Genomic DNA, 121,896 nt, shown 5'->3' with positions numbered 1-121,896 from the left:
ACTATGGTGTAGGTGTGACACTATAAATTTTACTTTGTGGGCTCATTGCTCTAATCTGCAGAGAAATGACAACTTAATGAGAAAGCTCATAGAGAGCCAAAACAAAGCAGGGCAAAGGAGCAGAAACCAAACTACCTAAAAAAACCAAACCAACCAAACAAAAACCAACCAACCAAAAAGACTAAAATATTTAGAAGTGCCATTTCCAAAGTTTGCCCTGGAACACAAATGTGTCCAGCTCCAAGCTGTCATCTGCCTGACCTGTGTTTGAGGAAAAGGAATCTGATTTCATTGTCTCCTGCTCACAGCACAGGTGCAGCAATCTGCTAACCTACTTGTGTAGTTCCAGCCCTGACTGAAGTATAAATAGTGTGGCTGATCTCTGAGTCCAAGCCCAATGGCATAAGAAAGAAAAGCAAGCAAGGACACAAAGAAGCTGCTTTTCACCACTGTTTCAGTGATCACAAAAAAAAAAAAAAAAAGTCACCCAAATAAATGTCTTGTTAAAAGAGAAGAAAACATTCTCCTATGCATGTCCTTTAGTTGGTTCCAACCCTTTCTGAAGGGCAGGGGAGGCTGTATGGAGCTGAGATACTAAATAAGCAGGGATGTGTTCTGGAGAGAATTACCATTCTGGGCTCAGGCTGCAATATTTCATATTGCTTTATTACAAATTGCAATGATGGTAATGGTGTATGAAAAAAAAAAAAAAAGGAAGTTGTGTTAGTCAACTCTCTTTTGCTCAAAATATTTGCATATTTTTCACCTGTCAACAATGGAGAGAAAATTACTCAAAGCTTAGTCACCTCATGCAGGATTCTGAAATGTCAGAGTTGGTTATTTCATGGAAAATAATCAGTATGGGAGTAGGAAGAATTTCTCATACAAGAGGTGCCCAAGAAGTATGACATCAGCTCCAGAGTGTGGAAGGCCAGAGGTGTTTCCAAGTCTTTCAGCACTGTTTGAAAGGTATGGAATGCTTTGGCCTCCTCCTTGTGATAATGTAGTGTGAATGCTCTGTCTCTCTTGTTCATAAATCTGATTTTCTTGCACCCTTCCTGGCAAAATAGATCTTGCCAACTCTACCTCTATGTGAATTACAGCTGTACTTGACATGCGAGGATGAAAGACTTCTTTCCCCTGACTCTCAGAGGTGACAGTGCTGATGTTTCCTTTTTATCATGAAACAAGCCATGGAGTTTCAAGGGTGCTCAAATGCTGCTGCTGCCTTTGAAATAAACTGCATCTCAAATGCTCTGAGGGGGTCATTCAAAAAGCTCATTTTCCAGAATAGTAAACAGCAAGAAATATGTGCTCTAGGCACAGGAAGAAAACAAAGTAGAGCAGGGTAGTTTAATGCAATGGAACAGGACCTGATTTGAAGTCAATTGGCATCCAAGCTGATTTACTGCAGTTCATGGCCTGGCCTGGCAATATTGCTGGGATTACATTGGTCCCCTGGTGAACTGATGTTGAAGGAATTTGCACAGTTTTTAACTCCTTAGTCCCCAGCTTGCTAACCAGATGTTAAGAGGCTGTTTGTTTTGCTTGGGTAACAAGCAAAGCACACAGGGACAGTAGCAATGTGTAGCTGCTGCTGACCTTTTAGAACTGTAACATTTCACACCTACTATTCCTGAGGAGGTATGTGCAGTGTAGTTTCTGTACTGATGTGATAGAGTTAAACAGCTGCCTGTGCTGAATCTGACACTTCCCATCTCTGACAGTGTCCTGTGGCACCCTGGGGTATGTGTTTCAAATTCATTCTGCACATTGCATGTGCTAAACCCATGATGACCCCATGAATGATGAGAGAGAAAAGTAGAGGTGGGAATAGCAACACTGCAGGATTTGGCAGAGCTGGGTGCAGTCCTGGTTTGCAACAAGTAGACGAAACATGGTCTGATTGAGGATGCAAGTTCTTAATCCAAATATTAAAACTCACTGAGACCTTAAAACCTGTGTCTCTGAGCTCACTTCATTGAGCAGACTGCACTGAGAATGATCTGATATAATGTAAGTATTAGTGTCCAGTGCAGAAGATGGGGTAAAGGAAGAAGATCTCTATTACCTTCTGGAGATTCTTTTATCCAAGATTGAGGAAACAAATGTTCTGAGGAAAGCCAAGCTAGAAATAGGTGCTTGAGAAAAGCAAGGAACTGACTGCTAGCCTTCAGAGTGAAATCTGATATGACTTTATGATCTGCCACATTTGACTTACAGCATAGAGTTGAATGTTGGAAGCCAAGTGTCCTGTATCTAATGCTGATAACTATTTAAATTAGTCTACAGATTAATGTTTACCTCATACCTTCATGGTGGCTTTGCCAGGACAGAGATGAGGTTATCCCACTGGACAAATAAACTTCTCCTTGGAAGGAACACAGACTTGGCTGAATTAGGAAATACAGCCAGAAAGAGATCTCATGGTGTGAAGTGTGTCTTAGGCTGACTTTTTTTTATTTTTATCACTGAAATTCAGGACTCTGTTAGGTGCAGCTGAAGCTCCCAGTCAAGCTGTCATGGCATGGATACTCTTTGATAAAGCATTTCAGGAGGTCTAGCAATGGTCTACTTTCTGCAAACAATTTCTATCTACTGACAAAAAAAAAAAAAAAAAAAAGATGCCTGGACACTTACCCTTTAGAGGATGAGAGCTGCATGAAATAAATCCTCAATCTTTGAGCCATCCCAAATATATTTCAGCACATCTGATTCCTTACATGGCCACATTTCACTTCAGGATTTCTAATGTTTGGCAATTGCTTCTCAAGAAAGCAGTGGGATCCCCAGCCCTCCTCTCACCACCACCTTGAGGCACTCATGAAGGAATGTTTCAGGAGGAAACTCTTTGTTCTCTCCATAACAGAGATCAATCTGAATTTTCTCATTTTGGAAAATATTTTATTCTCTCCATTTGTCCTGGGATTTGTTTCAGGTTCTACCCTCAATGCCACATACAAGACTATTAATTCCCTTTCAGCACTAATGTGCAGGCAAGCTGGTGGTGTGGGGGACAAAGTGAGCTGCCCTCTGCAGTGAGAACGCCTGGAGGTCTCAACTGAAGCCCTTCTCCAAATTTCCCTTTAATATTTACCAGGAACAAGAAAGGTCCCAGGTTAGCTGGGATTCAACCCCTGGCAGGTTCCACCTCAACATATATGTTGGCTACTATTACACTGCTCAATTTGGGGAGCACTAAAACACTTGAGATCTGGGGATTTTTTCTGATGTTCTAGCACACCAGCCATGTTTTAGAGCAAACAATGGTGACATTGGCACAGATTTTGCTAGAAGGAGCTAAGACACTCAACAAGGAAGAGTTTGGTTTGTTTGTTTGTTTGGATTTGAGCTACAAAAAGCTGAGAACAATGCCAGTGAGAATTTCTGTTGTGACTTGTAGGGGAAGCTGCTGAAGGTGCTGCAGGCTGGAGAGGCTTTTCTTGTCTACTTTTCTCACAGCACTCATGTGAAAGCCAATGTGGAAGGACATTGGAGTCTCACCAGAAGGGCTGTGTTGTTTCAGGTTTTCTTTCTTCATCTTTTCTTCCGTGTGAAAATGAGACAAGGGATCCATAGCCTTAAGTTGCATGCTGAACATGATACTTGGAACGTGGAATAGTCCTTTTTCTATGTGTAATGTCTAAAGGAAGAATCTCTTCAGTAATCTTGTCCATGGGAATACTTGCAAGGAAATAAAAACATGGGAAAAATCACATGAATCCTTTCTGTAGTAATCACACCAGTGGAAGCAATTTTATACCTCAGGAAGTTCCTTTCCCATAGGTTTCCCATAGAGGAAAATCTAGCCTTAATAGGCATAGAAGTTCTTGATTATGTAATTAAAATAAAACCCTTTTTCCCTGAAATTATGCCAGCTTCAAATGCTGTGAACAGAGGAACAAAAAAAATGAAGAGAATTATATTAAAAATTAAAAAAAAAAGAAAAAAATTAATAAAGTCTGAGAGGGAAATAAACTAATGAAACATAATTGACTGTCCCTGGATACACAATATATATTAAATTTTTTATATTGGAGGCAGATATTATCCCATTGCTCCTTGGTTTCTGTATCTTTTTTTTTGTCAGAAGACCAAAGCCTTCTAGCTTTGTCCTGTTATATGGTACTGCTGGAAGGAGTAAAACTGAATTAGGATAGAAACACTTCAGGACGCATCAGCAGGCATGTTAGGACGGGGCATCATTATGAGCATGAGACATGTGCTCTGACTTCTAAATGCTACCAGAATGGGATTCAGAGAGCCAAGGCCTCATGGGGGAAAATGGCCATGAGGTCTGTAACACAACGTTATTTGGGAAGCATGCAGGAAGTGTTGCATGAAATCTGATTAGAAACAACAGCAGAGAGAAAGGATTCAGAAGGGAAATGGGAAACCTTCACAGCTAAATTAATATATGCCCAAGTGTAAGAGTGGCCATCTGGCAACTCATCCCCAACCTGTACCCTCAGGAGAAAGGGTTTAGATGCAGAGAAGATGAGGAAAAACCAAGCAAACACTTAAATAAGATAAAATAGATAAAATTAGAAAGGCTCCTAGCTTTGGAAATATTGGGAGGAAAGCGGTAAAACTGGAGGAGAACAGGAAGGCTGCTGGAAAGGGTAAGGGCTAATGAGTTGTTGGTTAATGAGCTGCTGTTGTATAAAAAGTAAGCTAAGGAAAAGCTGCTGTGTGGTGTTCTTGCCAGACCCTGATGTGATCCTGAACTGCAGAGTGAACAGGAATTCAAAGTGGAAAGATTTGGTGGTACAGCACAGAGGAAAACTCTGTTCTTCATATTACGGTAGTGACACGTTTGTGTCTGTGTGGCTGTGAACGTGAGCTCAGAGTGGCACAGGGAATGAGCATGGCCTTTAGCAGGTGCCTGATGTTAAGCATCCATTCAGCTGCTGTGTTGAATGAGAGTCGAAGCAAATGTGGAGAAACTGCAACAATAATAATAAAACAGTTTCAAAGTGATGTCTGAGGCTTGCAGAGGTTCAGCACTGTAGGGTTTGGTGGGAAATAGGAAACAGCAGCAAACCCTCAAATATTTGCACGTGCACTTCTGAGTAGCAAAGAACACCCAGTCAGTAATGTCTCACACAGAGGATAATGGAGAGGCACTGCTGGTAAAAGGAGCATCAAAAAATAGAAATGCAATACACTCTGCAGCCACACCTTCCAAGGGATGTATAGAAAGACCACTGCCTGTGATATGAGCTCAGCAGAACTTGGTTGTAACTTCTGGAAGAAAATGAGTCTGTGGTGTAAAGAAGGGCAAAGGTTCCATTTCTTAAAGGAGAGGAATAGAATCTTTATCTTTAGTTTAAACATCCCGAGCTTTTTAAATTTCCTTACCTTCTTAACTTGTAAGTATTTTTTTTTCCACATGTGTAACTTTATGATGAGAATGAGGCTCTGCAAACAATTAAACACGTTTGTTTGTATTGCAGAGTTTCTTCTGATTCAGAAGTTAACTGTCTGGTTTATTAACAGAAGACTTCTTTTTTTTTTTTTTGACAAGTAAGGATCATTTACTCTTAATAGGAAGGAATTGCCAGAGATCTGATTATCATATAAATTGTTCTTAAAATAAAATGAGTTAAAAGAAATAGGCACTTGTCAGACCAATCCTGGTCTGTGCATCTCTTGATGTACAGGTGTTAGTGAAGATCAAGTGAACCCATTTGTTCTTCTGCTGTTTCTCTCACTTGAGGGATATCAATTTTATCTTTGTGGGGGTAGATTGCTGTTAGTCTTAGTAAAGTTATCCTGAAGTAGTCAGATCAGTAACAGAAGTAGTTAAGAGCAAAAGTTGTCATTAAAAGTGAAATCATCTTAAAGATAATGGTTCACAGCTAGACAGAGAGTAATCAAAGGGTATTCTATTTATTATATTTTCTAATATTAGGACACTGACTTTTTTTCCACTGTTTTCATATGGAAGGATTTTAGATGAGATTGTACAGCCAAGGGGGTTACTATTCATAGACATCCTTGTAAGCTGCCACTCATCACAGCCAATAGATCTGGAGAATGGAAAATTCATGAGGTGGTAAAAGTAATATAAAGACATAAAGCAATATTTTGCCTTTCATCCCTCTGTCGAAGCTGGTTCAGATGGGTACCATTCCAGAAATAATTAGGAAGAAATGTGTTGTAATTACCTTCTTGAACTTTTAAAGATCGTGCAAGATAGGCCTGTGCTTTAATATCCAGTTCTAAGTCAAAGGATGTTGGTACAGACAGTTCTATCTGGGCTTGCTAGAAAATAAGAAATGCTTTTGGTTGCCCACATCTCTCACAAGCTGCAAGTGCTGCCCAGTTTCAGCCTTTCCTTCTTCCCTACCTTTCCTGCATTGCCCTCTCCAAAAGCACAGCAGAATTCTTGCTTCTTTTCACCCTTTATTAATTTCTGGTCTGGGGAGCAGAGGAGAGTAGTGCAAAATGGGGCAAAGGAAGGAACCCTACCAAGCTTGCTTGTACTGCTAATATTTTTGCTTTACTGTTTAGAATTCAGCTGAGGTGGTTAGTTTGAAAAGTCAAGTGCCTGACACAGGCATGTGTTTGAAGGAAGGATTAAGCCAAGGTTATCAGTGACAACACAGAACAGTAGTCTCTGGACACGAGTTTTGCAATGAAAAAATTGTCAGTCAATAGAAGCAAAAACTCTTCTGACAAACTTGAGGTTTGTTCTAGTCGTGACAGCAGTGAAGGAGTTGAATATTGGAAATTATTTAAAGACAGCAGAGAGGGCTCCACTGAGTAGCCACAGAATTAACTGCTCTGAAAATTAGTAAGAAATTTAATTCCACAATTTCTGATTTTTTTTTTTTTGTTTTGTTTCATATAAGCTTTTCCCCACCACACAAATCTTTCTTCACTCCTTCTTGGTGGCATGTGGATAACTGTCTGCAACATCAGAGCTGAGCAAACAAAAGCAGAACTTTACATTCTTTTGAAGGCCTCCTCTCTGCCATATGTCTGGAAATAGAGCAACATTTCCAGACAAAGAATAACTGAGCTCAAAAAGAACTCAAAAGCCTTCAAAACTGCAACCCCTGAGAGGAATTTCAAGTCTCTGTATTTCATTCAGTCAATGTCATGACATAACTGAAAAATTACACACCTCCTGAAATTGCTTAACTGGTTCCTCCTTTTATTCTTGCAAAGGGCTGTGTTTTGCTTGGGTTGGTTAGGATGTGACATTCACTGTGGGTTTTGTTCAGTTTTAAAGATACAGGGCAGTGAAGCAGAGAAAAACATCAGTCCTTTCAACAAGAGTTGCTCTTGCCCCAGTGAGGTAAGGATATTTTTGGTACAGTCTACAACAATGCAAACAGCTGATGATGTGTGAGTGTGTGTGGGGGGGAAACCAACCCAAATTTTCTGTGATGCTTTAGTCAGAAAGGGTTTGTATAATATCAGCAGTAGATTTCTCAGCACACTCTTTTCATGTGGAACTGTTGTAATAGCAAAACTTAAAGCTAATCAAGATGAAAGGCAACTTGTGCAAGTTCAGAACCTTGTGATAAATGCCTTTTGGGAGAGCCAGGTGTAAGATTTCTGGGTTCTGTAGCTGTGGGGTTCTACTGATTCTGAGATGTGCTTTGCCTGCAACAGCTGCCTGAATACTTTTAATATACATTGATAATAGCAGACTATTTCTCATCTCCCTTTTTCCTTCCCACTTTTCATCTCACATGTGTTAATCTGACACAATTAATTGCAATTACGACTGCTGTCAGTATTTCATCAGAGGCAGAGTTATGGAGTGGATGAGCTGTTGATTATTAAAATTATTAAGAAGGTCCTTCTGATACCTTTGAGTGCTAGGCAGTGCTGGGACTTGATGAATTTTTTTTAGCAAAAAAGCCTCAAAGTCTGCATGAAAATATAAGTGATGAATATTGTCCAGTGGAGTTAGAACTAAGAAAGATCAGGAAGCATAACTGCAGCCGTACAGACATATGGAACAGTAATGCAGTACATTGATTTTATACCTAATTTTTCTTTTCCCAGGATATATACAGGAGAAAGCTTCCCTATGTTTAGTGAAATTAACCCCATATTCAACTCTAAGATCAATATTTTCCAGATAAGCTGGCAATATTGTTTCTGAATAAAATAAATGGAAGAATGTTGGGGTTTCTAATCTTCAATTCCTACCTATATAATTAAAAAAACCCCAAACCACCAAACAGATAAAAAAACCCCACAGCAACAACAACAAAACCAACCAAACAAGACAAAACAACAAAAAAAGCAAAAAAAACCAACCCAAAACAACATAAAAAAAAGCCAAAAAAAAAAAAGAGTTACATTTTCCAAGTATTCCCCAAGTGTTCCCAAGCCTTAGAAAGGAAATGTAAATACAGACTTTTAATGCAAGAACCTGTAAATATATTTGGCTCTTAATTAGTTTGTTATGGTAACAGACAAGCATTGAACTGCAGAAATTAGGAGCAAGGGACAGATAAATACCAGGATACATGGAGAGAAAGGAGGTTTGTTCAGGAGCCAAAGAGAGAGATTGCTCTTACCCCTAAGCTGTTTAGCTGCCTGACAGAGATTTGTCTCTGTGCAGACATGTATCATTCAAGGTTATTTCAGCAGCACAAGTGAGTTTTTGGCTGTGGAGTCTCTCTCTTTTCTTGTCTTTTTTTTTTTTTTTCTTCTCTTAGGATATCTTCCTCCACAGGATGCTGTTCTTCCCTGAGTCTGGTAATATCCACATCCTTCCCTTATGTTTACCCATCTGAGGCCTCCTGACTCTTTCAATGAACTCCAAGCAGTTGTTGCATTTTAGAGGACAGGAAGTATCAACATGGGAAGAGAGTGTCAAAAGTGAGTGCAGTGAATTCTGAGTTTTGAGTGCCTACCACCATTAGTAAGAGGTTAATGTTCTCTTCCCCCTTATTCACACCACAAAACCTCTTAGTAGGAAAAGGCTCACCCTCCTCACAATTGTGAGTGCAGCTCAGGCTGGTGAAGATAACTTAGCTGCCTGGAGATGTGGGATGAAAGCCCTGCAGTGGCTGTCTTTAAGGGTTTCTGAGGATTCTTTCATAGTGCTGCTACAGAAGCCACACCAAGCTCTCAGTGGTCCCTTGTCAGTGCCTGTGACCATAATTTCCCACAACTGTTTCCATCAAACAACATCTTCAGTTGATGACAACAAATATAAGGCTGAAAAATGGTGAAAAAATTCTCTTGATCAGTGCCCTCACTTCACCCATTGCTGTGAGGGCAGGGGAGAAGGAGAACCTGGATGCAAATCAACCTACTGCCATCCTCTCATGTGTGTTGCTCAGAGAGCCTTGTGCTGCTTCCCACCATCACGTTTCCAAGCAGAGGATTTCCTTGAGGCTGGAACTGGAGCCATGCCAGGTGAGGTGAGTAGGTGTTATTCAGTAATTGCAATGGGGGTGCGATGAGGTGGGCATCCCCATGTTCAGGTGAGAATGAGAGGGTGAGCAGGGGAGTTGGCATGGATGGAGAAGGACAGGGAAGGTCATGGGATGGGACAGCCTCATGTGGCTGAAAGCTAGGGGTGAGGGGAGCTGGTGGGCAGTGGGAACGTCGTGGGGGATGTCCCAAGAAGTACACCCCCTCTTACTGCTTGGGAGCCCTGGCAATCCCAACTGTAGTTTAAAGTTATTACTCTGGTGGCTCTCTGCCAAGCAAGACGGGATTGATTACGTTGAATGATTATTTTGCACGCTGCTTTCGTTTTCCCCCACCCCCTTCTGCTCCCACCACATACACACGCAGGCACGCTCCTTATGGGCCACCCGTAAGAGGAAAGATCTCCTACGGAAGGCAGAAAACGATCTCAGCCTGGGCACGGCCAGGGAGAAGCGGCACTAACCACTCCCAGCAGAGGGGTGGTACAGCCGGATGAAGCAGACGGGCAGTGCGTGAAGGGGAGAGCCCCGCACGGAGCCCTCCGCCCTCCGGGGCAGCCTTGCCCTGCCTTCTCCGGGAAGGTTGCTCTCGCCACGCCTGCTCTGGGTCAGCCCTTGGGAGGGTACAGGGGCGCTCCCCAGCTCCGACTGACAAGGAGGAGCGCTGAAAAAAAAAAAAGGAAAAAGAAAAACAAACAAAAAAACCCCGACCAACCTTCAAACCGAACCTACAGGAGAACATCGGCGTGGGAAGAGGGGGAGGGAAGACGGGAGGACAACGCAACTCACATGCCAACCTAGCAGCAGGCTTTTCCTCCAGGAAGCAAATCTCCGGCGTTCTCGGGGATCTCTGTCCCATCCGCACCGAGGGGATAAGGATGTGTCACCGCCTCGACCGAACCGGCGGCGTCTGCAGCCCCGCGGCCAGTGCCCGCCCCGTCCGGCCGCTCTGAGCGGCAGTTCAGCACCGCGGACAGCGGCAGCTCACAACCGCGGACAGCGGCAACGCCATGGGGGGCCGCGCAACGCCGCGCAGCGCTCCGCGGCTCTAGAGTGAAGCGGACCCAGCTCCGACGCGCGCATGTAAGCTGCTGCCCCAGCCGCGAGGCTCTGCATCTCCCAGAGCCGGCTCCCAGGTCCCGCAGAAGTGCCCTGGCTCTGGTGCTAGTCTTTAGCTCTGCACTGAGAAGTTGTGCTGGGCTTAGATGTGTCTCGGTGTGGCTTGGTTTTCTCTGAGCCTTGAGTATGGGCTGAGTGAGGTGGGTGGCTGCGTGTGAAATTGCTTTGGCTTTCTCCCCTCGGAATTTGTGTGCACATGCCCAAGTATGTTTGTTTCAGTGCCTCAGTGCACCTCAAGAAGCTTGTTGTTTGTTACCAGCCACATGGTTTGGAGCCATGCTGCAGTTTTCTCTTGTAGCTAGGGGAAGCTTTTAAGGCTTTCTTTCCCAGGAATTGGTGTGGCTGAGGCAAAATGAGTCAAAATGAGGGGTGTGAATATGGGACACTGTATTGTGCCTGTTGCAGTTTCCTGGGTCTAGTTGTTGTTAGGAGACCTTCTCTCTACGCTTTCACCTTGCCTTGAAATAATCATGAAGTGAACAATTAAAAGGGTGCAGCAAGAGGGGAAAATGCAATCCGAGCAGAGCCGAGATTAGCAGTTCTTTTCAGAGCTCTTTTTTTTCTCTTTTCAGTGGAAGTGTTTGATGAAAACCAGGATTACACTGCCCTCTGCTTGCAGAAGTAGAAATACTTTTCATTGCTCCAATCAGTAGTAAAAATTTATGAATGAACAGGTATTCCTCTGTTGTGTTCTCAGTGAGATCTGAGCCTGGGCTTTGGAATGCTTCAACAGGGAGGGCCAATTATTCCTAGTACGAGTAGGACTTATTCATGGCAGTTCATTTGGTGGCCAAATGTCTTAATGAATGGACAATAGGAGTGAATGTGAAAACAATCCTGATTTTGGGCTGTCTCATGTTTTCTGTGATACCTCTGTAACTATCAGTCATCTTCACAACCACAAGGAGGAAGAAAGGACAGAGGAAGGAAACCATCCAGGACATCTAATACAATAAGAAACTGAATACAAGAACCAAGGTGATTATTTTGCAGCCTCTCCTGCTGTAAAAGCCTTGTATTATGCATGACATTGCTTTGGAATGGGAACAAAAACCTGATGCTTAGTTTATGAGAAGAGGGAGGGTGAGACCACTGAGCAGCAGTGGATGGGTTTTTTCTGAAAGATAGCTGGTAGAAAGCCAAATTCTGTTTCTTTTTATTTTCAAACCACAAGGCAGAGATGCCTCATTTCTAACAGAGATCAGGGAAGACATGAAATTTTAAATGCTGGTAAAGACTTGCTAGTCTGTCCTTAAAGTTTCTAGCTTATTGTCCTCAGACTTTATGCCTCATGACAAGAAGATGATGGAAATGTTAGTTCCTATCCTTTAGTAACATGAGAGACTTGGTTTGTCTTCCTGAATGTATCTGGTGCTGCCATTTCTTAAAGGGATTTGAAAAGGTACGGTTTTGTTGACTTCATCTGTACTTCCACAAGGAGAGAGGCCTCTTTGCAAAGTTTGACCTTAAAATATCTTTTTTTTTTTTTTTTTTTTTAATCTGTATGAGCAGTGGGAATAATGGGATGGGGATATTGCTTCCTGCTTTGTAGGCTTAGTCTGCAAGTGAGTAAATATCTTGCCTGAGAGAGCTAAAAAAATAATTATCCCTAGATATTTGTGCAACTTTTTATGTAGGGGAATGATTGTGTTGCTAAACAGTAATGAATTCTTGTTTTGGACATCCCAAGATGAAATAAAAGCATTTCAAAGCATAGGAAACTTTAGAATAAGCTGTTGTTAATCAAAAGCAACCACCCAATGATACTGAGTATACAGAGTAAGTCAGCAATATGTGCAAAAGGATGCTTAAAAATTTATCTTAGCTCATAACACCTTGATTTTGGGTAAGATTTAGGGGCTATTTAAGGTTTGGGAGAAAAAGAGGTTGGTATATGCCTAAGCAGCATTTGGAGGGCCACAGCAGCCTATAGTGTACAGGCTAATAAATGTGTACAGTTGTACTCAGCCTGTGCTTCTGACTTGAAGTCTGGAGTCTGCTTCAAAATGTGCTGCAATTTTTCAAACTGAAAGATGCAACACCCACCTGGTTTTGCTCTGAGCAGTTTGACTCTTCTCAACAAACTGACTTCTTTATCAGGTCATGTCTGCTGATAGAGCTTAATTGCCTTAATTTTTGTCTGTGTTTATAGCACATCTTGAGTGAGCAGGCTTTCTGTAAGGACACAAAGGGTTAACAGGGGAAAATGGTCCATTTGATGTTATAAGAGCTCTGTCAATTCCAAAGAGGCCTCAGGGAGTCTGCAGCCTCTATGCTCCCTGATTCTTTTTTAGAAATATTGATGTAAGTAGAAAGAAAAATGATAAGTAAAGTGTCAATCTGACAGTTTCTGGGGCTCTGCAGGAACCCAGGGTAATGCCTTCAAAACAGCTTTCAGAAACTTAGATTTCCTTTTCAACAACACAGAGTCAATGTCTTGTCAAAGCCAATGATGATGATTGCTTTACTCAACATGAGGCATAGTAAAGGTTACAAATCCAAAGTTTCTCCAGTAGTTTCTAGGCAAGGAGGCTGTTGAAAAGAGCACAGGAGGACTCCTGCCAACCTCTCTTCACTGAATGAAAGCAAACCCAAGGTGTGGCGAGAGCCCATAAGTTCCTAAAGCTGCCTTTGTAAATGTTCTGCCAATTTTTTGGACTTTAAGATAAGTTTGACATAACAGAGAGTTCTGGAATTACCACAGTACCTAATACCCATCAATTTCAATAACTCCTCAGGCTTCAGATGTTTTAAAAACTCAAGCAGACGTTATTCATCTTCTCCTGTGTGCTTTTAATGTTCTGCTTCAAAGCCATATGTAAAAACTGCAGTTTAACCTCTTAAGGCATTTAGGCTTTGGAGCATTTTCTTCAAGATTCAACTCTAGATCTCCAAGATTCCACTCTAGATGCTACCATCTAGATGCTACCATGCCCCTCCAAAGGCTCTTGTGAGAGACTAGAGATGCATCAGAAGGTCCTGCATGGCACAATCTGGCTTAATGTGGAAAGGAGGGTCAAGGAGAAAGGATGTTTGATGGGGTAAGCTTGATATATAGCAGCTCAGCTTTCTTCCTATGTCTAATTTGTCCTACATGTCTGGGACTTGGACCAGTTAAAAGACTGAGGTTGCAAAACCTGAGAGTTTCAGCTTCAGCAGTGTTTTCAGTGGCACCACACTAAGAACAACACTCATGTTGCACCATGTTCTCTTTTCAGGTACTGATTGTCTCAGCCCTAAAACCCTCAGTGCAAGTTGCAAGGACCTACTCTTAGGCATGTTAATTAGAAACTGAGATGCTCCCAGAGGGAGATTTGTTAAGAGCTAAATCACCTTTCAGAAATTGCTATTCTTCTCCACTCACCATAGGAGTCCAGACATCTTCTGGCTGTGTACAGCTGGACGCACTTTGCTGCAGGCAGTACTTAGGGCCCTGATATTTTTGGTTTTATCTTCCCAGACCATTTTCTCTCCAACAACACTGCATACATTGGCATTCATTCCTAGAAAAGCAGAGTATTTAATTGCCTGATGAGTTTGATCACTAGCTGTCTCAATAAAACATGCTAATGCAGAGTCATTTCGATGCAAAGCACCTTCAGACAGAAATGGTAAGATAAATGCAATCAAGTTATAATCACTTTTTTTTTTTTTTTAAAGAGGGCACATTACACATGCTCAGTAAATATGATTAGTTCTGAACCTGCCTGCACATAACTGAAAAGCATCATAAAAAAGGTGCTGGGAACAGTCATGACATTACAGTAGAGTTCAGTTTCTAAGATCTGCACCACCACTTCTCTATCACGATTCAGGGCTCAGGTCAGACATAATTAGAACTTTCTCTTCAGAACAGGAATTGATGGCTGAATATTACTGCTGAAACTATTCAAAGTTAGAAGTACAATCTTTTTATTCATCTCTTGTTCTCTCTGATGAAGCTGAAGTGTGGTAGCTGAGATACTGATCTTCTCTGCTCATGAGCCAGACTGGGGGTCATAATTCATCTGAGGTGAAACCCTCTGGATTGCAGAGCTCTTGCCTTTACCTTCTGGCAGTGGTTGGCTCTGGGCTGTAAGAACAGAACATCCCTACAGAACATTTGTTTGCAATACAGGTGTTGGATAGTAATTATCTTTAGGGAGGGCAGGTATCATTTTTTGTTGCCCCTTTCTCCAATGCAATTCAAGTTAGAAACAGTGTATGGACCCAATATTCTCTCTGACCTGAAAGTGAAAGGAAGGTCCTTTGTCCTGGCATGTTATTGCATATACAACAAGCAGGTGTGAATTAGCTTTAGGCCAAACTCTAACCTCCTTTCTCAGGAAAAAAAAGAAAGGAAAAAAAGAGAACCAGGCCAATGGTAATATTTTATGTAGTTTTATGCTTACTTTGGGTGTGAACTCACCTGTCTGGATTCTCCCTTAGAGGTAATAAGACACCAGGAGAGTCAAGTTTGGACTGGGTGAGCTTTCAAGGTCTCTTCCAACTCCTAACATTCCAATTCAGGTATTTTGGGGGGTTGATACAGGTCATTTTTTCTGGGGTTGATTCCATTACTCTTCTCTTACATATTCTTGAAGGCAATGTCTCTTGTCCAGTCTTTCTCCTGGCACCTTTTCCTTTCATCATTCACTTCAGCACTTCCAAACTCGAGTAGTTTTGTTCGGGTTTGTTTTGTTTTTCCCTTTTTTTTTTTTTTTTCTTCCAGAGCAACACATGAACTTTTCATTCAGTGAAGGTCAAAACTGACTTAGAGAACAGATGGAGTGCAGAGGGATGAACCTTTGCCACCCACTAAGCATTGACACCTGCTTCTTTGTTACATCTGCCCACTGAAGCTTAGAGGCTCCTGAAAATTTTACCCAAGTGATTTAGGGCTTGCTTTTGGACTGAGTGCAAATGCTTTCTGTGGGAGAGGTTTTCCTTTTGCCTTTTTACCCAGGCTGCTCATTCTGTAGGCTCGGGCTGGCAATTAACTCTATGTGCTTAGACTCTGGAAGAGGGGCAAAATAAAAAAAAAAAAAAAGAAAGAAAAGAAACCTCAAGATGATCCTGAAAGCAAAGGGTGAGTGGTTCAGAAACACAGATAGATTTAGGGTTTCAGCTCAGTTCATACAGCATCATGGTTACTCCCCTTTGACCCTGGTTGTATATAGGCATGGTTTAATTTGAGAGTTCCTTTGACCTGGTTGTACATAGGCATGGTTTAATTTGAGAGGTCCAGAGAAGCAATAAGAATAAGACTGACTCCCACCAGCTCCAAGTGAAGACATTTCAGTCACGTCAGGGGGAGAATTAATGAACCTTTCTGATCTGCCCTCAGGCGGTGGACAGACACCTGTGTTTTTGCCTTTTTGCAGTAGCTCTCTGAAATATGTATACTGGGGAGTGATGTGACACTAAAGCAGGAGTTATTCCTGTGTTTTGCAGGACTGGCCCTTGGCTTTGGGTACCTGCAGTCAGAGTAGCTGCCAGTTGTGTTTCAGTGAGAAAATGAGGCAGCCATTCATTAAACTGCTCTGGATCAGGCAACAGAGAAATGGTGTTGTGTAGCATGAAAAGAAAAAGCAGTGAATGAAGAGGTGGTTTGCTTGTAACAGCTGAACCTTATCAGAACACACAATACATTTATCCTTGCTACCAAGTATTTAACTTTATGGAGCTTTAACTTCATGAAGCATAATTTATTGGCCTAATCCAAGCTCTATTGACATGGGGAGACCTGTGAGCTTTCTGTAGGGTTCATGCCCTCAAAGATAAAACCTCAAGAAGAGTAATTCAGAGGAATGCACCCTTGAGGAGATCATTCCTAATTCCTGTGTAATTAAATGCTAAAGAGTATGAAGAGAAAAAATTGTGTTCATACAAATTGTTGCCTATTTCTCATTAAGAATGTGTTGTGTATGTTCCTTGAAATCCAGAAGGGTGCTCAAGTCAGAAGAGAACTTGTCTGCTGTCCATAGAACTGATCTTTACTCCATGTGTATCTGCAGGACTTTAAACTACTGTAAAAAGGTAGAAACACCTGATGATAATGAGACATTTCCAACCTTATTTCAGGTTATGAGAGATCAGAGGAAGCTGAGGGGAGACCTTATTGCTTTCTACAGCTACTTGAAAAGAAGTTGTAGTGAGGTGGGTGTTGGTCTCTCTGGTGACAGGACAGGAGGAAATGGACCCAAGTTTCTCCAGGGGAGGTTTAGGTTGGATATTAGGAAAAATTACTGCAAGAGTGGTCAGACATTAAACAGGCTGCCCAGAGAGGTGGTGGAGTCCCCATCCCTGGAGGCATTCAAAAGATGTGTAGACGTGGAGATCTGGGACACGTTTTAGTGGGCACAGTGGTGTCGGGTCAACAGGTGAACTTGCTGATCTTCGAGGCCTCTTCCAACCTTTGTGATTCTATGATTGTGACTCCCCAAGGCCATAACCAAGCTTCCCCTCTGGCTTTGTGCAGGTTGAGGAGCAGCCATTCTACAAACATGCATCGGCGGCACACAACCCTGCGGGAGAAGGGCCGGCGGCAGGCCATCCGCGGCCCAGCCTACATGTTCAACGAGAAGGGCACCAGCCTGACGGCGGAGGAGGAGCGCTTCCTCGACTCCGCCGAGTACGGCAACATCCCTGTGGTGCGCAAAATGCTGGAGGAGTCCAAGACTTTGAACTTCAACTGCGTGGATTACATGGGGCAGAATGCCCTGCAGCTCGCCGTGGGCAACGAGCACCTAGAAGTGACAGAGCTCCTCCTCAAGAAGGAGAACCTGGCGCGGGTGGGAGACGCCCTGCTGCTAGCCATCAGCAAAGGCTACGTGCGCATCGTCGAGGCCATCCTGAACCACCCGGCCTTCGCGCAGGGCCAGCGCCTCACCCTCAGCCCCCTGGAGCAGGAACTCCGGGATGATGATTTCTATGCTTACGACGAGGACGGCACTCGCTTCTCCCACGACATCACCCCCATCATCCTGGCTGCCCACTGCCAGGAGTACGAGATCGTGCACATCCTGCTGCTGAAGGGCGCGCGGATCGAGCGGCCGCACGACTACTTCTGCAAGTGCTGCGAATGTCTGGAGAAGCAGAGGAAGGACTCCTTCAGCCACTCCCGCTCCAGGATGAATGCCTACAAAGGATTAGCCAGTGCTGCCTATCTGTCTCTTTCCAGCGAAGACCCTGTCCTTACTGCGTTAGAGCTAAGCAACGAGCTGGCCAGACTCGCCAATATTGAGACTGAATTTAAGGTAATTTATGCCTTTTCATTTTCTTTGGGCTGAAGGTGTTTAGGGGACTTTCTGTCTTACACGTCTGAAAAGTGTTAAGAGGAATGGCTGAAGGAAATGGGGTTGTTTAGTCTTCAGAAGAGAAGGCTGAAGTGAGACCTCAACACCCTCTACAATTAACTCAAAGGAGGTTGGAGTGAGGTGGAGGTCTGTCTCTTCTCACATCAGCAAGCAACACAATGAGAGGAAATGGCCTCAAGTTGTGCCATGGGAGGTTCAGGTTGGATATTAGGAAAAATGTCTGCACAGAAAGGGTTCTCAGGCATTGGAACAGGCTGCCCAGGGCAGTGATGGAATCCCCATCCCTGAAGGTATTTAAAAGATGCATGGATGCCCTGCTGCTGGGGCCATGGTTTAGTGGTAGTAGCTTAGCAGTAGTGGTGGGATTGCAAGCTCTAGGTGAGGAATTGGACTTGGTCTTAAAGGTCTCTTCCAACCTCAACAGTTCTATGCTTCTCTGAAGTCTTGGTTTGGTGTTTGAGGGGGTGAGGGAGGAAACATAAGCTAAGAAACTCCCAGATGTGTTAACTACTCATTGATTCAGACTGCTGCACATCTCCAGTTAATAAGTATTTGGAAGGAAATATTGCATATTACAGGAGAGAAACTCTTACTCAGAGCTTTGATGTGGCATGCTGTGATTGCTTAGAATCTCTAGTTTGCAGCAGGAATAAAAAATAGATTATTTAAAAAACTGAGACTCTTTTTTTTTTCTGTAAGAATGGTAAGTCTTTTTAATTGAGCAATCTATTTTAGAGGCAGAGCTCCAGAGGTTGGTTTAATGACTTAAGAATCCAGTGCATCTAGTCCTGTTACAATGATAAAGGGTAAAAATTAGGGCTTTTTGTAAAGTAATTTAAATTGCATTGCATCTTAATGGTTTGGTGCTGCATCTGTTTGTGATGGATTTCATGAAGGAGGAGGAGAGAGATGATCAGGAGATTGTGATGGAGTTTATTATCATGCCATACCTAACAGTGGAACTTGCAGAACCTTCTTATGAGTTAGTCAAGACTGCCATTATCATGAGCTTGCAAATGTCCAATATAATTTGCATTATTTCTCTAAGTCACTTACATGACACAAATAGCATTGTCTCCCTTTCTAAGAGAAATGAGTGATGAAAAAAAGGCTCCTCTTCAGCAGCTCTCTCATCAGTGTAAGCCTCTTTCTGACTTACAGCTATTGTGCAGCTACAGACTCATCACTGACACTGGGGTAATAAAGTCCATCTTGGGAGTAAACTGGGGTAGGACACCTCCCAAGAATCCATTATTTTTAATTTAGAAAACTATTCAAGTGTTAAAGCATCCATTTCAGGTTTTGTAGCTATATGCTCTCCAATTCAAAAGTGAGAAGAAAGAACCTTCTCAGGCTGCTGCCTTTGAAACCCTGGCAGAAGGCTCTAACAGGAAAAAACACCTAAACCACTGAGCTTTTTAACAATAAAATTAGGGCAAAATCTTGCAAACTCTTTTTACCCTGTGAATCAGAGATGCAAGGAGGACACAACTATTTTGAAGGGAATTTTGACTTTCATGAAATTCAGTCCTAGTGAGGCAATCTCATCAGGTGTAGTGACTCTGGCTGCCTGAGTGAGGGTTACTCCAGTGTGCACATGCTATGGGCTCACACCCACAGTTAACAACATGAATATCTCATGGATGATTTGTCTTCTTTTCAGTAGAAAAAAAAAAAAAAGAAAAAAGTTGTGTGCAGCATGAGCAGCTCCAGTACTGCCTGCCTGTCAGCTGAGAAGAGTCTCACTGCAGAAAAGCCAATCTTATTTCTACCAAAATCCCTCCTTTTGTTCACAGAGCTGCCAACATGGCCTAGACTGGCCCTGGCAGGTCCATCAATCCTCCTGGAGCAGACAAGCAATCAAATGCTGAATAGTCTCACAGTGGTTGTATCTCCCCAGAATTGGCAAATGGATGCAAGTAAATCAGTACTGGAAAACCATTTGCCAAATCATTGTATTTCCAGGAAGGCTTTCCAAGACCATTGCCTTATTGGAAGGCTCTGTGCAACACACATCTACCTACATCAGTGAAGTACCTCAGGAGTACCCTTACCATTAGGTTACTTCAACGTTGTCACATTAATGTTTCCAGAAATGAGAGACTTCTCAAGATTTTAATGTGTGCTTTCTGTAGAACACCCCCACAGATGTAGGTATTTGTGTAAAAAATATTTATCCTTATTGACATAATCAGTGTGGAATATGGCATTAATAAACCAGAAAGGGTTATTGTCACAGAGCAGGGCTCTGGGGAGACCTCACATGGGGTACTGCATCCAAGTCTGGAGCCCTCAACACAGGAAGGACCTGGAGCTAATGGAGAGGGCCCAGAGGAAGGCCACAAAAATGATCAGGGGCTGGAGAACCTCTGCTACAAGGACAGGCTGAGGGAGCTGAGTGTTCAGTCTGGAGAAGAGGAGGCTCTGGGGAGACCTAATAGCAGCCTCCCAGTAACTGAAGGTGGCTACAAGAAGGATGGGGAGAGACTGTTTTCAAAGGCCTGCAGGGACAGGACAAGAGTCAATGGCTTCAAACTAGAGCAAAGCAGATTTAGATTGGATGTTAGGAATGAGGGTGGTGGAACACTGGAACATGTTGCCCAGGGAGATGATTGGGGCCCCATCCCTAGAGATGCTCAAGGTGAGGCTCAGCAGGGCTCTGGGCAGGCTGATCTAGTTGGGGATGTCCCTGCAGACTGCAGAGGGTTTGAACTGGATGACCTTTGGAGGTCCCCTCCAGCCCAGACCATTCTATGATCTAGCAGGGATCTAGTTGGGGATGGCCCTGCTCACTGCAGGGGGCTGGAGTAGATGACCTTGAGAGGTCCCTTCCAACCCAGAGCATTCTATGATTTTGTGAATCTATTTCTAGCAAAGGGCACAATTGCTGAAAGTGTATTTAAGAAGCCCACAAATGATAAAAATGTATGAAAGCAGACAACATCCAGAGGGCTTTTTTCTTTTTTTTGTGCCTAAAATAAAACTTTCCTAGAATGTATTGGTTTTGTTGCTAAAGTTCTGTAATTACAATTGGTGTTCAATGGATTTATTAAATTGTCACTTGGCATTGGTTCAGAACTGTTATTTATGTGCAATCTTATTCAGGAGGTACAAAAAGTCCTTGGAAGGGAAGAACACAGAGTAAGGTTTTAATAATGTGGGTGGACAAATAGTAATTAAGTAACCCATGAAGGAACTCCTAGCATGAGTTAATTAAAATATAAATGCAGAGCCTCTCACCTGCTGCTTGCTGCCCTAAATCTCTTATGCAAGAGCAGCATTCAGCACAGCTGACTGGGGAGCCAGTAAAGGCACTGTGATTTTAGAGAGCATGGAACTCTTTGGGTGACTTGCCTCTTTGTTCAGATAGGAAAGATGAAACAAAGCAGCCCTGTGAACCATTTGAAAGGAAAAAAGTTGCATTAGCTGTGGTTGGCCATAGTTTGAGAGAGACTCCAATGAAGACTGCAAGGTGCAAATCACTTTGTCTGTTCTTTTTGACAGCAGCAGAAGCTGTTCTCACCCAAAATGGCTAAGAGTCAGCCATGCACTTGCATTTCTCAAGAACTGTCTTTCCATGAGCATGGCACATCATAAAGCAGTTATGGGAGTGTTAGTAAGGGGGAAATGGGACTCAGGACATAGGCTGGCTCACACTGCTGGCCTTTAGCAGCCTTTCTGTCCATCAATCAATCAATAGGTCTTTAATAGCAGGAGTGGATGTCAGGCAAATAGCAGCCTAGTACATCCCAACCAGTTTGTCTGTATCTCATGATGCATTAAGGTATTTTATAGCTTCAAAGTAGAACTTAGTGTTACACACAGGTGATTGTAAGAAGAGATCTGGAGCTACTCAAACTGAAAAAAATCTGTGTACACTCCCATTTCTTTCAAAATTGGTACATCCAGGGCCTGAGTCATAAAGCAAATAATCCTTCTCTCATCTATCTACTCTGTTTGTTTTGCTCATGTAAATAAGCTTGAGGTCATTTCCAGCATAGATAACACAGCCAGGATTTGTCCCTGTGAGAAAGCCAACACCCATGAGCCAAGCTGATGGGAGTTGCTCCCATCTTTGAGAGAAATCAATCTTTCCCATGTCACCTTGCTGTGAAACCAAACGCAGATGTCTTCACAGATACCAGCTCTCCCCAGCCAGGTGACTCATTTCCAAGTCTGGAATATTAAAAGCAGAGTCAATAGAATCATTTATATATGTCCAGCAAAGCCCTCAGGAGATTGCATTTCTAGCACCCAGTCTGCAGGAAATGCCCTTGCACCTGTCCTGAACAGCAGGGTTAGGATTCATACTCCTGTCCCCATCCCAGCAGTGAGTGAAGCACAGACTATTAGTTCTGTTGACTTTTTGTAAGGCTGTGACTGTGCATTCCTGTTTCTGGTGAGGTCCCACTCTAGAGCCAGGTCTGCTTTGCAGCTTTGCTTGCTCTGCGGTTAGAGTCCACGCTTGTGTGTGCTGGGGAATGTCCTTGTGATGAGGACAATCAGCCAGTTCCTTCCATTTAGCAATCCAGACAAATTAAGTTAGAGAATCACAAAGGAATATGTGAAAAGATCTCACCAGCCCTAAGTGGCAAATCAGATCTCAGCTCTTCTTGATTAAAATGCTACCCAAGGCATGATCTAATCCATCACCTGATAGACATATGGTGTGTGGTCTTTGTTTACCAATCCTGCCAACATTGTCAGTCAATTTACTACAGCCCACCAGGTTTTGTTTCCCATTTATGTGCCTCTTGCTGTCATTTTTCTTTTAACTGTTGTCCTTTCTCTGAAAGATGTTGGAATCCAGAAGCAGACCCTTGAGTGCAGATGAGCATCACGACCAGGCTCAGCTGGCTGGTGGGCTGCAGCTGGCTGCTGTGCTATTTGTGATGGCTTGAAGTGTGTAGATGCCTACAGGGCCATGCCTGCTAGGAACTCCTTGTCATTTCATTGGGGCTGCAGGAAAACAGCTGAGGCTCAAATCCCTAAATTCTCCTGCTGCTAGCAAGAGAGGGGAAACAGCCCTGGAGACTCAGTGACTTGTAGCTGTTAGGGGTGATCTGGCACTTCTGGGGCACAGCTCCTGCTCCAGTAAGCCACCTAAGTATATACTCTGAACTTCACATGATATGCATTGCCTCCTCTTCTCCAGGCTTGACAGTTCCTGTTCCCTCAGCTGCTTGTGCTCTAACCCTTCACCAGCTTCAGTGCCCTTTTCTCAGTATGCTCCAGCAGCTCAACGTCTTCCTCATAGTGTGGGAGCCAAACTTTTCCAGGTTGGGCTTTCATAAGAACTTTATTTATTTAAAACATGTGGCCAGGGATGTGGCTTGGTGGCCTTTAGCCTTAAAGAAGAACTGTTCTTTATCCACCCCCCCTCCTCACCCAAGAGCCAATTTCCTCCTCTGCCTTGAAAGCCTGTGAGTTTAGAAGCTGTGATCCTCATTCTCAATTTTCACCTGTGCAAAGCAAATGCATAAGCAAGGGCAACCAATTACCCACCCCAGAATACAGGAAAGAATCAGGTCCCAGTAAAGCAGGGAAAAAAACCCAGATTTCCTATTATTAAAACTTTAACTTTTCTTGGAACAAATTTGGTATGAAAATAAGAGAGGAAATGAAAAATTATAATGGAAACAGCCTGGGAGAAGGAAAATATATTTAAACCCTGCAGTGAAATTTGTGTTTGGCCTGCTGAATGGGACTCACTCTGTACATGAAGAACTCACTCTCCATGATGTTCCTTCTCAGAGACAAACCCACTACTGATAGATGCTGCACTGAGTTTGTCTGGAGAGCTAAATGGATTAATTGCAGAGGCTGTGGAAAATGGATGCAAAGAACCCTTCTGACCTCAAAAAAAAAAAAATCCCACCAAATTTGTGACTCTTGTATTGTTCTCCTTCAATATTTATAAATTGAGAAATACCCACTGTACTTGGAGAGCTGTTATTGTAAGTGCTCTTTCTATGCCTGTTCTGTGATTAAATCATTTTCTGCCTGGCACGTTGCCCAAGGAAAATGGTTTTAGAACATTGCATGAGAAGAAAATCACCAAAGATGTTCAGAGTGGTTTAGAACTGATGCCAAAGCTGTGAGGTTTGGAGATGTCCTGAAAGAGGTGGTTTTGTATCTGGGGGTGTTAAGGTGTGTTAGCAACTGTGTCTGCTCACAGGAAAGCCGAGCAGTAGGTGATTCCTACTGAAGGGTGCAGCTCAGCCATCCACAACCCACACCTGCACCTGGAAGAAACAAGACCATTAATTCATGGTGGCCTCAGCACTGGGGAGGCTGCACCTCGAATACTGGGTTCAGTTTGGGGCTCCTCACTACAGGGACATTGAGGTGCTGAAGTATGTCCAGAATAGAGGAACAAAGCTGGAGAAGGGTCTGGAGACCAGGGCTGGTGAGGAGCAGCTGAGGGACCTGGGGTGTTCAGCCTGGAGAAGAGGAGGTTGAGGGGAGACCTCCCTGCTGACCCTGCATCAGGAGTGCATGTCTATCAAGAGGCCTGGACATGTTTTTAAGGGACCTGAGAGGCAGGAGTTGGTAAAGGGGGGTACTATTGATATATAAATAGTCTTAGGAGGAATCTATAGCAATCTATGGGCCAAACCCCAGCAATGTGACTGTGTTTGTTCTTCACCTGCCAAAAACTTCTGATAAATGTTCAGAGCCCATCACTGCCCTGAGCAGCCTGTTCCAGGGCCTGACAAGCCTTTTGCTGAAGAAATTTTTCTAATATCCAACCTAAACCTCCCCTGGTGCAACCTGAGGCTGTTTTCTCGTGTCCTTGTTACCTGGGAGAGGAGACTGACCTTTACCTGGCTGCAACCTCCTTTCAGGGAGCTGTACAGAGCAGGAAAGGCTTCCATCAGCCTCCTTTTCTCCAGGCATAAACAACTCCAGGTCCCTCAGCTGCTCCTCACCAGCCATGCTCTCCGTTCCCTTCAGCAGCTTCCTTGTCCTTCTCTGGACATGCTCCAGCACCACAAAGTCCTTCTTGAAGGGAGGGACCCAAAGCTGAACCCAGGATTTGAGATCCATCACAGCAAATCAATACTCAGCAGCTGTGGCAGTAGGTAGGATTTATGCTCTACCAAAACCTTTCCCAACAATCTGGGCAATCCCACAGAATTTTACCTTTGTCTCTCTAGTCCCCAAGCAGTGAAGGGGAGACAAATTCCTCTGTTTCACTTCTCACTGCTCTGCTGGCTGCCCAGCCCCACTTCCATGGGACTTTGTGCAGGCAGGTGGAGGCTGCTGTGGCAGAGCTGAACCACCAGCACTGCACTGACCACAACCCTGACAGCTGCTCAGGAGAAGAGGTTCTGCATTTCTCTGCCAAATATGCTGCCAGTAGCACTGTGATGAACAGGGGAATGATTTGGCCAGTTGCCTGTGTTTAGTTGACAGAGTGTTTGCCTTTCTTGCCCACTGAGCGTGCAAGACAAAATGAGTCCTGGTTCTCAGACTGGTGTTTTGAGAGGAAAGAGGAATTGGCCTTTTCCATCCTGGCTGCTGGGTCTTCTGCAGCAAGGACAGAGCTCCTATGACTTGCCTTTACCAACATTTTCACCATGAAAGAGCTTTCTCAGTGTGCTTACAGCTGTAAAATGATATTGTATTCCAATTCCTCCCCCCCTCAGCAAGAAATGGTACCAGGAGGGGGGAATACTCTGGAGTGTCACAGATGAAGATATTTTTTGGAAAGCTGAAACCAAATGAGGAAAACAGACAGGAAATGATTCTGTCACTGCTGAAATATCAATCGAATACCATATTGCTGAGCCTTGTGTTTGAATAGCAACACCAAAAGCCCAAGCTTGGAGTTGATACCAGCACTGGCATTTAGGGAATAGTTTGGAGCTGGGGGGTTCCTTACAAGCAGACTGCTGCTCATTAGTCACCTTGGGCAAGGATAGCTCCTGGAACTACAAATGAACCTAATTAGAACTATTGCTCTGAATAGAATAATCACACCAGATCAGCAGATGGGAGAAGAGAGTCAGGTAAGTTTATCCTTGGATAAACTGGAGGGAATTAATATCATCTGAATGAATGGAAATGGTGTAACACACTCAGAGGATCTCGAGCCCAGCGTTAAAGAGGATGCAGATGAGAAGTGATTTAGTTTCTTCCTCATTGTGCTGCTAATTGTTGTTATTGTGGATAATTATAGTGAGCCCGTCCCCACTGCACCGAGGCAGGCTATCCTCTGGATTGTGGACAAACAGAAAGGGTACACAAACAGCTTCACAGCACCACAAAGTGCTGCTAGGTACTTCAGGATCTGTGGGCTTTTTGGTATTTACATGATCAAAGCTGACAATTTCCTGGAATATAGTTCATTGCAGGGACCTTTATAGCAGTGCAGCACGGAAATTGCTTATTTCCAAGTGTGTCATTTTATTGTCATTATCCCAGCACAAGATTTGGACTCATTTCATGACAGAGAAATGTAATTATAGGCATTTTTATATTCCTATTTCTGCTTAAGAGAGTGCTGCAGGATCTCTTCTAAGCCTGCTCTTCTTAGAGGATGTTGTCCTTATGGTCAGGAGTGCCCTGGACCAGGACTTCTTCCCAAGGGCTGTGTTGATGCTCAGGTGCTGTGGGCACCACAACTTCTTGGTTGTGATGATTGTGACTAGTTTTCCAAGGAGTTGTTGGTGCTGGACATTGGCAGCTGTGGTAGCTGGCTGTTTGAGATCTGGAATTATGTGATTATTTTAGTTATGGCTGTTGAGTTAAGGCAGGAATCTTCTTCCTGCTCTGCAGGTGCAGTTTGTAGCCAAAATTCTCACCAGAGATGGGCCTCACAGAACCTTTGAACATGTAAGTGTGCTCCTAAAGCAAGCTGAAATGCCAGATTTAGCTCGGTTTGGAGGATAAACGTAGCTGTGTTAAGTAAACAATTGGCTTAAATTTAAACCCATTATTTTCTCCCTGTTTTTCCCATCTGGTTTGCAGGAGACATAAGGGTTTCAAGCAGCTGAGCTGAAAAGAGCCACACATTTGAAGGAGAGCAGCTAATGCATTTAGCACAAGGAAGCTATCTATTCAGGCTCAATTTGTGTTGAAAATGTGGGTCCTTCCCAGTGGAGCTTGTAACAGAGCAGGAATGTAATAAACACGGGGAAAATGCCAGAGAGAAAAAGTATGGAGGATGGCATGTGAAATGAAGAGCTTGGCCCAGAGGTAACTCTTCTGCTGTGATGCATTTATCACAGCAGAGCTGCAGATTTGCTGCCTGTGGTCTCCTGGGTAAGTGACATAAAGGGTGATAAGAAAAAGAAGTTAACCCCAGTTCTGCTGTGGAGCCCTGCACCTGGGGGTAAAAGAGGAATTCTTTCTGCATGATGCCAAAAGTAAGGCTGATATAAAGGTTCCTCTAATGCAAGGGACGTTGGCAGTTTTCCAGATGAGAAAAGCCACTTCTCAGTGTCATGCTCCCACACGAGGAGCAGGCAAACACTTGAAAATAACGGAGAAGGGTTTGGAGCATCCTGCATCCTCAGGAGCTTGGTTTTACTGCTGACATTTACAGGTCCTAAACTCTTCCTCATCAAGAGACTTAGCAGAGTATTATCTTGCAAGGCGTAGTTTGTATTTAATGAAGAGAAGCTGTTGACAGGAGCCAGGGAGCCAGCCGCCCTCCTTCGCTGAACGCCTGCGTTCCTGCGTTTCGCATGCCAAAGCCTTCGGTTAATCCCTCTGCATCGCCTGTCCTGCCTATGTGATATCCAGGGACTCAGCAGTTTATCTGCTGAAAACAGGTGCTCCAGCAGAAACATCCAAATGAGCTTGGGAAAATCTGCACCAAGGTAAAATAAAAGAAAAGAAAGAAACCACCTTTTCACTAGTTGAGGAATCCAAAGCATCTGGCTTGTTTGTGAGGTGAGTTAGAAAGCCAGCTGAGCTGCTCTGAAAGAGAAACGCATCAAATGCCTTCTTATCTTGAAAAGCTGCTCTGCCAACCTTGAGACTCTTAAGGCTCTCATTTAAAAAAAAAAAAAATTGTTGTCAACCGACATAATTTCTGTTCTGAGTATATTTAAATACCTTCATAGAAGGTAAAACAGCACTGATGGCTCTTCAAATGTGTGCTGGGGAGCTGCATGGGAAGGGTACTTGGCAGAACCAAGGTGACCTTGAGGGAAAGCAGCAGAGGAGATGGAGGTGTTCTCCTGGCAGCTGCTTCGATGTGCATTAGAAGATTGTTCTCTGTTCAGGGGGAGAAATTAAGGTTAGTCAAACGATCCACTAGTTTCAGTGCAGAGGGGAAAGTTATTGTAAGTTTCAAACAGAAAAGAAAAAAATGTCTGTGTGAGGAAAAAAAAGTTGAGAGAGGATTGAATCTGCAATTTCTGATGCTGGGCAATCTAAAACTTTGGCAAAAGAGTCAGGAATTGTGTTCGGTCTCAGTCCTTAGCTCTCTCCTAGGATTATGAACCATGGCTTTATCATGAACCATAAGCTAGAACCATGGCTTTAATTCCCCAAAAGACTCATCCATTAATTTTAGATTAAAAAAGAAAAAAGTGTATTGTAACAAATAATTTCAAGTGGCTGTCAAAGGGAAGTGTTTTTGCATTTTCCAGTGTCTTTATCAATGGAAAGAGGTGGCAAAATTTAGTCTTTTTTTTTTTTCTGGCCCCACTAAAGCTTTATTTGTCTCAAAAATGAACAATGTCCCAGAAGCAATTATCAGTAGAGTTGATAAATACTAATCAGATAGAACCTTGAACAGAAAGAAAAGAGGGAGGTGCAAACCTCTCCCTTCTGCTGCTAAAGACAATTCAAACTTTAAAGGTCTTGAGAGGTCATTGCTGAAGGCTAAACTTCTGCCAGGACCTGTGAATGATGCTGTAAAAGCACAATAACAAATCTGAAGGGCATTTATAACTCCAGCACAGCAATCGTTAGCACCAGCTTGGCCAGTTTCTTGGAGGATTTGCTACATCTACCATTCAGGAGGCACAAGGTGAAATCCAAAGTCAGTGGTTTGATTGATTTCTCACTTCTTGAAGGGATGTGCTGCCTCAGAGACAGGCTTCTGTGGTGCATAGCAAGAGAGGAATTGCAGCTAGGAAACCTAACTTTGTGAGAAGAAAGAAATAATTCTTATGGTACTTGAGTCAATGCAACTGCCAATGAAATCCTTCTAATGATGCAAGGGATCCTGGTTTGGTTTTGGTCCTCAATCACAGCATACTGTGGTTTGCTGAACTTCTCTGGCCGAAGATGGTGCCAGCACAGGAAGCACTCTCTTGGGGCTCTCCCTTTGCACCCATCTCTTGGTGTCTCCTGAGGCTGATTTGAAGTCACCCTTTGCCTGGAGGCCATGCTGCAGCTGGGCACTCTTCAGAGAGCTAACAGTTGCCTTGTTTATCTTGGCTCCATTTAGAGTGGTCCAAATTGCTTGGGAAACAACAGAGACATGCTTCTGAAATGTCAGACTCTCCTCTTTGAACAGATTACTTATTATATTATGCTCATTGTGGGTGAAGAAGTCAAGGTCTGGATCATGGAAAAAGTGAACCCAGCAACATCTGTTGCTACCTCCAGACATGCTCAGCAACCTGCACCTGAGTGGGGAAATCATTTAAGTAAGCACTTGGCTTTGTGTTCAGAGACATGCTCACCAACTAGGACACGGTACACCAGAGCTCCAAAAAATCACTGATGTGCAGCCACTTAGGAAGCAAGAGGACATGAAGCAAGTCACTGGTTTGCTTTCTGGAAAATTAAGTATACAGCCTTGGCATAGTCTGTGCATGTAGGGATTTAGCCTGGAGACAATACAAATGCACTCAGCTGCACTCAGACCTGTCAGCAGTTATGTGCACAGTCAGCAGAGCTCTTTGGAAGGGGTGCCCAGTGCACTTCAGAGGATAATGCAGTTACATGAACAGGATCAGTGGAGGGACCTTTGTTAGCATCTCCTCTCATTGCCTTCCCTCCTGCAGACCTTATACCTTTTTTAATGCTTTTTTCATGCCTCAACATATGGCCAGTTTCAGGCAATGTAAATACCCAGAAGGAAGTCTGTCCAACAGCTTCTAAATTGGCTTCTGCATGTTTCATATGATGTCTAATTGGCCAATGTTTATAAGCATTTTGGATATTTGATATGATGCTTTGTTTAAAGATTTCATCTCCAATCTAGCATGGAATATTGCTGCCTTTCTGTCCTCCTTTCATATTTCTTTTTTTTTCTTATCTGGGGAAGTTTTCTCTTGATGTTTACAGAATTACCTCTGTAGGGTTTTGGTTTCTTTTTTTCCTTTGCTGCTGCTTCTCCAAAGGCTCATCCAAGCAATGCAATGTTTCTCCCTGTGATATATATGTTTGTGTGATGTAGATTAGATGAAAAGAGCCAAGAGCTTCAAGGAAACATAGAAAGGAGGCTCTGTGCACTGTGCCTACAGCTTGCACTTGCACAGCAGATTTAATGCTCTCCAGCAATGCCAGACTTCTGCTGAGTACGTGGCTCCTGCATTGCTCTCAGGAGGCTGGTTTAGCTGATTTGTGCTGGGCAGTTAATCTGAGCATGCAAAGGCTTTTGGGTACTGTGACAGCCCTGGTCAGAGATGCTGGACCTTCCCATCCAGTAGTTCCAGAAGTCTTGGATTTGTGCGGAAACCCTCAAATTCTAGTGGAGTAGATTTGTAAGTGCCGATATACCATGGCCAGAGGCCTTGAGAAATGAGGGCTTTCATATTTCAGCATCATCCTCTCTCTGCTCCACTTTTCCTCCTTTTGTTTGGTTACAAAGTAGGAAAGATAAGCAGCATTAGATAGCTTGCTTTTAATTTTCCCCATGAAAAGGCCTGCAGATTACATCACTCTGAGCCAGATCTGTGGTTATATATTGAAAGGGAAACTCATCTGTGGTACTTGCTTTTCTGGTTAGAGATCTGACCCTGAAGCTTTAGCACAGGCTAACAGAACAAGGAGTACTACACAGGAGAGCAGCACAACCTGTGACACCTGAAATTCTCTCTTCTTACAGTATCTACTGACACTCTTGATTGTGGTTCCTGTCCTGCTCTTTGTGGTTGTTATTTGGAAGCAATTCATAGGAACTGAATGAAATGTCCTAAATGATGGCACAGGAAGGGATTTTCATGCACAGGTTGTTGTGTAGCTGTGTGCCATGGGTCTGTGGCCTCAATTCCAGTAACAACTGTGCACTGAATAATCCCAGAATCCCAGCATTGTGGGGTTGGAAGGGACCTCTGGAGGCAGGGGCACCTATAGCAGGTTGCCCAGGATCTCACCCAGGTGGGTTTTGAATTTCTCCAGAGGAGGAGACACCACCACCTCTCTGCCCCAGACCTCCAGCACCCTCCAAGGAAAGAAGTTTTTCTACAATTACAACCAAAACAACCCTCCAGATTGATTGGCAAATTCATCCCTCTTCAAAACCCCTGAAGCCCCAAAGAAGATTGTTGCAGTCCTTCATTGAAACACTTGCAAGCATTTTACCAGCATCAGCAGGAAATAAACCCAATCATGTTCCTGAATCTGGGACTGGAAAGGTAGTTTGTAAATACGCACAGAGCTGATGGATTTTCACCCACTCTGGTGTCTGATGAAGGCTCATCTGCACTGAGAGGTTCAGCAAGCCCCAGACCTGCTCACTGCAGCCTCAAGGTCAGACATCCGTGTGTGCTGTGTGAAGGGCACTGCAGTGCTGCCATTTCAGAGCTAGGCTCCCATGCACGGAGATCCTTTTCAACCCTTGACTATGATCTCTTTATAGGTAGTGGGGGTTTTAAGGAAATACCCAAGACAGGTTACTGGTCTCACCTTTTCTCACTTTCCTTAGCATTTTTTTTTTTTTTTTTTTTGCACAGACTGCATCCCTCTGACCCGAAACAGCTCTTTCTGAAGAGATCTGGGTGGGTTGGAACAGATGTGGAGACATGACAGAGTTCATTTAGAACATAATCAACAGATAATAATAGGGTACTCAGAGAAATTGCAGCGAATGACAAGTACCATCAGCCTTTTCAAGCCAGCAAAATTAGACATTTTTAACTCCACATGCACAACAGCTTTAGAAGAAGCAGGAAATGGCTAATTTGGACTCCTTTTATTATGTTCTAGCCTTTTTTTTTTAAATTATATTGTGATATTCTCAAGCATTAATCCTGATCCTGCTCTGCTCTGTAGGAAATAAAATACTGTTCCATGTGGTAGCTGAAGCAGACTGGCTCTCTGGTGTGCTTCATCTTCCACCCTGAGACCTGACAGCAACCAGCTTGTTGGGATGAGGCCCCAGCATCCCTCTCATGTGAGCTGTGGTTCTCATTGCTGCAAAGATCCCTCTGGTTTATGAAACTCCTGCTCCTCACCTTCTGTGATGTGGTAGCTGATGGGAGCAGTCTGGAAGGTCTGGGTTGTTGGATTGCCTGTGTCTGGTTTTGCAGTGCTGTTGAAAGGACTGAGCTGGATTTTGTCACTTCAGCTGTGAGTTTTGTGCTGTGCTGAGGAGGAGGACACCCATTTGCAGCCCACTGCCTGGCCAGGTGTGCAATGCTTCTCTGGAACTTATTTAGACTGGGAGGGCCATGAAATACCTGATGTGGGGGCTGAACCCAGCTGTCAGAGACAGTGCTGAAACTGAGGCTGGTCCTATGCACCTTGCAAGACACAGAGGTCGTCTTGCTCTCTGTCTCAGGGAAGACTCAGGGCTCTGATCTTGGTGCAACCAAAAGTGACTAAAAATGTGTCCTTGTCTCCTTCATCTCTACGTCCTGACTCCTCTGCTTCTCACTAACCCTTGCCCTGGAGCTGCAGGTTGTGTCCTACACAAAAGCAAACCCACCACTGTCACAGCACTGCTTTGTGCAGGCTGTGCAGGATCTCAGATGCTTACTTGTGTGGAGCACAGGTGATTTGTACAGCACAGCCACACACACCAGTCTAACTTCCATGCTGCCTGTGAATCTTGGCTGCTTGGAGTTTTTACCAGGTGTTACAATTTGTGCTCCAGGGGGACCTCAGAGCTGCCTTCCAATACCCTAAGGGCTCCTACAGAAAGGCTGCAGAGGGACTTTTCATGAGGGTGTCTAGAGACAGGACAAGGGGGAATGGCTCTAAGCTGAGGTTTAGACTGGAGCTGAGGAAGAAGTTCTTCAGTGTCAGGGTGATGAGACTCTGCAATAGGCTGCCCAGGGAGGCTGTGGATGCCTCCTGCCTGGAAGTGTTCAAGGCCAGGTTGGATGAGACCTTGAGCAGCTGAGTCTAGCTGAGAGGTGTTCCTGCCCATGGTGGGGAGGTTGGAGAAGATGATCTCTGAGGTCCCTTCCAAGCTGAGCCATTCTATAGTTCCATGATTTTGTGTGCAGAGAGGTCATTTCTGCTGGTGTCACCAAAGCTACACTCTGCAGACCAGGGGCAGGGGAAGCTTGGTTACCAGTCTGTTGCTCAGCTCAACTCTCTGTAAAGATGCAGCCAATAACCTGTGCTGGCAGAGGGACATGAGGAGAGTCTCTGAGTGGCTGTGTTCTCACTGTCACACTGGCAGGATTGTCTGAGCTGACTCTGAGAATTAAGGAAGCCAGAATGAAGATGACAAATGCTTTTGTAGAAGGGATCATCAGAGGACACAGCAGGTTCAGTAGTCACTGAGGCTTGGAAAGTCTCACCCATGAGGAAAGTCTCCTTTCCTCATTTGCTTTCTTTCAGTTTTCCTCTTCTCCTTTTACTTTTTTTCTGTTTTCCCTTTTCTTTTTTTCTCCTTCTGTCCTTTTCCTTTTTCCTGTTCCTTTTCCTGTTCCTTTCCTCAGCCTGTACCTTACCTAAATTGTGTTTCTGCTTCAATATTGGGGTAAATAATTTTGGACAGAAAAATCATTCATAGTCTCTGCGTAAGTACAAAGCCAGTTAAAACCTCAGGCTTGGAGATATGAATTAAGTTTGGTCCTGATGGAGTTTGCCAGCTGGCAGCTTGCCATTTACAGCTGCTTTAAAAGCACTTTCCTAGACTCTAGCTAAACTGCTTTCCTCAAGGCAGAGGAGATAAAATACAAGCTAATATCTACAAGATGTGGAGATGGTGATGAGAATTACCTAAAAGGTGTTGGCTATAAGCAAGAGCTTGTGAGCTTTGCAAACAGGGCATAGAGAATGGAGGTAAAGCTTAGAGAATTCTCACCCTTCATCTTTTTGTACTTGCTGGACTAATGAAGTGTCTCCATTACCTGTGGGCAGGTTGCTACTGCCTTCCCAGCCTGCATCTATTTTCAGCTCTATTCACTGTCCTTCATGATTCTTGTAGCTACTTCCAGGCTGGTATTTCAGTTGGGGCAGCTGTTCTCTCAGTGAACAGATGAGCTTTTTACATATTGAAATTCTTCTTGGTATGGTGAAGATGAAAGCACTGAACTGATCAGAGAGGAGCACTTTGAATGCACAAAGTACAATCTGTCTTTCATCTACATTTCAGGCCTTACTTCACCCCATACTTGATATCATTCACTCTACAGACCCTATCCCCACCAAGTATTTAGGTGTTAGATTTAGGTGCAAATATACAATCATTTTCTGCCTGCACCCTGAGGGCATCTTACATCTCAGGGCACTAAATTGGCACATTGATAGTCTCCTCAGTTTCTGCTATGGAGCATGCCCCTGCTCTACCAGAGAGGAACACCTGCTTGGTGTTATATTGTGTCTTCTTTTCATTCACATTGGAAGTTCTTGCTTATCTCCATTTGTGAACACCCCAATTAGAACATGTGGTCTGATTACAGCACTCAAGGAGAAAAAGGGAACCCTAGATTTCAACCTTTTTGAGAGATAAGATGTAGCCATACAAGTTCCATCTTGCAGAATGTCTCACCACTGAAATACAGCTTATTCCCCAGCTGCCCTCCTCAGCCCCTTCTCCTAAGCACCTATCAGGAGTGTCATCTTCCCAGTTCTGGGACAACACTTCAATCCCAGCTCTGAAGGGCTTTCTGACTCCCTGCAACCATTGAATTTTTCTGTGCTGAGTGAAACAGCTCTTCATATCCTTCAGCACGGTAAGCCCGGTTGGGACAGAGACAGATATGTTAGAAGCAACCTCAGACCTATGGCAAACTAATTAAACCAGCTTATGAAGAAGAAAAATAAATAATTATTAAGAACATCTCAGTTCTGAAGGGGGAAAATTGTCCAGAGAAATTTAGCAACCTCTGATACCATCACATTTCAGACAGGGCTGTTCTACCTCATTAAGGAATGTTTGTGCAGTGCTCTGAGATCCTTGCCTGGCAAGGAAAGAGAAGGCCTTGCTGTGTGTAAATGTTAGAATGACTAATTTAGAAGATGCAGGAGCACAAAGCCAGGTTACTCTTACCAATTCACCAAAGCCAGGTTACTCTTACCAATTCACCAAAGCCAGGTTACTCCTATCAATTCATCAAAGCCAGGTTGAACTGCCTTCTTTTTTTGGCTGCTGCCTTAATTAGATAAGCTGCTGAATTTAATTACCTCATCAAACCTAATTTGAAAAGATCTTTCAAGTCAGTGAGAGCTTGCCTTGTGCTTATTATTTCTATTTGTTGCATGGAGCCTTTAATATCAGCACTTTGTTAGGATACTGATGATAGACTTAATTGTGCTCTAATTTGTGGCATTGACTCAGACGGTGGCATTTTCCTCACGCTTTTTAAGTGTCAGTACAAGAAAGTCAATTACAATTTAACTGAAGTCAGTGAAGTTCCTTTTCTAGCCCTCTGTCAGGTCAGTTGCTTCCTCTTTCTTTCCTGTTAAGTGCAGTTTGGGTTTGCAGGGCGAAATTCTTTCATAGAAATCGGGTTGAGTTTCTGAAGTCTCTCTTCCTGGAGAAGTGTTCTGACAAAATTCATCCTCTGGATGCTCTTTCAGGACTGTTTAATAAACCAAAGTGTTAAGTGGTAAATTAGAAACTCAGGTTAATTCATTGAAATGCAGCTCTGTGCAGTGCTCCAACTTATTGTACCAGAGTGAAGCTCCTGCAATTAATATTAAAAAAGAAGGGAAAAAAAAAAAAAAAAGAGTTCTAAAGAACAAATTGCTAGCATGGAATGAAAATAGAAAATTTGTTGTAAATCCCAACCTGTTATCAAGACCTTTGTTTAGCACAGGGAGCAGAGATCAAGCAGTTGCTTAAAATCAACGTTTCCCTCTAAAGTCCTTGCAGTTTCATATAATTCCTAATTTCCTGTAAATGCCTTGTTCTGAGGCTTGCTCTGCTGTACTGTGAATTCTGCTGCTGGCAGAAACATTGCTAATTAAGTCTGGGGGTGTTAGTTTGTGAAGAGCCAGCTAGACCCTGGAGGAAATCAATTGGGTTTTCAGTATCCCAGGCAGAAGTTCTGCAGAAGTAACCTGGATTTGACTAACTTACTCTTACCCCGTTGGTTGGTTGGTGTTTTTTCTTTGCTCATTTGAGGTTTATTGCCAAATGCCCAATTAAACAACTCTTTTGTCTCTGGTTTGCCTTAGAACGACTACAGGAAGCTATCTATGCAATGCAAGGACTTTGTGGTGGGTGTGCTGGACCTGTGCAGAGACACTGAAGAAGTAGAGGCTATCCTGAATGGAGATGTGAACATCCATTTGTACCCCGACCACCACCGGCCGAGCCTGAGCAGGATTAAACTTGCTATTAAATACGAGGTCAAAAAGGTGAGCTGGTCCTTGGAGCCCCTGCAGGACACATCCTCACCTCTAAGTTGTTTTTCTCGGAGGTCACCTGAAAAATAACAAATGAAAGATAGATTTCAGTGGGACCAGGGCTATCCCTGGAATTATTTGTGGGGGTTGGTTTAATTTGGATTTTCTCACATGCTCTAATATGGAGAATGTTGTTTGAAAGGGATCATTACAGCAGCTATTTGAAGTGATAGACATGGATGGGTGGATGGTTGGATGGGTGGGTGGATGGATGGTTGGATGGATGGATGGATGGTTGCATGGATGGTTGGATGGATGGGTAGATGGTTGGTTGGGTGGATGGATGGATGGATGGATGGATGGATGGTTGGATGGGTGGGTGGATGGATGGTTGGATGGATGGGTAGATGGTTGGTTGGGTGGATGGATGGATGGATGGTTGGACGGCTAAAGGCACTTCCTATAGAGCACAGCACTTCTTGAGCAGCTCATGACTATGAACCTCCAAAGGCTCCAGCAAGCACCAAAAATTGTTGCTACACCAACCTGAGGGTCTTTCTTCCTTCCTTCACTGTGATTTACATGAAGGTAAGGGATGGACCTAGCAGATGCTGTGACAGCTTTGGCCACAAATTATACAAGCAGAGGCTTTAGTCCAGGTCCTCACCATTCCCAAACCACCTGTCCTTCCTTCAGGTTAAATCTCCTGCTGAGGCAATACCTGGACTCTGCAGTCTAATTGAAGTCAGCAGACCAAGTCTTCTGTCTCATCTCTCTGTTTTCTAATGCTCCCTGACCCCTTAGTTCCAATCCACATCTCCTGTTATTCTCCAAAGCCACTTGCAACCACCAAAACCAACCTTTCACTTGATGTTACAGAAAGGACACACACAAAATGTGGAAGTTCTGTCCAGGTCCAGGCCCTTTACTGCAGTATGTTGGGAAGTGGAAGTTAACTTTTAGAAAGAGAAGTCTTTATTCAGATTAGATTAAAATCTATTTCTGATTAACTTGGAATTTAGATTTTTTGGAAAGCATGTGGAAGGAGATGATCACTGATAAAAAATGATAGGTTCCCAGCTTCCACTGTCCTACAGCTCTAGATCCATATTCTAGGAGTTGAAGTTTCCCCAAATCTACAAGCCAGAAGGAAAATGTATCTTTTAAGGAAAAACATAAAGACTGATTGGCTCTTAGAAGTATTTTAAACCAAGATCCATCCCTTCAGAAGCCTGTTGTAGGATTGGAAAATTTTGTTCTGGCAAATCCTAGGCCTGGGTGGTCCCAATTAATTGCTCCTACAATACGTATTGATGGAATCTGGGCTCCTGCTATGGGTTCCAAATTTTCAAGCTAACATCTGCTCTCTCTTTCCCCTCCCAAACACACCACCTGCTCCAGTTTGCCTCTTGACTGTGCTGCTGTGCTGGCTAGAGAAGGTCTTTTCCTGTTATGAAAGCCATTAATTAAAGAGAATCTTCAGACTCTTATTTGAAATGAATTGGTTTCATGCAGGAGCACAGAGCAGGGAGCCAAATATTTCCTCCTAGGATGCTGCGTCTCTGTATCCTAGTATCACCAAAGCTGTGCACATCTCAGTTCTCTCTTAGTTAGATGCTTTTCAACAATCTGGGTCAAGTTTAGTTGTTGAAGCTGTTGCTTTGGTAACAGGAGACCAAACTTGCTCTGGAGTTCTTTATCTAAAAGGCACTGAGAGCATCTCATCAAGGAGCAGACCCCAGTGACCTGTGGTCTGAGAATTGTCATGGTATTGGTCAGAGCCTCAAGCCTTTTCAGTATATTAAGTCTGCTGTGTTATTTTGCTTGTTTATCCTTCTAAATATCTCTGCTGTCCTTCAGACACCAAGGCCATTGGCAGGAGCTAAGTTGTTGGCAGTTAATATGCTGAGCCGAACAAATTCATCCTGCCTTAGTTGTTTTCAGAAGAAAATTTCCTTCATCTCACAGAATTCCAGACTAGTTGGGCTTGGAAGGGACCCCTGGAGATCACCCAGTCCAACCCCCTTGCTAAAGCAAGGGTACCCACAGCAGCTTGCCCAGGACCACAGTTGTGGTTTGGAATGGTGGGTTTGGAATCTCTCCAGAGAAGGAGACTCCACAAACCCTCTGGGCAGCCTGCCCCAGGGCTCCAGCACCCTCAAAGGAAGGAATTTTTATTTTATGCTCAGATGGAACCTCCTGTGTTCCAGTTTGTGCCTTTACCTCTTGTCCTGTGGCTGGGCACCATCCTATTGCCCCCCAGGCTTTAACTATTGATCAGCGTTGATCAGATCCCCTCTCAGGCTGCTCTTCTCCAGGCTAAGCAGCCCCAGAGCTCTCAGCCTGTCTTCCTCACATGTATGCTTCAGTTTCCTCAGCATCTTTACAGCTTCCTCTGGACTCTCTCCAATAGTTCCCTGTCTCTCTTCAATTGGGGAGCCTAGAGAATGCATTTCTTACATTGCGTGTAGGTGCACCATGTCATAATGCATGAACACCAACCTAGAGCACCCCGGGTAGGTCACGTACAGCTCATCTTTTAATGTATAAATACCTTCCTACACCCAGAGAAGCTGAGCAGCCTTTCTAGAGCCCAGCAACTTGCCTCTCACTGCTAGTAACTGTTAAATTGATGACAGAACAGGAACCTGAGGATTCATCAACCTCATGGTGAGTCTCAGGCCAGCACTTTTCAGAGCATCCTCTTCAGCTGGCAGCATCTTGTCTGTGTGCATTTGACTGCTGACTCCAAAGGAAGAGAGCTCTGTTTGTGGGAGGCAGAGGCACCTTCAGATGAATGGCTTTGGTTACAGGCAGTGCCTTATGGTAACAGACTGATATTTGTCACACTTGCTGAACAAAGAGGTTGTGTTAGGGCAGCACAGTCAGGATTTCCTTCAGAGGCAACGCATTTCAGGTGCATGTGTTCTTTATCCAGCTGAGACATGTTCAGGCTTCTGTATACAAACCATCTGCCATGCAATTGATTTTGGTTTTGAGAAGAGTCTATAATAGAGGGGGGGAGGTGGAGGGTGGATTATGATATACAGTTACTAAATCAATTCTTTAACAGGTTCTGTAAATTTCAAACCATCTTTTCAAAGCTGATGCAGTGACTGACAGGTGTAAGTGAGGTCATATCTGAGTGTGAGAGGCAGCCCAAGGCAGGCAGCCCGAGTGACACCCCCACCCACAGCACCCAACCCCCAGGCCCCATCACTTGGTCTGACAGTGCTGCCTGTGCCCAGGGCAAGCCTGGGTGCTGAGGTGTGGGTGGCTGTAACTCACCCAAAAACAGTCCCAGGGACATGGAGACCTTTCCAGTTTTTAACTGCACTCTGGGACTAGAATGAGAGAGAAATCATAGAATGATAGAATGTGGGTTTGGGGAGTGGGGTTGGAAGGGACCTCTGGAGATCATAGAGTCCAACCCCCCCTGCCAAAGCAGGATCACCTAGGGCAGGTCACACAGGAATGCATCCAGGTGGGTTTTGAAAGGCTCCAGAGAAGGAGACTCCACAACTTGTCTGGGCAGCCTGCTCCAGGGTTCCATAGCAGACTTGTCACCACAGACAGAGTTGTGTTTGCCATCTTATTTTATCCTGGCAAAATAGGACTAATGAAGAGACTACAGCTGTCCCTACAACTCTGCTCCCCCCCTCTACCATTATCCTTAGCATTCAGATGGTCACTTTGTCATTCTGCAGCTCACTAAGCTCCAGATGAGCCAGAGAAATAAAGATGTTCTTATCTAAATGAGTATTAAGCTCCCAAAGTATTTTATATCTATTCTTTCCCATGAACAAGAAGACTCTTAGGCAGGACAGCTTGAGGGATTTCAGAATGGTTTGAGAAAATAAAAGAAAGTAGTAGGGGTTATGTTGGACTTCTTTCACTTAGTATCCAGAGTAAATATTTGTATTTCTAGTTAGAAATTTTAAGAAATATCTGATGTTTAAACAAATCTGTTTCTACCATTAGCTTCTTAATCTCCATTTCCACATTAGTACTCTAAGTGCCTACAGTAGGCTTGCTTTGATGAAAATCTGCCAAGAATAATTTCTCTTGGAAATGGTTGCTTAACATCCATTATTAGAGGCCACTAAGAAGAGCAGAGAAAAATTTGGGCTGTTCAGCCTGGAGTAGAGAAGGCTTTGGGGAGAGCTTTTAACTACATCTCAGTATCTGAAGAGGACCTGCCAGGAAGGCTGGGCAGGGACTGTTTAGAGGGGCTTGGAGTGCTAGGATGAGGGGCAATGGTTTGAAACTGGAGCAGGGGAGTTTTGGGTTGGACATCAGGAGGAAGTTCTGCACAGTGAGAGTGGTGAGACCCTGGAACAGGTTGCCCAGGGATGGATGTGGTTGGTTCCCTGTTCCCTGGAGACACTCAAGATCAGCCTGGACCTGGGCAGCCTGCTCTAGTTGGAAGTGTCCCTGCTGACTGCAGGGGGGTTGGACAAGATGAGCTTTGAGGATCCCTTCCAGCCCAGTGCAATCTGTGAGGGTGTTTTCAGTCAGACCCTGGAAATGTAAGGGTAGCACACCTTGTGCCTGTATGGGGAGTCATTTTTAATTAAGCCAGAGTGTGAGAGACATCAGTAGAGAGGCTGCTGAGACTATTCCCTGGGACAGCCAAGACTGGGAAAAAGCAGTTTTGATTTGTTACTGGTAGAGGTCATCTTTACAGAGCTCCTCATGTTGTCTGCTCTCGTTTTCTGCTCTCATTGTTGTCTGTACTGCTCTGCTGCTTTCTTCTCATCCTTTAACGTTCAGAGGAGGCTCAGATGTCAACATTTACCTTTAGTTCTAAAGCTGTTGCTCCTCTGCAGGAGGTGATGCTCATTCTCCTTCTTGCCCAATGTCAGAGTTATCATCTCTGTATTCTTGCAGTTGCAGATGCTAAGTGCCCACAGCTGTTTTCTCAGCAGCTCAGTTCACAGCCATCAGAGAGCCAGAGCACCTTTCTCTTTCACGAGTTCCAATTTGATTAACAGTAAGGCACACAAATTGGGTTTGAAGAAAAAAATAAAATAGAATTAATAAGAGTTAACCAGAACACCAGATGCCTGTGTAAATCCTGTTTAATAGAGAGCTGGAACAGGAACTTTTCTCATAACTACATTATTAATAATTAACATATGGAGGATGCTCCAAACAGAATACTCATGGCTGGATTAGATTAGAGTTTTTCACTGCATTGGTTTTGCAATTCAAATGTTCAAGGGCAGGAGAAGGCCCAGCTGTTGTCAGCTGCTACAGCAACCTGTGCTCCCTACTCACTTGCTCAGAGCAGGTGGTTTTACCCTGCACAATATCTTGTTCATGAAATTCCTTCTGGGGTCCTCTCATGGCTGAACAGAGCCCCACCTGCATCATTTCCACACCACATGGAAGCTAGAGAAGGTTAGACCTTGACAGGGCAAGAGGACCAGCCCTGCTCCTGCTGAGGAGGCAGCTCTGCCTCTCCCCAAGTGCAGCACAGACACTGCTCCAACGCACAGGCTGTAGCAGAGCTCAGCTGTAGCACATCCTTAGGAAGGTTAACTGGCAAGCTTGATGCTTGCATCAGAAGCACAAGAAAATAAACTAGAGAACAGAGGGCAGGAGAAGCCAGGGGAGGACAGGAGGTCCTGAACTCCTTTTGGAGAGCAAGGAGTGTATCTGTGTCACCTGCCATGCTGGATAGCTACAGCCCTGCAAGCTCTCTGTGTTCCTGGTTTTCAGTTATCCTGAAAATCCCTGCAGTGCCATGCCTTGGGGAGGGACTGCTGGAGGAGGAAGGAGGAGAGGGCACAGCAAGGGCACAGCAGCCACCCCCTGGCACGCAGCCTGAGCAGTAGCCTTAACACAACTGGGAAGTGCACTTCGGTAACTCGAGCAAAAACTTTCCAGTCCACAGCTTTCAGAGCTTGTAGGTCACAGAAAAGCTTCACTTCTCTGGAACAAAACTAAGTTTAGGAATGTCCCATGGAATGAACACTGATCTTCCTGTACCCCAGGGGTTGTAACATGCACAGATATGGCTTGAAGCAGGACAGGGTTGTGTTTCACCACCTCAATGTGAGAACTCCTCAGGAGAAAAAGACTTTCAGGGAGCTGGGTTTTTTACATTTGCTTGCTGGCTGATTTTTTCCCACTCTTTAGTTTCAGGAATTTTTAACTGAGGTCTTGAGGAGTTATTGATGACTTGGGCTGGGGTGGTGGGAAGAAAAGTGTTTCTTATCTCCATTCCTGGAGAACGACACAGTCCTCTAGAAATGTAATTTAGTTATTGTGGGAACAGCAGGAACACTGTGGTCAGTCTGGGCTCTTCAGCTTATCCATGGGATTTTTCTTTTTATGATTTTTAATCACAAATTACAGACATTTTGTCAGGGATTGGAAAGGGAAGGAGTCACTTCCCTTCCTCACAGAAAGTATTTCTCTGCCTCCAAGTATTTCATTAGCAAGGTTCCTTCCTCTGTCAAAAATCTGTGGCTCTGATGATTTCCTTTTGCCCAGATGTTTTAATTGCTTTTCTTTTCCAAGATGAATCTCATTTTGTTATTTCCTGTCCCTACATCCATCCTCCCAAGGCTCAAATGAATCATTTCACCATCCTGAGCAGTGGTTGCAGTATTCACAATTTACTGTAATAAACAGACTTAATTATTTTCATTTGCAATGTGCCACAGGGTCTTAGATGTCCATCAAGACATTGCCAAGGGAGCACAGGAAGACATTAAACCCATTGCATGGATGTCCATTGCAGGTTAAAAGAATTAAAATTATCTTTATTAATAATTAAATTATCTTAGCAAAGATGAATTAATATGGTCTGCCACAAACTTGACCTTAGTTGCCCCCAATTTTGGCTTCATCTGTCTGCTCATAGGCAGTAGAACTCCTAAGATGCATTTTTGGATGGAAAGTCAGATGGGGATGAGAACAACCCCTCAAAAAATCATCAGATTGAGTTTTTAAAGCTGGTGAGAGTCGAAGTGGTGCTCAGATTTGGATGTCTGCATGGATGCTGCCCCAGGGTGAAGCTCTCCTACACGAGGTGAGCTGTGATCTTGTGCTTCTGCGATCTTTTCAGAGCACAATTGTGAGGTTTCCCAGCCGGTGGATCCCCGATGGAGCGGTGCTCCTGTGCTCCCTGGGGTTATCCCTGGCAGAACGGGAAAAGCCTAGCGGACATCCACTTGCTGCTCCTTCATTTCCCTTTGTAATTCAGAGGCCTGAGGTGACAACTGACTCAAACGAGTCATCAAAGGGAGTTTGGCGTCTCTGTCGGGATCGTTGGAAGCATCACTGACCCAAGCAGGGGCTCCTGTGAGCAGGTGCTGGCACAGAAACGTGTTAATGGCTGTAGGCTGGTGGAGGTGAGGAGCCACATCAGAAGACAAATGTTTAACAATGAACGCAGAGAGGTTGTTCAAAGGAGGTGAACACAGCTACAGGATGGAAAGAAGAATGATTTGTCCTTGCCCCTGCCAGTTTCTCTTGATGTTCCCAGTGTTGTCCTGAAGATCTGTTTCTGCAGCTCCTTTTCTAGCTCTCAGGGATTGAGCACGTTGTACTCACTTGAACTGCAGCCTTTGCTTGCTGAGATTTTCCAGCATTTTCTACCAGGCTTACAGAGAAGGGGTGAGGACACGAGAAGAGTGTCCCTGTGAAAGCAGGAGGCTAAAGCCACAAGCTGGTGTTGTCAGTTCTGACACACCGGGTTTGAAAGGCTTTTCACTGGTTCACTGCTGAGTTTTTCCTTTCTACCTCAGCCCCTGGCTGTTTCCTGCAGGGTGTGTTGGCAGAGCAAGATGATCCTGTCTGTGTGGTTCATTCTCTTGCCTCAGTGGTGGATTTCTGTACTCCTCAGGGAATTAGAATTATTGCAGTAATAAAAGAGAGTAGGGTTTTGTTCTGCACAATTAATTCCAATCAATCTGAGGCTGACCTCTGCCTTTTAGGAGTCTTCCAATAAGTTTCCTTATTTCGGCTAACAGCTTTCTTCTGCCCAAGGTAGATATCTTTTTATTTTCTTGCTTTTTCTGTTTGATGTATGAACATTGTCTGACACTGGCTTGTTTTGTCCCCTGCCTGTAGCTTATCTCTTCTGTGCCACAAGGATAAGAGAGATGCTCTTTAGGTAGGGATCAGGGGGTGCTTTGGACAGAGGGTTTGAACACAGTGCCCAACCACTGAGAGCTTTGGCCACTGCAGTGCTAATACTGAACAGCAGCAGTGGACAGGCTCCTCATCACAGCTTTCTCTGTCAAAAATAATATAAAACAGAACCACAGAATCAATAAGGTTGGAAAAGATCTCAAGGATCATCAAAGTCCAAATGAAAGCCTCTCTATTCTTAGTGTTTTCTATCAGAAGTAACTTCCTCTACACTTCTAGAGATATAAAGGTGCTTTATTTTCTGCCTAGTGAAGCTCCTGCAGTTTTGGACAAGTACTCTGAGCAACAAATCCTCCCTGCCCTGAGAGCTCTACAGTGCTTTCCCACAACACATGGACATGATAAACTACATCAAATCAGATAGCAATGTGAGAAAGACATCTTTCCATGTGAGATGCACAACGGTCTCTGAGACATCCTCCTTATTTCTATGTGTAAAACAGACCTTTTCAGCCCTCTCAATTCCCACCAAAGCCTTTGAGAGATTTGTTTTTTTTCCCATATTCTAGGCAAATACTGATCTCGTCCTTGGATCCCCTGTGGCAGTGGCTTTTGGAGGTGTCAGTACTTTTCTGTGGCTCTCAGTGGCTTTCAAAAATGCCAGTTTGGCAGCTTCCTTATTTGAATTGGCTCTTCAGACTGATGTATTAAAATTATACATTTTTGGCCTTTTAAAAACTTTAAAAAAATATATATATATATTTGTGTAACTGATAGGCTGGAGGGCAGTACAATTTTCTTCCTGAATCAGAGGTATGCATGCTATAAGGAAAAACCGCTGCCAGGTGCTGGGATCCCTGTGCCATGGGACCAGAAAAGCTTCCACTGCAGATTCCTAATGCATTGGAAAACCCTTTGCTTGATCTCCCAGGTCCCTTTATCAGCTTGGAGGGGACTCAATCTGCACTTAGTGCTTTTAAATGGCTTTTTGGACCCACACAACCCCCTCCACTGCTGGTGCTTCCATTTCAATCAGTGCTATCCTGCCTTTCTGCACAGCCCCAGCCACACCAGTCTCATCTTGATGCCTTCTACTTTTCTTTTTTTCTGGGATGCAGCACAGCAGCAGCCACAGTTTGCCTCCAAAAGCTTCCTAGCCTCATTTTCCTGTACTGAGGAAAGGGAAATAACATAGAATGGGAACTTTGAGAAAGCACTGCAGCATTTCAGCCTCTGAAATACAATCTACTGTATCACTGTTTTCATCACACCTTGCAGCATTCTGCTTTGATTCTTTTGTCTCAAAGCCTCTCCCTTTCTGTGCCTATGACACCAAGCAAAGCAGGAGTGTAATCTTTAGTGTGGTGTCAGTGCCCATTCCCAGAGGAGGGAGGCAGTTAAATGGCTCTGCAAGGCCTCTAAGGAGACCTCAGCTCAGTTTCTGAGCTGCTGCTGGAGCTGTTCAAGGGTCTTTGCGTATTTCATTAATATCTGAGGGAGCAAAGAGAATGAAAAACTGTTCTGCTGGCTTTAAGCAAATAACAGATCCAAACTCATTCAGGCTCTCATCCTTTTTATCCTGATCTTATTTTTCCCTCATCTTTGTAACAATCAGAGTAAGATGAACACCATCAAGCCTCTGTGGTGTGGTGCCAATCTTTATTGCCCTGTACAAAATAAGTTGCTGCAATGAGCAGGGGTTTATGACAATTCCTTCTCCATTTTCTTGTATTTGTGTTTTCATTGTAGCTCTTCCCAGACAGAGTGGAAAAACAAACAAACAAAACAAAACAACAACAACAAAAAAAAAACAACGACAACAACAACAAAAAGGCAGCAAACCAAACAGATTAAAATGTCTGATGAATTTTCTGAAATGCCAACCAGCAAAAGTCTTTGGCTGTCTCATTGCCAAGGACAACTGAATTTCTCTGAATCAATTCTAACAATGCAGTGCACAATTACAAGGGCTGCTACTCTGGCCCTTCATCTCAGAGGTCTGCACATCTGCCAGCCTAGTTTTCCCTCCCATGCACTGCTACAATTGCTGTTGAATTCATCATAACTGCAGATCAGATTTCCAAGGGGAATCAGTTTGCTGTCTAGCTTCCTTTCCATCCATTTGCCACAATGATGATAAGCCCCAGCAGCATCAGCCCAAGCAAACACTGGGCACTAGGAAATGCCTCCTTGCAGCACTGCTGTCATCACCTTGACCTGGAACTTGAAATGCTCAGAAGGGCTAGGGCTGGTGATTTATAAATTATCTCTTTTTTTTTTTTTTTTTTTTTTTTTTTTTTTTTTTTTTTTTTTTAAAGCAGGTTAAAATAAAGACTTTTTAAATGTTAACATTGCCAGGAAAAAGCTCTAAAGACAAAAGAGGTTAAAAGGTTCCGTCCAAGTTCTTCACTCTGATTTATTTGCTCAGTGGAAAGGGTAAAGCATTATTTTCAATCTCTCTTTTTTTTTTTCCCTGCTTTTTGAGAAATGCAGACCCCAAAGCCTAATTCATCTGAAGAAGCACATTTTAAATAGCTGCTGATGTGCTGTTACAGAAGGAAATGTGCTATTCCACCCCAGTCCTAATTACTGTGCAACTGTATTTCATTCTGCACCAGCAATGAGCAGATCATTTACACTCCCAGTAACAGTTTTGTTATTATGCAAACACCCAGAAAAGAGTCCATTAAAGCCCCGACTCGATCATGGTTTCAGAGATAGGGAAGATGAAAGCACAGTTAGAATTTTCTCTCCTTTCCAGCCCCGGGTAAAAGTACAGACTGCAGCTGAAGTCCCACCAGCCTGCTGCAGCTCAAAGGGCTGAAGCAGGGCTGTGGGGCAGCTGCCAGACCTGGCCCATGGGCTCCATGATCTTAAAAGGTCTTTTCCAACCAAAATGATTCTGTGTCCACCCTGCCAGGAAGGGGCAAGAGCAGCCACAAAGCCCCAGTGTAGCCTCTGCCTTTTTCCTCTCTCCCTCTTCATCCTCCTCCTTCCCTCCAGAAAGTTCTGCTTTCTGAAGCAGTGGAGTTTCTTCCATTCCCTTCCTCAGGATGTTTATTCAGCCCCAAACTCCATAAATGAAACACTTGGTTCTGCTAATGCAATCAGCTGCATTTGCAACATATTTATTTTTCATCCTTTCTTTCCAGTTATTTTGCCTTTTAATTACCTTCCTTTGTGATTAAAGACAGTAACATTCTAAATTCAATATGAACAATATGAAATAAATAAATTTAATCCTTTATTGTAAAACTCTTTCCTGATTTTGCCATTAGGAAATTGCCCTTTTCAGTTGTCTGCTGTTCCCCTTTTCTTTCTCCTCTGAACAGCAAATGAAGAAGAGCCTCAGTTACAGGGTACAAAACGTGCTTTCTGTACCAGAGCACAACTGCTTCTGCTTTTGAATTCAGCTTTTTGTCCAATCAGTAAGGAATGAGCTGTCATTTACTGAAAGTTACTCTGAGATCAAGCATTCAAAGCAGCAAAATCTCAGCCAGACCTCTTTCAGTTTACAGGAGAAGCAGAACTGTGCTAGAGGAGTCCCTTTGGGGCCACATGCAGTGAACAGAGCAAGCCAGAACTGGTGCTGTGTTGAGCTCCTCTTTCAGTGGCCCATGTCTTTAGCAAGTTGTCAGAGGGTTGCTTCACTTTGACATCAAAGTGCCTCTGTTCCTTTTCTGAAGCTCAAGGCTGACTGTCTTGCCTCAAGAGCCAACTTCCCCACCGAGACACTGATGGATGTTGGGATTTGCCCTACACGGTCTGCTGGCTCACAGAACTTTTATCCTGAGCAGACAAGAAGCAGAAGCGAAACACTTTCTGCCAGTGCCTGGGGATTTGTGTGTCTGGTTTGCAGTGTTCTCTTTGTGCCACCATAAGCTGTCTTGGACAACAAAGACAACTCAGTCTCATCTTGCTTTGTCTTGTTCCACTAGCTGAGTTCAGCAGGTTCTTCACTGATACCTCATCCCTTTCTGCTATGCTACTAACATTCCTGTTTCTGCTTCTCTTGCAGTTCGTTGCTCATCCCAACTGCCAGCAGCAGTTGCTCACCATGTGGTATGAAAACCTCTCAGGCTTACGGCAGCAGTCCATAGCTGTGAAGTTCTTGGCTGTCTTTGGGGTCTCCATTGGCCTGCCCTTCCTTGCCATAGCCTACTGGATTGCTCCCTGCAGCAAGGTACAAACTCATTCAGGGGCAGGGGTTTTATGGGGATTTCTGTCCAGGGCCTGGAATGGAGTCACATTTTTTTCATGCTGTCCTCTAAAGGCAGCCCCAGAGGAGAGCAAGCTTGAGGTGTTGCTTGATATACACAAATGGAGCTATCAGGCACGGATTGAGGTTCATCTTCACAGGGACAAAAGGTGGAGTAGTGGGGGGAGAGGGTGAGACAGTGGGTAACCAAAAAAAGGATAGGAGAAAACAAAGAAAGGGTAGAGATGGACAGCAGATAGCAACAGTATCACAGTACATCAGAGGTTGGAAGGGACCTCAAGAGATCACCAGGTCCAACCCCACTGCCAAAGCAACATGGGAGAGGGGGCAAAGAAAAACTGCCAAAAGAGGAAATAAAGAAGTTTGTTGCCCTTTTAGTTAACTCTGATGTTTACACTCCTGTTCCTTTTATGTACTTTTTGGTACAGGTTTCTCCCTTCTTCAGGACTCCTTTCTTCCTTTCACTTCATGTATTTTTAGTCAGTGGAGCTTTGTGGTGGCATAAGTGCCTGAAACTTTGGCAAGCCCCAGGGGACTACCTAGTGCTGCAGAGAAGAGCAGACTTAGTCATGCAATCTGAATGGTTTGGAGGGAAAAGATGATGAAACTTGGAAAACTGCCGTGTTCCTATGGCTGTGCTGTGTCCCACAGCATCAGATGGAGCAGGAGGGTGTCACCAGGACCTAGAGGTCAATGGACCCCAGGCAGCCATTAGCTTAAGTAACAGCTTGAGTTGTCTGTGGTATGTGAGGTTTCCATCCTGAAAGAGGATGCTCAGGCAAGTGGAGATACACAGCTGTGTGGCTGAGTGATAAATAGCTTTTTCATTGCCTTTTTTCCTTTTTTGTTTTTTTGCCACAGAAGAGAAAAAGTGTGGCAGGGGAGAAAATCCTTTCACAGTCAGCAGTAGCCAGCAACACCATCCATGATGAGGTAGAGGCCTTCAGCAGGAGGCTTATCATAAGTACTTAAATTTGATCAGAATGACCTCTGGTACTGGTAATGTATTCAGTCTTGAAAGCATCTTCTACCTTTAAAAGCCAGTGAGGAATCTTGTCTAAATTGGGCAAGCCCAAGAAATTACAGATCCACAGATGAGTATTAAGGACAAAACTATCATGGGGAAAGATTTATGTTAGTGCAATCAGACAAAGCTTTTGCAAAGTCTTCTGAAACACCTGGGATAATAAAAGATGCTTAAGGCTTGGTGTCCTCTAAGATATCTCTAAGAAAATTGCTTTCTCTTAGAGTAATTGAGATTGTGACTTCATTTGATGGAATTTGGTGGGACACTAGAACAGGTTGTCCAGGGAGGTGGCTGTGGCCCCATCCCTGGAGATATTCAAGGTCAGGCTTGACAAAGTTTTGAGCAACCTGATCTAGCTGTAAGTGTCCCTGCGGACTGCAGGGGGCTTGGACTGGGTGACCTTTAGTGGTGCCTTCCAACCCAGACCATTTTATGTTTCCATGATATTCTAATGGTTAGTATCAAAACCTCACAGCTTTTATGAGTACTGGAGAGGACTCTGGGGATTCACCCAGAGGGCATGAGAAAGCCAGGTTTGTGTTGTGGGTGGTTTTGGCTGGGTCATGGAGGGAATTCATGGGTGTCAGAGCTCTGTCTAGCAGGGAGTGATGGAGCTGTTTGATTTCCTTCACCTCTGTTGAATGTGCTGAGGGTTGGCACACCAGCCCAGAAGCAGCATTTGTGGTGTGCTCTCAGAATTACAGAGGTTGTATTGGAACAGAGCAATGGGTGGGAGAACAATTAGGTCCAGCCATCAGTGGAGAATTTAAATTAGAAGGATAAAAAAATATAAGGGGAAAAGATGAGGCAAAAAAAAATCAAAATAAATGAGTTTTACAGCAGAAATAAGACATGACTGAGAAGATTGTTTGGGTTTAATTTCTTCAGGTAGATAAAATTTTAAAAAATGTGAGGAGAGAGACTTAACTTTGCACTGAGTGTGATTTCATTACACTGAACCTTTTGTGCATCCTCATTTCTCAATCTCCCTTTCTTTTTACTCTACTTCAGTCTGTAAAACCCCTACATAGCCTTCTACCATAAGGTCAGATTTCAAGTTCTTTCAGGCAAGAATTATCTGTTAAGGCATGGCTTTGCATCAACCAGAACAATGGAGTCTTGATTTTTTGATTGGTGTCTGTGACAGAAATAACTACATAATGAAGGCATTTTTCATACATCAGTTGGGATCTCACCTAAAAATCATCATTTTCAGGTTCAAGGGCTGAGGACTGGAGCCTTGTATCCTTCTAGTGTTGTTGCAGAGAGTTTTACACAGGCAGTATAGGATGGTGATGCTGCTGGGAGATGTATGTGTGGTGCTCTGAGCAGCCCAGTTTTGTCCTGGTCAATTTTAGAAGTGTTTTGTTTGGGTTTAAGCCATGGAGACAATCTTGATGTTACACTACTGGCTAATGAAATAATTTGTCCATAGGAACCATCAGCTAAGATACTTAACTTAAATCAAATCCTGTATAAATTTAATTTAATCCTGTTTTAAACGCGGATTAAGGCCTGTCTTAAAGGATGCAGGGATGGCCAGGCATGGGTCAGGGACTCATTTCTGGGCTAAGAGAGTGAGAAAAATTAAGGAAGCCACTGTAATGTAGAATATTGCTCATAGGAGCTGTACTGAGCAGTATTATTCTGTATCACATCCTTCAAATGTATCAGCATTACATCCCTTGGATGTGAATTAGACATTACAGTGTTAGATTTATTACCAGAGGAATTCAGACCTAGAAGTAATTCCTTCACTGATGTAGGTTTCCAAGCCATTCATCCCTAACAGAAAATTCTCTTTAATAAAGCCCTGTGGGGTTAGAAGGTAGCACACCAAACACCACCCCTCAAACTCTGGTAGATAACATTACCTGAAGTTTGCAGCTGAACTCTTCATTCTTCTTTTTCATTCAGTTGCACAGAGCTGTCTGTATTGACACCAATTTTAGTGTCTGTCAGTGGTTCATTCACCTCTGGATGTACAAACTGTTGACAGGACCAGTGGAGCACCAGCCCATCCTGTCCTGCAAGATCTAAGTGGACTCATCCATGTGATGGAAGCCATGACTCTGAAATGAACTCTTGCTTTATATGTTGTTGTCCCAAACTCCTTTTGTTGGTGACTGAAAGAGAAAATCAGAGATAGGATGGGAAAGTTGCACAGCCTGCTACCCACAGATACAAGGAGAAGAGCAAGCAGGATGGCCTGGACTGTCAGCAGAACCTCAACAAGTGTTTTCTTTCTTCTCTGGCCAGCTGATGTGCACCTGCAGATATTGCACCACTAAGAGAGATCATTTATAGACATCTTCCAGTGCATGGCTTTCACAGAGCCATGCTGGGCATGGATGGGCTGTAGCTCCCACTGCAACACGCTCAGCATCATTTAAGCACTGAAACTTGGATGGCTCCTTCCACCCAAAGCTGCACCTCTACCATTTTTGAGTCTTTTCTCCCCAGTTAAGCTCTACAACATTCCTACAACAGCATTCTTCATGGTTCTGCTGTAACCATAACCCTGAAACCAGTAATAGCTGGTTTTTTCCCCCCTTTATGTGTTTCTATCTTTATTTGTTCCTTTCTGATGGAGTACAGAGTAACCTGCATCTGGAAAACTTTGTTTCCATATCGTATTTAATATATTTTTGTTTGGACATGCTCACATCCTCCAACCCAATGCATTCTCTGATTGTTTCCCTCTAGCACAGATAGGACATTAAGCCATGCAATGAGCTACTCCCTCAAGAACTAAACCTTTGTGTCCACATCCTGTCAGTGACTCTGTCCCAGCAGTAACAGCCAGGGACTACCCCACAATCCTGATTTGATGAGAGATGGTATTTTGGTTTTTAGAAAAGTAATTGAGAAAGGAGTCCATCAAAGTAGCTACACACCTCCAGTCTGACTGTATCATGGTGCTTGGACAATAGAGCTGCTGATCATCAAGCATTAGGCTGGATGGAGGAATTGATGCTTCATTGATTTTTTTTTTTTTTTTTTTTTTTTTTTTTTACAGAATAATCAAAGCTCCTGTAGCTCTTAGCCAAAAATCAGTTCTCTGAGGAGATATGGAAAGCATCAGCTCAGGAAAAAAAATATTGCAAGCTTTCTGCAGTAATAAAGGGGACAAAAAGCTGATGTAAAACTGACTAAATGCAGACTTTGGTTAAATCAGTAGAATCATTTGGTTCTGTAACACATGGGATTATTTCTCTGATAAGGGAGGCTCTGTGGCTTTAATCTAAGGTCTCTTTTTTAAAGCTTCTATAGAGAGCAGAAAAAAAAATTCTAATTATTTGTAGAGAATTCATGGTTCAACAGATAGTGGTTTTTCTCTTGCAGTGAATTGAAGGTAGAAATGAGTCCTGTACAGATTGCAAATGTCCTCTCTTAAAACTTTGTTGGTGAGGCCCCATAGGCTCACAGCTGCTGTTCCACTTGATGCTTGCAATTTAAGGTCATATGAGGGAAATAGTGAGATTATTGCTGTGTGGGACATTGTTCAGACACATCCCAACACCCCATTAGCTCTGGACTGGAGCATCAGTTCTGCTGCAGAGCACAAATTTACACAAGACCAGCTATAAAAACGTGTTGGGAACTGACACCAAGGTTGACAGGAGAAGAGTGAATCAGCACCACAAGTGTTGGGGCTGCTTTTAACACACTTCATTTGCTCCTCTCTCTGCCATAATATTCCTAGGCTGGGCTAAAGGAACTTGGAGCTTAATTCAGTGCACTCTCTACCCACTTAAACAAATCCTTATTGACCTCAGAGAAGTTTGATGTTGGTTTTGTGTTGTTGGTTTTTTTTTTTTCCATTTTCTTTATTGGAAAGACTTTCTGCTATTCAGAAACATGCAAATTTTCCAATAGGATTCACTATTCAGCCAACTTAATACAAGGTTTGTTTCTCCTCAATTCAGAGGAGAAATAGAAATAAGAGCCAGAATCAGACCTAAAGAGCTCTGCTTTAAAACTCTTTCCTGCTCAGCAATGACCTGAGAGCTGAGCTCCTTTGAACAAAGATGCTCTTGGAGAATTTCTTTTTTTCAGTCCTTATTCATATTTCCTATGAAGATTTTTTGATGGAGTCATTTGATTATGAACATTTTGGGGAAGGCTAGTCATCAAGGGGAACATATCAATGAGTAATATACCACCCAAAAAGTCCTTTTTTCTTTCAGGAGGGTTTTAAAAGGACATATACAGGACAGTGCTTCCTCTGCTGTCTGCTGTGTCCAGCACCACAGGCATTGCTCTTTGCTTCCATTCTGACATCTTCCTGGGGCAATGTTTTCTCAGGCCACAGAAAACATGAAATGGAAACAGTGTTATTTAAATTTGTTGACAAAGGAAGTTCTTCAAGAAGAATGGAACAAGTATGAGCAACGCTGAAGAGATCTGCTGCTCTGATTCTTGGCTTGGTGCCTTGAAATAAACCCTTGTGTTCTGGGGAGTGAACCTCCAGCTTTTCTAGTCATTAGGAAAGAAGACTATCATCCTAAAGCATACTAAAAGCATTAGCAAACAATCTTTAAACAGGAGGTTGTTCCCTTCACATCATCAAAGCAACGAGAATTCAGTTTCTAGCAGACAACAATGTAAGGCTGAGAAGTGAAGCCATCAGTGTACACAGGAGAATATTTATATAGCAAATATACAGACAAGCATGCCTCATATAGATGTTCTGCCTCTTCATTTTCTGCTTACATTGTGCCCAGGACTGCTAGATATTATATGGAGAAGAGAAGGTTCCGAGGTGACCTTATTGTGGCTTTCCAGTATCTGAAGGGGGCCTACAAGAAAGCTGGGGAGGGACTTTTTAGGCTATCAGGTAGTGATAGGACTAGGGGGAATGGAATAAAGCTGGAAGTGGGGAGATTCAGGCTGGATGTGAGGAAGAAGTTCTTCCCCATGAGAGTGGTGAGAGCCTGGAATGGGTTGTCCAGGGAGGTGGTTGAGGCCCCATCCCTGGAGGTGTTTAAGGCCAGGCTGGATGAGGCTCTGGCCAGCCTGATGTAGTGTGAGGTGTCCCTGCCCATGGCAGGGGGGTTGGAACTGGATGATCCTTGTGGTCCCTTCCAACCCTGACTGATTCTATGATTCTATAAAGGAGCCATGTAAGTTACTGCCACACAGAGAAAATGCTCCAAAGGGCATCCTTTGAACTGCAATGCAGAGAATAGCAAAGAACAATTCAAATCTTGACCCCCCTTTAGTTCATGATCTCCAACTCATTTGTGAATCCTTTTCACCTAGGGCAAGCAATCATAGGAATAAGCCTCCAGGAGGTGGATAAGGGGAAAAGAAAATATTACTCTTATATCTTGTGTGTGTTTGATTGCAGCTGGGACGGACCCTGCGAAGTCCCTTCATGAAGTTTGTGGCACATGCAGTTTCTTTCACAATCTTCCTGGGACTGTTAGTAGTGAACGCTTCAGATCGGTTCGAAGGAGTCAAAAACCTCCCCAACGAGACCATCACAGACCACCCAAAACAAATATTCAGAGTCAAAACCACTCAGTTCTCATGGACAGAAATGCTGATCATGAAGTGGGTATTGGGTAAGTAGCACCAATCTATTTACAAACCCTCCAGGGAAGTTAACCATGAGTAGGAAGAGCATGACATGTCTGGAGGAAAGAAGGCTCTGAGGTGACCTTGTTGTGACCTTATTGTGGCCTTCCAGTATCTGAAGGGGGCTACAAGAAAGCTGGGGAGGGACTTTTTAGGATCTCAGGTAGTGATGGGACTAGGGGGAATGGAATAAAGCTGGAAGTGGGGACATTCAGGCTGGATGTGAGGAAGTTCTTCCCCATGAGAGTGGTGAAAGCCTGGAACAGGTTGTCCAGGGAGGTGGTTGAGGCCCCATCCCTGGAGGTGTTGAAGGCCAGGCTGGATGAGGCTCTGGCCAGCCTGATGTAGTGTGAGGTGTCCCCGCCCATGGCAGGGGGGTTGGAACTGGATGATCCTTGTGGTCCCTTCCAACCCTGACTGATTCTATGACTCTATGACAGCCAGTGACAAGACAAAGGAATAAAACCCAAACCAAACAAAAAACATCCAGTCCTCCCCCCCCCCCAAAAAAAAAAAAAAAAAAAAAAAAAAAACCCAAACCCAAACCTCCACCATGAGGCTGGATTATTAGAGTCTGACAGCAGTTTGTCAATTAAAACAAGATCAAAGAAGACTTTGATCTTGGTCACTGCTTTGGAAAATATTGAATGATGCTTAGCAAATTCTCACTTCCCTGAATTTCCACAGTGAATTGTGCATAAGTTGTTTGCCTCTCTTGCTTTAATCATAGCATCTTAAAGAAGGTAAAGCAGACACAGAAACTTGCAGCTTCACTGCAGGACGTTGCTCTAAAGCAAGCAGGGTGAGATGCGTCTGCTTTGAATTGGCAGGTGTCTGCTGGGAGGTGGTGTGGTGAGCATCAGGCTGTTGTATTACACTGCCATGAGATCCTAGTAATAGTTCACTGAGCTTCAGTTTCCTTTTCTGCCAAATGGGGGTGTGGTTATTTATTTTACTGTAATGCACTGTGAGATCTGGTGATGAAAAGTGCCAGGTAAGGAAGAGCTGGGGGGCACGAAGTTCATTGCATGCAAGTGGTACTGCTGGGAGGACAGCACAGCACTCAAATCTTTTAGGACAAATGAAGCTGTGCAGCAAAGCAGGGATTCACATGGATGAACCCTTGAGGAACCAAAACCTGCCACATGCACAAGTTAAAATTCCAGGGAGCTTTGGGCATCTTCCAGGGTATTACTTTTTCTGTAGGTATGACTTATTTCTGGCAGCTTGGCTACCCTGAGCCACTGATCTAAACAAGCTCAGAAGGATTGCTTGAGAAACTGAACTTATCAGTTCTGCAGAATCTTTGTCTGCCTCTTCTGTATCTATTTTTGCTCACCACCATGATTTTGATTCTTCTCTTCCACTGTTCCAAAAAGTACTGATGGCATTAAACTCCCCTGAAAAAATAGCATAGAGCTGCCCTATCTGATGGCTTCTTGGTCACCCTTGCTTTGTTCCCTGTGCCTGCAACAGTCAGAATCCTATACAGGATATTAGGCTAGAAAATACTGAATAGATGCCAGACTGGATAGTGTAAGTCTGGAAGATATATTTTTAAAATTATATTAAAGCAGTTGGACGAGATGATTAGATTTTAGGCTAGGTATTTTTTCCTTATAGGCAGTAGGTATCTCTCTGCCTGTTGAGTTCCTGAGAGATGAAGGAGAAAACATTTCATTTAAAGCAAAGGTTTTCACTTCTCTGGGAGAAGAAAGGTAATTCATTGTGCAGACTTCCCAATATAATGAGATTTTTCTAATGATTGCCTACATCAGCACTGGCAATCTTCTCTGGCCCTTTTACCTGTCTGCCTACATACAGCTTCAAATAATGGCTCAGCAACGTCAAGGTGAAAGCTTGGTGCATGTGGCCTGCAGGCAGCTGGCACAGGGACTTGGGAACTTGGTGAGCCTCATGTGTGACCCTCAGCTTGAAGGGCTTTGAAAGCACTAAGGGTCATGGACAGGCACAAAAATCTTACAGGTAATATAAATATGTGTGAGCAAATAGATAATTAAATAAAAGTAAATGCTGTAGATAAAGAGCACAAGAAAAGTTGCCAAGACATGGTTTTCTAAAGAGGCAAGTGGAAGTAGACAGTAACTGTATGTTAAAGTATAATAAATCTAACTCTTGGGTACTAAATACACATAGTTAGACTGAATCCTACCTTGGCAACACCTTCAGTTGCTGTCTTCAGACTCAAGACTCCAGGTGTGGTCCCCACACTGCCATTTGCCACGCAGCTGGCAAAAAGGACGACATAAATGACAGGACAATAGAGTGATCCCTCCACAGAGTGCTGCTAATTTTAGTCAGCCTGCTCAGCTCAAGGCATTTCTTCATTCATCTGTGACTTAGGTATATTAGGTGACCAAGATTAGAAATAAAGTTGGATGGAAGAGTTAATATTTAAACCAGAAAATGAAGAAGTGCTGTGCTGGGCAATGTTAGCACCTATCTGATAGTTCCTGAAGTGCTTTAGGACCTTCATATAACATGCATGCACCTAGAACTTCTAGGATACTTTGGGTTGGGTTGGGTTGGGGTTATTTTAAGCGAAAAATGCTTCTTTAATATTTCATCCTTACTCCTGGGTGTTTCTTGAGGAAAAAAAAAAAACAACCAAACATTTCTTCCACCTCTCCCTCAGGTTACTTATCATTACTTACTGCTCATGGTGAATGATGGCTTGGCATGGAGTTCTGGCTTTTACTCTGCCAGGGACCTGTGGACTCAAGGAGAGGAGCCAAGAGGCTCCTCCCCTGCCCTGCCTCTGGCTCTGCTCAGCACCCAGCAGACCCCAGGCTCTCTCTCAGGGCAGCTCCATATGGGACATAGTCCACATGGGAACGCTGGAGCAGGTTGCCCCGGGAGGTGGTGGAGGCCCAATCACTGGAGACATTCAAGGTCAGGTTTGATGGGGATCTGAGCAACCTGATCTAGTTGGAGATGTCCCCGCTTACTGCAGGGGGGGTTGGACTAGATGACCTTGAAAGGTCCTTTCCAACCTTGTGCATTCTGTGATTCAGGGTACCTCTATCAGGGTACATCTCCAAGGACCTGCCTGGAGGTCGCAGAGCTACTGGAGGTCACAGGCCAGCTGTGCTTTGGCCAGCAGTAGTGTCAACAGTTTAACTTTCCTGTTCATCCCAAATTCTTTCCCCATGCAGTGGCAGTTCTTCATTCCATCACCCTCTGGCTGTATTCAAGCTGAGCTGTTTCCTTACCTAAACCCCAGCCTTGCTGCCCTTCTTGGGACACCATGTACTCCCAGAAATCTCCAAAGTAGCCACACCATGAGAGCTTCCAGAAAGGATGAAGGACAAGGTTGCAGGAGGCCACACAGAAGTTGTCAGGGACTGCTCCACTTTGATTCAAAGTGGATTTTCCTGCTGCTATGGAAACAAGATTGGGTAGAATGCAGGAAATATTTGTCAGTGGGTTAAGTATTCCAATATTTTAGCTATTCAGAAGCAAGGTTCTGGCCCTGGAGCTCTGCTGTGATTGGAAGTTGGGCAAGTTGGTGCATCTGCCCCAGCTGCAGTTTGCCCATTGAATTCACCTGTCCTCCCCAGCACTCCCCGGCAGAATGTGGATGCCAAAACATTTGAATTTGTTTGATTTAGCATTTAGGTTAATCTGTAAGTCCATTATCAGAAAGATTCTAAATTCAGGTTAAACTCAGTGGCTTCAAAGTGGTAGGACAGACTTTAATGTATGGAAATTCATTATTATTTAATATGTAAAGCTTCAAGAGCAGAACTTCCACCTTTTCTCTAATCACAGCATATTTCCTCCTGGAGCAGAATTTCTCTCACAAAAATCCATTTCCAATCTCAAAGTGGACTGTTTTAGGAGGAAAAGGCCAGCAGAGGAATCCATACCACCTTCAGTGGCACGGTTTAGCAGGGAGGTTTTGGGGGCAGGAGGTGGAATCACCGTTTTTCCCAAAGGATCGGCAGCAGGATATCTAATGCTTTCTGTCTTTCTGACCTGTGCTGTCTTTGACATCACCACACATCTGGTTTACTATTGACTTGTGTAGGGAAATAGAGAATTGTCTACCCCCTCTGAACAAAAGGAGATGTAAGTGTGGAGTTTTTAGTAGTTGTTAAGGTCAGATGACATGAAACATTCTGGGGAAATAGTTTACTTGAGGAGTTATTTGTTTAGTGCCTTGGAAGGCAGGCAATGGGTCTGTGAGCACAGAAAGCACCCTCTGTGTCTGCTGGTCAAACGCCCTCTGGCCTCTCCACAGGCATGATCTGGTCAGAGTGCAAGGAGATCTGGGAAGAGGGGCCACGGGAATATGTGGTGCACCTCTGGAACCTGCTGGACTTCGGGATGCTCTCCATCTTCGTGGCTTCCTTCACAGCCAGGTTCATGGCGTTCCTCAAAGCCACCGAGGCACAGCAGTACGTGGATCAGTACGTGCAGGACGAGGACCTCAACAACGTCACCCTTCCCCCTGAAGTTGCTTACTTTACTTATGGTGAGATGCTGCTTGCTCTCTAATGCTTCCTGTTCTTTTAGGCTAGTGCTGAAAGCAGCTTTCTTTTGGTGATGTTTCCATAGGTTTGTTTTTTGTTTATTTTTTCTAATTCAAGCAAATTGTTCTCCTCTGATCTACCCATTCCAGCCATCTTCCTAGAGAGTCAGAAAGGGATTGAGAGCTGAGCCTCATGCAGTCTCTGACCTTTGTAGCTAAGGCTACATCCAGGTCGATCACATCCTGACAGCATAGCTTGAGCAGCAAATAATCAGGACCTGGGAGTGAGCAGAATGTAATTTAAATTACAGATGAATGACCTTGCTTGATTTTCCAAATGGGAGAGGGGGCAGAACAAGCATCAGACCTGGAGCTGCATTTCTAACTGGCGATGCAATCTGCAGCTCTGTCACATCCAACACCTGTATAACAGAAACACAAACACCAATTACACCCCTAAGCTGCTGCTCCTCCAAGAGGAAAGCTATTTTTGAAGAGCCTGCATCATCCCTGAGTACTGACATTTGGAAATGCAAGCAGTGGAATGGCTTTGACAGCCCTCTTTGTGATGGCTGAAATGGTTCTTCGTGGAGAGGCACAGATGAATAGAGCTTTGCATCCCAGGGTGGGGACTGATTCACTGCAATCTCAGGCAAGCTTTAGATCCACAGGGATTTTTGTTCATGGAGAGGCTGCAGGAGAGGGAGAGCTGGGCACAAAGGAGTGCTCCCCGGGGTTGTGAGTGGTCATTGTACTTGGGCTGGAGAGGAAGATGTGGGGCAGCAAACTTCATCACTGCAGACATGCACCATGGGGCACCAGAGACATGGCCTGACCCCACAGCAGGGTGGACAGCCACATGCTCACTGCTGGGGCCCTGAGCTTGTCACACTGGCTCAGCCTCTTGCCTGGTCTGTCCCCTCTGAAGGTAAGCTTCCCTCTCCTTGTCTGGGCAAGGAAATGGCCTCTGAGGTGATGCTCAGGTTTTCTTCTCTCTGGTTTGCCACTGACCCATTTAAAGTGAGGTCAGGATACAAAAATGCAAAGGGTCCAGAAGAAAATGTCACATCCATATCCTGGGAATCCCTCCATCTGCTGCCTTTCCTTTGGTTCAGGACGCTGCAAACAAAGCCTGAGTTTGCTGCTGTGTCCTTAAAGACAGCACCAGCTTTAGCTCTGAGTCACAATTACTTTCATGGAGAAGCAAAGCTGATCCAAGGACACTCACAAGCTATATTAATATAAAGGTTCACATTTTCAGTAGATTAAATCAATGATTCATATCTGGTACCGACAAGAAGCTTTTTCAAGTGAAACTGTTGGAGTGACTAGGCTACAGGAACTGGGTTTAACTGGAAGATAACATGAAGCTGATGCACTTCGTGGTTGTGTCTGCTTTATCCAGGCAAATCCTCATGCTTCTATCTGATGGTTAGGACAGAGACCTCAGTCTCCCCCATGCCTCCTTTCCAAATATTGACCCACTGCCATGTATCCAAATCCTGCTCCACTGTGTTGTGGTTTTGCTTCCCTGCCTCCAGGGCTTCCGATGGGAAAGGCATAGCACAACCGAGGACCAACTAGCAAAGGGAAAATATCAAATTTATTTCAAGCCAGTGCTGTGAGGCTTTGGTAAATCCCAGTGACTGTCTCATCTCTCCTCTTTACCACGTGAAAAATTCAGCTCATTCTTCTCACCTCTATTTGTACAGCATGCTGAGGACTTCAGTGACTTCCAAACATTATCAGGTTTATTGTGGCTTTTTTCCTTTCTTTTTAACTCCTGGCCCAAGCCAAGGTTCAGTCTTGGAAAAGGGGGTCATTTATCATCATAACTTCCATCTAACACTTTTTGTGACTAATACCTAGTGTACATGTATTGTTTTAGCCAGGAACAAGTGGCTCCCCTCGGATCCCCAGATCATTTCAGAAGGCCTGTATGCCATAGCTGTGGTACTCAGCTTCTCCCGCATTGCTTACATTCTTCCAGCCAACGAAAGCTTCGGCCCCCTGCAGATCTCTCTGGGGAGGACTGTGAAGGATATCTTCAAGTTCATGGTCATCTTCATCATGGTGTTCCTGGCCTTCATGATTGGGATGTTCAACCTTTACTCTTACTACCTTGGTGCAAAATACAACCCTGCATTTACAACGTGAGTACCTATGGCAAAGCAGCTGCTCCTGCAAGGGTCTCACTGAGGGCTATCTTGGTCCATTGCTACTGCAAGAGCTGCTCAGATACTTTCTACTCCAGCCCAGTGGGGAGGTCCTATCCAGACTTTGCCTGGGAAATGTGTGGCAGCCATGGTAGGCAGCTTGAGGTTTGAATGTAGGGATTCATGTCGTTCAGAAATGGTTATTTCTGGAAATGAAAAGCACAGATCAGGAAAATGTTTTGTGAGGTGTTCCTCTCAATGAGTCCAGAGAAGCAGTGAAGAAGAGGTTGGACCTAAGATTACTGTTCTTAAAACTTGCAAGCCAAAATACCTGTAAAATAAGGCAGGGTTTTGGCTGTGTGGGGTCTGCTTTAGGGCACCACCTGAGTGCAGCTGTCATTGTTAGGTGCACATCTGCAGAGTCACTTCCAGTCAGGATGCTCAAAAGGGCAAAGCAAAACAGACTGCCTGGGCTGCCTTTCTCCAGTCCTGGCCAGGTACTTTTCAGCAGGGGCCATGTGAAAACTGCAGAGAGCATCAGGCTGGGTTACTGCTCATGCAGGGCACTGTGTCAGCCTGGGCTACCTTCACCTGCCAGCCCTTGCTGGGTGACGACACAGCCCTGTGGAGGAGGCTGTGCCAGAGGCTCTTGTCAGGGATTTCTGAAAGAGAAAGAGGTTGGCAAATATTTCTGGAATGAGGTTCAGGCTGAGGCTGCGTTTGAGAAGGCAAAGCTTACAACCCTCAGGAGGCAGCACAAAGGGGAACTTTGATCCCTTCTCTGAGACCACAGGAACCCAAGACCTGGCAGCTGAGGTCTCAAAAGAGCTTTCAGAAGAAGGGACACCCTGGTGCCCTGGTGTGTTTGATGTGTGCCATGCGTCCACAGGAAAGCCTCCTCCCTTGCCCTGCAAGGTGGCACCAGCATAGCACTGTGGTACTCAGCTTTGTGCCTCACAAACCCACCCTGGCTTGCCTTAGGGACATGCTGGGGGACTTTCAAGCCCTCAAACCTGGAACTCTTGGTAAAATGCTTTCCCCTTGCTGTGATCTGCCTTCCAAGCAGCCATGCCATGCTTGCAGTGCCTGAGCCCATGGTGCTCAGCAGAAGCAGAGCAGGCAGCAGCTGGTGTTTGCTGTCTCATTTCTCTAATGTTCACACAGTGAGCTGGGGGCTTAGCTCGTGGCTCCTCTCAGAGAAAATGACCTTTTCAGAGTCATTGCTGTCCCACAGGAGGCTGTTCCCTTCCAAATGCATGGGAGCTACTTTTATCACATCAGTCTCCTGTGCAACATGTATCTTTCAACCTAATGTTTACTTGCTCTAATGGAGCCAAATACGCCTTCTACACCTCTGCTGTCACCTCAGGATACATTTTAATGGGAAGATTTATGAGGCCAGATGCAATTACATTTATCTGTGCTCTCTAGTAAGGTAGAAGAAAATTGAGTGTGTGGGATGTGTCTTTCTTCTTATTAGAAGGGAAGGAGATGCCCTTGAAGCACAAGACTTAATGAGAAGTTGAGTAGGTCCCATCCTTGGCTGCCTGGTGGCACAAGAACCTTCAGTTATGGTATGCCCCAGGCATGTCAGCAGAGCACTGACAAAACCCAGTCTCTGATGCAGTGCTGTGTGGCACTGCTCTCATTAGCACTCCTTACCTAAATGGATCTTCCAGTAGTTATTGTCTTTTGAAAGAACTCAGGAGCAAACATTGACTCAAATGTTGACTGCTCACTGGAGTCAAGCTTGCTCCAATGCCCCAGGGATGTCTGGACTGGGGAGTCTTGTCAGAAGACTGTGCTCTTCCTCCTTCTCTCCAGCCTGGTGACTGCTTATCCTGGAGGCACTTTGTGCTGTTATGAAGCAATTTTTTTTCCCATGAGTACAAATTTTCCTTTTAAGAAGGTGAAATAGACTTAGTTTCTTCTGATTATTGAGAGACACAGGAGTGTCAAAGGACATTCAGTGAAAGTGAGCCCTTTCATCTTATGAAACAAAGAGAACAGACCAACATTCATCCCCAAAATCCTCCTCAGACATCTCATTCAAGAAGCAGAAACCCTGAGGTATAGTCGGCTCCTGATGCCATTGAAGAAGGGAAGGAGGGAGGAAGGAAGGAAGGAAGGAAGGAAGGAAGGTTGCACTATTAGAGCTAAGTAAGCAGCCCAACTCTTGAGAAAATTCCCTGGGGCAAAGGAAAAAATACAGCTCACTTTGCTGTCCTCACAGCCCTTACTTCTGTGACTTCATTGAGTGTTATTTCCTGGCTGGCTTGTTTGTGACTTCTATTGAGGATGGAAGGATGGAATTTCGCAGCAAGCAAGTTTTATACTCAGAAATGGAGTTTTCAACCACAGGACCTGATTCCCAGCAATCATGACAGACAGAAAAAAAAAAATTAAAAAGCCCCACTGGATTTGTGCACTTATTGAATGTGGCCAGCTTCAAAGAGCATGGAGCTGACAGCCCACTGGACAACCTCAGTGAGAATCCTTAGACACACTTCTCACTGAAATAACTTCAAATTGCACACTTAGGAAAACCTTCTGAGGACAATATGTAGGCAGAAAAAAAATGTGCACTTTTGTCCAGGTAACCCCCAGAGGGAACTGTTTGTTTAGTTCTAGTTGGTGATTGTTTGGTGTAATTTAGCTTTCCCCTGCCCTTGCTGCTGCACTTTTGAGCTCATGTGCTCTGTTGTGCTTCTGTTGCCACCTACAGAGCACACTCATGGCACCCCAGTGGCCTCTCAGCTGAGTTTCCATGCAAAATCGCTGACATTTCTTTCATTTCAGTGTCACAGATTCACAGATTGGTTGGAAAATGCCTCTAAGATGATCACATCCAGCCACTACCATACCAGATCCTTGAGCACCATATCTAGACAGCTTTTAAATACCTCCAGGGGTGATGATTCAACCACTTCCCTGGGCAGCCTGTTCCAGCCTTTGATAACCCTTTTGTTATAGAAGCTTTTTCCTGATGTCCAGCCTAGCCCTATCCTGGTGTGACTTGGTGCCATTTCTCCTTGTCCTACCCACTGCATCTTGTGAGAAAAGACCAGCACTCACCTCTCACAGCCTCCTTCCAAGGAGTTGTAAAAAGCTAGAATGTCTCCCCTCAACCTCCTTTTCTTCAGACTAAACAACTTCATCTCCCTCAGATGCTCCTCAGAAGACTTATTCTCAAGGCCCTTCACCATCTCTGTTGCCCTTAATGCCCTGGATGCCAAGAGGATGAGATGCAGTGGCCCTGGCTCTGACCAGGGCACCCTTCAAGACTCTTTTGGAGTTCCTCAGTGCTGAGGAGCAGATCATTTCCACGACAGCCACAACGACCCCAGCTATGTTTATCTGTTTGTTGGCTGCTGTGTACAGAACACAGCTCTGGAGGCAGCCTGTAATTAGGAACATGCAATGCAAACAAAACCCAAACTGGAGGCAAGGCTGATTGCCTGCCTCCTGCTTTCTGCATCACAAATCAGGCTGAGGGCTGCAACGTGGCACTCTGTCTCACTCTCCCCAGAAGAAATGTGACTCACTGTTCAGTGCCAGTGGGACTTTGAGGCTTGAAGGCTTTTTCCTTCTCATTTTGCTCTGTCAAACTGTGATATTCTTGTAGATTATATTGGCTGCATTTTTTTTTTTTTTGGCAGTGCTAAAAGTCAATCAATCAGTTTAAGGACATAAGTCTGAGAGGATGCCTTAAGCTTTCTTAAAGATGAAGACACAAGATGGGCATGAGATCATGGACTTCTTGTGGTCTTCTTTGATGAGCAGCACACTGCTGTTTGCAAAAGCAAGGAGAATCTGCACCCAGAAGGGTGCCTGTGGTCTGTTTTTTCCCTGACCTTAAAATCTTTAACTTTTAGAGGATTGTGTGCACTGAAACATCGCTCTGCATCCCTCTGCTCTCTCCCCACTGCAATAGTTGTCTCTACCACAGCAGAGAGAGAGATTGCACCCTACCCCTCTGCACAAGGAGTATCAGTCATAGAAATCATAGAATAGAATCAAGAAGGCTGGAAGAGACCTCAAAGATCATCGAGTCCAACCTGTCACCCTACACCTCATGACTATCTAAACCATGGCACCAAGTGCCACGTCCAATCCCCTCTTGAACACCTCCAGGGATGGTGACTCCACCTCCCTGGGCAGCACATTCCAATGGCCAACCACTCTCTCTGTGAAGAACTTTCTCCTCACCTCCAGCCTAAACCTCCCCTGGCACAGCTTGAGACTGTGTCCTCTTGTTCTGGTGCTGGGTGCCTGGGAGAAGAGACCAACCCCCTCCTGGCTACAACCTCCCTTCAGGTAGTTGTAGACAGCAATGAGGTCTCCCCTGAGCCTCCTCTTCTCCAGGCTAAACAGTCCCAGCTCCCTCAGCCTCTCCTCATAGGGCTTGTGCTCAAGGCCTCTCCCCAGCCTCGTTGCCCTTCTCTGGACATGCTCCAGCAATTCAACATCTTTCCTAAACTGAGGGGCCCAGAACTGGACACAGTACTCAAGGTGTGGCCTAACCAGTGCTGTGTACAGGGGTACAATGACCTCCCTGCTCCTGCTGGCCACACCATGCCTGATGCAGGCCAGGATGCCATTGGCTCTCTTGGCCACCTGGGCACACTGCTGGCTCATGTTCAGCTGCTGTCAACCAGTACCCCCAGGTCCCTTTCCACCTGGCTGCTCTCCAGCCACTCTGACCCCAGCCTGTAGCTCTGCATGGGGTTGTTGTGGCCAAAGTGCAGCACCTGGCACTTGGACTTGTTGAATGCCATCCTGTTGGACTCTGCCCATCTGTCCAGCCTGTCAAGGTCCCTCTGCAGAGCCCTTCTACCTTCTAACAGATCAACACCTGCTCCCAGCTTGGTGTCATCTGCAAATTTACTGATGATGGACTCAATCCCCTCATCCAGATCATCAATAAAGATATTGAACATGATGGGGCCCAGCACTGATCCCTGGGGGACACCACTAGTGACAGGCTGCCAGCTGGATGTGGCACCATTCACCACCACTCTCTGGGCTCGGCCCTCCAGCCAGTTCCTAACCCAGCACAGAGTGCTGGTGTCCAAGCCACAGGCTGCCAGTTTGGCCAAGAGTTTGCTGTGGGGGACAGTGTCAAAGGCCTTGCTGAAGTCCAGGTAGACTACATCCACAGCCTTTCCCACGTCCACCAGGCTGGTCACCTGAGCATAGAAGATCAGGTTGGTGAGGCAGGACCTGCCCTTCCTAAATCCATGTTGGCTGGGCCTGATTCCTTGGCTATCCTTCAGGTGCACAGTGATTGCCCCCAAGACAATCTGCTCCAGGATTTTCCCTGGCACTGAGGTCAGGCTGACAGGCCTGTAGTTCCCAGGTTCTTCTGTTCGTCCCTTCTTGTGGATGGGTGTCACACTGGCCAGTTTCCAGTCTTCTGGGACCTCTCCAGTGAGCCAGGACTGGTGGAAAATGATGGAGAGAGGCTTGGCCAGCTCATCTGCCAGCTCTTTCAGCACCCTAGGATGAATCCCATCAGGTCCCATGGACTTGTGAATATCCAAGTGACTCAACAAGTCTTGAACTAATTCCACATGGATTTCAGGAGTACAACACTGCTCCTTGACCCCATCAACCAGTTCAGGAAGCCAGTTATCCTGAAGTCCTCCTGCCTTACTGTTGAAAATGGAGGCAAAGAAGGTATTTAGAATCTCAGCCTTCTCCTCATCCTTAGTTACAATGTTACCCTCCACGTCCAACAAAGAGTGGAGGCTCCTCTTGCCCCTCTTTTTAGCATTAATATATTTATCAAAATGCTTTTTGTTGTCCTTCACGGAAGTGGCCAGTTTAATTTCTAACTGTGCTTTTGCCTCTCTAATTTTTCTTCTACATGATCTAACAACATCCTTAAACATATCACTAGTTGCCTCCCCCACTTTCCAAAGGTGATAAACCCTCTTTTTTTCCCTTAAATCCTTCAGGAGCTGCTTGCTCATCCAGGCCGGTCGTCTTCCCCGCCGGCTCGTCTTACGGCATGTGGGAACTGCCAGTTCCTGTGCCTTTAGGAGCTCCTGTTGGAAGTAGGTCCAACCATCCTGGACCCCTTTGTTCTTAAGGGCTGTTACCCAGGGAACTTTCTGAATGAGTTGCCTGAACAACCTGAAGTTTGCCCTCCGAAAGTCCAAAGTGAGGGTTCTGTTACTGCTCCTCCCTATCTCCCTGCATATTGAAAACTCCACTATCTCATGGTCGCTGCACCCTAGACAGCCTCCAACCATCTCCCACCAGCCCTTCTCTATTTGAGAACAGCAGATCAAGCAGAGCCTTACCCCTGGCAGGTTCACCTAAGAGCTGCATCAGGAAGTTGTCATCCATGCACTCTAGGAACCTTCTGGACTGTCTCCTCTCTGCTGAATTAAGTTCCCAGCAGATGTCTGGTAGGTTAAAGTCCCCCACAAGGACAAGGTCTGATGATCTTGAGACAGCTTCCAGCTGCTTATAGAATATCTCATTGGCCTCCTCGTCCTGGTTGGGTGGTCTATAACAGACTCCAACCAGGATGTCAGTTTTGTGCAGCCTCCCTCTGATTTTAACCCACAAGCATTCAACCCTTTCATCTGCAACCTCGAGTTCTGAGGCATCAAAGGATTCCCTAATATACAGGGCCACCCCTCCTCCTCTTCTCCCTTGCCTGTCTCTCCTAAAGAGCTTATAACCCCCCAGTGCAGTACTCCAATTGTGAGAATCGTCCCACCATGTTTCTGTGATGGCAACTACATCATAGTTCTCCTGGTGAACCAAGAGTTCCAGTTCCTCTTGTTTGTTGCCCATACTGTGTGCATTGGTGTACATGCACTTCAGCTGGGCTGCTGATTTCACCAGTTTGTGTGGTCCTCCCTCCTCTCCAGGGAGACTGGTTTCCTCACCCACCCCCTTCAGACCTAGTTTAAAGCCATCCCAATGAGTCCTGCCAACCCCAGTGCCAGCACCCTCTTACCCTTTCCAGATAAATTCAACCCAACTTGGTCCAGCAGGTCGGGTGCAGTAAGAGTTGCCCCGTGATCAAAGAAGCCAAAATTCCTCTGCTGGCACCATCTCCTAAGCCAGCTGTTGATGGTGTGGGTTTTCCTGTTCCTCTCAGTGTACACCACTGCTGCTGAGGGAACTGAGCAGAACACCACTTGAGCTCCTGCCCCGTCAATCGATTTCCCAAGGGCCTTAAATTCCTTTTTAATCTTCCTGGTGCTGCTCTTTTCAATTTCTTCACTTCCAGCCTGGATTACCAGCAATGGGTAATAGTCAGAGGGCTGGATTAGTTTAGGTAACCTTTGGGTGATGTCCCTCACCCGGGCCCCAGGTAGGCAGCACACCTCCCTATGGGATGGCTTGGGATGACATATGGGTCCCTCTGTTCCCCTCAAGAGAGAGTCTCCAATAACTATAGCCTTTCTCTTTTTCTTTGTAGCACTGGTCCTTAAGGTTTGGGGGGGCTGCTTCGTCTTTGGCATCTCCTTGATTGGTTCCTCTACAATACTCTCATCCACGTTGCCCTCAGCCTGCAGAGTCTCATAGTTATTGCTCAAGGGCAGCAGGGGAAGGGAGGAGGGTCGGGGTGCATTCCCTTTGCTTCCCCTGACAGGGACCTGTATCCATCCTCCACTGCTCCCCTCAGCTGGAGGGGGTTTCAAAGCCTGTTCCCACATATCCAACTCCCTTTCACATTCTCGTATGGTCCTGAGCCTTGCTACCTCCGCTTTCAGCTCAGCCACTTCATCCTTCAGCTCAGCTACCAAATTTAAGAGACAATCTGTCACTGCCAGGCCCTCCTGCTGCCAGGAGCTGTCAGTCCAGGCAGGACTCCTGACTTCCTCTCTTCCTTCATTTGTCTGTCTTTGAGAAGGATAAAACTCCTGCTGGCCTTGCAGGAAGGGGGTAAATTGCTTAGCTGGCAATGATGAGAGACATCAGCATCGTGGAACCTTTGAGAACTTGGCTCAAACCTCCTCATCTCCTGTTTTAGTGACAGGTTCTCAGAAAGCTAACCCCCAGTGCCATTCCCTGTGGCACTGCCAAAGCTCCTGCAATGTGACAGCAATCTAAGAGGTAGAAGGGAAGAGCCACCCAGTCTTTTTGGAGGACAGGGATGGACTAGCACAAGGTCTCCATGGAAATTATTTCCTCTACCTGGGAGCATTGCTAAGGACCATTTTGGGGTGCTACAGGTGAGGTCCTCCTCTCATACCACCTTCCCAGTCCCATCACCCCAGGCACTGGTCCCTCACCTGGCACTGGGAATAAGGACTATGGACATTGCAGGGCAGCCCAGTGCCCTGGCCCTTGCTTGCCTCTCCTGCAGTGCTCAGGGAGGTCAGGGCCACTCACAGTCCTTAATTAACTTTTGAAGGAGACTCTGACACCAGCCCAGGACAAATGTTAATGCTTTAGCTGTGGAAAAGGAGCAGAGTTGACATGTATTAAAATCTGCCATCAGGATGGAAAACTAAGGGAACTTTTCCAAACTAAAACAGGAAGGTTGATAGCAGGGTGCAGCTGAGATAATGGCTGGGGGTTATGGAGTTTATTAGTCTAGTAAGTGGCTGAGGTGGTAGGTGTCAGAGCCAGAGATTTTGGGTGTGGTGTGTGTTCAGTAACTGGAATATAGAATAAACACTGCTAGATTGCTACCATAAAAGTGAGGGGCACCTGACACATTGCCAGCTTCCCTTTGCTGCAGAGGGGGACAGGTGATGAGCAGAGTGTTATGGAAGGGAAAACGCCCAGCAAGTGGCAAAGTGAGAGCACAGGTTTGTGGCACAGCCATGGCTCAGCCCACAGCTGTGCTTGTGCAGGGTGTCCCAGCCCCATGCAGAGCAGCAAGAGGGAGGGCAGATGGTACCAGTGACTCTGAGTATCATGGAGACCAAAGACAGAGCCTGGACCTGGTTGAAACACCTCTCGGGACTCCTCTCCACAAGTCAGTGCAGTTATACTGACTGAGAATAAATATTTACTGCAGTCTTACTACTAGTTGTAAGTGGGGTATGGAATACTGCAAGTTATGATGGGAGATAAATACTAGCTTGCTGGTGGGAGAAAGGAATTGCCCAGTGCTCTGCCTTTCAAAAGGGCTGAAATTAATTTCTTTTGCTTTTATGTGTGGTGTAACTGATACTGGAGTTGATGTAAAGCTTATTGCTTCCCTAGGATATGTTGTTGTTTGTGTCTATAATCTGTTTTTACGACCAGATTTAGTAGGATTACTCTGAAACCCTGGTTCAAAACATTTCATCAAAATCATTTGTCAATGGCACTGCTTTCTTAGCAGTCCTTTCCCTCCTGGCAGGCGGGGCGGGGGAGGAGAGACAATTGACTGTTGACATGCTAAGGATGTGAATTAAGTGAAGGCAAAATTAAACATTAGGCAAATGGCTTCCATGGTGTAGCAGCCTCACTCCTCCTCCTTCCTTGCTCTTCAGCTGTTGGCTGCTACCATTCTGCCTGTAGTGGCTCTGACACCTCTGCATCAGACTCTCCTTTTGACCTCTCAGTCTGGCCACTTCTTGTTGTTCATAGAATGATGGAATGGGTTGGGTTGGGTTGGGTTGGGTTGAGTTGGCTTGGCTTGGCTTGGCTTGGCTTGGAAGGGACCTCCAAAGGTCATGCAGTTCAACCCCCCTGCAGTCAGCAGGGACATCCTCCACTCAATCAGCTCACCCAGAGCCCTGTCAACCCTCACCTTGGATATCTCCAGGGGTGAGGCCTCAACTACCTCCTGTTGTTGGTTTATTCCCCTCTTTTTTTCCTGTCTGTCAATCTTTTTATTTTAGAATCATAGCATCATTAAGGTTGGAAAACACCCCTAAATTCATCAAGTCCAAAATCCAACTGTCATCCCAACACCAGCATGGCCACTAAACCACCTCCTCAGGTGCCATGTCTACACATTTTTTTAGTGAACCCACCCTGGGCAGGTCATTCTTATGCCTGACCACTCTTTCAGGAAGCTCATCCCTTACTACTTTCAAGCAAAGATATTAATCAATTCAAAATGCTTCTGCACAACCTCTTCTATCACTCCTTAATTTCAAATCTATGCTCTAAATGCTTAGGGCCTGAGTTGTTTGCACTCCCAAAGCAGAATGGGAATGAAACCAAGCTCTGGGCTGGCTGTGTTTGCACTGTGTGCTCATTATACTGATGCCACTAATTAGAACTTTCCCATCACTCCTCCTGTTTAAAAACAAATGGTTCTCTTCTGTCCTGGAAACCACATATAAGGAGGTCAAACTAGGTTCCTTCTCTCCTTTCCCAGATAATCTCTGCCTCTCTTCTCTGCATGAGAACAAGGTGAGGGAGCAGAATTATGCGAGAAGTTTCTAACAGCAAATCGCCTGCGGAGAAGTCCTTAATAGGGACACAAAATCCAAGTGACAAATAATGCATCTGAGAGAAACAGATGGAGCAAACAAGGGGACACTGTGACTTTATAGATTTAATCAGAAATCATCTTCCTTTATCAGCTCAGGAAATGGGATTTGCCACATCCCTGGGTGATGGGTGATAGTCTATCCTGTGCCAGGGTATCATATTTATGCCATTATTAGCATTGAGCTTGGGGAACGTGGTGTCAAATCTATTAAGTGTCTGTTTGCTCTGTTTTTTAGGGTAGAAGAAAGTTTTAAGACCTTGTTCTGGTCAATCTTTGGCTTATCTGAAGTGATATCTGTGGTGCTGAAGTACGACCATAAATTCATTGAGAATATTGGCTACGTGCTCTATGGAGTATACAACGTGACTATGGTGGTGGTGCTGCTTAACATGCTAATAGCCATGATCAACAACTCCTATCAGGAAATTGAGGTAAGAGAAGAGATCTGATTACAAACTCAATGTGCTTCATACTCAGCGCTGGTGAGACCCCACCTGGAGTACTGCATCCTATTACAAGAGGTATATGGACATGCTGAAAGGTGTCCAGAGGAGGGCCACCAGAATAAGCAGAGGGCTAGAGCACCTCTCCTGTGAGGACAGACTGAAAGAGTTGGGGCTGTTCAGTCTGGAGAAGAGAAGGCTCTGAGGTGACCTTCTTGTGGCTTTCCAGTATCTGAAGGGGGCTCCAAGAAAGCTGGGGAGGGACTTTTTAGGATATCAGGTAGTGATAGAACTAGAGGGAATGGAATAAAGCTGGAAGTGGGGAGATTCAGGCTGGATGTGAGGAAGTTCTTCCCTGTGAGAGTGGTGAGAGCCTGGAATGGGTTGTCCAGGGAGGTGGTTGAGGTCCCATCCCTGGAGGTGTTTAAGGCCAGGCTGGATGAGGCTCTGGCCAGCCTGATGTAGTGTGAGGTGTCCCTGCCCATGGCAGGGGGGTTGGAACTGGATGATCCTTGTGGTCCCTTCCAACCCTGACTGATTCTATGATTCTATGATTATCACTGGTAATGAAAATGTTACCAAAACCCCAAGGAATCTGAAGCTTCTTCCTTACACACCACTACAGGGCTGGGAAACACAGATCCTTAAGAGTTAGGCATGGGTCTGAGCTCCCCAAATTAGGGTTGAGTTCATAATTAACAATGAGTCATTTCTAGAACAACATCAACTTCCTGGTTTTTAATGACCATCTGGGTGGAAACCCAATTTCCTTTCCATGTATGTAATGAGAGCAGGCTGTGAGATCTCTTTCACCCTGCGTGGGTTATGATAATTCATCCCCGTGCGTTACCCTGGCTGCATTGTTTGCTTGTGGTTGATCAAGTGCTGCTTCCTCTGGCTTTTTGCCCAAGCCCAGATAGGTCTGAAGCTCACATGTTGTGTATGTAACAAGTGTCTCTTTTCCAAATATCAGACATACAGACTTTTTTTATTGTTGCTGTTGTTGAGGAATGTCTTCAAAACATAGCTGCATGAATGGTCACAAACCCCAGCTTTTAAATGAGGTAGAATCATAGAATGGAATCATAGATCCATGAAGGCTTGAAAAGACCTGCCTGGAGAAAGAAGGCTGAGAGGGGACCTTGTTAATGTTGATCAATACCTGATGGGTGGGTGTCCAGAAGGGGCCAGTCTCTTTTCAGTGGTGCCCTGTGGTGGGATGTTAAACTGGAACACAGGAAGTTCCACCTTAACAAGAGGAAAAACTTCTTTGCCATGAGGGTGATGGAACACTGGAACAGGCTACCCAGAGAGATTGTGAAAATCCACATGGATGTGTTCCTGTGTGGTCTGCTTTGCAGGAGGGTTGGACTGGATGGTTTCCAGAGGTCCCTTTCAACCCCTAGCACTCCATAATTCTATGACAAGCCTTCTAAGATCAAGTCCAACTGTCCACCCACCACCACCATGGCCACCAAACCATGTCATGAAGTTTCATGTCTACAACACCTACAGGGATGGTGACTCCACCATTTCTCTGGGGATCCTGTTGCAATGCCTGGCCAGTCTTGCAGGATGAACACAGCCCTCAAGCAGTCTGAATAGATTTCTGCAGAAAGGCCCTTGCAGGTTTTACCCTGCACTCTTCAGTCCCATTGCTATCAGCAGGCTGGATTTGCTAAACACTTTGCACATAAACAACTCCCTGCTAATGTAAACAAGCCTCCACCCCCCCCAAAAAAAATAAGTGTTTGGATAATGTTAACACCGAGTCACTTCTCTTTTCCGGTGTGTTAAATGTCAGGTTTCTGTAGTTGGGTTGGTATCAATTATTTGGTCTAATTTCCCTTCAGAAGCTGACACTGCAAAAGGCCAGAGCCAAAACCATTTTCTCACTGTAATGTCAGATCCACCCATGTGCTGCAGGACAAACACAACTCCATCCACTATGTGCTACAGCTAAGTCTAAATGCCAGAGAGACCTTACATGTGCTCTCTGCTCCAGAAGCTCTGCTGCACGCAGAGGGCAGAGACGTTTCTCTGAAGGTTTCTGATGGCTTAAGAGCTTCCTGACTCCTACTGAAACAAGATTTCGTCCTGAAGGGGTCTCAGCCTCTTACTGTAGTTTGGAGTTTATTGGAGTAGATAGAGATGTCTGAAAGTTTCTGAATCAAAACCTCTAAAAACACCTAAGCTGGTGGCCTGCATGAACTTTCTAGTCTGAACTTCGTGGTGCCCATTTCCCTGGGAAAATGCTTTGTCATCCTTCTTGGTTGAGAGGAAATTTTCCAACTTTGTTAAAGACTGCTTGGAGCTCCAAGCAAACAAAACAAGTGTGAGCTGTTTGGCCCAGACCCTGCTACTTCAGGACTGGGGAAAACTCTTACTGGCTCCTTTCAGTCCTCAGTAGGCAGGCCATTAGACAGAGTCATCCTGACTGACTGCAGAGAAAGTCCCTTTTGCTCAGTGTTTTTCTCTGGCAGCAGCAATTTCAATACAGAGGATGGTCATTCCTTGGGGATTAAATTTCATTGTGGTTGGTGGGGCCATGGTTCTGCTCTTAGCTGGAGTGACAAGGCCATATTCTCATGCTTTGCATTGAATGTCTCAGAGAATCATAGAACAGTCTGGGTTGGAAGGGACCTCCAAAGGTCATCCAGTCCAACCCCCCTCTCCACTAATCAGGGGCATCCTTAACTGGATCAGGTTGCTCAGAGCCCAGCTTCTTCTGGTTTTCTTCTGTTTGTGCCTCAAGTATTAGTGCTTTCTGCACACCTTGCATTTATGGAAAGAAAGCCAGCCACAAACTAGAACTGCTTCCATCAGTAGTTTCTTAACTGCCTCACAGAAAAGGATGAAAATGGTTCACAAGTGATTTCTACTGTAATTTAGCTTCAGGTTTTGGGGAGATGCAAGCCCAGACAATGAGAAGACCAAATGGCAGAAGTGAATGCTGCTCCTGTGGGGAAGACATATTGCTGTGACAGGATTAATCTTAGTTGTGTTATGCCAGTTTTTGACTGGCCTTCAGAGGTATGGGGTAATCAGAGGTGATTAATTCCAGCAGAACACAGATGTATATAAATAGAGGGTGTCAGCAGCCCCATGCTTCCATTGATGCTGCTGGCTTCCATATAAACCGTGATGAAAACAGCTGTGGAGCAGCTTTATCTCATCCTTTCTTTTGTCTGATAAATGATCCTGATGCATGGCCCTGACCCCCCTCCTATAAAAATGCCAAGCAGATCCATAGAGCATTTGCTAACCTTGCCCTTGTACTTGGAAGTGATCCCAGCCCACCTTGGCAGGTCACAAAAGAGATTCACACGCTGGGTGAGTGCTGGGCTTTTTCTCCACCTTCATCCACTCAGTTGAACACCAGCAGCATTAAAGTGTATTAATCTAGGCATAATGATGGTGATGCCAAACAGGATCCACAAGGAAATTAGCTAATGACAGCAGAAATCAGCCACTTAATCCCTTCTCTGGAAGATTCCTGGCCAGAGCAGTGATAACAGTTAGCTGGCACTTAGCACTGCAGCCCATCAGAGCCAGACTTTGCTGGAACCCTGCACAGCTTCTGACACACTTTTTTTTTTATCAGCACAGCACCACCACCAGATTGTTACTGAAAGACAGCCTCTCTGATATCCAAGGAAACAGGAATGCTCTAGAGTTTGGAGGACTTTAACTCTCTGTTTATCCACTGCTTTGTGCAAGTGTTCCTTATGGTGGGATGGCACAGGGAAGCCTACAAGGACATGTTGTGTGCAGGGGGCTTGGTTTGACAAGCAGACATCTGACTTTAGTTAAATCCTACCTGTATGTTTGGGGGGTTTCATAGCTAAATTCCTCCCTATTTAGTAATCATGCATTTGGGTGTTGTTCTTTTTTCTCTCTTCCCTTCCCAAGGAGGATGCAGATGTGGAGTGGAAGTTTGCTCGTGCCAAGCTCTGGCTGTCCTACTTTGATGAAGGAAGGACATTACCTGCTCCTTTTAATCTAGTGCCAAGCCCTAAATCATTTTATTATCTCATACTGAGAATAAAGATGTGCCTCATAAAACTCTGCAAATCTAAGGCCAAAAACTGTGAAAATGATCTTGAGATGGGAATGCTGAATTCCAAGCAACGGGTATGTCACATATTCACTTCTCACTTTCTGTGTAGAAAGGATTCACACTTCCTGGAGGGGGTTGGATGGTGCACAAGTAGATCAGGGACACCACAGCCTCATCACTGCATGTTACTTGTATTATGTTGCACTTAGAGGGCAGTCCCAGACTTGTGACCTCGTTATACTGGGCACTGTCTGGACAGCAAGAAAAGAGCAGCTTTTCTAAAAGCAGCACTTTGGTAGGGGAGTTTCCAAGGCCAAATAAACAAGGTTAAAGATGAAGGGCAGAAGAAGAGGAACAAATAAGAGCCCAGCTTGTCTGACTGCTCACCTACCCTGCAGGCCTTTATACCTTTTGGAAACATCTACCTCCCTTTCAGGGGTTTCCAAACTGATCTGAGTGTCAGTACATTTACATTCCAGGTCTGGGATGAAGTTTGCAGGTAGTGCTTACTAACACCTCCTGAGGTTAGCATCAACAATCTCTCTGCCTAGTCTTGTGCAGCCACTAATGGGTAGATCCTGCCTCAGCTGCTGCCCCTTTGGTCATTTGGAGGAGAAATTCCCTTTGGCAATACTGGCTCCCCAGCTGTGTGCTTTCCTCCGTGCTAGTGGGTGTTCACATGAGAAAGCAGGAGGGAGATAAGAATATGGTTGGTGGCAATCATGTTCTTGGGATTGCCGAGAGAATTAGATTTGCTCCCCCAGGGGGAAATGCCAGAGAAATTAGAGAACATGGTGGTGCCTATGGAAATCATTGTCCTCAATGCAGTGCATCAAGTGTTCCTAGCACATGAATTTATCACAAACACAATCCCACCCACAGGCCATGTCCACCTGCTCTACAGCAGGGAAGAAACACCCCAAATGTTCCCAGGAACACAGGGGCTTAGCTGCTGTCAGCATATTGATGATCTCAAAGCCATGAGGAGGCAGCTTTGGTTAAAAGTGTCCTGACCTTTCATCCTTTCAGCTCAAGCTGGGTTTGAAACACTGGGAACCCATTCCTGAAGGAAAAGAAAATGTGTTGGCTCTTATTCATGCAGTCACTGCCTGTAAGAGCACAGTGTGGCTCCTTGGCAGGCTGGCCAACCTTTCAGGGCATGTTGCTATTCCCTCAGCCTGCTTTCAGACCCATCCATCCAGGCTTTGAAACCCCAGCTGGGTGGCACTGCACAACAGAGGCAAGGACTGGGTGACACTGGGACTCTCCTACTGGGATGTGGGCAGCCAACCCCCAATTTGAGCTTGGAAAAGGGAGAGGTGTAATAAGAGAGTCCAAAGAGAAGGAAAGGAAGATGGGAGGAGGCCTTCCAAAGTTTGCCTTTGTAATATGCAATCTTCTGGGGGGGCTTTGTCTGCATTTCTTGGTCTGCATCTCTTGGCTCTCAAAGGAGCAAACACATGAGCAGTGCAACTCATGGTGAACCATCCAGCTCCAGGCAGAGCCCATGGTCTTGGAGGAGATGGTGTTCCCATGAATTTAAGAGAGCTGCTCAAGTCTGGTGTCCATTCAAGCTGTGCCAAAGCCTAAACTGAAAGGAAAAGTATATCCATGAGGTCTGTTCCATGTCCTCAGGTAATTTAGCTACTCAATTGCCAAGCTGGATGAGCATCTGGGGGCATTCTGCTCTAAGAATTCATTTAAACTATTAATGATTGCTGCAAGACCCCCTCCAACAGTGGGATCTTGAAAGAAAGGTTTGTTCCTTAACTCAAATAATGACTAAAACCAGAAGCATTCTTAAAATGTTGTTTGAATCCAACCAGACAAAGCTTGCTTGCTTTGAAATTTAATTTCTGCTTCAAAACAGAAAGCAAAGCAATATTTTTTTTCCCCAAGCCACACAAGTGAAAGTGCCTGGCTTGCCCTTTTTTCATGGAACTCATGCAAAAAAAAATTTGCAGTTTCCATGGCTTTGACATAAACAATTGAAGAGTATCAGTCATGTCTTGCTTGCCTGTTGATGTTGTTCACAGATCATCTTCAAAACAGTCTCTATAAGACCATGGGACACCCAATGAGTGAGAAATAAAAATAATAACTTCATTAGTACTTTAGATTTTGATTTCAATTATTATCAGCATCCTGATTTTAAAAATATAATAACCAAAAAAATGCAAATCACCTATTTCTCAGGATTTCTGCTCCTGGCAGGGAAGGAAAACCTTTACCCAGGGCTTCCCCTGCACACAGACTTGCATATAGGTTCAGGACCTGCGCTGTATCTTGTCTCCTTTGGGTCTGTGGTATCAATTCATGTCTTTGAACTTAGCACTTGAACCAAAATGTTCAGGGAGTGAGAACAGAGGCCAAAAAAAAAAAATCTGATACAAATTTTATGTTCAGTCTCCAGAAAAATCTCCTTGGAAGCTTTTAGAGTAGAAAATCAGTAGCTGGGATGTCCTCTGATAAAAGAGACTGCTCTAGCTGAAAAATAACTCATCTTTTTGTTGAGCTAAAAGAAGGAGCAAATAGTTTTAAAAGGCCTGATGAGAATCAATTCTGTTGCAGAATTTGACCTTGTATCACATCGATTTGCTGTCTTTAAACACTAGGATTTCTTTTCCTTCCCTTTTAAAACTGCCTTCTAAAAGACTAATCATAAATCTCCTTTAGATTTTAAACTTTCTTCTGAAAGAACAATCACAAATCTATTTTAGATTAACATATTTTGTGCCACCTCCTTGTCTAAACCCATTTTTGTCTGGACAGCTTAGAATCCAATTTATTCTTTTTAATTTTTTCATTAATTTCTTGGGCTTGACCCTTTCCTGTCTTCCAAAAGTTTACATTTTTAGACCTGGCTATGCTACCTTGTATTTTACTTCTACACTGATCAGTTTCCTACCTTTTTTACAAAGATCTGTTTAGTTTGGGGCTGTCTTGGTACAAGAGGCAGTCATTGATTTAATGATGTCCTGATATTTTATGATTTCAGAAAGTTCGTTTTCACTCTAACACTCGAAATACAGAACATTTTTCTGGGAAGAATGCTTACAGCAAGCCCACAAGATACCAGGTAATCCCAGCATGACAGCCAGGGGCAGCAGTTGGTGAACAGCTCTTACCTGCAAGGGTCATGCTTGCTTTCTTCCAGCTGGTGCCAGGCTGTGGTTTAGCACCAGCACAGGACTGGGCTGGGGCACTTCAGAGATAAACCATGGGAGCACACATGCTGTTAGTGTTTGTCATGCTAATCCCACTCCAGGGTACTCAATTTCATACAGGAAATAATTTAATGTGAGAAACACCATTCAGGCTTGAAGCCTCCAGTCTTGCATTGACAGCATTTCATTTGTCATGCCATGGAGTCACCTCTCCAGCCTCTGCATCAACATCTGCATGCACTTTCTCTGGCACTGATTGTCCTCCCAAGCTAAACCTGCAATGTGCTATGGTTCAGAAATGCCTGGGGTGGTAGTGGTGGCACAGGGTACCCCAGCCATGGCAGGAACTAACACAACTCTCTGTCTCAGCTGGAGTGTTTGTGCCAGCAGATGTTAATTCTTGTGCAAACATGAGTAGGAGAGTAATACAATAAGCAAAATGTGCCCCCAGGGTTGGGTTTTTTTCCCTTTCGTTTTTATCATAAAATGAAAAGGAACCTGATGGGAGTGATATATCTGAAGGAGCCTATGTTAAAGAGGGGTGAGGAAAGTAAGAGTTAACTTTAGAGGTTTTTAAGGCCAGGCTGGATGTGGCTGTGAGCAACCTGATCTAGTGTGAGATGTTGCTGCCCATGGCAGGGGGGTTGGGACTGGATGATCCCTTCCAACCCTGACAATTCTCTGGTTCTATGAACTTGGATAAATTGTGCAATGGCATTTCTGGAAGCAGTTTGTGTGATGCTGGTGCAGGGTGCAGCACAACAGGCTCCTAGGCTGTACAGCAGAGCAGTAACACATTCCTATGGGCTTGAAAAGTTGTTCAGGCTTTCCTGCCAGGATAGGAGGAGCATCTAAAAATCTAAGCTAGAAATGGGCTGCATTCAGTCTGGCAGCTGGAGTTAGTTGGCTTGACACTATCAGAGGCAAAGGCTGTGGCTGTGACCTGCTCAAGCTGGCTTTTCAGCCTTTCTGGCATTTTCCCACCCATTCAAACCTGCAGTTAACAGAAAGATGTGGCAGCCTCTGCTGGGGCTCCTTCTCCTTCTGTAGCTATTATTTATAAGTGAGACCACCTAATGTTTGTGGTAGATTAGCCCCTTCTTTCCAAGGCTGAAAAAGCCAAAGACAGCTGTGGGAAATCGATAGCAAAAGATAACTCCCCATTATTTTCCTTTAATAATGCTCCTGGTAGGTTTGTCTACAAATGATCTTAGAATGGTTCCATTGCTGCAGGAAGAAATTGGCCATGTAATATATAAAGAGAGTGAAATAGTTGTGATTATCTAAACACAAAGAACAGCCAACAGTTTGATGATCTGACCAGCAAAGCTTTCTCCTACAACTGGGAAAGCCTTGGAAGCTGCTGCTTCTTGCTGCACTGGCTTGTTTAGTGATGTCTCTGCAGTGTGTGTGCTTGGACTACAGACAGACAGTGCTCTTGGAGGGGAACAAAATTACACAGCATCTGAACATGCAGAAGGAGGAAGAACAAGTCAACTCCCAGCAGCCATCACCTGGGAAGAAAGTAATCCAAGCCAAATGAGAACTTTATCAAACCCTCTTGAGCTGACACTTTAAGATGGGGCATTGCCAAAATGCTCTGCTCAGCCCCAAGCTTTTCCCCCTTTCAGCACTGCAGCCTCTCATGCTATCAACAATGGCTTCATCTGCAAAACTCAGGAAAGGACTTGTCAGGAAAAAATAGATGGATTGAAGCAACAGAGTTCTGAGCCTTTCAAAGGACAGAGAGACAAAATGGCACAGAGATATGATCAAGTTCTTTTACTTACTTCACTCTTGAGCTCTTCTACTGCCTGATGTACATTTGAGATCACCAAGTTTTAGATCTGATTCCCCAGTGAGTAGTTGCATCCTCTGATCACTGCTGATTCGCTGCTGATTTTGCAAGGGCACGAAGGTGCAAAGCATTTCTTCCTGTTAGTGCTGCCCCAGGACCTTCCACACTCAAGCCAAATGACAGCTGCAATGTCCACAAACACAGCATCAAGAAGAAACCTGTGAATGGAACAGCAGCATTGGGGGCTGCAGCAATGTGGTCTTCAATGGTGTGTGCAAGTGAAGGTCAGGAAAATACACCATGAAGAGTAAAAAGAGAAGATATCATGGCCTACACATTGAAGACAAAGATCTGAGGTCTAGCAGGACTTCTCCAAACTCCTATGACTGACCCTGAAATTGAGCCTCAGATCTTCTGAGTGCCTTGGCCATGAATCTGTCCTTTGCCTCTCATTTTTCTCTGTGCTAGAAGGTATAGAAGGTGATCAGATAGCTGACAGCAGATGCAGAGCTTGAAGGTTGTGCCAAAAAATATATTAAAAAGATTGATTTGAGTACAGAGCTGTGAGGGTGCCTGATCTGTTCCTAGAATCATTTTAAACCCAACACTCTGTATCTGAGTGTTGCATGGTAAAAGGACCTCTAGGACCTGAAGAACTTCAGCTGACTTTTAGAGAAGGGAGGAGCAGCACTTTACAGAAATCAGCTGTGTCTGAACTGTTTCAAGTCCAGCAACCAATACCAAGAGGCTGTCTCCAAATTTTGTTCAGGATTCTTTTGCCAAGAGTCTGTTTCAGTCACTGTAGCTAAAAGGAGCAGTAGTGGGCAGCAGGGGAGGTGCAAGGCAATATTAAGGCAAAAATGAATGACTTTCCTAAATCTCTTGGCAGAAATACCTCAATGGCTGAATGGACTCTTGTTGAAAAGTGGTCACATTATTTTTTTTACTGTTTAGTTTCTGTAGACAAATCTGACTAACATATTGTAACAGTGTGAGAGCTGAAATCCCCACCACCACCAATAACCAGGCTAGCTCAGGCTGGAAGCAAATGAGAGCTGTATTTACAAGCAGATCTACAATCTATGATGAAATGCAATGAATATGCACAAATAGACACAATTCACGACATTTACAAATATATACACTCAACAGAAAAGCACAACCAAGCTCCCTTTGCTTCCCCCAAGGGACTTTCCCCAGGGGGCCTCTCCCAGGGGCTTCCTCCCCCCAGGCCCCCCTGGCAGAAGGCAGAGAGTTGAAAGCAGAGAGGCTGTTAACTTAGCTCACCAAGGTCAGTGTGTTATCTTCAGCCAGAAGAGAAGAAGCAGCAGCCAGACAGCCCAGCAAGTTGAGAACCCAGACTCCAACTGTGACTGCCCCAGCTTTGTTTTGAGTAGTGGTTCTTAAACATTTCTCTCTCTCCAATGGAAGTGTTCAAAGCAATCATTATTTTGCTTTCTTACACCCAACAGTGACTTATTTATGCTCTTTAGCTTTCTCTGCTTGAACTTTGAGAAGAAAAATTAAAAAGACAGTTTCAAACCATCACACATACGTATTTGATAAACCAGACAGCCTTAAGCTTGTGTGACTTCTACCACACCCAGTGCTTAGTAGAGGATGGCAGGGGAGTGGTGGCCATCAAACCCACGAGCAGCGTGGGAGCTGGAGCGATGGCACTAGCATATTGTCCCAGGTAACAAGAGCGTTCACTGTGTGCGGATTCCTAGTCTAAAACTCCTCTGTTCTCAACAATAAAACCTTTCTCTTTGGATCCAGGATTTCCCTGCTTTCCCCCAACCTTCCTTCATTTATGTTTTCTCAGGTGACAACCCTTCCTCCCTCTGGATTCTACTACCTTGGCCATCTTCAACACACCGTACGTGCGCTGGGCCTCAGCTCTGTTGCTTAATGACTCACCTGGTTAGCCAGATGCCTCTTTGAGACAAGGACAGCCTTAGACATCCCATAATCCATGACTGCATGACATAGCTAAATGACTGGATCCCTCTTTGATGTTCACATGCCTCTTGCACTGCTGTAATCCATATCTGGCTGCTAATGAAGAAAGGGCAGGTGTACAGAACTCTTCGTTCCTAACTGACTCACACTCTTGGGGATGTTTTTCAGTGATGCTCCAAGCAGAGCCAGGTGATTGCTCTGGGAGGAAGGGAGCTCATGCTGGGAGAGGCTTTTCCCTTCACAGTGACCATCTGGTCAATGAAAGACATTCATGTGAATGTTCTTGGATGCTCACTGAGCTCTCCTCTCTTTGCAGAGGTTGCATCTAAATCACTGTCTCTGACAGAGCAATCCTTTTTGTGTTTCTCATAGCTGAGAAGGGGTTTTTTTCCCCCACTGATGAGTGTCTTTTCTGTAGCAAAGACCTGACAATGCTGAAAGCCTTCAGCTGTGTGTTGCCCAAGGCTGCCAAAATTGCCTTCCTTCTAGATAAATGTAACTTCTGCTATTTTGGAACAATATCACATTGCAAGCTCATACCCATAGCCATCCTCAACTATTTCCATGTGTACTGTTCCTTACTAACAACCATCTCCCATTTACAAATCTACATGGCTCTATTTTTTCCCTTGTTCATCACTCTTAAGATCTGCCATTTGCCTAAGAAAATTGTCTCACTGCAGCCAAGTTCTCCACTTCTGCTCAAACTCTTTTCTCTCTGTCCTTCACTAGATTCAATTTCTCTCCTAAATCCCCAATTGCAAGGCAGAGTCTTTCCCTTAACCATGGCTCAGATGTTTAGCTGCCCATCCTTCCTGAGTTTGCTAACATCATTACTTAACCACTCATTTCTTCCTGTATTTTTATTGATACGCTAACCAGCAACCTGCTAGAGGAAAGCTCTGGATCCCATTTTGTAGCTTGCTGTTGGGTTATTTCTGTTTTCTGCACTCTACGTTCATGTGCATCCCACCAGACACCCCAGAGTGCCTCACAAGTGGGCTCATCATGGGCGGCTGTCAATCAGCTGTACTGCGGCATCCAGCCTGTCCAGGATAGAATAAAAGGGAAGTCACATTAAAGCTTCCCTTTGCATCCTCTGAAGCCAGCTTTTAGCTATAGCAAAACCAGGTGTTGGAATGGCTCAGAGTAAGTCTAGAATGAAGACCAAGTGGTCACATGAGGATGGGGGCTTCTCTTCTCTTCTCTTTTCAGAAGATCATGAAGCGCCTGATCAAGCGGTATGTGCTGAAGGCTCAGGTTGACAGAGAGAATGATGAGGTCAATGAAGGTAAGTGGATTCCTGCACTGACACACATTAGAGTATGTGGTCTTACTGTTGTTGATATGGCCAGGAAGGGGACTGAGCTTAGATAACATCCTCTGTAGAGAGACCTTGCACTAACATGAGCAGTGGTGACTCTGAGCCACTTTTATGCCCTTGAAGCTCTGGGTCCTTAGTTGCCATTAGTAGAACATCTCATAACACCCTTACCTTGCACTAACATGAGCAGTGGTGACCTTGAGCTGCTTTTATGGCCTTGAAGCTTTGGGTCCTTAGTTTTCTTTAGTAGAACACATCTCATGACACCTTTACCTTGCGCTAACATGAGCAATGGTGACCCTGAGCCACTTTTATGCCCCTGAACTCTGGGTCCTTAGTTTTCATTAGTAGAACACATCTCATAGCACCTTCACCATGCACTAAGGTGAGCGGTAGAGACCTGAGCCACCTTCAGGCTCCTAAAAGTCCTTAATTTTCCTTAGCAGAACACATATATCATCTTTACATAGCCCTGTTCTTCCCCATAGTTCTACCTCTCCTTGCTTTGCAGCACCCTGGGCAGTGCCAACGTCCAGATTTATTTTGATGCTTCAGTGAAGCAGTTTCTGACTGCCATTCCCACTCCCTGCCCCTAGGATGTTCATTTGAACTGGATAAGGATTCATATTGCCATGGTGCATGCAGATGGAAAAGAATCTCCTTCAACAGCCCTGTATAGGTGGAAATCAGTATGTGGAGAGAGTAGACTTGAGAGCAAAGCTGACCCTTCCACATGTGCTTGCTCTTGCTGCCAATTCCACTACTGCAAGCACAACTTATTTCATATAAGCACAGACACTAAATGCACAAATGTGGGGCCAGCGTATGCAGCTCCACACAGATTCACAACCAAGCACCCTGAAATGAGTACTCTTTTAGGTCTTAAAACCACAGGGGTGACTGATTTGGTTCAACATTGCTAACAAGAATATTTTCCTCCTTGTAGGAGAACTTAAAGAGATTAAGCAAGATATTTCTAGTCTCCGTTATGAGCTCTTAGAGGAGAAGTCCCAAGCTACTGGTGAGCTGGCAAAGCTAATACAGCAGCTGAGTGACAAGTTTGGGAAGAACCTAAATAAGGACATTTGATGATGACCACAGGAAAAGGCAACTGCTTTCCTAAGCAGTACTCAATCTCAACCAGCATCTCTGGAAGGAAAAACCCATGTAAAGGATGGGTGTCACACACTCAGCTTTTGCTCACTAGCAAGTATTGGTAGGAGCTCTTTGCATTACTCCTGTGCTTGGTGAGTCACCAATTAAATCTTTTATGATACAAAAGGGACTTGTTGGTAAAGATGGATGCCCTTTGGCACTGGGAAGAGATGAACCACAGAGAAAGCATCTCTAGTGAAAGGCAAAAAAAGGGCAGATCTTCACCCAGCTGACTCTAGTGGAGGCAACACAACTGTGCTCCTTTACACCCAGTCTGTACTGACCAGGCTTGGGTGAAGTCTGAAGAAAAGACGTGCCAAGCAAATTCCTTGAGAGGTTTTTACAAGTCCTGTCCTTGGTGTGTACTACTCTCCCTCTACCTTTACACCCACATCTGTGAAGAGAAGTTTGAACAGCATCATGGTTGATGAAGAGCCAGTGAGAAATCAGCTGCTGAAATGACCAAGACAACCCATGGCAGGTACAGGTCATCTGCTTTTGAGACTGGACGTCAGCACTGGAAAAAACAACTCAAGCTTGTTGGGCAAAGCATCCTTTCACCCCTCTGCTAGAACCTGATGAGAGAATTCCCAGACAAAGCCAGCTCTCCACCTTTTCCAGCTGTATTAGCTAGTCCACTAATGGATATGGTCTCTTTGTACAAGTTCCAGCCTCTCTTTTATCCTTAGATGGTCCCAGCTCCAATAACAGTGCACTGAACTATCCATACTGATGTGAAACTCACTTCCCAAGAATACCCTGAAGTACTCTGCATCGTGCTAATACAGTGTTCAGTTCAAGGAACTGAAGAATCCAGCAACAGCAATGCAGCTGAGGGCAGCTTACAGATTCCAGAGGTCCAAGAGCAAGCCATAGGATGAGAGAAATCACAAAGCAAGCAGCCTGGTAGTTACAGACCTTTAAATCAACGTGAAAAGGTTTCAGTTCCACTCAAGCCGCTCTGATAAAAGAAATAAAGGACAATGATTGCAGAAGTGTTTTTCATATGTGCTCCAAGGAGGATGAGGAAGGCCTTCAAACTCTTTTAAAGGCTGCAGGGATTAAAGAACTCAGATTGCACTTCTAGAACTGGGTGAGTCTGTGGAACTCAACAGCAAACTCAGATGGGTTTGGGTTTTACCTTTAGCTACACAATTTCAATGACCAAAAGCACACCTTACGACCAGGGGAGCACCAGACTGGGCTGGTTTATCCCAAGAGATCCCTACCAGATGGAGATGACATTGAGTCAGCTGAGAAGACAAGCAGAACCAGGAGAGGACCTGTGATCAGTTCTTTAAGTGCCAGATGAGACTACAGATAGCCTAAGAGAACCAGAGTTATATTTGTACACAAAATAAAACAGCAACAAACCATAAAGAAAATAAAACAAACAAAAAAATATGTGTACTGTAGGTAGTTCTCTTTAGAAAAAAAAAAAAAAGGCAAAATACTGTATTTTTACCTTTAATAAGATTATCTTGTATACTGTCATATTTTTACGTGAAAATGGGGGGGAAAAGAAAAATAAAATTACCTCATAATATTTTGTTGTACACTGAGTCAAATATTTGCGTGGTCTTTTGACTGCCCAATACTTGGAGTTTTATTTTTCTGTGCTTTGTGAACAAGGAAATTGTCACATAAAGCAATCTTGCCGTGGGAATTTTGAAGCCTGAAAGAGTCAAAAAGCAAAATTTAAAGTCAAATACTTTTTAAAAAAAAGAAATAAAAGTCGGAAATTGGAAGTTTTGAGAGCAACTGCAGGCTGCCAACCTGACTTCTTGTTTGTGGTGCTTAATTTGGAATGAGGGTATCCTTATTAATGTGGTTGTGAAACTACCCTTTAAGAACAGAAACTCAGCTCAGCTGGCTTCAGCCAAACAAAAGGCAGCTGAGTGATGTTGAACTTTACCAGGCTTTGGCTGCGAAAAGCACAGCAACAGCATTGGCCACTGGTTAACCCAGCTGGGAATGATATTTACATGAGAGTATTTCCCACGCTTTGCAAACGTGGCAGAGCTGCTGCTCTGCATGCTGGCTAGAGTCATAGAATCACAGACTTGTTGAGGTTGGAAGAGACCTTTTAAGATCATCAGGTCCAGCTGGTAAGCCAGCACTGCCAGGTCGCCACTAAACCCTGTCCCTCAGCACCACAGCTGCAGGGCTTTCAAATCCCTCCAGAGATGGGGACTCCACCACTGCCCAGGGCAGCCTGTCCCAATCCTTTTGGGGAAGAAATTTTTCCTAAGCCATTTCCTTTTGTCTTCCTGTCCTCGTGTTCAGGATGAAACCAGCCTGAAGTCACCCACACAAGGGTTAAGCTTCTTCCTAGCTCTGCACACCCTGCAGGCCAATCAAACTAGAACTTAAACAGACACCCTGAGGAAGATCAAAACAAAGCCATTAACCATCCAGCATTGATTTATTGGCTGCCCACCCTCTTCAGACAATTATTATTTCATGCCTTGCAAACACCAAACCGATCAGCTGCTGCTAACAGAAAGGGAGGACAGCAGAAAGCTTTATCATGGCTGGAAATAGCTGGGTTCCAGGCTTTAAGCCAGGAAGCCCTGCTGACCAGAGGTGCAAGTCCTGAAACAAAGGAACTGCCTGAGGGCACAACTGGCACCAGCCCACGGCTTTCAGCAGCTTGGGATGGCATTTGCAGCCCACAGGGGGGAGGGCATGCTCCATCCACTGCTTTGCTCTCACAGCTGGACTAACTCTGCTTGCAACTTTGCAGAGAACAACCAACAACCACTGCCCCCAGCTCCCACAGGACACTGTTTAAAAGTGACTAAGAAGCAAGAGCAGTGTCATGAATAGTGGTTTAGACGACTGCCTGCATCCTGAGCAGTGCTCACAGCACATTAAGTAGTCAGAAGGAGGCTTTCTTTTTAGTTAATCTACATGAGAACAACATTTCCAGCAGGTCAGAAGAAAGTGCCTTAATTAAAAGATGTAAGTAATTAAGGATCACTCAGCAAGGACAAGCTGGGACACAGTCCAGCACCACAAATGCAGGAGACACCAGCAGCATGGACAGGGCTTCAAACACATCTCCAGTTCGACAGCAGCTCTCTGCCTGCCCCACAGCCAGGTCTAGGCTGCATCCCTGGGCTGCAGCAAGGGAAGAAGGAGGCATCATCAGTCCTGCAGTGTGGCAGGATCAGTTCTGCAGTGAGGCAGCAGCCTATTCAAAGCACCTCTGCTGCCTCTCACACCTAAGCAGGAACCTGCAAACAAGTCCTTTCATTGCTAATGTGGCTTGCATTTGCTTCCCTGATTAACCATCAGGAAAGGAAACGAAAGCCACAACCTCATGGCCAGCTACCAGGACTGTCCTGCCAGATGCCTTCCAAAAGGGGAGGACAGACACCTCCTCTCTCCAGACATTGTGAATGCTCACTCAGTGATCCAGCCTGACCCCTAAAAGCAGCTCTGACTTTGGTTTGGCCACAAAGCTCTCACCTCTACAGCTGGGTGCTGAGGACAGCAGGTCCCTTTGCTCCTCCCCTCAGCTGGTCCATGCCCATCCCTTCACCTTGCCAGTGACTAGACTGAAAACCCTGCAAGTGGGAGAGACGATGCTGGACACCAGCCTGCACAAACTATGACCTTCAGGAACTTACATGGTTAGTAGAAAAGGACAGAGAGGGCACAGGAGAGTTAGCCTCAGCTTCTGGTGAGGGGGGAGAGATGAGGAGAAACTCAGGGATTTGCCTTTATGAGGTGGAAATAAGGCCAAATAGGGATCTGTGGCTCTGGATTTTACCTGGGGCTGTATCCACCCACGAGCTTCACCCTGCCCTGGCCCCTGCCCTACAGTTTTGTGGGGCATGCAGGTGCTCTGGTGGGAGGGACAAGACATGCCAGAGCCCTGTGCAAGCACAAGAGCAGCTACAGGGAAAAGGGATCAGTGCCTCAGTCACATCGTTTTGGGAAGTGATCCCTGAGTCTCTGGGAGGTTTCAATGACTCCATATCAATAATGAGAGAATTCTTCACTGCAGCTGAATTTAAACAGAGCCAAATAGAAAGAGAGATAATGACCAAAGGGGCAAACTAACCACACTGGTTCTGGAATCTGTAATGGCTTTAATAGCAAGTGAAAGGGCACTCACTTCAGATTGAAACAGAGATTTAATACATCTGCAGTGTGGTAAAGGGGATTTGGGAGGGCTTAAAAGGTTAATTAATAGCTAAAAAGCTTATTAATATATAAGTGATGTTTACTATAACACAGACTAATATTGAATTCCCTTAACAATGATTAATTATACTGCTGCAAGGGTTTAATTAGGGCTTACACAGCAGGAGTGTGGGGAGTGGGTCTGGTGCTGAGATGAACTTCTGTGTGGCAGTCACTTGTCCTGACCTTGGGGTGCTCCTCTGTCACAGTGTGCCCAAGTGTCATCAGGAGACTGACAGCTCAGATCTTCCTTAGGATGGAAGTGGTTCTGTTGCACATCCAGCCCTGTGGCACACAGATTCAATGGAAAGCTGCTCTGGAAAGCAAGCAAACAGATGCTGAAAGGAAATCTCTCCCTGTACCCCAAGAGCTGACAGCGCCATGCTCTGCAGCTGTGCTCTCACCTCATGCTGGTACCTGGCAGCACCCCTGATGGCAGGGATTGTGGAAGAGGGACTGTGATGCCTAGCTGCAAGGTTTTAGCTTGAAAATGTGAGTTTCTACCCAATTAAAAATCTGATGTCATGCAAATGTGCTTTCTGTACAAAAATGTGCTTTGGGCCAAATCTGCATGGTGATTCCCAAACATAAATGTCAGTTTCTATGAATAAATTGTCATTAAATATTTTTATTCCTATAACAATATTTATCTTCTATGAATTTATCTTCTATTTATCTTCATAGAAGATAAATATTCATAGGATAATAGAATGGGAGAGAGAAATGGAGAAGGAGAGGGGAGAAGAATAAAGAATAGAATAGAGAAGAAAGCATAGAAATAGAAAAACAGAAATAGAAAAATAGAAACAGAAATAGAAATAGAAATAATAGAAATAGAAATTATAGAAATAGAAATAATAGAAATAGAAATAACAGAAATAGAAATAATAGAAATAGAAATAGAAATAGAAATAGAAATAGAAATAGAAATAGAAATAGAAATAGAAATAGAAATAGAAATAGAAATAGAATCATTAAGATTGGAAAAGACTTCCTGTGCCCTAGTTTGTACCCATTGTCCCCTGTCCAATCACTGGCCGCTTATATCCCCTGATCTCATAGGGATTTCAGTGGACAAATCCAATCCCGAGGGGAAAACACAACCCAAAGCCCTCCCAGCCTCCCACACGGACTCTCAGCAGGGCTCATCGTTGCCAGTTGCAGTTGGAGCCGGCAGGCTGTGCTCACGAACAAGGAATCCACAGCTCTGCCTTTGGGATGCTCTAAAGGCAAACCACAGCTCCAGGAAGGAGAGGGGGGAAAGAAAGAAAACCTCTTTGCAGGGATTTTCTTGAGCTCCTTACAGCTTTAGCAACGCAGAAAGCCACAAGGATCTGGGACTTCTTGAACTGTGCTATTACAGCAAGGAAGTGTTGAACTGCTGCTTTCTTGTTCAAACGACAGACAGTATTTCTGCAGCTGACTCTGGTGCACTCAAATAGGTTTCCTTTGTACTACCTTTCTTTTCTTCTGGTAGATGTCTGTCTTGCTCCCAGGGGTCCACATCTTGCAGTTATCTCACACTCATCCACACCTGCACAAAACAGTAAGTCCCATAAGGAAAATTTTCCCTTCAGCTGCATTTTATCAGGCTGCTGTGGCCAAGTCACCACCTGCTGCTTCCCTGAAGTAAAGGCTCAGCTATCTATACTTATCTTTAAAAAGTGAAGTTTAGGGTCCCCTCCAATGCTACCTACCTAAGTCAAACCCAAACTGCTTTAAACTTGAAAATAAAATCATTTTTTTGCCATCCTTTCAGACAATGAGCAGGATTTGCTTCACCTGTCCTTCAAAGTTCAGTAGCCTTTCTAGCAAAGCATGTGAAAAATGCCCAGATCTGAGATACCAACACCCTGTGACAGCAAAGGCAGTGACAGCTCTTTTCAAATTCCCATGGAGAAGCTCATCCTTGGGGCTGGAATTTAGCCTTTAGCTTTTCCTCTTTCTAGGTACAAAGCTTTAACAGAGAACACTTCAGCCATAGCTGAAAGCTCCAGAGGTGCAGCAGTTTATTTCTTGCTACTCTTCTGGCAGTGGTGAGTCAGGAATCTTTGTGCCACAACAGCTTGAACTGACAAATGTGATGCAGTTCTAAGACAGGCAAAAGCTCAAGAGCCAAGTGCACTCCCCTGGTGCCAAAGCCAAGGTAACCTCCTGCCTGAAGTCTCCAGTGGCACCAAGATGCACTGTCAGTAATAGGAGACCCCTCTGAGGGCTGGGTGAAAGACAGGAGTGATACAGAGTTATTGGGGTGACACGTTCACAACACTCCTCAACTCTAATGGGGGTTTCACATGGAGGAGGAGGGAAACCACAAAGAGTTGTCTCAGATGAGGAAGGTCAACTGCTTCTTGGGGGGGGAAAAATTAATAAAACAAAGACATAAAAAGCAACCTTCAGTCAACCAGTGAATAGCAAACCCCCCCAAGGGGTCTGCCACAGCTCCCTCTGTCAGTCCCACCACTTTACCTGCTCCCCACAGCCCTTCTGCTCCCCCACAGCTGGAACTGCAAGGACCTGTAGCCACCCCCAGGCATGGGCACAGCATAAACCACAGCCTGCATCATGTTCAGGCAGAGGGCTGCAGTGAGAAACAAGATTGTTACCACCTAAGTCAGTCCTCTAAGCCAACCAACTCCAGCAGCTCGCTTTGAAAACACCTCCCACGTTCGATAAAAGTTCAGATCTGAGCTGCAGCCCACAGAGATTAATGAGGGTTTGAGTTTATGCCTCAAGAGCTTCTAATAGCTTTTTTTTTTCTGCTGTATCACTATAATCTTCCTATACATGAAGGTTGCTCACATAGCTCCAGCTCGGGAGAGGGCTTGATTTCATAGCTAATGAAAACTGCATTTGAGAAAGAAAAATAAGAAATAAAGCAATTTCTCTTTCTCAGGCTGCATTTTAGCACAAAGTTAATTAATCAGCCTGTAGTGGACAAAGGCAATTTCAGGTGGTGTTTTTCCCAGCTGAAGCTTCTCTGATGTGCAAGAGGGCCCCATGCAAGGCATGCAGCGGGACAGCAGGGACATAGAGCCCTCCTGGCATGGGGGGAACCTTGCAGCAGCCTCCACATCACTGTGGGGCTGCTCCCTGCAGAAAGAGTTTTGCTCTGGATCTGAGGAATGAGGGTAGGAAACACAAAGCAGTGGCCAACAAGAGCCTTTCAGCATTCCTCAGCTGGACAGCCCTTGTAACATGCCTTGCCACTGGGGCAGTAAATGCTGCTGAAAGCCACCCCACGGAGTGTGCCTGTTAAAAGCAATAAAAGGCACCTCTCCGAGCTCAGCACCAGCACTGCACCAGCCTGGGAGTTTGGGCAGAGCAGGCAGGAGAACCTCTCTGTGCTTTGTATTTTTGTCTCCTACAGCACAGACAGAGGCAGCCCTCGCAGATCCCCCAGGATTTGCCTTCCTCCCATGGCATCGCTTTCCAGATTTCATTTCTTCCAAGTCTGAACTGGACATCCTGAGGGAAAGGAGGGGAAAGAACCCCAGGATTGCCTGAAAAGTCAAATAAATAATCTCCTTCTCACAAACTGTAAGAAATTCTTCCTGCCCTCTCCACCTCCTCTCCAAAAGACAAGAGAGAATATTCATCTTTGCTTAGCACTGAGTACTTCCTGGTTTGTATTTCTGAGTGACTGCAGTACCCTTAAAGCTGGAGAAAGAAAAGATGTTCTTCCTCTCACAGCCTTCCCCAGCTCCAGGAGCAGGATGACAGCATGACCCACCTCTGTCTGACACGTGTGAAGCTCCTGCTTCCTCGTGTGCATCTGCTGGAGCTGCATTGTGCCCAATTCAGCACAGCTGTACACAGCTCTTGCTTAGTGCACCTAAAATAAGCATTACTCAGCTGGATGACGAGGGCTTCTCCTACAGCCACCTGCAAGGGTTATTTTGGAAAGTGATTTGGATGAACAGAGCTTTATTCATGACTATTATGAAGGCTTCAGGGATCCAGCTCCTGAACACATCTTCCCTTTCTCTCACTAGCCCCCAGCTTCAGGTCTATCTGAGCAATTCCCACATCTCTCAAGGATAAAGATGATATTTCCCCTTAACCACAACCTGCTCTTCTCTCAGATCTTGAACAGATCTGCTCCAGGGATGACTCACCACAAACCCACCGACTCCAACACCACCAGCACATGTCAACCTGCACTGGGCTGCAGCCAGAGAACAGAACTACACTCAATACTCAGGCTAATTAATGTTCACATGACTCACCAGGACCTTTTCTGGAAGAGCTGCTCTCCATGTGCCACTTGCTGCAGCAATGGCAGGCTTAGGATGTCACCACCCCCATCTGGAAGGCTTCAGACCTCCTGCCATACAAAAAAGGGAGAGGCACTGTAAATTTAGAAGGGGTTCTTGCATGGCTCAGCCAAGCATCCTGATACCTAAATGATGCACTGTACATTTGCTGTGTTATTTATTGTGTCCCTTTTGCAAGGAACGTGAGCTGGAGGCTCCATGCATCATCCTAGCTCCAGTGATTCCTTCCCATTTTCCTCCAAAGGACACATTATTGTGCTGTCTTCAAGATCAATATATTTTCTCTTGGGTGCAGAGGCCACCTCAGGTGCAAAAGTCTCAAATGATCCCTGGAGAGGCAGGAAATGCCCAACAGCCATGGCAGAATGAGCTGAAAGTATCACAAAAGTGCACTGAAAGAGCTTTTACTATAAATATGTTTGTGGTCACTGTGGCTGAGCAGCTCTCCTGCTAACCATGTGCCCAGAGGAGTAACCACAGGGGATTTACATGGCCAAAGGGTGACCACAGGGTGCATAGGCTGGACATTAGGAGTGGTCAGGTATTGGAACAGGCTGTCCAGGGAGGTGGTGGAGTCACCACCCCTGAAGGCATCCAAAACACACATGGACATGGCACTTTGAGACATGGCTTAATGGTCATGGTGGTGGTGGTTTGCTGGTTGGACTCAATACCCTTGAAGGTCTTTTCTAACTGAAATCATAGAATCACAGAATTGTCAGGGTTGGAAGGGACCTCAAGGCTCAGCCAGTTCCAACCCCCTGCCATGGGCAGGGACACCTCACACCACAGCAGGTTGCTCACAGCCACATCCAGCCTGGCTGCAAAAACCTCCAAGGATGAGGCTTCCACCACCTCCCTGGGCAACCTGTGCCAGTCTCTCACCACCCTCATGGGGAAGAATTTCTTCCTAACATCCAATCTGAATCTACCCTCTTCTAGTTTTGCTCCTTTCCCCCCAGTCCTATCACTCCCTGACAGCCTACAAAGTCCCTCCCCAGATTTCTTGTAGGCTGTGATTCTGTAAGTCTATTTACTTGCCCCAGAATCTTCTGCTGGATTGTGTCTTCTTGTTGTGTCTTTCTCCTTGGCAGAGGCAATTCTGGCTGTGGAGCATTGCCCATCTCTGAGCCATGCTCTGGCTTTGTTTTCCCACCCCAGCTCCTGCCATGTGAGGCGAAGCCTCTCCATTGCTTGCTCCAAGCCAAGGCTGCCTGCTTGGGAAACATCTCCACCTGTAACATCCCTGCCCCATGGGATGAGGGGAGGGTGCTCTGATCACATCCTCATTCTCTCTCCCCTGCTTTGAGGAGGCTTGTGCAGAGTGGCAGCGTCTGTGCCAGTCCCCAGGTGGTGCCAGCGCACACAGGAACCGGCGGCTCTGCACGGCGCTGTCTGTGGCCTCATATTCCTTGAAAAGCTAATAATAGACCAAACCCACAAAATACAGCAGTGATCCCACAGCTGCAAACTACCCATTAAAGCAACACAAGAGGTGTGAAGGCTGGTTGTTAGCACCCTCAAAGCCAGTGAATCATCTGATGCCCTCCCAGCTGCACAAAGCCTGGAGGATTTAATTTCTTTTACAGAGGGGAAAAAAAATTTAAAAAAGGAAAGAAAGAAAAAGGTGTCAAAAATCATCACTGTCAGGACTAGGATGGAGCCTTTTGGATGTTGGGAACAAGTTCTTTACTACGAGGGGGGAGTGGAACAGGTTGCCCAGGGAGGTGGTTGGGGCCCCATCCCTGGAGATATTCACTGTGAGGCTCAACAGGGCTCTGGGCAACCTGATCTAGTGGAGGATGTCCCTGCTGACTGCAGAGGGGGCTGGACTGGATGAGCTTTGGAGGTCCCTTCCATTCTCTGATTATTTTAAACTGCCAGATTTCACAGCAAAGGCTGCCTGGCACTTCTGCAGGGCTCTCATAACCCTGCCATGCCAGGATGTTAGGAGGCTGCTTGGGGTTTGGTCTGGAAAGGAATTGTTAGTTGGGAAAAACAAGCAAGGCCACCCATTTGCTTTCAAAATAAACAAACCACACCACAAAAATAACAAGAGAGAGGGCAGGCTTGCCTTGCTGAAATATTCCCTCAGCTGCCTTGCAAGTGTCAGGAAGAGGCAGCAGCTTCTTCCCCAGTGTGGATGTTGAATGAAGGAAGCAGAAGCAAACAGGACGGGTTGATACCAAGGAGGCTGTAAAGCCCAAGGGAGGCAATTTTGCCCACAGTGCTCAGTGTGCTCTCCAGGGATGTATTCTTAGCTGGCATTAATTGGCATAGAAAATCACTGCAGCCATGTGTGGAAGCTGAGGCTGATGCCTGAGTCTTTCTTTGCCTTTGCTTTTGCTTGCACAGAAGTGCTGCATCCTGACAAACTGCTTCTCAGGAGGATGTGTGCTAACTCCACAATCCCTCCAGGAAACTCATTTTCCTTTAATCCCCTCTGGTGCAGAGGCTGATAGAGGGAGGCAGTTGTGACTCCTGATCTTTGGCTATAGCTGTGATGAATGCCACTCCCTGAGTCCTGCAGACTTACATTTTAAGAGCACAGTGGCAGAAAACTTTAATTTGTCAGGCCCCGGGAGCCTGAAGTACTCCAAGTGCCACATTTCTGCTCTGTGGCATTGGATTATCCTCATTGATGCATTCTTTTACCCAGCCTTTGCCTTTCAAGTCCCAGCCCCTTAGGAGGCCCTGCTCCCTGGCTTTGTGTGAGACATGGAGAAGCACACTCATACTTGCTTTGCTGCTCCTACCCCTGACACTCCAACCACGTTTCTTCTGCTTATCCATAGAATCATAGAACAGTTTGGGTTGGAAAAAACCTTTAAAGGTCACCTAGTCCAACCCTCCTGCAGTCAGCAGGGACACATTCTACTAGATCATGCTGCTCAGAGCCAGGCTGGTGCAACTCCACAGGCAAGAGGTTGTAAATGTCCCAAGGAAGGAGGTTCCTGCTCTAAGCCTGGTGTTTTCCCAGAGTTACCACCTGGGCTGTCATGTACCAGCTGCAGATTTGGTGTCAGCCATGGACAGCACTTGGTGCTAGTTTAAGTGAGTGTTAATCCTCAGCTCTCACCATGTGAAGAGTCCTCACTGAGCATCACAGCAGGCATGGGGAAGAGGAGAAACATAACCATAGACTTGCTTCAGCTGGAAAAGCCCTCTGAGGCCAGCAAGTTCAACCAGCAACCCACCACCACCATGGACATTAAACCATGTCCCAGGATGCCATGTCCACACATTTCTTGAATGCTTCCAGGGACAATGACTCCACTTTGGCTCTCTGACACTGCACAACATCTGACTAATGGCACTCTCCAAAAAGAAAGTGCTTGTATCTCTGAGGAGCTAAATTATTCTATCAGACATTGCTCCTGGCATGAACTGTTGGCATGGAGACTGATGCAAAATGTAATACACCACAAATAAAATATTAATGACATAAGAGAAAGCAGCAGTGATTTAAAGAGCTACTCAGCTGATGACCAAGCTACAGCCTGGAGCTCATCAGACAAACAACAGGCAAAATTATGAGCAAAGCTAGAAAGGGCAATGAGCAATAGCCTCATCCTGCCAGAGTCTTCTGGCAGTCACAGACACTTAAACAAGGCTGACTTGGCTGAGGGATGAAGTGAAGAACTCCCAAAGAATGCTATTCCTTTTTCTCAGACAGAAAGGAGAATGCTCCTGCACCATGAGGAGCAGGGCCAAGGCAGCAGGCTGTGGGACACGGCTCAGAAGTGCAGCAGATACATCACAGCACTCAGTGGCATCAGGAAAGTGCTGCCACAGCTCTGACCTCACAGTCCTGTGTGGTCTCTGCAAGAAAATTGATACCCAGAGAGGCAGAGAAAGGGCATGGGTGAGGTGGGGTGCCCAGAGCTGGGAAGCGTCGCTGATTTTATTAGCATGGGCATGAGGAACTCAGGCTCAAGTCCCTGGCTCAATAAAAAAACTGTTCTAAGAGGTTCAGGTGAGAAACCAACCCCAGCTTAGCAAAAGCAGTGTGAGTGTTTTCACTGGAGGGAGGAAAGGACAGCATGGAAAATGTTCCTCGGTCTCCCACACCCTGAACAATCACCTCTCCCAGCACAAATGTTGCTTTTAGTGCTGCACTCCCAGTTGGAGAATATCCTGCAAATCCCCACCAATCCCAACTCTGACTTCTCACACTAAATTAAAGTCACACCCTTCCAAACCACGCAAAGGTAAGGAGCATTTAGCATAGCCCTGAGTGCAATGGAAAGTGCTAAGTGAAAGCTGAGCTCTTAGAGGAGCTTTTCACAGGCTCAGATAATCACCAAGCTGTTGCTAACCTGTCAGAGAGAGTCAGCAGGGGGACAGAAATGATCCTCAGCCAGTGCAACCAACACAGAGCTCAGAGAGACCCCAGCTACTGAAACTGTTGTCCTGGGCAGACTGACACCACTGGACAGGGAGGCAGAAGTTCATCATAAAGCAGCACATTTCTGGTTTATTAATGTCTAAAAGAGTGGAATTTAAGACACAGAATCATAGAAAGGTTTGGGTTGAAAGGGACCTTTAAAGGTCATCCAGTCCAAGCCCCCTGCACTCAGCAGGGACATCTTCAACTACAGCAAGTTGCTCAGAGCCCAAACAACCTGACCTGCAATGGTTCCAGCAAAGGGCATCTCCCACCTCTCTGGGCAGCCTGGGTGAGCGTCTCATCACCCTCACTGTAAAAAAATCCTTCCTCATATCTAGTCTAAATCTCCCTCTTTTAGTTTAAACCCATCACCCCTTGTCCTGGCACAAGAGGCCCTGCTAAAACCTCTGTCCCCAGTTTTCTCATAACCTCCTCAGGTTACATCCCAGGCCTTTATGATCCATAATCCCTTGCTCCAGAGCCTCTTGCTTTTGTGTAAACAATATTTAAAAAAAAAAAAAATCCCTTTTCTGGAGCCTGATAATTTTCCATGTAAGTTAACCACAAAAAAATACCTCTTGCCTGAATTCAAAGAGGAAGTCTGAGTGGTTTGAGAGTAATGTAAATCTACCTGGACTTAAATAGCTGAGAGAGAGCTGGAGATGAAAGGCACCCAGATAGAACTGTCAGTATTAGTCATCATTTAAAAGCCCTGTCTCTGGGAGATAAAATTGTCCCAAGTAAGTACTCCCAATGCTGGGTTTCTGGTCCACAGCTTACATCACATCTCACTGAATGCTCCCTGCCTCAGGGAGCCACCCCTGACAGTGCTGCTGGAGGAGGACATTATGCTGGGTGACAATGGAACCCGAAGCACAAGCAGTGGCCATTTGAATGCTGTCATTAACTCTCTGCTGCTCAGAATGAACCAGAGAGCACTGAGGGATGCTCAGCCTGCAGAGCCACGGGGCAAGAAGTTCAGGGATCTCCTGCTTGCAGGTGCAGCAGAATCAGCTGTGTGTCCCTGCAGTGTAACCTCTGCCACAGTGCCCTTTGCACAGCCTTACATAACTTCTACCTGCGATGCTTTGAGCACAATCTCGTTGGAGAGAGCTTAGAAGGGCACAGAAATTGTCAGGAATATGACATTGAGACACTCTGCAGGCAGCAAAGGTCACAGCCCTACCTGTGAGTCAGCGAAGGGGAGCTGACGCTTGGACTCCCCCACAGCTGTATCACTTCCTTCTGCACTCTCTAGAAAGCTGCACGAGGTGCTTATTGACTCATGGGGATGTGGGGAAGTCCAGGAGAATGGTGTGGAAGTGCTCATTAAAGTGTTTAGCACATGCACCTATTGTGCTGCTTTTCCTTCTATTGTCTCTTGGGCCAGTCAGGAGGCTGGGCCCTGCTGGGAGAGGATGTCTGAAGTCAACATCAAAAATATTTTCCTGGGAAGTGGATGCTGTGTTTATCAACAGAAGTACCCCCAGCCAAAGGCCAAGTGTCCTCACTGCCTGGTTAACATCACCTCTGCACCTTCCAGCCTCCCCCTGAATTCATCCTGCAGAGGAAAAGCCTCCTGCCTTACCTGCTGTGGGTGGGCATCCACGAAGGGCTTTGCTCTGCAAGAGTGGTGCTAAAGAGCTGTTCCTCTGTACCTTCTCCACAGAACTCCTCTCTATGGACTCTATATTCCAGACTGAAACTGGTTGCATTCACAAACAAACAACCACTTTTCAGCTCTCACATCACTGCAGAAGAAAAGGAGAAAGAAAACCAGGATGTCTTGTTCACAGCAGCTGTCCCTGGCAAGAGGAATAATAAAATAAGGCAATACCCACTTGTGGTTTCTTCCTGAGAGTACCCACGACCTCCAGCCTGTTCTTCTCTCCTGGTGCCCAGCATTCTCCTCTTTTCTACAGTGTCCTTACAATCTCCCTCCTGCCTTTGCCTGTCCATGCTCCCTAGACCAGCTCCCAGCACTGTAAGCTCAGGTCTAGCCTCACTACCCACCTCCAGCTGGGGTCTGGAGACTTTAACCCCACTCAGAGCAGTCTTTCTGATGCTGCTATCCTGCTACCACGTTGCACTGTGTGTTCATTACTATAGCTTTAGGTGTTACTTTAGTCCCATTCAGTGCTAGCAACTCCTTTGTGAGGGCACTTGCAATCAGGCAACTGATTATAAGCACTTTTAGAATAAGTCACTAAGGATTCAGAACATTAGGACAAGCTCATTTCCAGGCAGGTAGCCTTCCAAAGGAATGCAGAAGGTGAGGGTGATTACAGATGTGTACCTGGGAGGTAAGAGCCCAGCTGGACTTCCAGCCTGACTTACCATCTTCCAAAGAACACTGAGGACATCCAGTGCAGAAGGCAGACCCTCCCCTGCCGACCCTGGGGACTTATACAGCCCTGTGATGTGGCTTTCTGCAGCAGGGCACACAGGAATGCTTTACCACTTACCAGCTGCTGCACTGGGCAGGGCAGCAGCAGCAGCCATCAGAGGGCTGCTGCTAACAAGCATGTACATGGCAGCACTGGGGCCTACCAACAGCCCTGGAAGAGAACCAGCTTTGAACAGCAGCAGCAAGGCAAGAGTGTGGGAAGTGCAGTGAGCAGTCTCACCTCTAAACTACCCATACTCTGCCAGCCTTCTCCACAGGAGACTTGCCTGGAGGGATTTAAGATGATATTTACACCACCTCCTTCCACTCCAGCCCTCGGGCTGTTTGTGGTCACCTAGGGATGCAGGCAGGGCCAGCCAATGGCTGTGACAGCTCAGCTGCCTGGGTTTCAGTCACTTGTGGCAGCAGTGGAGGTGGCTAACACGAGCCACAAGCAGTGGTCTTTCTGGAGTGCTGGCCAGCTTTGGCTGTGCCAGCAGTTAGCAGCAGCTGAGGAGCTGCAGCAAGCACCAAGGGGGGATGGTTTCTGCAGCTGTTTCAGCAGGGTCACAGCAGACCTCCCAGCTTTGCCGTTTAAATGCTTCTTTCACTGAACGTTCTGAAGCTGAAGTGCTCAGACACATTCTTTGCCCTTCATTTCATCCCAGCTGACCCAGTAACACACAAAGGGAGCTGATTTGCCTTTGGAATTCCAGCTTTTGCAACCATGGCAATAAGCAAATGTGTTTCCTTTCCCCCTGCTCAGGGAAACAAACTGAAATACCAAACCACAAGAGGAGAAGTTTGCCTGCTCAGTGAACCTGCTGGTGAGCAACAATACCAGCTGGGAAAGACCTGCAAGGAGCATCCAAAAGTGCCTAATACAAATCTCTGCAAGGGACTGACAGCTTCCAAGAGTCATACATCTTAATCTACTTAGCTGAATTGCTCTAAGCTTGGCTCAGCTTGTAAGGCTTGCTGTAAGCTACCAAACAACCCTGCCTGGGTAGTTTTAGTCATCCCAACACTGCAACTTTTGGAGTCAGAGGAACTTGGGGTTGGTTTCTTTTTTTTTTTCTATTGCAGAAAATGATAGGTTGGCTTTGTGGAACTAATGCTTGCATGAACCTGCGCTGAACCTCGGTGTGTTTCCACCTCCTGCACCCTCTGGGCCACAAGGGTTTGTTTTCCTTCCTGAGCAAACAGTGATACTTTCTGGGTACAAGCTTTATCACAGCTGAACAAAACGTTCACCTCTTTCATTAAACATGCTCAGGGAGCCTGGGGCTCTCCTGGGCTGCTCCTCTGACTGGTGACTCCCAGCCCAGCCTCCTCACACACTGATTCTCTGCCTGATCACAGCCTTGTTTCATGAAGGAAATTTCAAAGTCTCCTTGAGACATGCAACCAAATTCCTCCGGGAGAACAGGAAAAAGCTTTCACAGCTGCTCGGTGGCTGCTCTCCAGCGAAAGCTGTGCCTTGCCTTTCTGCCACTCTGTTTGCATTGCAAACAAAAGCACAGAACTGCTCGTCGCGGGAGCTGCTGGTGCTTTGCAGCATTCCACCCTCCCCTTGGTGTGTGGAACACCCTCACCCACCTGCCCCGGCTGCGAGGGGGCAGAGGTGTGGATCACCAGGAAGGCAAAGCAGAGCCTGGGCTTCACCTCCAGCCCCCTGGAGCGAGTGAGCAGCTTGGGGCAGTCCCACCCCAGCAGAGCTGGAGAGCAGCACTTTTGCCAGCCAAAGCAAGCCGTTGGCTCCTCCTGCCCTGCCTTATTCATCCCAGCAGCAAGCCTGTGCCTACTGGGACCAGCCACAGGAACACACAGGCAGCATCCTGCTGCCTCTGAAAGAGAACTGCCCCACAAGAGCTTTCCCGTGGCACCTCACTCCTGTGCTGCCCAAAGCAGCTCTCTGTCCTGGGAGAAGCTTCCTGGAGGTTACAGAAGGCCCCTGGGCTCTCCTGGTACAGCAGGACATGGTGCCCAGCCACACTTGCTCCGCTGCTTGCAGCTCAGCAGGCACATCTGGCTTCCAGAGCACCATGGTTTATAGGAGCTGTGCCTGTGGGTTCACAGGAGCTGTGCCTGTGGGTTGGAAGGAGGTGCCCAGCTCTGAAACAGGTGAACTCAGGAACTGTGCTCTTCCCTCTCCTGCCACCCCCACCAACTATCCATAGGAACCTACTCTCTTGTGGTGACTTCTTCCTCCCCATGCAGCCCCCAAGTTGCAAAAGCTCACAAAGAAATGCAAAAATTCAGTCAAGAGGAACTAAAATACACTGAAAGAGCCTGAAGTGCAGTGGCTGCTGTTGCTAATAGAAACAAATGCTCCATTTCTACAGAGGTCGTTTCCTCAGTAACTAATGCCAGCCCAGGACCTCATCCTGCAGGGTGCTGACTGCTCCATGGGAGTACAGAACCACACAGGAGGTGTTAAGCATCTCACCAGAAGTGCCCTGTTAGAAAGATGCAGCATCTGAACCCTGGATGAAGAGAGGTTTTCTCTAGCTGCTGGTGAATCCTATACCTGCTAATGTTCCTCCCAATGGCCACTCATCCAGTTCCACTTGGAACAGCAGTTCCCAACCCCTACCTGGTTTTGAAGGCTGCTGTTCCTACTCACAAGCTCTTGGATCCTGAAACACTCTCCTAATTTTCCAGTAACACCTGATGACCTGAAGAAAACCCCAACCCAAGAGTAATGTTCCCTCTCTGCCTACAGACCTTGCATTGCCTGAATATGGCCCAGTCTGGATGGCTGATGGCAGGTACCTGAACACTCTCAAATCCAAAATGATGACCTCAGTGCTTAGTCTGCTCTGAGTGGTACATTCTCCTCTGACTTTTATGGGTCTCGCATCAAGCACTAAGAAAACTGTGGTTTTACTGAGCTGCTGCTTTTGCCTCTGTGCAGATATGGTGTGAAGAACTATTACAATTTCCTCCCCCTGCCCTCAGATCTGCCTGGCACCTGCCACAAGGGCAAAGCCACTCTTGATTCTGCTGGGAGCTAAGCAAAGACACTGGGACTAAATGCAGGCTTGTCTCTTCTCAGCCAGACAAGACACAAGGTCTCTGCAGGACGAGCAGCCACCAGGAAAGCTCAGCAGGGCAAGCCTGTGAGGGCTGTGGCTTTGGGGTCCCCCCTCCCAACACCTCTCCTGGCCAGTGCTTCTCCAGACTGCTGTCAGATCCCAGTGACAATGTCTCCAGACCCAGGTTCATATCTATGCCATTCCCCCCACCAGTCACTCAGCTGTCTGTTGTCACCCTCCTCCCAATCAATCATGTTTTGTCTTCAGTTTTGTTCTGCTCCTTTTTCTGTTCTCTCCCTGCCTGCTCTTTCTCTGATTCCTGACATTGATTTGTTTCTTTGCCAGCTTTGAGATTCATCTCAGCTTTTCGACACCCTTTGTTCATCCCCATCCTTCTCCTCTTCTCCCCCTCCCAGATCCTCCTCTGTCTATTTCAAGCACAGAACAGGCTGGGGAAGGCACTGGGCCCTGAAAGCTTTTCTGAGCTGTATTTTCCTTCTTGGAATGAATCCCAACACCAGATAATAAATGTTTATTTTAATTAGTGAGAGACCGCTGGCCTAGTATTAAAATCACCTTCTGCTGACAGGCTGCACTTAAGTGACTGCTGATGTGCTCAGTCAGGGCTGCTGCTGCATTCTTTCATTAATTCCTGCAGAGAAAGAAAAGTCCCAGGGGAGACTTGGCTCTGTGAATCAGCAGCACCCATAATTAGGGCAGTGTGGCTGTGGCTGAAGTTAAGCCACTCTGCATCTGCAGCCTCTGATTTTCCACCCTTCTAACCTGGCAATCATGGGACCTGCTTAATCAAAACTTCTGCACTTTGCTCCTCTGCTGCAGCAGCACTCCAGAGAGGCAGGGATGCACTCTTAAACCCAGGCACTTGGCAGTGAAGGCAACTTCTCATCCATCACATTGGTTTTACCATTAGACAATTGCAGTACCTCAGGGAGCTTCACCCCACCCCAGTGTGCAGGCACGTTGCTGGGGCTGATGGAAGTCCTTCTCTCACCTCTGGGTGTCAAGACTATGGCTGGGTACATCTCAAACTTCCTCAGTGAACAAAAATCAACTTGGAGACAATCTGAAATGCCTCTTGACCCTTCACTTGTTCAGCTTTTGCAAGCATAGAATCACTCAGGGTTGGAAGGAACCACAAGGATCATCCAGTTCCAACCCCCCTGCCATGGGCAGGGACACCTCACACTAGATCAGGCTCTGCCAGAGCCTCATCCAGCCTGGGGCTGGGGGATCCCTGGGGCTCCAGGGATGGGGCTTCCCTGGACAACCCATTCCAGGTTCTCACCACTCTCATGGTGAAGAACTTCTTCTTCACGTTCAGCCTGAATCTCCCCACTTCCAGCTTTATTCTTTAGCACCAAAAATTGGTTTCCCTATGAAGGTTTTTAGGTTGTTTGGAATGGGATTTTTTTTTTTTTTTTGGCTAAAGTGGAAGTATTCTGTTACACTGAGAGTCACAGAATCCCAGCATGATGGGGAATGGAAGGGGCCTCTGGACTCCATCTAGTCCAAACCTCCTGCTAAAGTAGGTTCACCTGCAGCAGGTTGCTCACAAAGTCCAGATGGCCTCAGAATCTCTCCAGAGGAGGAGGATTCAATGAATTCCTGTAAATAACAGCACACTGCATTTCCCCACTGCCTGGACAAGCCCCACACAAACCCCAGTGGCTGGTAAGCAGTTGGGATGTCTCACTTGGGGTGTCTCACTTGTACCATCACCGTGCAGCATGGTGACCTTCGCCATGTCACAGGGTTTCCAGGAGAGGTGCTGAGTGATTATTAATGCAAGTTGCTGGTGTTCATCAGGACACACCCAGCAGGCCCTCCAGTGCCTGGGAAGATGTGGCACAGCAGTATTCACTGACTGAATCTCATCCAAGAGATGAGACATAGCCCTGAGCTTGGGCAAGCCAACAGTCTTGCTTTGCTACAAGGCACCATATGATGCAGCTGCCAAAATCTCCCAGAGGAGATGACCTCTGGAGATTTTCCTTCAAGCCTGGCATAGCCCAGAGCTGGGGAGGTGCTGCGGTGAGCACTGGTAACAGGGCCAAGCTGCCTTGGGCAGTGGGGGCTCAGCTGTTCCTTGCAGCCATCTCTAGGATGAGCTCAGCAAAGGAGCTGGTTTGCTTTGTGAGTCATCACAAAACATGCACCCTGTTACCCCAGGCAGCCAGCCTGCCCCAGACACCCCCAAATTATACCTCTCAGAAGAGCTTTTCCAGACACTTTGCAATACACCTGCTGGTAAAACAGGAGATGCTGCTTTGGGTGGAACTGCTGCATGCTCCCAGCCTGCTGCTCTAGGGCAGAAAAGTTTCTAAACTCTCTACTAACTTGTTGAAGGTAGATTTAAACACTCCTTCCTTCCTTCCTTCTTTCCTTGTCTCTTCCCTCCTTTCCTCATCTCTTTCCCGCTTTCCTCCTCTCTTTCCCCCTTTCCTTGTCTCTTTCTCCCTCTCCTAGTCTCTTTCCCCCTTTCCTCATCTCTTTCCCCCTTTCCTCCTCTCTTTCCTCCTTTCCTTGTCTCTTTTACCCCTTTCATTGTCTCTTTTACCCCTTTCCTTGTTTCTGTCTAAGTTTCTTCTAAATCTCATGGACTTCAGGTTGAAGTTTCTCTTTGTTTAAGAGAAGAAGCCTGGATCTGAGACATCAGTGAGGCTTTTGCTGGGTGACCCATCCTTACAGATGGAGACAGACTCACTTGTAACAGTCCTGCTGCCAGGCCAGGCTGAAGGCAGCAGATAGATTGATTTGCAAGCTTATTTAGGCCATATGCAAGTATCCAAGCCTTATCTCTTGTAGCTGGTGAAATACTCAATAGCTGCCCACTTGTGAAGCTTAGTGAAAAGAATGACCTGGGGAATATTTCCAGCAAGAGCCATGGCACATTAGATATTCCAAAGGACTTATGCAAGCACCATTGCCTTTAATACAGCTTTAGAGGAAAGGATTTCAAAAGCTTTATCAGCCTAAAACATGCTCTGAGGTTCATGAACATTAATAATTGGCATGGCAAAGTCAAAGTCTTCTAAGTGGAACAGATTTAACCCTGCTGCACAGTATTGGTCCCTAACTACAATGGTTAATCTGTCAGCTGAGAGACAAAAGGTCTCTTGCCTTGTCCCAAGCAGTGAAACAAAGGAGGAAACTTCTCCAGCTGATGGGGACTTCATGGAAACAAAGGGGATGTGGGAAGTCCTATAGAACAAAGCCCATCCTTCAACATTAAACCAATTAACCTCAGCCAAGCTGAGGAAACTGAGGCAGAGTCCTTGGGACACATCTAAGTGCTGGGTTTTAGTCTGGCCTCAGCCAGTGAGTATTTGATTCTGACCAGGCTCTATGGATGGGGCTGGCACAACTTCCCCATCCAAGTCCTTCACTCTGAGGTGTTTACACTGCTTCCACACCCATCCAGTGCCTGACTCCAACATAAATATTTTAGCATACAAATGGCAGAGTCCGAGGCTGGATTTGCCTCCAGGAGGTTGCAGCAGGGAGTCTCTGCAGGGGCCAGGACAACATTGTCCTGCATCCCCACACAGTCCTGAGTCTGTTCAATCCAACACCTGAATTAAATCCACATTCACCTCTGGAGAAGTGTGGCAAGGCCTCCTGCAATGTAATTTGTACCCTGACCCTTGTTGGGCTTCATGTCCTACTCTGTCATTCTTGCACAGGGTACCCAAACCCTGCTTACCACAGCAGGTGAACATAGAAAAACTTCCTCTCTCTTGGCTCTCAGGATGATTTGGAGCTTTACCAGGTTGTGGGGGTAGTTAAGGGCACCCCAGGCTCTGGATGCATCCTTCTGTAGCTAGGAGCCAGCTCCCAGAAGCAATCATTCCTTGACAGAGTCCACTTTCCTGCTATCACCAAACACCTCCCTGTGAACGCTCCCTGCCAGCCGACCAAAAAAGTTTGGCTTAAAACCAGCTGCACATCTTCAGGCTTCCTCCTACCAAGGGCTACAAACAAAAGCCTCTTATTTATCCTAAATTCTGTAGCAAGTTTTTGCACATTCTCTCTTTGCCAAGCTCAGGGTCGTTGGCTATTTACTCTGTTACATTAAATAAGCTCTTCTCAGTTCCCTGGTTAGAGGAATCCCCAAATGCCACCATGGATACTCAAGGGCTGAGCTGGGCTCACCACAGCCTCTTCCTGGCCATGAATTCTGCTCCTGCCTTAATCTCAGGCTGCCCTTGTGTTATGAGTGCCCTGGAACTGTTTAAAAAGAGATAATTTTGGATCACAAGACTGCCTGAATCCTGCTCATGCCTAGCATTCATCACTTGCTGAAGGCTGGGGTTCTTCACTGGAAGAAGTCACCATGTCATGGACCTTTAAAGGTCATCCAGAGCAACCCCTCTGCAGTCACCAGGGACCCTTCAATTTCATCTAGTCCAACCCCTCTGCAGTCACCAGGGACGTCTTCAACTGGAGCATCTTGCTCAGGGCCTCATCAAGTTTGACCTTGAATGTCTCCAAGGATGAGGCTTCCACCACCCCCCTGGGCAGCCTGTTCCAGTGTCTCACCACCCTCATGGTAAAGAACTTCTTCCTAATGTCCAAAGAGATGTCAAGGCACAAGTGGTTACCAAGGCTTCTCAAGCTTCAAATGAAAGCCACAAAGCTCAGGGAACCACAGAGGATTTGTGTCTTTGGGTTAGAATGGGTGAAGATTTGTACCCTACTAAAAGCCAGGATCAGATGAAGTCTCCAGCATCTCTGTACCACTAAAACGAATCTTTCCTCCTCAGCAACCTGAAGCTGCTGTACTCCCAAGGTTCCCTTTGTCACCTGCTCAGCCCACAGTCATTTCCTCCTTACACAGACCATTTGCTTTTGTAACAGAACTCCCAGCAATGTTCTGTCCCCCACCACAACCTTCCACGGCCTCCAGCTCAGAACTGGTGATGCAATTTTTCATCAGAACACTCCTTCCTCTCCATCATGAGCTCCTTGGGCCAAGGAAGGATTTTCTTTTTTCTTATTTCTTTCCCTCTCTCTGTGTGTTGTGCCTGACACAGCAGGGGCCAGATCTGCATTCAGCAGCACCTAAGGGGATCTGCAGCATGAGGAGAGGTAAGAAGCAGAGTGTAAACGATGTCATTTAAGTGCAGACAAGCCCCGTGGCTCCCTGTCACCAGCTTTTGATTGAGCAGCTTTGCCCTCACAGTTCCTCACTGATCTAAAAGTTTGTCCCTCCTCCTTGCTGCCTGCCTGGCTGTCTGGCAGATGCTTTTCTGCAGCAGCTCCTCTTTTCCCAACCCCATCCTTCTTTCTCAACCTGCTGCAGGGAGCTGGTGACTACATTCCTATTTATCCCTTTTTTTCCCCTTTTCCCAAGCCCAAAGGGTGATATGCAACTGCAAGGAGGCAAATTCCAAACCCAGAGACCTGGGGAAAAGAGAAGACTGAGAGGAGATCTTAGTGTGCATAAATATCTGAAGGGTTGGTGTCAAGAAGCAGGGGCCAGGCTCTTTTCAGTGGTGTCCTGTGGCAGGACAAGGGGCACTGGATACAAACTGGAGCCTAGCAGGTTCCACCTCAACATAAGGAAAAACTTCTTTCTTGTGAGGGTGCTGCAGCCCTGGAGCAGGCTGCCCAGAGAGATTGTGGAGCCTCCTTTTCCATAAGCTTTCAAGACCCATCTGGATGTGTTCCTGGGTGATCCTGCTCTGGCAGGGGGGGGGTGGACTCAGTCTCAGAGGTCCCTTCCAACCCCTTCCATTCTGTGGTTCTGTGATCCTCTCAACCCCTTCCTCCACTGGTTAAGAAACTAAACCCAATCACTTTTCAGAGCACGTTGCTGGCAACTCTTCCCCAGCTCTCATTAGCATCTACTCAGGCTCCATCTGCAGTGCTCCTTCTAGACTGAAACACAAAATCAGAAGACTGCTTTGCTGTGACCTGCACCCTCCAGACCTGCCTCACACCAGACCCAACACCAAAGGGCTGAGAACTTCCACATCCTGAGGCTGTCATCACAGGTTTTAGCTCACATCACTCCCAGTCCTCTTCCCATTTGCACCACCTCCTGCTACTTCCATCTTCAGTCAACACAACTCCAAACAGGCAGCAGGAGCTAATACAAGGCTACTTGCCTGAGTTCTTATTAATCATCTTCCCCTCATCCCATCTGCCACCTCTCTTTTCCAGTCTGGCCCACCCAGCTCCCAGATTTGTAGCACTCACAGTGCAGAAGAGTTGATGAAATCCAATCTCCCAGCAAAATCTCTCCTAGCATCTGCTGTTCCACATTTGGTTCCCAGCAAGGGCTGCTCACTCCCAGCCTTGGCTCCCATTAGACCAAATGAAGAGCACAATTAATTAATTGATGTCCAAACCTGAGAGCTCCTGAGAGCATTCTTAGAAATAATCAAACTCCCTCTGCTGCCTGTGTAAATATCTTTGGACTGTGCCTTATCATTTACTATTTGCATGGCAGCAATGGTTAGAAGCCCCAGCCCAGCTGAGGAGCTGAAGCAGGCAAGGGCTGCAGACAGATGGGGGGAAGGGAGAGCATAGCAGGGAGGGACAGGCAGAACTTCTCCATTCAACCTAACCTGGAAGAGTTCCAGGGATGAGGCAGCTCCTACCTCTCTGGGCAGCCTAAGCCAGGGTGGAAAAATTTTCTACCTTCTATCCAGTCTGAATCTTCCTCTTTTAGTTCAAACCATCCTCTCCTCCTTGTCCTGTCACAACAGGCCTTGCTCAAAAGTCTGTCCCCAGCTTTCTGATCTCTCTTTAAGCAATGAGAGGTCTCTTGAAGCCTTTTCTTCTCCAGGCTGAACAACCCCAACTCTCTCAGCCTAGCCTCCCAGCAGAGGGCTTCCAGCCCTGCCAGCATTGCTGTGGCCTCCTCTGGCCCTGCTCCCTCTGGTCCCTGTCTGTGCTGAGGACTCCAGAGCTGCCCCAGCACTGCAGGGGAGGTCTCAGCAGAGCACAGCAGAGGGGCAGAATCCCCTCCCTGCCCCCGCTGCCCACACTGCTGGGGATCAACCCAACCCAGGGGCTGGGCTGGCAGTGCTGAATGCCAGCTCATGTCCAGCTTTGCACCCCCAAGCGCCCCAAATCCCCCTCCACAGGGCTGCTCTCCAGCCCTTCATCCCCCAGCCTGTGTTGATAGAGAGGATTGCCCTGCCCCAGGTGCAGGACCTCGCACTTGTCTCTGTTGAACCCCAGGAGGGTTCACCCAGACCCACTTCTCAAGCTCATCCAAGCCCCTCTGGATGCCAACATCAGCTCAGTGATGAGGTGGGCTTGGGGCCACTGATGTAAAACCTATTACCCAACCCAGTCCCACCTCTGCTTTCCTCTGGGATGTGACCCCTCTGGAATTCACTTACTTGACATTCATTATGCTTTCTGTAGCCCAGCTGCCTGACCTTGACCCCTCACAGCATTTCTCTTCTTTGCATGGAGATGCCTGCAAGCAGCCATCGCTTCCTGCACAGCAAAGCCTGCTGAGGAGAATTCCTGCAGCTGCTCTTCTCAGCAGCCACGATGTACAGGGAGAGGGTTGGGATACATTTAATAGGAAAATAGATTTTCCACTGTTTACTGACCAAAGACTCCTTGGACAGATGCTCCATCCTTAGCTGAGTTAAAATGATTCCCTGCTCAAAGAATACAAAGTGCACACTTCAGCTCACCCAACAGAAAGACAAGCAGGGCATGCAAGATCTATGATGCTAGCAGAAGATCCCCCATGAAGGACACTGATTTCTCCTTTGCTCAAGTATTTTCTGCACAATGTGTGCCCTGTAATTTATTCTTCCACTGGCTACAACAAATGGAATGTCAACATCTGTTTATCTTATGAATTTGCAAGACTAATAGCAGCCCTCCCATTTCAGCTTAAATAATGTTGTTGCTGAGACCCTGCTTGATGGATGGTCTAAATAAAGTCACATACAGAGGGCTTTTTTTTTTTTTTAAACAAACCAACTCAAGAGCTGAACTTCTTCTCTATTATTCTTAGTTTGACAAAGAAGAATGTGAAGACTCTGAGCAGCTCCATCTTCCCTAAAACTTCTGAGGTGTTTAGGGTAAGAAAAGTCCCTCCCTGGAATGGGTTACAGAGGAGCTGCTTTGCTGCTTTTGTGTCTTGTGCTGGACACAGCTGAAGGGGCAGGAGGGGATCAGGTGAGGCTGGGAGGCAGAAGGGCACCAGGGAGCCACCACCTCCAGCAGTGCAGCAAAACCTGGGCTCTTGTGGTGCCCTCTAGGAACATCACTGTAAATGACCCCTGCAATCCCAACAGTTCCATGGCATGTTTGCTGGGCGAGAGCCAACATGCTGAGAGAGCTGCTGTGCTTTCTGCTGCGCTTTCTGCTGCAAGAGGGCTCTGCACAGAGATCCCAAGAGGCCCCCAAGTAGGAGCAACCCAAGTTGTCCTGGAGTTTCCAAATGTGCAGTGGTGCATTGCCTGCAAAGGAAATCGGGGGGACTTGGGATTGCATAACTGCAGCCTCATTAGCATCATGACTCAATGATTATTTTTACTGCATAGCTTTTTTCCCCCAGTGTCAGCCCCACACTGATCTCTAAATAAGAGGTTTATATTCGCCCTCCTGTACATCAGATCCAAGAAAATTGGGCAAATGACATTTCCACACCACCTCAGAGTCACAGGAGCATTTTGCCAACCTTTGGCTGTTGTCCCTGTGTTAGTCTGTCCCAGCCAGACCCCTACATGTGCCCTTGGAGAAACAGTTGACCTCCTTCCACCAAAACCACAGCTGATTTTACAGTCCCCTTGGTTGTCACTGATCCCTTACAGCAGAAACAACAGCACAAGGCTTATCTAAGGAATGATCCCAAACCAGGAGAAACTTGCAGCCTCTGCACAGTCCCTGGAGGGGTGAAGGGCTCTGTTACTGGGCTGACAGAAATATCTACCCAGCTCTAGGGTAAGGGCTCAGCCACAGATCTGCATCTAACAGCTCCTCTGGTGACACTGCACTGTGGAATTTGGGCTCAAAGGGGTGTTGGAACCTCAGCAAAGCTTTCCCTACACAGAACACTGAAAATTCCACTTTTTCCTGGCCCCTGGATAGTTTCACTGCTTATGGCATAATAGTCTCATAGCATACAGGAGATTATTTACACTTTCTGCATTTACAGACAGGTCTGAGCACACTCACAGACACACTCACAGACACACTCACAGACCCACAGACACACTCACAGACCCACAGACACACATGTGTTGTGTGTACTGCTGAGATGTTGCAAAGAAGAAAAAAGAAAAATGATGATTTTCACCTCTTGGGAGAGGTTTATAAGCAGCTCCAAATGTCACCTGGCAGTTAAAATGGAACCATACTCCTGTTTTTATTCAAATAACTACTCTAAAATTACAAAAGATAAGTACCACCTTTCAGTGTGAATAAACTTGAATACATACTAAAAATAATTCTGCATTAACTCCTGCAGTTGTTGCCTTCTGGGAGGTGTAAAATGGATGGAGTTTGCTATTAGATGCTTTACATAACCATATGTCAAAAAACCTCACTAGGATGAAAACTGCCTATCCAGAAAGTGACTCTGCAGCACTTTTGAGAGGTGCTTTGTACAGCTGATTTCTTCCAAAGCAGCATCACTATGATGGTTTGAAACTGTCTTTTTAATTTTTTCCTTGCAAAGTTCAAAACAGACACACCGACACAATCTCAATTCTTCCAGCCAAGCCCAGGGGCTTTCACAGTTCACTTCTTCCCTCTGAACAGACAGCATCAAAATTTTAGGGGCTGGGTAAAGAGATCTGAAATGCAGTCTAGGGATTAAGGTATGATCCTTTCACCCTTACTTACGAGAGGTGAAGAGTGTGAGTAGCCCTGATGAAGTCAGTGAACTAACTCCAAGTGAGGAAGATGGGCAGTGTCTGACCCACTACTGATGACAGAACTCCAGCAGTAGATGGGGTTTGAGCTGCAGCAGTGTCCTCCCCTCCTTTCTTTTGTTTTCATCCCACACCAGAGTTTTCAGCCTAGCCACCTGAGTGCTGGCTGAACTCTCTTGTGGAGCACCTCTGGGTCAGAATGCCCCTGGATCAGAGAGCCACACTGGATTGTTTGGAAAAGACCTCTGAGGTCATCGAGTCCAAGCGCTGACTGAACACCAGCACGGCTGTCAAACAACGCCCACAGTGCCAAGCCTACACAGATTGGAACTCCTCCAGTTGTTACTAGGAGGGAGTTACTCATCTAACCCACACCCTCCTCCACTTGCCCCCTCCCTCAGCCCTTACAGCTGACCCTGGGAAGCCCAGAGTAGTGGCACTAGGCAGGGTCTGCTCCAGGGCTCCAGCACCCTCACAGTGACAAAGTTTCTCTTTACTTTCCCAAGGCACCTCCTCTGTTCCAGCTTGCCCCCAGTGCCCCTTGTGCTGTCCTTGGACATCCCTGAGCAGAGGCTGGCTCCAGCCCTGCACATCTTTATCCCCAGCAATGAGGGCAGCCCTCAGGCTCCTCTGCTCCAAGCCCCAGCTCCCTCAGCCTGGCCTCACAGGAGATGTTCCACTGCCTGCAGCAGCTCTGTGCCTCTGCACTGGAGTCTCTCAAGCAGTTCCCTGAGGTCCTTCTGGAACTGAGGGGCCCAGAACTGGACAAAGCATTGCAGATGTGGCCTCACCAAGGCAGAGTAGAGGGGGAGCAGAACCTCTCCTGACCGACTCACCACAGTCCTTCTGATCAAAGCCAGGATGCCCTTGCCCAGGTTGCTGGCTCCTGGGCATGTCCAAGACATGTCAGCAACCACCAGGGTCTTTAAAAAAAAAATTCTGACCAAAATGGTGCCACAGAGACAGCTCTGTGTTGGGTCTTCTGCAGTCTTGTCCCATCCAGTTCACTGTCCTGTAGTGTCCATCTCCCCACCCACTGCAGCAGGAGGGAATGACCTACTTTTGGGTTACTAAGAGATCTGTTCTCTACGTAATCACACAGCTCCTTGCTCTAAATTTGCTCCACTCTGATGACTTCACCCCTTTGGAAGCATAAGTGCCTGCCTCATTTGGACATCAAATACCACACATTGAGAGTGGGAGGATGGTTGAGAGTCCACAGCTTACCCTTCTGTCTCCTGCCACGTGTCACAACTTTTCCCCTGACTCCAATGTGAGCAGAGTCAGCCCAGCACAGGCTTCCTTTTACCACCAGCCAGTCCCTGCAGCCACACATTTGCAAACCATTCTTAGCTGTGGATATTTCTGCTGCAAACATCTCTCCCTTTATCAGCAAACACATTTCAGAGCCAAGCCTTTGCCGTGGAGCAAACTCAGATTCAACAAGCAGGGTTTAGCATTTGTCAAGGAGCCAAAAACTTTGAAGCTAGAGCTAAGGACCTTTATCTTTGGGAGCAGCCATTTGCCATCATTTCCCTTCTGTCTGCTTACATCTTTTTGGAACAGAGCTGCATGATTTTATGTCTTACATAACATGGGCTGGAGACTCACCAAGTGTCCCAGATGCTGCAGGTCATTCCCACGCCTGTTGATGCTTTGTCTCTTGTCTCCTCTTTCCCCATGAGCAGGCATACTACTGAGTTTTGATACACATAATATGTTGGGTGGAGGAAAAGGAGCCCTTTGCAATAATTAAAAAAAAAAGAAAATAAATCATAGTGATTTTTAAAAAGATGTGCATATAAAAATATACATAAATGAAAGGATCCCATTGCAATAATAAAGGAAAAATAAATAATAATTACAGAAAATACATGTAAAAATTATATATGCTCTAAAAGGATCCCTTTGTAATAATAAAAAAAGGAAAATAAATCATAGTGATTTTAAAAAAGATATCTATATAAAAATATACATTAAAAAAAGGATCCCTTTGCAATAATAAAGGAAAATAAATAATAATAATTAAAGGAAGTACATACAAAAAATATGCATTCCCTAAAAGGATCCCTTTGCAATAATAAACAAAAGGGAAAATAGATCATAATAATTTTTTAAAAGATATGCATATAAAAATATACATAAATGAAGGGATTCCTTTGCAATAATAAAGGAAAAATAAATAATAATTACAGAAAATACATGTAAAAAATATATATGTCCTAAAAGGATCCCTTTGCAATAATAAAAAAGGAAAATAAATAATAATACTTTTAAAAATACATATAAAAAGGTACATGCCCTAAAAGGATCCCTTTGCAATAATAAAAAAGGAAAATAAATAATAATACTTCTTTAAATACATATAAAAAGGTACATACCCTAAAGGATCCCTTTGCAATAATAAAAAAAGGAAAATAAATAATAATAAAAATGTTTGGAAATAGCAAAGCAAAGCATTTTAATTGAGCTGACCAAAAAAGAAAAAAAAAATCAGTCCCAAAGCATCAAAAATCTCTCCTGAGACGATTTATCCAGCTCTGAATGTAGGCTCAGACTGGTTTGGGTTGGAAGGGACCTCCAAAGCTCATCTGGTCCAGTGGGCAGGGGCATCCTCAGCTACAGCAGGCTGCCCAGGATGGATGCTGAGGACAGGCTGGGAGCTGGGGCAGACACAAGAAATTCTACAAGAGTAGCTGTGGCAGAGGAGGGGGAATTCATGTGGGACACAAAAAGCAGTGCAGCCCCTGGCACAAATCACTGCGGGGCCACTGGTAAGGGATTGACTTCAGATCCCAAGAGGAAGAATTCCTGAAGCTCCCACAGTCTGGTGTTTGAGAGCAGTGGGCAGCGGCTGGGCAGGAGAGGGACACTGTCACATTACATTCTGAAGGTGCACAGCTTCCAAGAGGCTTTCCTTTTTTTTTTTTTTTTTTTTTTTTTTTCCCTGCAGTTATCCCATTGAGATATGGAAATGATATGAGATGAGGAATGGTCATCATCATTTGTGGGTGACCCATTGCTCCTGCAACAGCTTCATGAAAGAGGAAAGCAATTGCACTTTCTCACTACAAAAGCTGGTGACCTGAGTAAGCCAACTCCATTGTCTGAACAATGTTCTGCGAAGAGATTGTGCCAGAGAGCAAAGCAGGAGCCACACAGAATTACTCCAGGAGAAAGAGCAAGCCAGGTTTCAGAGGAGTTGGGGAAGGTGGATAGCTCCTGAAGTTCTGCTGTGCTGCTCTAGTTGGGGATGTCCCTGCTGACTGCAGGGAGGTCAGACTGGATGACCTTTGGAGATCCCTTCCAGCCTGGACCCTTCTGTGATGGAAACAAGGCTCACACAGCAATAAACCAGCCAGTCACCTCCAGAGGAAGAAGTAGAAATACCAGGTGACAAACCCACAAACCAAGACTCAGTCATGTCCTGTTTCACGTAAATTCTGCAAAGAGAGCCCAGGAAGGCTCCAAAGAGGCCTGAGGAATGCTGGTGGTGTGCCAGCTATCCTGGTAGGAAAAAGAGAGGAATGACAGGAATGATTGAGGCTGGATTTTGACACCTGAGAGTACATAGAGTAGGTGTAGAAAAGATGAGAGTTATGCACACAGATGGAAGGAGTAGATCACTGGAGAACAGAAGTGTGACAGTATTAAGACAGATAAAGTAATTTAGTTATAGGAAGTGATTAGGGAGTTCAGAGTCGTGGGGTTGCTTTCCCCCCTCCCCGCCCCCCCCTAAGTCTGAAAAGGAGAGAATATCTGATTTTCCTCCACAAAACATGTCATGTGCTGCTGGTGGTGGCAGGGAGAAATCAAATGGGTTAGGGAGTGGGTGAACATTTGGATTGCTCCCTGACTGACAATGTGCAAGTCAGGAATTGGCCCAGCATCAAGGAGGAGCTCATTGATTCTGGCAGGAAGCACTGCAGGAAAACGGTCAGGGAACAGGGTCAGAAGCAATGCATTGCCCTGTAGTCAAAGGGTCACTGCTGAAACAGTCTGAACCTCAGGGGGTCAACAGAGACAAGTGCAAGGTCCTGCACCTGGGGCAGGGCAATCCTCACTATCAACACAGGCTGGGGGAAGAAGGGCTGGAGAGCAGCCCTGTGGAGAAGGACTTGAGGTGCTGGGGGGTGCAAAGCTGGACCATGAGATGGCATTCAGCACTGCCAGCCCAGCCCCAGCCATGTCCTGGGCTGAGCCCTAGCAGTGTGGGCAGCAGGAGCAGGGAGGAGATTCTGCCCCTCTCCTATGCTCTGCTGAGACCCCCCCTGCAGTGCTGGGGCAGCTGTGGAGTCCTCGGCACAGACAGGGACCAGAGGGAGCAGGGCCAGAGGAGGCCACAGCAATGCTGGCAGGGCTGGAAGCCCTCTGCTGTGAAGCTGGAGAGGAGAAGGCTCCAGGGAGAGCTTGTGGTGGCCTTGCAGTACTGATTGTGGCTACTCAGAAAGCTGGGGACAGACTTCTGAGCAGAGCTTGTTGTGACAGGACAAGGGGGTTGTGGTTTGAAACTAAAAGAGGGAAACTCAGACTGGAGAGAAGGAAGAAGTTTTTTACACTGAAGGTGGTGAGAGCCTGGCCCAGGCTGCCCCATCCCTGGCACCACTGCAGGTCAGGTTGTTTGGGGCTCTGAGTGCCCTGCTCTAGCTGCAGATGTCCCTGCTCACTGCATGGGGCTGGACTACTTGGCATGTAAAGGTCCCTTCCAACCCAAACAATTCTGTGATTCCATAAGCCTGTGACATTATTATTATTGATTTTACTAATTTCATCCCAGGCTGAAGCTGGAACAACTACATTTAGAACTGGCTTTTGTCCAGTGTTTCTCTGGGTTCATTTAACCAAACACCACCACGCCCCCCAAAATGCTGGCAGTCTCCCTCTGGGAGTTGCCCAGATCTGTCAGAACTTCCTCCCCAATGGGGCAGAGGACGGCTTTCTGCTGTGAATGTCAGGATTTTGTGCTGCTCTGCAGCCCTGGCCCCATGCACAGACCAGGAGGGATTCTGCACTCAGGTGCTCAGGCTTCTCTCCATTGCATTAAGCAAAGGCAGGCACAGAGCAGGATTGATTTCTGCCATCAGAATGGTTTGTGCTCCATCATGCTGAGGCCAAACCCTCTCTTATAGTCAGCCCAGGAATGCCATATAAATTAAAAGACCAAATCTGAAATCCTGTTAGAAAAGGATGGAAGAAACCAAAACCTTCAGGGCAGGGAAGTCTCTTGGCATATCTCAAAATCATCCCAGGACTTAATTTGGAAATAATTGGCAATGCTCATTAGGCTCTAGGTAAGCAATCACTTATTTTATGAAGTAAGAGCTCTAAAGGATGTTGAGAGTGGAGGGCAGAACACAAAATGTGTGGATTTTTCTGGCTGATCTTCCCTGACTTCAGCTGTGAAACCCTTGCAGACAGCACAGAGGTGTTGGAGCCTTTCAAAGCCTTTTGGAAATTCTTCCTCCGCACAATAGGGAGAGACAATAAGAGCTGAGCAAATCATCAAAGGAGAAGTATGTGCCTAAATTCTCTTCATTTCGCTAGCATGCATATTTTCTCTGGATCCCAGTCCAGAGACACCAGATGGTTCATTTTTCTCAGCAGTTTAGGCACCTACACATGCAAATAGATGCCCAGTGGTATTTTCAAGCATGTCCAAACACTTCTCTCTCTAAATAACCATTAAAAATATTGATGCCACGTTTCCAGCCTACCAGATCTGTCTAAAATATCAAAAGGAAAAAGGACTTCTCTGGAAATCTGTCAGCAACTGAAAAGTTGTGCATGGCTAGGCTGCAGAGTGGGTACCACCTAGATCTGTGCTACTGCTGCCAAGTGCAGCACTGGACAGGGCAAAGCAATGACAACAGCTCTAGGAATAACCTGGCAGGGGAAGAGTTAACCACTGCAGTTAAAGCTGGGTTAAAACTGCAGTCTAGTGTTCTGTATCAATATACAATACACAAATTGAATCAATATACAAATAGACCTCACCTGCAGTGCTGTGTCCAGCTCTGGAGCCCTCAACACAGGAAGGACCTGGAGCTGATGGAGCAGGTCCAGAGGAGGACCACGAAAATGCTCAGGGGGTTGGAGCAGCTCTGCTATGAGGACAGGCTGAGGGAGCTGGGGGTGTTCAGCCTGGAGAAGAGAAGGCTCCAGGGAGACCTAATAGCAGCCTCCCAGTTCCTGAAGAGGCTACAAGAAGGCTGCAGAGAGACTACTTGCAAAGGCCTGCAGGGACAGGACCAGGGGCAACAGCTTCAAACTAGAGCAGAGCAGATTTAGATTGAATGTGAGGAAAAACTGCACCATGAGGGTAGTAGAACACTGGAACAGGTTGCCCAGGGAGGTGGTTGAGGCTCCATCCCTGGAGATATTCAAGGTGAGGCTGGACAGGGCTCTAGGCAAGTGATCTCCCTGATCTAGTGGAGAATGTCCCTGCTGACTGCAGAGGGGGCTGGACTGGATGGGGTCCCTTCCAACCCAGAGCATTCTCTGATTCTATGCAGTGTTTTGCCCATTGATAACCATGCAGTTATCACTGGCATCTGTGCTCCCAGGGTTCAACAGCCAAATATCTCTGGTCCTTCCCACCCTCCAGGATTCCCCAAAAATGAATGGGGACATAAAAATCCACCTGAGAAAGATGATTTTAAGAAATTCAATTGAAATTTACCTATGAACATTCAGCAGAGGGTCTGGAAACATAAAAAGAAAGAAGACCAAGGCAACACAAAGTGGAGGTGAGCAGAACTATAAACAGTAAACAAAAATGCCAGGATTTATCCCCTTCTTGCCAGGAAGGAGGATTTGGTGTATTTTAAGGGCAACAGAGCTCTCAGTGAAACCAAACAGCCTGGGATGGGGTTTATTTAAGGAGGAATAGGGGTGTGCTTCAGTTCTTGAGAAGAGTATAAAAGTTGCTGAGGGGGAGAAGAAAAAGTTGCTGAGGGGGAGAAGAGCCAGGTTTTGTTCTAGGGATTTCTTTCTTTTAGCACATGAGTGTGCAGCCAGACACAGGGCAGGCTGTCTTGAAGAACAATTAGAGAGTACTAAAATGCAGCAGAGGGGAAGAGTCTCACAGCTATAGAACTCCAAGGGAATTAAGAGTATTTGATGACTTTGATCTTCCAAACCTTGAGTTTCTTCACTTCATTAGCCTTTTTCCTTACTCTTAAATATGGATGCCATGAGAGATAAAACCTCAGCATTTTCAAAGGGACAGTCCCCTCACATCCAAATTGCCCTGCTGGAGTTCAATTCAAAGGTTGGGTTAAGGAGATTTGATGGCAGAGCATCTGCTGTAATTAATGAGCATCCATAATTAATGGCTGGACTGA

General features: G+C 45.7%; 1 protein-coding gene across 1 annotated transcript; it reads left to right on the top strand.

Annotated features, from left to right (window-relative positions):
- Nucleotides 1–16,993: 16,993 nt before the first annotated feature.
- TRPC7 (transient receptor potential cation channel subfamily C member 7) lies at nt 16,994–86,327 on the top strand. The gene is made up of 12 exons (XM_054389026.1): nt 16,994–17,767; nt 36,320–36,502; nt 48,615–48,779; nt 55,196–55,412; nt 59,690–59,923; nt 61,809–62,073; nt 72,720–72,915; nt 76,840–77,061; nt 79,986–80,066; nt 83,778–83,831; nt 85,130–85,205; nt 86,185–86,327. The coding sequence occupies exons 1-12, from the start codon at nt 17,015–17,017 to the stop codon at nt 86,325–86,327; spliced, it is 2,589 nt and encodes an 862-aa protein (XP_054245001.1). The 5' UTR covers nt 16,994–17,014.
- Nucleotides 86,328–121,896: the final 35,569 nt, after the last annotated feature.

Source organism: Indicator indicator, chromosome 18 (assembly GCF_027791375.1).
Source record: "Indicator indicator isolate 239-I01 chromosome 18, UM_Iind_1.1, whole genome shotgun sequence".
Classification (NCBI taxonomy): domain Eukaryota; kingdom Metazoa; phylum Chordata; class Aves; order Piciformes; family Indicatoridae; genus Indicator; species Indicator indicator.
The sequence above is the reverse complement of the archived record's forward strand: the minus strand, read 5'-3'. Positions and strand labels throughout refer to the sequence as shown.

Coding starts and splice junctions, on each gene's coding strand:
- TRPC7 (XM_054389026.1), top strand. CDS start 17,015: ATGCATCGGCGGCACACAACCCTGCGGGAGAAGGGCCGGCGGCAGGCC. Junction 36,503..48,614: donor TTAAATACGAGGTCAAAAAG/GTGAGCTGGTCC, acceptor CTTCTCTTGCAG/TTCGTTGCTCATCCCAACTG. Junction 72,916..76,839: donor ACTCCTATCAGGAAATTGAG/GTAAGAGAAGAG, acceptor TCCCTTCCCAAG/GAGGATGCAGATGTGGAGTG.